The 123505-nt window shown below is 32.4% G+C and overlaps 12 protein-coding genes and 2 long non-coding RNA genes across 18 annotated transcripts; 7 read left to right on the top strand and 7 right to left on the bottom strand.

The window, feature by feature from the left end:
* Positions 1-9200: 9200 nt before the first annotated feature.
* On the top strand, positions 9201-10240 carry LOC114393053 (ethylene-responsive transcription factor ERF084-like). The gene has a single exon (XM_028354312.1). The coding sequence runs from the start codon at positions 9215-9217 to the stop codon at positions 9968-9970; it is 756 nt and encodes a 251-aa protein (XP_028210113.1). The 5' UTR covers positions 9201-9214; the 3' UTR covers positions 9971-10240.
* A 7741-nt stretch (positions 10241-17981) lies between these two features.
* On the bottom strand, positions 17982-20600 carry LOC114391825. Its single transcript, XR_003662183.1, has 2 exons — positions 20469-20600; positions 17982-18571 (listed from the first exon to the last, which is right to left on the bottom strand). It is a non-coding gene; the product is annotated as an uncharacterized LOC114391825 (long non-coding RNA).
* A 4122-nt stretch (positions 20601-24722) lies between these two features.
* LOC114393051 lies at positions 24723-25322 on the top strand. Its single transcript, XM_028354311.1, has one exon. It carries the CDS (start codon positions 24787-24789, stop codon positions 25171-25173), a length of 387 nt encoding a protein of 128 aa, XP_028210112.1. The 5' UTR covers positions 24723-24786; the 3' UTR covers positions 25174-25322.
* A 3749-nt stretch (positions 25323-29071) lies between these two features.
* LOC114393262 (putative phospholipid-transporting ATPase 9) lies at positions 29072-35584 on the bottom strand. Its single transcript, XM_028354537.1, has 11 exons — positions 34733-35584; positions 32913-34243; positions 32684-32794; positions 32299-32575; positions 31955-32043; positions 31759-31867; positions 31227-31436; positions 30809-30934; positions 30585-30683; positions 30233-30424; positions 29072-30106 (listed from the first exon to the last, which is right to left on the bottom strand). Exons 1-11 carry the CDS (start codon positions 35123-35125, stop codon positions 29390-29392), a joined length of 3654 nt encoding a protein of 1217 aa, XP_028210338.1. The 5' UTR covers positions 35126-35584; the 3' UTR covers positions 29072-29389.
* Positions 35585-47720: 12136 nt separating this feature from the next.
* Positions 47721-60162, bottom strand: LOC114392202 (G patch domain-containing protein TGH-like). The gene is made up of 16 exons (XM_028353254.1): positions 59817-60162; positions 59078-59168; positions 58895-58989; positions 57978-58081; positions 56321-56382; positions 56178-56252; positions 54498-54649; positions 53651-53726; positions 53474-53563; positions 53269-53346; positions 51184-51328; positions 50450-50930; positions 49791-50075; positions 49583-49711; positions 49222-49440; positions 47721-48929 (listed from the first exon to the last, which is right to left on the bottom strand). Exons 1-16 carry the CDS (start codon positions 59949-59951, stop codon positions 48132-48134), a joined length of 3015 nt encoding a protein of 1004 aa, XP_028209055.1. The 5' UTR covers positions 59952-60162; the 3' UTR covers positions 47721-48131.
* A 3471-nt stretch (positions 60163-63633) lies between these two features.
* On the top strand, positions 63634-68714 carry LOC114393633 (protein Dr1 homolog). Of its 2 annotated transcripts, none has more exons than XM_028354999.1 (6): positions 63634-63793; positions 63902-63964; positions 65275-65364; positions 66347-66441; positions 67353-67421; positions 68195-68714. In XM_028354999.1, exons 2-6 carry the CDS (start codon positions 63910-63912, stop codon positions 68363-68365), a joined length of 480 nt encoding a protein of 159 aa, XP_028210800.1. In that variant the 5' UTR covers positions 63634-63793; positions 63902-63909; the 3' UTR covers positions 68366-68714. The 2 variants fall into 2 exon arrangements, with proteins under 2 accessions (XP_028210800.1, XP_028210799.1); XM_028354998.1 differs by having other exon boundaries at positions 68192-68714.
* A 334-nt stretch (positions 68715-69048) lies between these two features.
* LOC114393632 (protein MIZU-KUSSEI 1-like) lies at positions 69049-70950 on the top strand. Its single transcript, XM_028354997.1, has one exon. The coding sequence runs from the start codon at positions 69700-69702 to the stop codon at positions 70534-70536; it is 837 nt and encodes a 278-aa protein (XP_028210798.1). The 5' UTR covers positions 69049-69699; the 3' UTR covers positions 70537-70950.
* A 4381-nt stretch (positions 70951-75331) lies between these two features.
* On the bottom strand, positions 75332-79917 carry LOC114392057 (kinesin-like protein KIN-8A). Its single transcript, XM_028353094.1, has 7 exons — positions 78939-79917; positions 78187-78460; positions 77918-77968; positions 77712-77804; positions 77064-77429; positions 76254-76940; positions 75332-75775 (listed from the first exon to the last, which is right to left on the bottom strand). Exons 1-7 carry the CDS (start codon positions 79655-79657, stop codon positions 75743-75745), a joined length of 2223 nt encoding a protein of 740 aa, XP_028208895.1. The 5' UTR covers positions 79658-79917; the 3' UTR covers positions 75332-75742.
* Positions 79918-86258: 6341 nt separating this feature from the next.
* On the top strand, positions 86259-92236 carry LOC114391435 (DEAD-box ATP-dependent RNA helicase 27-like). Its single transcript, XM_028352447.1, has 12 exons — positions 86259-86688; positions 86861-87046; positions 87175-87360; positions 87889-87972; positions 88488-88529; positions 88879-88950; positions 89031-89330; positions 89882-89920; positions 90017-90121; positions 90395-90463; positions 90557-90682; positions 91815-92236. The coding sequence occupies exons 1-12, from the start codon at positions 86344-86346 to the stop codon at positions 91986-91988; spliced, it is 1728 nt and encodes a 575-aa protein (XP_028208248.1). The 5' UTR covers positions 86259-86343; the 3' UTR covers positions 91989-92236.
* Positions 92237-95575: 3339 nt separating this feature from the next.
* Positions 95576-97736, bottom strand: LOC114393167 (piriformospora indica-insensitive protein 2-like). The gene is made up of 2 exons (XM_028354432.1): positions 97123-97736; positions 95576-96896 (listed from the first exon to the last, which is right to left on the bottom strand). The coding sequence occupies exons 1-2, from the start codon at positions 97333-97335 to the stop codon at positions 95685-95687; spliced, it is 1425 nt and encodes a 474-aa protein (XP_028210233.1). The 5' UTR covers positions 97336-97736; the 3' UTR covers positions 95576-95684.
* A 2990-nt stretch (positions 97737-100726) lies between these two features.
* On the bottom strand, positions 100727-103294 carry LOC114392519. The gene is made up of 2 exons (XR_003662329.1): positions 102984-103294; positions 100727-101158 (listed from the first exon to the last, which is right to left on the bottom strand). It is a non-coding gene; the product is annotated as an uncharacterized LOC114392519 (long non-coding RNA).
* A 2118-nt stretch (positions 103295-105412) lies between these two features.
* Positions 105413-110814, top strand: LOC114392485. Of its 2 annotated transcripts, XM_028353638.1 has the most exons (8): positions 105416-105749; positions 106079-106295; positions 107201-107324; positions 107407-107744; positions 108378-109151; positions 109329-109464; positions 109790-109989; positions 110489-110814. In XM_028353638.1, exons 1-8 carry the CDS (start codon positions 105670-105672, stop codon positions 110579-110581), a joined length of 1962 nt encoding a protein of 653 aa, XP_028209439.1. In that variant the 5' UTR covers positions 105416-105669; the 3' UTR covers positions 110582-110814. The 2 variants fall into 2 exon arrangements, with proteins under 2 accessions (XP_028209441.1, XP_028209439.1); XM_028353640.1 differs by lacking the exons at positions 109790-109989; positions 110489-110814 and adding an exon at positions 109553-109608 and having other exon boundaries at positions 105413-105749.
* A 20-nt stretch (positions 110815-110834) lies between these two features.
* Positions 110835-113470, bottom strand: LOC114392486 (peptidyl-prolyl cis-trans isomerase CYP26-2, chloroplastic). Of its 2 annotated transcripts, XM_028353642.1 has the most exons (3): positions 112714-113470; positions 111261-112269; positions 110835-111088 (listed from the first exon to the last, which is right to left on the bottom strand). In XM_028353642.1, exons 2-3 carry the CDS (start codon positions 112208-112210, stop codon positions 110986-110988), a joined length of 1053 nt encoding a protein of 350 aa, XP_028209443.1. In that variant the 5' UTR covers positions 112211-112269; positions 112714-113470; the 3' UTR covers positions 110835-110985. The 2 variants fall into 2 exon arrangements, with proteins under 2 accessions (XP_028209443.1, XP_028209442.1); XM_028353641.1 differs by lacking the exon at positions 112714-113470 and having other exon boundaries at positions 111261-112552.
* Positions 113471-118044: 4574 nt separating this feature from the next.
* On the top strand, positions 118045-121856 carry LOC114392804. 2 transcript variants are annotated; one of them, XM_028354031.1, is made up of 5 exons: positions 118045-118112; positions 118935-119181; positions 119321-119442; positions 120353-120505; positions 121466-121856. In XM_028354031.1, exons 1-5 carry the CDS (start codon positions 118063-118065, stop codon positions 121491-121493), a joined length of 600 nt encoding a protein of 199 aa, XP_028209832.1. In that variant the 5' UTR covers positions 118045-118062; the 3' UTR covers positions 121494-121856. The 2 variants fall into 2 exon arrangements, with proteins under 2 accessions (XP_028209832.1, XP_028209831.1); XM_028354030.1 differs by having other exon boundaries at positions 118048-118112; positions 121397-121831.
* Positions 121857-123505: the final 1649 nt, after the last annotated feature.

The raw sequence follows: 123505 nt of genomic DNA, 5'->3' as shown, positions 1-123505 counted from the left end.
AGTAAAGGTCATTCAAGGTGAGGTAATAGATTACTTTTACTACTATCAATCTGCTTAAACTAACTCATGTTTTAAATCTGTTAAGAAAATACCTTTTTCGAAAAAAATAATTTGTTATTGAAATACAACGTACTTTCTAATGATTCTAATGTATTTTTATTATTGAGTGAAATTAATGTGAAACTTATTCAATGATGAATGAATCGAAATCCACTTTTGAGAGCAAGATTTATCTCATTTAATAAGTTTTATATTTGTTTTTTTGTCAATAATTAAAATTATGTGCTTATAACATTAAAAAAAGATATTGAGGTAAGTGAAAAGATATTTTGAAAAAAAAATAATTCTAATTTTAGATAAGAATTCATGAATTTGTTATATGAAATATTAGTGACATTTTCTCTTACACTCTACACTCTTTTTTAAATATTTTTTATGTCTTTTAAATATTTTTTATGATTTATTAGGATTTATTGAAAATCATTATTTTAATGAGAAACAAAATTTACCAATGATAATTTTTAATAAACTTTAAATAATCATAGAGAACATCATTTTTTTATAAAGCATGTAAGAGAGAATGTCATTAAAATTTATCCCTATTAAACTTCAATTCTTCCTTAATTCATTTATAGATTGAATTTTGGAGGAAAAAGAAAAATAGAGATAACTAATATTTTTTAATTTAATCATTTTTAAAATAAATAAATAATAAGTTAGTATAAATTTAATGTTCTATTTATTTATATTTTAGAGCAAAATATACAAATATCCTTCCAAGTTTGAAGATATTACACGCGTATTTTCTTCATATTTGATCCCTACACAAACACCCATTATTTTGGAATTCCAGTTACACTAGTATTCCTTCTCCAATAACAGTGTTAATTTTGTTTACACATAATAGTCACGTGTTAGTCACATGGTCCTTTAAGAAAAATTTTATGACAAAAATACTCATGTCTTTTCCCTACTAACAATTTAAATAATATATTTTAAGGGTTCTTCATGCCTTTGTTGGTTTTTGTTTGATTCTTGTTGGTCAAATTGATTTCTTCATACCCTTGTTCGATTTCTTCATGCATTCATAAGTTATTGACGGTGGGTTATAGGTTTCATTTGTTTTTGTATTTAAGGTTTCATAGTTTGACGCAAATCACAGTTTGTCTCACAATTAGGTGCATTTTTTTGTTTCCTTTCTATACCTATTTGGTGTGTTTTTTGGGTTAAAGGTTTCTAGTGTGGGTTGTTGGCTGTTGTTGTTGTTGTTCATTGATTTCCAAATTCAGAATGTTATATCATTGTGTTTTTGTTTTAAGGTTTTTGTTTGTTGCTTGTAGGGTGTTTGAAAAAATATCCCATTCAAGGGTTGCATCTTTTGACAATGCTAATGGGGGCACGATATTTGTGAAACACTAAAAAAATGTACTATGTGTGTGGATCACTAATGGAAATAAAATGTAACAGAACCATAGCCAATTTGAATCACTTATTTTATATGTGTAAGGCCATAGGTTGTAATAGGTTTGATTGGCTTGAAAATTTTTTTTGAAGATTATTATGATAAGTTAAAGATGGAGATGGAATGCATGAAGATAGATATGGAAGAAGTAAAGATGAATATGGAATGCATGATATGAGAATTTGCATGAATGGAGACAAAGTTGTTACTTTTAGAAGGAAATTGTGAATGGTTGAAAGGAAATCTTGCAACATTCACTATGTTAATTGTAATTGTTATTGTTATTTTAGTTATAGTTAGTATCTTTAAGTAAGTATTTTTAGGTGATTGTTTAAAATGAATTGATGTTGTATTGTTTATTTTAGGTTGTTACTAAGTGAGTTTCTATTAATGATGTTAGTTAGTGTGACCTAGTAATGTTTAAAATGAATTATTTTCATGTGAATGCAGTTTTATATTTCCATTTCTCCCATTCTTCATTCTTCATCCTCACTCTCAAAATTAAGGATTCAATAGGTACACAAATCATTCTTCATTCTTATTCTTCATGTTATATTCAAAATACTAAGAATCAATTCATAACTAATCATAAAATTGGACTATTGGATAAAGATAGTCAATTCATAAGAAAGTATTCTATTTGTCTCAATTTCATTCATAACATAATAATATTCACACTCTCAATTTGCCTATTATTGTGTATCTTCAAAATAAAGTTGTCCCAAAAAATTAAAAACAAAGTCATGTTTAGTATCTAGTAACAATAAGCTTGTTTTTCATAAAACAACCCCTACACATGAAGTTGTTTGGCAAAAGACAAGCATATACTTAAAAAGAGTCTCCCCATAAACAAACATTACAATATATCAAATCATATTCTAATTACTATTAAGGCTTTTGACTCTTGGTTTTTGTCTTTTTCTCTTCTTTGAACCTTCAGTTGTGTTAGTATTGCCTTCTTGGTTGGAAGACTGAGCTACCCCCTGCATTTTTTTTTTTGTGATTCCTATTAGTGAAATTAAAAATTGGATTAATTTACAAATAATTTACAGCTTGGTTAGAGGAACACTAAAACTGGTTTAAGAATACTTGAAAGGTATCTCCAAATTGTTGTGTTAGAGGAGCATTAGAATTTGGAGGTTTAGTTCTAGTATTTGTTGTGGCTTTAGAATTTGTTGCCTTATAAAACAAATAAAAAAAAAGTTATTATTAGTAACACATAGGTCATATAAAGTTTTAATAAAAAGTGTAAATTTACAAAAAGCACAAAAACACACAAAATTTACAGGTTCAATAACAATAGGTGCAAGTTCAATAACAGGTGATGCATGTCAAAACTCATCTTTATTTCTAGTCGCATACAAATGAATATAACTACTATTTGGATTCTTGGCATACATTGACATAACATTAGAATCATTGGCCAGACGACAATAATTACCATTAGCACATCAATCGCATCATAAAAGCCTTACTTATCAGGATCCACATTTTTTATGAGAAATGTTTGCCTTCTCAATTCTACAAAATGGACCAAAAAAATCTATATTCCCTGGATCTAGACCTAAATATGGATTGTCTTCCATTCTATTTCTTGTATGCCGACAACCAAATAATAAAATAGTCAAACAATAAGTCCATAATAGACCACTATAGAGACAAGTAATCAAAACAAAGATAATAAACCCAACAATGTTCCCAACAACAAGTTTCACCTTGAACAATAGTAAATCCAAAAATAACAGTGGTCCCCGAACAACAATAACGGTAACATACAACAAGAGTTGTCTCAAACAAAAACAGTGGTCCCCAACAACAGTAAAACCCACTCAAATCGCATTAACCAAATTAGAAAACTAAACTCTAGGGTTTAAATACAAGCATGAAACACGCACATTAACAAATTCAAACTTTCAATTTTGCATAGTTCAGGTTAAACCACAACCAAACCAATACCGACCAACTCAAACCATCGGCCAAATACAATCATCAAAGCCAACATAGTCGAACACCACCAAGGAGAAATCAATGGAGAAATATACTTTTAATCCAATCAGACGCATAAGGTGGCCGTCGAAATCTTAGCAGACGAAGATGGTGACCATCGAACTTGAGAGAGAACTCAAACCCTAGAAAAACACATTTCGGGGGGTTTCAGAACATGTGAGGGAACAAAAAAATGAGGGGTTTCAGAACTATGAAGGATAATTTCGATCTTTCACAAATACACTAATAACGTTAATTAATGGATTCGGTCAGGGAGTACAAAAGAAATGCATTTTAAGAGAAGGAATGCATATGCAATATGTCCAAATTTGAGAAAATGTTTGTGTAATTTACTCTATATTTTATAAATAGTATCTCTCTCAGAGTCGGCCTAACACATTGGTATGTCTCTCTTAGGATCGCACGCATAACAGGACGGAGTGTTATACATATATTAATAGTAAACAAAATTATTTTTTGATGGATTTAAAGCAAGGACTTAAGTCGTCTTATCCTTGGGTCGGCCCTTAAGTTATGGTATTTCATGATGTCAGATATACTTTTGTTTCATCTATCTATAGACTTAATTACACTTTTCTTTTCTTTAGTTCATACTTCATATCACTCTAAAGCTAACAATGCCAGTTGAGAGCAAACAAATGGAGATATGATATATCCAATTCATGATGCAATCCGAAAACAACAATGTTCTCTTTGAGATGGATGTGGATAGGGTATGTAAACAATTGAGAAATGAGTCGGGAGTTTTTATATTGATGAGTGTAAACAACTTCTTCTTTCTAATGCAACCTTTAAAGTAGGTTTTATAATGAGACAAGCTAATGGTGCTGCTCATGCTTTTGCAAGAGTGACCCATCTTTGTATTTCCATTACTTTTGATCATATTCCTATTTGTATTGATGATTTGATTATGAATGAAATTTAGTTTCTTTCCGTAAAAGAAGTAACAATGAGATATAAAGTTGGTCTAGTCGTCAAAATTATATTGTCATGCATTTAGAAGAGAAAAAGAAATATTAAGGATAATGATATTTTTATAATATATATATATATATATATATATATATATATAAATTTAAGATATATTTATTGTTAATAACTAAATTAACCATTTTTTTAAATCACTGTCAATTAGGTAATTGTGTCTTTTAAATAGAAATGGAGGTAATAATTACTTTTTAAATCACTTGTTTCAAAATAAGTATCATCTTATATTATTTTACACGAATAATAAAAGCTGATAAATAGATACATAAAGGAGAATAGAATTTTACAATACTAACATATTAAATAGATGAAAGAGTGATATAAGGGTTTGTTAACCAGTATCCTTATGATATTGTCTACAACATAATTTTTCATATCTCACTAAAAAAAACTTTCTCTTTTTTAATTTCTTAACTAATATTTTAAGAACACTCATTAATATTTGCCAAAAATTAAAGTGAAACTTATTAAGAATATTATTACCGATGCTTTACATTTCATGTTACAAACAAATTAGGAAGAAATATAAAATAAAACAACAAACAATACTTTTTATTTTCAGGCAACGTCAGTTCACCAATTAGTTAATATTACATTGAAAAAATAATATAACATTTATCTTGGGACATTTTTTTTAAATGCTACAGTTATTTTAGATAGAAAGAAATAATATTTTTACAATTATTCTGTACTATAAATTAGAATACTTAATTTAAAAAGTGCAATTCCTTTTTTTTTAAGCATGAAAAGTGCAGTTCCTACTCTCTCATCGTCACTCTAATTTTCAACCTTCTCTCTCTTTAGAATATGCATTTTTTTCATATTATCTCGTAATTAGTAAAAAAAACTCTAGCTAACGACTAAAACTAATATATTTTCTTAATTAATTACCTATCTATTTCAACTTAAAAATAATCTTATTCCACATTATAAATTATTTATTATGAATTTCAATAATAATATAATTTATAAATTTAAAATGTTTGTTTATTATGCATTATATATAATTGCATACAAATAAGTATTTATCTTATACAATACATAAGTTAAAATACTAGTTATAATTTAATAGCGAAAGATTATATAATTAAAAATTATTAATTTATGCAATAATTATTATAAAATTTACATAAAAAAATATATCAGTAACATATTAAAACTAAAATCTAAATAATATACTTTTTTTCTTCTAAATATTAAAATATGAGAGTTAAAATGGATTTTAAGATAACTTAATTAGTATGATTTGAAAATTATAGATCACTTTTTTTTCTTTTAAAATTCCTAATATAGAAGGAAAAAAATAAATTATTTTCTCTTTTCTTCTCTTTCTTCTAAATTGCTTAATTTTTTTTTTCCAGTGCCTGACTTGGTTTTAAACCAAATAAAGTACTGTATTAATCTTGAATGGAAGAAGAACATGGCAATTAATGTAGAGTATAGTGGTCCACGACTACTCTTGTTGACAACTAGGAAAAGCTAGCCAGCTAGGAGATTAGAGTTATAGGTTAATTTATGGTCAATACTCAATTTCCTTAGTTCTATGCAACGTCGTTTTGTGCTGGTTGTTCTCTCACTCATGACGCATATATGGATATAGGGCATGAATCATGATGCATCTTCAACCTAATTATATAAATGTTGATAAGAGTTTAAAGATTTTTACACGACAACACATTGTTTAACGATGTTTTATCAAGGGTTTTCATCTCAGTGTACAGTCATAACACAAATTAATCATCTGAATCTAAGAATCTTGTAGCACAACAAGCTCTTGAGATTTGCTTTATTTCAGTTTCATTAAATTTCACATTGTTAAATAAAAGACTTCTAGAGGTATGTGGATTAATTAGAACTGAATTCATTATAAATGAATGGTTGCATAATTAAGAAGGTTAATCTTTCTAAGTTTGTAAATGTTGAGCGAGAAGAGAGATCTTTGTGACTTCTAATATAGGAATCATCACTCTTTGTTTATAAACCTAATTTATAAATTTATATTAAGCCCTTCGTTAAATTAAAAAAATACCAATTTAGTCTTTACACATTAATTTCCATAATAATTATACCCTTAAGCTTTAAAACTTTAATTCTAAAATAAATCACTTTATTCAAGCTTATACAAATAATGACTATACATTTTAATAATTGCAAAAGTGGCCACACATTGAATTTAATTCCAACATTCTAGGCTTCTTAAATGGATCCATGAGCTGGGACTCCAGTCACTAGTACACAGGTTTATGTACTTTTTATTTGAATTATTCTTCTTGTCGTAATAAGTAGCTTATTCAATACTGTACATATGAACAGAGTTTAGATGAAGGAAAATTGAGGTTTTGGTATTAACTTATGTGGATTGTGTAATATCATAGCCTTAAGGGAAGCAAAACAAAGTACCTTTGCTTACAACAGCAAGTATAATTGAAAGCTTGGCATCAACCCATATGATTTCTGTCACAATTGCATCCTTTCTCGTGTCTGTACTATCAGATTCGGTCATTAGCGTTGTTTTATGTAATATACTCGACAAGATATAGTGATATACCTCATACTATACAAGGAATGTGTCAGTAATTTCAATCGTTGGTCATTCAACAGAGTCTAAACAAAATTTTACTATTAACTTTTACCTATAAAACAGGATTGGCAATTGGCAAAGGGTTTTAAATGAATATAAACAGAACTTTAGATAATCCAACAAGAAAACTACCCACTGACTCATCTGATAATTTGCAGTGTGCACCAGAATTGAGAGGCTATTTTTATAATTGAGAATAAAAGCATACTTGGAGGAACTAACAAATGACAACAAAGACATCCATTATGTGACAAATGTTCCATACTAGTTTTTAATTTGAGTATGAAATTAAAAGAAACACGTGGGTTCTGTTTGTTTTCGGGCTTTTGAGGTGTGAAGTTTGTTTTTAGGCAGTTGGAGTTTTGCCTCGAGGGTACTTGTTAACCTAAGAGTTGGTTTTCAAATATATTAATCGGAACAAAAGTTGCTTATATCAGCTCATTACCTTGGATTTTTCTTCAGCAACTTGAACCATAAGAAATTGCTTTCTAGTAACAGGTGTCGAAGTACCATCATGCCCTGCTTTTAGTATGCATGTAAAATTGTTAACTACCCTCGTATTGAATTCCATAAAACAAAGAGCATTAACACACAAGAAAATATTAGGTTTTTTGAACCACCATCTATTTATGTCCTCGATCAATCTCTATGTAATATGAAAGGATTTTCAAGTTACAAGAAATAATTAATAGCATGTCATATAGAGATTAGTCTAGATCATAATGGTGTGAAATTAACTTACAGTTTCTCTAAATTCACAAATACATAAGTGTAATATGTCTTTCAATGAAAGTTTTTATGTCATTGGATTGAACTTAAAATATTGTTCAATAAAATTTTAAATCAACTCTAAAAAAACCTTGAGATTTTTCCTTAATTATGTGGTATTTGTGTTTAGTTGCCCGGAGTAGGTGGGAGGAGTACAAAGAAAAGACTGCTCTTCTTATTTTTTGGTTTTCCTTTGGGGACAAGAAAATAACGTTACTTTTATCAGGGGAGAGGCATGGATCGATGAAACGTTGTAGTTGGATTACAAAGCTATTAATGTAATCATGTAATGTAATAGTTTCTTTTATGACTTCTGTTTATTCTTGCTAAAGAAACTATTACATGATTACATCCGTATTCCTATAGCTTTGCAATTCAACTATAATGGAGAATTATTAAAATGGTCCAACTATTACGTAAAACAACTTGGGAATATATATGGAAGTACAATACGTCCGTAAGGGAAATTAATTTGTTGAGTTATCAAAATCATTCAACATGTTCTTGCTAAATTGGCATGTTAGTTGTTCTGAAGCCTCTTTTGGAGGACTCAGACTCATAGTTAAGAATAATTATAAAGTCAACTTGTTAACTCAACATTATTAATAAGAAATACAAGGTTGATTCAGTGATAAAAGAAAAAGAAAAGAAAAAGAAATCATGGATTCAAATCCTTCAGTTAACACAAACTAACACGACTGACCATTAACATTTGTCGGTTAAAAAATTAACATTATAAATAACTATAAGGTTTATCATTGAGAACCTTCTGGTGTACACCCACTTACAGTTGTGGTGCATTAGATTTGACGTCTAAGTATTTTTAAGCAAGCATGACAAATTTCACAAGATTGACTCTAGAGTCATTTCTCAGACCTCATCGCGTATTTCCTAACCCATAAAAGAATAAGATAAAATAGGTCATATAGGCTTTAGGTACATTTTTAAACTTTACAAAGTCATATTTTTCTCCCAAAAATATTGACTTAAATGTGTAAGTCTATAAAGATATACCACTGAAATTTAGCTTGTACCAGCCTAAAAAGATTTTATTAGGATATTCCTCCGTCCTGAACTGTGTTGAACATTAACAACTTTGTTTATTCTAATGTTCATCTTCATCAAAAGGCTTAAATAAGCCTAATTCCCCCTGATAAATTAATATACTATTCATTTATGCTTTATAAACCATGCCACATTTTAGATGTGTCCATTACAATTTAAAAGAGTAGTTATAGTAGTGTTTATCAACGTCTCTCACTATTTCATGTTTCCAATCTGAATCAGATGCCTTTTAAAAAAATATTTCTTTCTGATAAGATTCCACAATTCTTCTCTTTTATTTGCCCTTAATTATTTCTGTATAATAACCTTTGGAGAATGAAACAAACTCAAATCCGACAAATAGCATGCCATTACCTCATCATCGACCTCATTGTTACATCAAGGGCTTTATTACTCATCAGTGCTCACCCTCTTCTCATATCTATGCTAAAATTCAACCCAACCCTTTTTTTTTTCTTCCTACTCTCATGGAAAACATAGACACCTCAAAATTTTCGCACCAATCTCAAAACCAAAACAAGAATAATATTCCCTTGATGTCTATTGAAATATTAGACAAGTCCTATGAGAAGAGAGTCGTGAATAAGGTTCCAAAAGTAGCAAACAAGAGTGAGAAAAAGTTTCTTGGGGTGAGACAAAGACCTTCAGGAAGATGGATTGCTGAGATCAAGGACTCCTCTCAGAAACTAAGACTTTGGTTAGGAACTTTTGACAAAGCAGAAGAAGCTGCCTTGGCTTATGACTGTGCTGCAAGGCTTCTTAGAGGGAGAAATGCCAAAACAAACTTTCCAAACAACCCTGGAATCATGAACACTACTCATGAAGAAGATTGCAGCATTTTGGGTAAGAATCCAAGGGCTTATCAACTTCTTAAGCATGCAGTCATGAAGAATAACCATGCACTTTATTCCACAGTCATGCCTTGGAAAAACCAGATCATGGTGAGAGACGAATTTGACACCCTTGTTGAGGAAACTATAGTTTGTTCCATTCCTGAACAAGGTTCTGGTTGTTGTGGAATTTCATTTGGAAGTTCTAAGGTTTATTCTTCTGTTGTTGTAGCTCCTTCTTTCAGTGCTTCTCATGATGAAACCTCCTAAGCTAGTATGTCTTATTGCAATTATTGCTTGTTAATTATGTCTTCCGTCCAACCCTATTTTGCTTCACAAACAGATATCAAACTCTAAGTTATCTTCACTACATATAACATATATGATATCTGTTACATGCATGTTGTCACCTGATGATGATAATCTACTCCCATGTGATCTTTTTATTACTTATATGGGCGAGCTAAACATTTTTACTTTCATTTCTTGATGTAATATTGCCCTGTATCTATCATAAGATTTGTCATATTTCATATTTAATTTACATTTGGAATAGATGTAGTGTTGTTAATTATCTTTTCTTCCATTGCATATATATGGAACTCGTCTTTTAAATCTGAATTATAGCTAATACCGGCTAATGGGGATGATGGTTACATTGGGCCAAGTCAGTGTGCTCATTCCTAAAAGACAAAAATGAGGGAATGAGATACACAATATATTTATTAGAGTAATATATAAAAATTTTAAACCGGCTGTAAGACCAATAAATCAAAGGTTTCATGCATTCTAATTTTTAAATCAAGATTTTTAAATTGTCTGTGATCACAATAAAACCACAATTTTGGGACCATTGATTGTATTTGTCTGCGATCTATGGCCATATCAACAAACACAACAAAACTGCAATGCATCAGAGAGGGTGATATTTAAAATCTTGATTTCAGCTAATCATATCATGTTTTGAAACCTTTGTATCCCACCACATTCTTTCATCATAACTATATACGATTCTAATTACTACAAATAAGATTTACAATTGCATAAGTACAAGAACAAACTTTTAACTATCATATACAACATCCAATCATTACATAAGCAAAAGACTTTTGCCAATTACAATAGTTGTTTTCTTGCAAACCATGTGCCACTCTCCACCAGTCACATTAAACTCTAGACCCATGGACATATAGACCATAAAAGACACAAGCTAACCACCAAACCAGGGTATAAACGTGTGCAGTAAGTTTGCAGTTGATGGCATTCTTTTCTTATGGAAGACAATCCTATTCCATTCAATAATATTGTACACTATAATATGGTGAAACTAACTCTTTCAACGGAATTATTTTTTGTATATAAGGCGTGAACCCAAGAGCATTAAGGAGAATAAGACATATATAAACGACCTAAACTAACCACCCATTGATGGCAATCTAGTATAGATCATAGGGCTGGTTGTAAGATTTAACTATTAGGATTAGATGATTTCTCTATCATTTGTATTTCTTTTATTTTCTTTTTAGACTTTTAATTAATAACTAATTCTATTAGTTAGTTATTGGCTTACCTTCTTAGTTAGTTAGTTATCTTCCTAATCATAGTTTTGCTTGTATTTATAGCAACTCTTGTAATCTTTTTTGATTGATTAATGTATAAGGAGAATTTTTCAAAAACTATTTTTTCCTCCAAATTCAGTTCATGTTCTTTCATGGTATCATCCCTACACATGAGCCTTCTTCGTTCATCATCCTTCCACGTTTGTTCATCTGAAATTTGGTTTCGTTTTCGATTCTTCTTGTTTTTCTTGATTGATCATGGCTGTTAACAATTAGCATTCAACTTCTGATCACCTTGTCAATCCTGCCAATCCATATTTTCTTCATCCTGGAGAAAATCCTGTGGTTGTTCTTATTTCGCCACCACTAACAGAAAGCAATTTTCGTCAATGGGAATGTGATATGGTTGTGGTGCTTGAATACAAGAACAAAGAGCATTTTATTTTTGGCACACTTCCTTGTCCTTCACCGACAGATCCAATGCATAAAGCTTGGCGGCGTTGCAATCGCATGGTGATGTCATGGCTCACTCGTTCCATGAGTCCTGCTATCAAGCAATTGGTGATGTGGATGGATTCAGCTTTTGAAATCTGGAAAGATCTCAAAGATCAATCTTCGCATTCAGATAAGTTTCACATTGTTGATCTTCAAGATCAAATCCAAAATTGTAAGCAAGTTAACTCAAGCATTTCTGAGTAATATACTCGTCTAAAGATTTTGTGGAAAGAACTAGAATTGTATAGATGTTTTTTGTTGTGTACATGTTCTAGTCCTTGTTCTTGTGGGCTCATTTCTAAACTTAAGAAAGAATGTGAAGATGACTGTGTGATCCATTTTTGCGTGGCCTCAATGATGTGTATGCACCTGTCAGATCTCAAGTCATGCTTATGGAACCTATGCCTTCCTTGGTTAAAACTTTTTCTCTTGTGCTTCAGCATGAAAGAGAGTTTGTTGGTGATTTTACTTCACAATCACCTAAGAATATTGTTGCTTTTTCCTCAGTCAATGACAATACCAATGTCACCTCCTCCAATAAAAGTTTTTCCAATAATCACAAGGTTCCTAGTAATTCTGGTAAAGGACCTAAAGGCAATAAGCTTTGTACTCATTGTGGAAAAACTAACCATATTGTTGAAACATGTTTTTTCAATCATGGGTTTCCTGTTGGATATAGGAATCGTGGTAAAGGAGGCTCTTCGAACTTCAAGTCTTCTGCTAGCTTGGCTGAAGTAAATTCTGATATAACTTCACAAACTGTTGCTTTGGAGGATAATTCAACTCGAGATCAGTTTCATTTGTCCAAAGACCAATACAATGTCATCATAGCTCTTCTTCAACAGACCAAGGGTTCTTCTACTTCTATTAATCACATTCAGCATTTTGTGGTTAATCAATCAAGTATTGACCCTTCTCTTTGGATTCTTGATAGTGGTGTCATAGATCACATATGTCCTAATAAATTTTCCTTTTCTTTTCTTAAGAAAATCAAACCTATTCATGTTAGACTTCCTAACAATAGTTTTGTTACTGCTTTCTATGCTGGTGATATTCACTTAAGTGATTTGCTTTTGAAGAATGTTCTGTATATTTCCAATTTTTCTGTTCACTTAGTTTCCATTTCTAAACTTCTTCATACCATTGATTGCTTAGTTCTTTTTCGTAAATCCTTTTGTCTCATTGTGCATACCTCCAACTTCAAGATGATTGGAGTAGCTAAGCAACACCATGGTCTTTTTCATCTGCAGGATTCTAGTGATTTGAAGTCTTTTTTTTTTTTTACAGATTCTTGTATTGTTTTGGACAAAAATTCTACTACAAATTCTATTATAAATGCTACTGATAGTTCCATGTTATGGCATTCTAGGCTAGGCCATACCTCAAATAAAGTTTTGCAACAGCTATGTTCTCAATACAATGAAATTTCATTAGATTCTATTAAGCCTTGTGATACTTGCCATTATGCTAAACAAAAGAAGTTGCCCTTTTCACTTAGTACTACTGTTAGTTCAAAGTTTTTTGACTTAATTCATGTTGATATTTGGGGTCTCTATTCTATTCCTTTTTTTGAAGGTCAAATATTTTTTAACTGTTGTTGATGACTTCAGTAGATTCACTTGGATCTACTTATTAAAGACTAAAGCCGAGGTTAAAACTGTTCTTCCAAATTTTATACTTTTCATTTAAAATCAGTTTTCAGTTAAATTGAAGAAATTAAGATTAGATAATGGTAGGGAATTTTTTTAACAGATTTTCTCAACTCACATGACATCTTTCATGAGACCTCTTTCCCTAAGACTCCTCAGCATAATGGTATTGCTGAGAGAAAATACAACATCTTTTAAATGTTGGTCATGCTTTGTTATTTCAATCTAAACCCCCTATTCATTTTTGGTCTTATGCTATTAGACATGTTGTCTATATTATCAACCGGTTACCATCCTCTTTTTTACTTCATAATAAAACTCCTTTTGAATTTGTTTTTGGTTTTAAACCTGATTTCTCAAACCTCAGAACTTTTGGTTGCTTGGCTTTTGCTCACACTTTGGATTCAGGTAGAACTAAGTTTGATAAAAGGGCTTCCAAGTGCATTTTCATTGGTTACAAGGTTGGTACAAAAGGTTATCTTCTCTTTAATCTTCATTCTCATTCCTTTCTTGTTCCAAGAAATGTGATTTTCTATGAGAAAGTTTTTCCTTTTGCCGTTGACAACACTGATCATGGAACTTTCAATGGTGTTTCTACTGATTTGTCTAATTTTGATTCCCTTGTTGATGTTGATATTTCTACTCAAACTTAAGATTTTCATCAACATTTATCTTATCAAAATCATGTAATAAACCCTTTGTCCATTTCTTCTATTGAATCTGTTTCTCAGAATGATAGACTTCTAATCACTGTAGGTCTTGTAAGATTTTCTACTAGACTCAAGAAACCTCTTAGTTATTTGTCTGATTACCATTATGGCAATATTTCTTCTCATTCTGCTTCTACTCATTCTACAACTCCTTATCCTTTGCAATATGTTCTTTCTTATTCTAAATGTTCTACTAATCATACTTCTTTTTGCATGTCTATATCTGCTCATCCTGAGCCTCATTCCTTCAAAGAGGCCAACAAACTTGACTGCTGGAAAGAAGCTATGATGGCAGCAACACTTGATCTTTGGTTAAACTTCCTTCAGGCAAACCTATTATGGGTTATAGATGGGTTTACAAAGTTAAGTACAAAGCATATGGTACCTTGGAAAGATATAAAGCTAGGTTGGTAGCTCAGGGTTTCACTCAAACAGAAGGGGTTGATTTCTTTGAAACTTTTTCCCCAATTGCCAAATTGACCTCTGTACGATTTCTCTTATTTGTTGTTGTTGCAAATAATTGGTTTCTTCGGCAGCTTGATATGGATAATGCCTTTTTACATGGAGACCTTCATGAGGAGGTTTACATGAAGCCTCCCCCTAGTATGCTCATTTCTGATCCTAGTCTTGTATGGAAGTTGCAGAAATCATTGTATGGCCTCAAACAAGCTAGTAGGCTATGGAATCAAAAGTTGACTTCTGCCCTTCTTCAACTTGGCTATGTTCAAAGCACTTCAGATTATTCCTTGTTTGTCAAGCAAACTCCTTCTTCCTTTACAACATTATTAGTTTATGTTGATGATGTTGTCCTTACTGGAAATAGTCTAGTTGAAATAAATGCAGTCAAACAACAACTTCATGATCAGTTACACATCAAAGATTTGGGTAATTTAAAGTTTTTCTTGGGCTTTGAGGTTGCACGATCTAAAACTGGCTTGATTTTGAATCAGAGAAAGTATTGCTTAGAAATACTTTCTGAATTTGGTCTTACTGGTTGCAAACCAACTAATTCTCCTGCCAATGCTTCTATTAGATTGAACTCTGATGAGGGAGATCTTCTAGAGGATGTCACTTCTTTCAGGAGGCTTATTAGAAGACTTTACTTAACCAATACTCGACCAAACATTGCTTTTGCTGTGCAACAAGTTAGTTAGTTTGTTTCTAAGCCAAGAACTCCTCACTTACAGGCCGCCTTAAGAATTTTAAGATATTTGAAGGGTGCTCAAGGATTAGGTCTTTTCTATCCTGTTGATAATGACCTAAAGATCTAAGCTTTCTCTGATTCTGATTGGGCTACATGTCCAGTTAGTCGCAACTCAATCACTGCCTATTATGTTTTTCTTGGTAATTATTTGATCTCTTGGAAGGCTAAGAGGCAATCAAAAGTTTCCAGGAACTCTACTAAAGATAAGTATAGAGCTCTTGCTTCTCTTCCTATGAATTACAACGGATAAAGTATTTTTGTGATGATCTTCATCTCTTCATTCCTGTTCCTTTTTGCACTTTTTCTGATAATGAATTTACAATTCAGCTTGCAAAGAATCCCTCTTTTCATAAAAGAACAAAGCACATTGAAGTGGATTGTCATTTGATCCGAATCAAGATTCATAAAGGCCTCATTCTCTTGTCTCATGTTCTCTATCATTTGTATTTCTTTTATTTTCTTTTTAGTCTTTTAGTTAATAACTAATTCTATTAGCTAGTTATTAACTTACCTTCTTAGTTAATTAGTTATCTTCCTAATTATAACTTTGCTTGTATTTATAACAACTCTTGTAATCTTTTTTGATTGATTAATGTATAAGAAAAATTTTTCAAAAATTATTTTTTCCTCCAAATTCAATTCATGTTCTTTCATTAACTCTTTAAGATAAATTGTCTTCATATGATATCGTACTTCCTACAAAATACTATGAATTAGTGCCTGATTAATTTCAACTTTTTTGTGGATATTTATTGCTTCAGAGGTAGCTTAGCTCCAAATAACCTTGAATCTTTAATAGTATGCCTATTTATATTGAAAATAGGTAATGTAATAACAATATAAAGTATTCTTATTTACACTGTAATCATAAACTATTATAATATATATATATATATATATATATATATATATATATATATATATATATATATATGAATGATAAGTTTAGTCTATTAAATATGATTTTGGTTCCAACAAGGTTTTTTTTATTTAGTCTTTTAAAGTTTTTTTTAGTTCTTTAATTTTTTTATTTCCTATTGTCAAGTAAGAATATTAAAGCATATTTTTTTATAAATTATATTTTTAAATTTTTATCTGAAAATACAGTTCACACAAAAAAAACACATGATTCTCATGTCAAATTTCTTGATGACATTGACAAGTTAATAAATTAGTACTGTTACTTATATAATCATTTAATGTTATTATTTGACAACAAAGATTAAAATAAAAAATAATTAAAGAAATAAAATGAAAACCTTCTCTATACTATAGGGACATATAAATTGAAATGACAAAAAAATGTTAAATTATAAACAAGTTAGTTGTACAAAATCACACAAATAAAACAACTAAAATATGATTTGGTTGCTTATTTTTCATTCTAACCACCTATATATGATTATTGGTGTTCTAATTGGTCAAACCACTATTTTATTTTATCATTTTTTTCGTAACAAATAGCATCACTGTTGAAATTCTTGAGTTATGGCGGTTTATCTATGGAGAAAACACTCCAATTTGTTCCATCATAATTACAGATCCACTAGAATAACAAGGATAAAAATGGCATAATGCTGCATAAACTTATAAATCATAATCATCACTCTTCAATAAACACGTATTTGAACATTCTGATATTTGTTTTTTTCGGTTGGTGGACAAGATAGGCATAAATTAGCTGAACGCATTTCGGTCCAAATGGCATTCATTTTACCTTTTTGTGCATTATCTTGATTCCCACTAAACTTATTACAAAAGACATAAATAGAGTAAGTTGTTTATTAAACTTATTTACATAATGAATCTATTAAAAAAATTTATTTCGGTACCACTGCATATAAGTTGCAACTTTCGTCATTGTCACCATTTTATAAATGACAAAAGGCCGTTGTCATGGAATTTGGCATCTTGTAATGGCCATTTTCTTTGGTAGCAGCCACTGCAATCGCAAACCCTCTTCTTAAAAAATAAATCCTTGTTGTTTTCATCCTCATAATGATCACTAGCTTCGACTTATTGCCCCAACATAGCAGACACGATTAGCATGCGCCAAGTCATGGCCATCATTATATATATGTCAAGGCCTAAGCCACCACTGTCTCGTTAATAATCAATAAATTATACGTAAAACAAAAGCCTAGAAATCACTCGGCATACAGCCTGGCATGCATAATATGAAAATTTAAAATTTAAGTGTCGTTATTTTATAATATAAAAAATTAACAAAGGGCCTCAAAGAAATCTAACTTTTTTTATTTCGTCAACAGAAGTTGCAACCCGATTTTAACGATCTTTAAATCTCTCGTAATCTCTTGGAAGTGAGACTTCGTTAATCATGAATTGTTACAATCATCCCGTCACTTTAAAATTTGTTACACTATAACATTTATTTCTTACTTTTGGCTTAAATATAAATATAAAAGAAAACTTATATATTTTTAATTGGTGTTTGGAATTTAATTTTAATCCAGATCTAACAGAATTATATATTTTTTATCTGAACCTTGAGGTAATTGACTATTTTCTAGCTACAAGCAGGAGGATTAACAAGCACCTAGATATCTTCAATCTTCATAGAGAGCCTTTAATATTTGTGCAATGTTACCACTAGATATTTCCATAAATAATACATACCAATTCGAGTTACTGTTAGATGGCAAATATTAATAACCAACCCTTTTTATTTTTTGCCAAAGCAAAAGTTAACCGTTATTGTTGACAAACAATAGAGGTCACTCAGCAAAAACAAAAAAACAAAAAAAAAAAAAAACTAGAGGTCAATATTTTTTGTTACTTTGTAGCACTACTTTTACAGGATTGAAACGTAACACGATTCCACTATTAAGCGTCGGGGGAACAGAGTCGCTAGCGAGAAGTGAATATGAATATAGAATGCTAAATCGAGCATGAGAAAATTGTGAATCAGGGAATACGAACAAGGGATGAAATGTCAGAATATCCTTGGATTGATGACGCTTCCCTACATTATTACCCTACTTACTCAATATGTACATACCGTTCCTAGAATCAAACTTTGTGCTCCGAATAATACCCAAATTGCCTTATCCGATTCTGCTTTACTTCGATTTCATTCAACAAATACACAGGAAATTTTGATACCAGATTCCCCTTAAACATCAGCTAGATGATTCTCTTGCAAGTTGGACTCCCTTTTATTGACTTTCATGCAGCCAAGACCTACATACAGTACAACTAGGTGGAGTGCAGTGTGTTGCCTACCTCTTGGAAACCTACATTCCAAATATACCTTTTCAGGAAAGAAACAAGCAAAGACCTTTAGACCACATGGTGAAGAAAATGACATATTTAGAGTAAGGCACTCCCTTGAGCTTCTTCAAAAAGCTCCAAGTAATAAAGATTCTAACCAATTTCTAAAATGAATATAGACATTTCTTCGGTTTGGTTACATTGTAAACATGTGAAAGCAAAGGTTTGTCTCTTCTTATGTGTAGAGACATACTTTAGAAAATAAAGTACAATAATAGCCATTGATTTCAAAATCAACAGTGGTAATTGTGATCACATCAATTGATTTTCAAATTAACTGTTATTATTGCTATTTATTCTCTAAAATGCAGAGATGATGCATTTTAGAGAAGTCCATTCCATAAAACAACTAGTAACTGGAGCATTGGAATAAACCGGAAAGGAGAGTGCATATCCATTTTAAGTTTCTGATTCACAAACTCCAACCAACCAAAACAGAAGTTTTTTCAATTACTGACTGTGAAAACAAATGAGTCACAGTTTATCACCATAAATTATGCTATGCACACTAAGGACGGAAGTTTCATAAGTATAATTGAATCCACTCTTCAATTGTAATAATACCACTAAAAGGATGTATAATCACAAGGAAAAGTTATATCACTTCTTCACAAAGACAAAATGAAAAACATGCGATCAAACATATTAGCCCAATGACTTGTGAACAGGAAGACCTCACCGACAGGCAAGAATGTCATTACTTAACACAGCAGAAGTTTTAAGCCATGGGAAGCATTCATATAAGGGATAAATAGGTTGGTTTAGGGAGAAAAAAAGGAACATAAGAACATAACCATAAAAGAATAATCTGCAACTGCAAGGAAAGGACACTACAATCTCACTAAGACTAGTTTAGTTCTTGTTAGGAAATGGACTATTTTTAGAAAATACTTACTTTTTAAAAGCTTTCTAAAAAAGTTGAAAAAAAAGAGATTATTCATTCAAAATAAATTTAATCAAACAAGCAATTACTTCAGAGTTCAAACTAGTTAATCAACGCCCAAGGAAAGAATACTGAAATGGAAAAATTAACAGAGTATTCCTCAAAATTTAGCAGCAACAAACAACAATGCAAGCAGATATTAGATTTATTTTCTCCCTCCTTTCATAGCAAAATCAACACAAATCGGAACATTAGCAGCTGTAACACTATAGGCATTATCTCGGAAGAGCGCAAACGAAGTAATATAAAATTATTTCAAACCACACCAGAGGCATCTAGATTTAATAACTCGCTACCAAGAAGAAGAAGAAAAATACTTTTAAGAGAAATGCTGATACAGAGAATTCGTCAACGCTAACTAATTTTTCCATATGAAAGCAAGAGGAAGAATAAAAACAGTGTTATTATTTAGAAGAAAGAGAAAAAGAAATTGCTGGTAAAGAGAGGCAAAGTGAGCGCTGGATGCAGAGGTTTATCGACCGATTCTTGCTTTGTGTTCTTCCACAACCAAATTCAGGAAGAGATCGATGAACCGCTGCCTCCAGTGACTTCACCTCATCTCCATACACCTCCAAAAAAAAAACAATATCCGCAAAATAACAAAAATCAAAACAACGAACACCGCTCTGTAGTTTTTCTTTTTCATTTTTTTCTTCTTTTTTTGTGTTTTTGGATTAAAAAAAATTGACACGCAAAGACGGTAGCTAAAAACAGCAAATACAATCCGTGATGTGGAAAACATAGATCTGAACATAAAGAGAAAGGTAGAGGCAGTTTCTCTTCCATCACAATCCACGCACACACAAACGGGCGAAAAATATGAGTAATATGAAGCTAAACAATAAATAATATTAAAGAAAACAAAACAATATGATAGAGAGGGAAGAGAGAGACAAAGAGGAATATATGATATAAACCAGGAATCTGTGGAGTCACCATTGCACCATTGCGGCAAGTGTGTGAATCCCTTTCTCTCTCTCTGTTTTGAGTCACAGATCCACACTAACTTTTCTAAGGCCAATCATTCTGCATTTTTTGTTTGTTTTATCGTAGCATGAGAATTACTATTGCACCCCTGTTTTCCAAACTCAAATCTGGCCCTACTTTCGGTAATTAACGGTTTTTTTATCCGATTGAAAATATTTTTTAATTTAGTATTATTAAATTACATAAGCACCCCTAAGGTTTGTAAAATTTCTCTCAATGCTCCTAATTTTCTTTACTTGCTCTAGACTAACTCTTTTAGTGTTTTAAAAAAAATACGCTCTAACACTCTTTATACATTACATTAATGATTAACCCCATTAATTATTTTAAAATATTACACCATATATCTATAACTATTATAAAAGGAATAACTATTTGGTATCATCTTTTCTTCTAAACATTTTTATCTTTAATTATTATAAATTACTGTAACATTTTATTTTAATTCTCAACAACAATTATATCTTTTAAAATAAATTACACCGACTATATATATATATAACTTTCAAGTCCATGTACGAAGTACCTTTTTTGCACTATTCTCTATAAATAAAATCATTATAAACGTTAATAAAATAGGAGACTTATGTGCAAATAAAAAATAATAGAAATATATGTAATTATTAAATAAAATTAAACATTATTTCTTAAAATCAAGATGTGTATTTCCTTTAAAAAAAATCAAGATATGTATCTCAATTCTCAAAGTTGTATTTAACTGGAATTTTAACTCATACAAGAGTAACTTCCATGTTTTATTAATATTTGTAAGAAAACAAAAATATATATAAAAAATAATGTACTTAAATTTAGAATAGAAGTATTAAAAATGTAAAAATATTTTTTAATTATTAATTATTTAATTATTATAATTTAAAGTAAAATAAAAATTTCATATGAATATACGATAAGTATTATTATTTGAGTCGAGTTGTGTGAAATCATTCAAGAAAATAAACTTTTCTCAATATTTTTTTTTATTTCACTGAATCCAAAATTTAAATATAAATAAATGGAACTAATTGTAGTAATGTATAACTTTATTTGAAAAGTCTTAGCTTTTTTATGGAAGTTAATAAAAAGTTCACAATTCTAAAAAATAAATTCAAAATTATCAAATAAAGAGACTTATTAAATGAACATTAATTCTTGTTTTTATGAAAATAAAAATTAAAAAAATATATATTTGGAGGTCATGTTTAAATGATCAAGATTAAAAAATAAAGTAATATATATATATATATATATATATATATATATATATATATATATATATATATATATATATATATCCTGTCATGATTAACACAAGTTTAAAGGTTAGAGTTAGTACTTTTTAAATCAATTTCTCTATAAATACTTATATGGATTTTTAAAAAAATTGAAAAAATTCATAAGCCAAAAATAATTTGTGCATAAATTAATTTATAGAAATCCTCTTGAAACTAGATTATCCAAAAAAATCATTTTGATAATACTAAACATAGTTAGAGTTGGATTCAACATGTGGAAAAAAAACTCAAATTTGTATCCGACGGTTGTAACTCACTTCAAGTTTTCTTTTTCAATCCAACAAACTGTCCGTCTCATCCAATTTTCAACCCTAATTGTTGCTAACTTCCATCTAAACAATTTTGTAAAGCATGACAGTCTTGGCCTTTTATGGTTAAACCAAAAGATCCAAAGCAGCTTGATGGATAAAAAAAAATAAACAGGACACTTGTCAATTGTCACACTGTTGGAGGCTTGGAGCTTTAAAAAAATTTAATGGATCAAATGAGATGACCATATGGGTATCTCTTTCATTCATCAAATAATGGAGTATTTTATTTGAGGATTAAATTGTCTTCATTGATAAAGGCAAAGAACCCAAGCATTAATTATAAAAACTTCTTTTCATTTAAAACTCTTAGGCTAAATTCCATAAACTTACAAAACACGCATGCTAGTGTAAATGTAACCATTTCTACACGTAGAAAATTTCTTGCAGTTAGGCTGTGCTGGGTTGAAAAGACAGAAATAAGTTACCAAAAGATGGGAATGAATTGATTCTATTTGGCTCTTACGATTTTAGTGAGATTAAAGTTATAAAATTTTCCCTTTCTAATTACAGTAAAATTGATTTTTTCCCAATTTTTATTTTATTTTTTAGGCCAAAAAATTGATTTTCTTTGACCCAAAAAATACTATTAATTACTTATTTTTCTTAAACCAAATAACACAATATATTATTTTATTTTTTCCTTTTCAAATTATCTCTCGTTTATTTCTACCTATCATATTTCTTTCATTTAAATCAAACACACAACTACATGTAGCACATGTGACACAGCCCACACACGAGAATTACGTGGCATCTTGCTCCATCTTGACGTCTTGTTGGTCAAGGAATATGATAATGACATGAATGTTAAAAACCAATTTTGCCGTTTTAAATTATTAGATTAATTTGAAGAAAACCCAATCAAATAATTAAGTAATATATAATTGAAAAAAAACGTATTTTTGTTTCAATTTCTTTTTTACAATTCAACTGATCTAGCTAAATCGAATTGCATCTCCTTGTAATACTTACTATTCTCTTCCTATAATTTTATTTTTTTTACTTCTCTTATATATAATCATTATGGGAACAGAAAATAAAGTCTATTCAATTATCATATGCAAACTTTCCTAAATAAAATATAATGTATAAACATTAATTGTACAAACTTACATTTCCAAAAAAATAAAAATAAACATAATTTTTTAGCACATGCTATATTATTTGTAGAAATCAAATAATATATAATCGAATACGTAAATTAACTAATGCCAAATTATTTCAATTCTACTACTTCATAATAGTCAACCTGAGTTAAATACGACTATCTCCTGTAGAGACTTATTATTTGTATTAAAAGAGGAATAAAAGACATCAATTAAGTGTAAACATTAACCAGTACAAATAAGATTTACCTACACCAGAAAGCACAGAGCATAAAGCCCAGCCATCGGATTAACCTTTTTTTAGTATATTTCAAGATTTTTTTATTTTGACTAATATTATATGATTTAGATGTGATAATTGGTACTTTAAACTAATATTATATTATAATTATTATGTACTTTTGAATTTTGAATATTAATTATAGATTTTAAAAATAAAAATATAAAACCAAATTATACAATAATCTTATTCAAACCGTTGACCATTTGATTGTGTTGGATCAATCGTGCCATTTGCACTTGATTTAAACTTAATAAATTATTTTTAGGATTTGATTGCATTAATTTTTATCTTAAAATTTAGGTTTAAATATATTTTTTGTCTTTGTAATTTAGCATTTTTTATTTTTTAAAAAAATCATTTTAATCATTACAAAATATGTTTGTTTTATTTTTTACCTTTAAAGAGTTGTAGATAACATTTTAAAAAATAAAATAAAATATTGAAATATACAAAAATAAATTACAAAAATTAAAACAAAACAAACACATTTTATCAGAATTAAAATGATTTTTTTACAAAAATAAAAAATTAATAAATTACAAAAACGAAAAAAAATATTTAAACCTAAAATTTATTAAAATTAAACCACCTGCCGTCACCCCACACACACACATATATATATATATATATATATATATGAGGTTATATGTTAAGCTATGAGACTTTGTCACATAATGAATCAGTCTTTTAAGTTAAGTTTTTCCCTTTTATTAAGTCCTAACATCATCAACACGAGCAAAAAACAGGACAACTTCAAAGTACTCCATGCAGTCAACATCTATTTGGTGAATGAAATATTAAAAGCATAAAGAAAAAAAGATCACATCTTACATTCACATGCAGTGACGTGGGTATGGCTCACTTGGAAGTTTGAAGTCTTAACCGAGACGTATCGAGGCCCCTTTGTTTATGATAAAATGAAAAAGCCCTACTTTTCGCCTTTGGCCTAAGCCAGGGAACAATGCACAATGAAGGAAAGGAAGACATGCATGCATGTAAATCATCTGCAAAAGTGGAAAGTAAACCAGATAATAATAAAAAAATCAAAAGGAGTCTATGCTTCCTTTTTCCCTTTCCACGTTTGCTTTCCACTCATTTCAAGTTTTCTCACCCCGCTAAGGAAGCTAAACAACTTTCTTATATTTAACTAATCATCACTTCCCTTTATACACATATATATTTATACTCACCTCTTACATCGATATATACACTTAACAATTAGCATAGCTAGATTACTTCATTAATGCTAATTAACCATGGCAACACCAGCATTGTCTTCAATTGTAGAACCAGAGCAGCAACACGCAGAACCAGAAGCTGTTGCTGTTCCAAGCACTAGTGCATGGAAATCTTCAGGATCCGTGGGTCCATTCTTTGCCGTCATTACCGTGCTTATAATTCTGTCTGTTCTTTCGTGCTATTTGGGTCGCAAGTGGAACCGAAGGCCGAAAACCCCGTTGGAGAGTATCAGAGGAAGGGGCTTTTTTGGGTGGCTAAAGCGCGTGTTTAGAGAACGTATTGGCAAAGATATTGAAGTTGGAGGCGTTGGGGCGAAGGTGATGGTTTGTGATGACCATGAGGAAATTGATCATTGTAAGGTCAAAGATGGTGAGGTTGCTCAACAAAACACAACACAAGTTTGATTATATGTACGTGTTACTACTTGTGGGAATTGAACCTGTGTAATTCGTCCACGTTGCCGAAAATTTAATTAGATTTCACCATTTATCTATATAAATGCATGTGTGTTATATTCATCATATGATGTGCAGTTTTAAGATTTTAGTTTAAATTATTATTCTTTCTTTCCAAAATTCTTAAATTACACAGACAAAACAAATCAATAAATAACAATTAATCTTACAAATTTATTATAGGTACACCTTTAATATTATAAGAGGTATAATTTAAAAACTTAATTAATGTTATATTTAAAAAATTAAAACAACAATTATTTAGGACAATTTTTTTTATACAATAAGTATAATGAAATGGAGGGAATATTTCTAAGGAATATCATTAACACTTGGGAGTTTGGTTTGAAAAACGTTGTTGTATGTTAGGTGGAGGTATTTAATTTAGATGACTCATAACTCCAATTGCATCTGTCTGTTTCTTTTATTGAAGAAGGTCTATTTCATTTAATGCCTATAAATACTTCCAATAATTAATAATGTCTTCTCTGTCTCGTGAAGGTGATGGTATATGGCTTGAGAACAAGACATAATCATCGCTTTCTTGCAATAAATAAAAATAAAAAAGGAGATGAAACTAATTAAGAATGGCAACAATTTTCTGTACATGGACACGTTGGTGATTTGCAAAAGAGCATTAATGCTAATATGCTAGTATCATATAGATATCTGTCTTTGTACATGGTGTACCTTGCCTACAATAATGAGCGTATATATATATGGGTCGGAGACAAACCCAACTGCTTTTCTCTAATTTGAATGAATGATCCATTTTTCTAACAAAGAAAAACAGAGTATGAACCTCAACCTAGCTGTAGACATCAGCTGGTAGAGAGGGTTCATCACATTGAGGATGTGTCATGAGCCGTGTCACTTTCATTCAAATATGTAGTGAAACTGTATAAGTATTCAGTATTCATTATTAATTTGGTCAACCTTGAAACGAAACTTTAAGCCTAATTAAATTAACATTTTAACTGGGAGAACGTAACACAATTACGGATTTATAACAATTAATGTGTGGCGTAAAAATTACTTTCATTTTCCTATTAATTTATTAATCTGATTCAATTTTTTAGTGAGGTGTATTCGCTTCCTTTTTACTTATAATATCATTTTTTAAAATTTTATTTATCTTTTTGATAAGATCTTTCTTTAATTTGTATTAATTATTTTATAATGAATAGGAAGAAAATACAAGCGATAAAGAGAGCCCAATCAGAAAATTAATCTAAATGCTAGAATATTAAAATTCATATTCAAGCATATATTTTTTTTGTTTGAACAGTTATCTGTATCTAAATTTCATTTAAATTATAGGACAATCTGATATGAACTTTACTTAGCAAATTTTAATAATAAATTCATAATATACATTTACACACTTTTTCTATACCTCTCTGTTTCTGTCATATTATATTATCTATTACATATTTTACTTCGTTCTCTTATAATTCCTTTTTTACTCAACAAGTATATACACGCCTATATCATCATGATCATTTTTGTCAAGGTTGACCTTAGCACATTCATACATCCTCCAGTTTTACAACTCATTACTCATTTGAATTTTTTAATTATTCGATCCAGGGCGGTGGGAATCTCTTATATATACAAATTGTCAAAAACTACTATTTTATTTCCCTTTTTTTCTGTCTGTCCATCTTACATAAAATCATGCTTAAAAATTACTTCCCTATGTGATAAAAAAGCAAGGTTTATATTACCATGACTAACATTAATTATCACCCTTTTAAAATCGCAAAAGGATCCCAAAATGACGAGGTTACCAATTATCGTGATTAAATTATGGAGTCAAAAAAGAATGTAATACGACGACAGTGCCTATGAGTTTCCTAGAAGTCGAACATGAAAAGCTTTAATTTATAGCCTATCGTTATACATGAACCACCGACACGCTTTCCGTTCCCACACTATCCCATGATACTAATTAAAATAAGCCACATCTCCTCCTCTTCTCTTCTCACCATATTTGTCTTTCCCTTATTTGCATTGCTAATTCTCTTCTCACATGAAAAAAAGAATGTCTTCTCACCATATTTGTATTAGTTTTAATTTGCAGTTACACGTATCTATAGTAATTGTAGGGGGGCACATTAATTGTGCTTATACATTGAGGGTATTATTTTTGTAGTGATTATATATTAACATGTCATCAAAGCTTCAAGTTCACCAAGTTAATCAGTTAAGGGAGATTTTCGGTGGATTTGACAATGCTAGAGCTAGAAGCCCTCGGGTGACCAAGTCCTAGCCCTCTTATAGCCAACATGGACTCAAACGACAATGGCAAAGTGGAGTCTCACGGAGATGATCAAAGAGGCTGACACGGATGGGGATGGTGTAATTAGCTTCACTGAGTTTGCTACTATCATGCCTCGCTCTGATTCTGATTTCTTAGGCCTCTCGTTGTGCTTACCATATAACATATTCATTCATTTCATCCAAGTTGTACAATATTCTTGATTTTTTCTTTTGAATGAATCATATTAAATAAGGATATTTGGTTTGTACTGAGTATTACTAATACTAATTACCCATAATTTCTGCCAATTTCTAGCCTTATTTTTATTTTTTAAATTATAATTAAGCTAATTATGTCAAGGTATATGCTTTGTAAAGAAATTTCTACTAAACTTTTTCATACCATTTGGAGTGCATATCTTACCGTGTGTTTGGAATGGCTTACATATTTTCAAGTCAGTTCAGAGAAAGATGTGGAAGTGAAAGAGAATACCTTCTAAGTTTTTTTCCAACTACTAAACGTGTTAGCAGACACGCCGAGCTTAATTCCTAAAGTCGCGTTTCTCGAACAGTTTACTTTTAGGTCATTGGCTTCGGTATTTTTCTTTGAATAATGTTATTTTATATTTTACAATATTTTTTTATCACTCTTATTTATATATATTTTTCTTCTTTTTTGTTTTTCTTTTCTTCTCGTTGAAATTATTGTTAAAATATGAAATAGGAATAAAATAACTCATACTTATTATTAAGCACATGGCACAACCAATATTATTCATATCTAATTAACGGTCTGTAATTTGAATTTTAACTACAGCATAAAAGAGGATTTTATGACTTTATTATGCATAATAATCTTACTCAACTCAAATACAAATTGTCATTCAAAAAGATGTTTAGTTTTTTAAAAAAAAATACTCTTACCTTTCAATACAAAACTTGTGGCATATATGAATTCTATCGTACAGGATGATCCATTTTACCTCTTTCTGATTAGAAATTGAAAACTAATGGACCAACATAAGAAGTCAAACTCTTAAAGTATGAGTGCTTTATCAATTATTTACATACATATTCCAATAAAGCATTTAAAAAAAAAACGCATGACCTATTCAAGGATTAGCATCAGTGTCACAACTTCAACAACTTAAGTTAATCTTATAAATCTCAACTAAGATTTGTCCAATAAGTGTCGACATAATAAGAATTACCCCCTACTTATATACTATTATTTGATTTTATCTTTAATCGATGTGATACTTAGATTTTTTTCACTAATAAGTGTTCTTGTATTTACGTACGTGTCCACGATGGTAGGTGATTTTTTCATTTTTAACATTATTATTATTATAAGACCATCTTTAAAGAAAATTCGGTATAGAATTCGTAATACGATGAATTTGATACTACGACAGAATTATCGAGAGATTTATCATTTATGTAACTATGCAATTGCAATCCTATTCAGCCAATGATGCCAGGACAAAGATGCAGAATGTTAGGAAGTTGAGAACAACTTAGATGTGGAACCAATTAGGAACTATTGATGATTATTCACCAGCAAATTGCACCAAAAAACAAGCCGGGTTCAAATGCCACTAGATTTGTACGATGAAAGAATGAATCAATTCTTCTATCCTACGATAAACCACATACATTCATACATTATTGTTTACTACATCCTTCTTTCTAATCTTGAAGCAGCCAAATTTTAACATAATCTTCTGAACAAAAAAACCAACGAACAGATTGCTTTATTTTGCTTCCTTTAAGGATTCTTGTCACGCAGCGGAAGGAAATCGCTCCTTTACCTTAAATATGTACAAGCTTTGTAACCTTGAAAAAAATTTACACCTCGTTTTGACTAATGAATTTAACAACCAACAACAACAAAAAATTCTGGTTATCTATCCTCAAACTTCCCTTCAGAACGTTTGGATGCTTCAAGTCTTTTGGATGCATCAAAATGATTGGATGCTTCAAAAGGGTTGGATGCTTCAACTCTTCTGGATGCTTCAAAACGTTTGGATGCTTCCAAACGAGCAGTGAATCCAACTGTTGTGTGTCTTATCGATCGCTGCCTTACCACATTACAGTATTCTGGATCACTTGTTTGCCTGTCGTTTCTCATCCACTGAATCATTTGATGATACATAGGGAAGAAACGCAATTGGATGGAAGCATAGACGAAATATGGAAGGAGGGAAGCAATAAGAATGAGGAAAGTTACGATCCAGAAAGATGGGGCTGGTGCAAGAGCTTCAATGAAGACCTTATAGGCTGTGGTTGAGAAGGAAGGGTCTATTGCTCCATATGCCAGGAGGAATATATACCAGAATAGAATGCTTCCCCAGATGAATATATGTTGTATGTAAGTGAAGTAACTGATAGATAATGCCATTTGGCAATTCACCACCCACACAACACAGGTGTACATGGTGGCACCAAGAACTTCCAGCCCCATGACTTCACCGCCTTTACGGAATGCCTGGTATTCCATACTACGGATGCAAAAGAAGAATACAATGGCAGAAGTCACAACTCCATTCAATGCCCAACCGATGATTCGTTTCCAGCTAAATAGGATGTTTTGGGTGCCTTCTTGATATAATAATGGAAACTGAAAAATGAAATCAGAAGAAAGGATTCATGAGAAGAGAACAATCATGTGGCTTATACTTATATCACTGAGGAAACTGAATTTCAACTATTAGCCATCGTGAAGCATCTGAGATTGGAGACATACCTTGAGACATAATTTAGAAGATACGTCCTGATCAAAAACTCCTAATGCAATTACAGGAAGTGAAGTGAAGAATACATTGTATAGTGACATGAACCAATCATTGTATGCAGCTTGCCCTGAGAATGAGGCATACATCTCAAAGAAGAACAGAGTGAAGCCGAAGGCAATATTCTTGTAAAAGAAATAGCAGATCTGCCAAACAAAAAAATCAAGTTTGTCAGAAACCTAAATAATTTTATTGATCTTAGTTGAACTAAGACTTTGCAACAGGTCACAAATCAGTATATGTAAAATAAAGAACCTTATAGTATAATATTTTGTAACATAAGTGAAGACAAGACAAGATTGTTACCATTGACGAGATCCTTCTGTAACACCAATGTCCATGCACAAGAAGTAAGCGCTCTAGAAACCGAAATTGGGCTATTGCAATATCACTTGACATAACTGCCTGAAAGTTTTAATGAAGTAAAAATTTAAGAGACAAGAAAAGTATAAACAATACAAATTCAGGGTCGGGGTTATAGAAAGGTATGGGGGGAAAAGAAAATAATATGCAAGATATTGCAGATTTACCTGCATTCCTTCCACGCCACTGATACCAATTCCAATGTCTGCTTCTTGAAGCATTCCAACATCATTTGCCCCGTCTCCAATAGCTAGTGTTGTACTACCAGTTCTCATCTTCACCAGTCTTGTAACCTGCATTATTAGGTAGAAGATCTTTTAGAGACTGAGCATGAGAAAACCACCAAAGGATGACACTATGATTTGCCCTTTTTAATATATTGCTTTGCAGTAATAGTCTCTTTGCCTGTTGATCATAATAAACTTTAAGAGATTTCGGTCAAGTGAGACATCAAATCCAAGCCTAACTATAACACAATAATTAGAAGCTAAACTTGTGCAACCTGACCTTTTACACACAAAGAAAGAAAGGGCAAATACATAGCTAGATTTAAAAAAGGAAAAAAAAAAAAGAAGGAAAACTCACAAGTGCTTTCTGTTTGGGAGATGAACGACAGCAGATAACAGACGCACAGCCAATGGCAAGTTCAAGAAACAAGTCCTTTACATCATCTTCTAGTGCATAAGTAAGAGACTTCCCATCAATGATCAGGGCTAAGGCCTCATAGTTTTCATCTGCTGTAGAAAGCAATGCCTTTGACTCCCTTAGTTGACGAAGAACACTTGACTTAATTGCCTGAATAATCAGTAAGATTCCATCAAATTGGAAGCCATCAATATATATTGAACTATAAAAACAAGATAATCTCTACCCCGCCCCCCTCCCAATTCAACATGTCATGTAATCTAATTGATAAGTGTGGTGCATGTAGATACAAGTGCTATATATTCTGTTTTGCAAGTCCCTTTCTCATGCACTCTTATTCATATATGTTGTATACGGGATTTCCTTGCTGCAGTTGTGTAAAATAATAACCTAAAGAGCATACAATCATCCCATGACATGCTAAATGGCAACCAGTGCCTGTTGACAGAATTTAAGGATCAGAGTTGTTTACCGCTTCAGCAGCAGACTTGTCCTCCATTTTCTCCAATGATTTAGTTTCTGGAGTATCTGAGCTAATTATAATTTGTTTCATTCCTTGTCTGAGTAAACTACAAGAAAATCTGCAACCACATAGAAATTTGCAAATCAGTGACATCAAATCATTTGCACTTATAATTCCAAAATATATTGATAATCTTTTCACTTACCCAATATTAATTGCTGTCTCCATTTTATCACCAGTTAAAACCCATAGCTTAATCCCAGCCTGAGCTAGCTTGTCAATGCATTCAGGAACCTGAACAACATGAATTGATTCATAAGAACACAACATATAGAACTACAATAAACAAGTTATTATGATAGAATAGGACAAGGATAATTTCAAAAAATAATGACTTGAAGAAAAGGGAAAAGGTACTAGCTCTGCTGATTATTAAAGTAATTTCAATTATGTGTACACAATTGTATTAGGTCGAACACTTCAGCATAAAAAGAAAGCAAGCCTTGCTTCCCTCTACTTTCAGAAAATAAAACAGTATTTAGAGCATACCCCATCTTGTAGTTTGTCTTCAACTGCAGTAGCACCAAGAAGAATTAAATCCTTCTCAATATTTTGTATTATCCCCTCAACAATCTGCTCCTGGTCTTCACTTACTAAGTTCTTGGCCTCTGTAAACTCTTTATTAAATTTATTGTACTCTTCATCATTAAGTTCACGATATGCAAGTATCAAGGTCCTCAAACCAGAATCAGCATATTCAGCAATGTGCTGCTTTGTCTTCTCTTCAAAATCCCTTCCATTCTTTGCAATTTGTTCAAACATTACACTGTTTGTGAAAGCCAAAAAAGTAAAGCAATTTAATGTTATCAACTTTTAAAACAAATTGAATGATGCTCACAGTGTATTTAGGATAGCCAAGCATGAGATTACAAACCTGTCAGCCCCTTTGCTAAGTAGTAATAGTTTCCCCTCCTCATCTTTCACAATTACAGACATCCGCTTTCTCGCACTAGTAAACTCTAATATATTCAAAAGTTTGTAGGACCTGCAAAAGTGAAATTATACGCAGTTTTTAATACATAACTCAAGTTTCAATTGCATATGTATATGTATAAAAAGATATTAGATAATTAAGCCTTCACATAAAAGAACAATAACCTGACCTGTTGATTTTCTGGCCTGATATGGTGTCTAATTCACGCAGTGAAATAGTTGTATGTGTCCTTTCATAAAATTCAAATCCAAGTTCCCTGGCTGCAATCACAAAAGCTGCCTCATCTGGTGATTCAGCTTCATATGAAACCTTACCAGTTTCTTCATCAACTTCAGGTATTGCAGTATGGCATACAGCCAGCAACCGTAGGAAGTTCTGGATTACATTGGCATTGGGTTCTTTGATCCAATTTCCATTCATGACCCTTTCATCCATAAAGTTAAACCCTTTAATGGATGACTTTGATTCACTAATCTTTTTCAACTCTTGGCCTGGATGTGATTCATGTCTCCTAGATAGAGCTCTCTCAACTTCAGTAACTCCTCGTCCATAAGCAACCCCAGCTATAGAACACTTGATGAATTCCATAGAATTGCAAGTCAAAGTTCCTGTCTTATCTGAAAGTATAGTATCAACTTGACCAAGTTCTTCATTCAAATTTGATGTACGAGCATGTGCCGGCTTGTCAGTTTCCTCATAATACATGTGCACATCTTGGTTGATGAACACGCTTTGAAGAACCTTTACAATTTCAATGGATACATATAAGGAAATTGGAATCAAGTAACTATACAACATAAGTGCAGTGAAGAAATGCAGAATTGCTGCAGCTACTGGTTCATTTGGATCATAGTAAATTTCGGTATCATCTGGTCTAAGGTACCATCTCTTCATTCTTCCATTTTCAAGGTCATCATTTGTTGCAATCCCAAAGAATATGGACCCAATGAAAGAAATCAAAATGAGTACAAAGAAGAGGCAGTAGATAATCTTATCCATCCTTTTCTCAATTTTGCTTCTCTTGGATGGAGGATCTGTTGCATTCTGCATAACCTTTGTATCATGTCCAGTAAATATTACCACGCCATAAACAAAATCTGTGTTCCTCAGCTTAGAGTCCCTAAGCAGTAGCTGTTGAGGTGCAAGAGGGTACTGTTGATCCCCGAGCTCCATACTACCAACAAATGTGTACAAATTAGCATTTGGGTCTTCACATTTGATGACAGCCCTGAAATTTTGAACGTTCGAGTCTTCTTGCAACTTTGAAGTTGCTTCGGGTGCTTGTTTCAGCTTCAGATTTGTCTCTCCATCAAGATTCATGGTCTCAACATAGCAAATTGCATCATCATAGTTTGATGCAAGTAAGATGAGATCAGCAGGAAAAAATTCATCTTTTTCCACCCTCACTACATCTCCTACTTTCAAATCCCTCCATTTAGAATAGTCAAAAACACCACCTCCACGATGCAGTTTAACTTTTCTGTTATTCATCTCTATATCCTGATGAAATTACAAAACAATATTATCAACCTAGGATTAATCAAGAGTAGCAGAAAATGTTACCTTTTTGTGTTTTATGAAAGAAAAAAGTTTACTAACAATAATGCAACCCTATTAGGCTATTACCTATTTATCAAAGAAATTCTGCACATGTTAAGAAGAAAAAAGGTACTGACCCAATGTGCACATTAATCATAACACAATTCAAAGCATGGATTTAGCACATAAACCACTTTGCCTCTCACAATTTCCTTACCGCCACAACTCTCATCATAAATTTCCCAGCCAATTAATAAAGATTATATTCCACAAATCTGCAAAGCAATCGATAGCCACGTGTTCTGGTCTAGAGATAATGGAATGAACATTGCAAAATTTCTAGCAAAAAAAGCCTATATGACAGATATGCATTAAGATAAGAGAACAGCAAATCAAGCATAATTTGCAGCAGAATGAATCTGATGTAACAATAAGAGAACAGAACATTACCTGTTTTTTCCTCCTAAAATCCTCAATGAACTCTTTGACCATTGTGGCAGCAACCACAACCAGTAGAGGGACAACATTACTGATGCCTGAGTAAGGGGACACCGGAAAGAAAGACAAAACTGCACAAACGAGGAAGTAGAAATTGGCAACCCTCCTGAACTGCTCAAACAGGGACTTGGGGAGGAACGTGGCCAATGTATACTTAGTTGTTCTGACATAATTGTCACCATAGTTTAGAAGACTCGCTGTGGCACGTTCAGGGTCATTGCAATAGACTTTCCTTGAGAAGCCAGGGCCTCCTATTAGTGAATGCTCCTCTTTCATAGAAGCTCTACCACACGTGAATGCATGGATTCTGCCGAAGTGGTGCCTCCTCCTTCTCCCACCAGCCATTCCTCCAACTATGCCAAAACCTTACAAACTTGTGTGACTCACCCTTCAAGTTCCAAACCAAGCTCCAATGACTCAAATGATCCTCAAAAATCAAGTTTTGAAAACCCAAGGAAGAGATGTGATGTTGAACCAACAAACAAAAGAACAACCTTAACACAAATCAAAACAAACAAACAAAAGAACTGTTTTCTTTTATATGGTATCTGTACAAAAATGATAGACCCAGAAATGAAATAAACACAAGGTTCCCTTGTGAGAGCTGAAAGGTATAACTTTGGAATGAAACTGAAGAGAAACAAGGCAACCCATTATGGGTTTGATTGGGTTGGAAGCTGAAATCTGACTGCCATCCCAGTTTGACTCGCCGTGGCCAACAAGAATAGACTTTTCAACATGCACATGGGAATGGATCTCTCTCTCTCTTTCTCTTTCTCCTCCAAACTCGGTTTTAAGACTATAAACTACTAATAAACTAAATAACAAATAACTAACACAGTATAACAAAAACTAATACTAATATCTATCTAATGCTTTGTTTTTTTCTTCTGGAACCATAAGGGGTCGAACGAGGGAAATTGATAATAGACCATTTCGTGACAAATACGATTCATATGAGATGCCAAATCAACATTTTTTATTAATTAAAGTTGTGTGTGATAAATTAGCTAAAAAAAAGTATTTTTTGGCAGAAAAAAAAAAAACAAAGAATAATTATTTTCTTGACAAGAAATAGTAGTAGTTAGTTAATAGGGATGCGCTGAATCTGCTTTCGGGTCTAAAAATTTATGGAAGTGAAGCCAGATGCCAACTGTGAAATAAAATACTACGTGCCTCATTGGCTACAAACGGACGCTTCTAGAAAGTCTGTTTAGAAAATAAAACAAGGCATAGTTCTTAGATTTGGAATGATTTCAAGAAATAATTTACTTATTAACAGAATAAAATTAATTGTAACAGCTGGAACTTATTTGATACTCCCTATAAAGTTTGTTTTATTTTGGAAATGTATAATATAATTTACTTAAATACAATTAATCATTGTAATTATTTTAATTGATGTTTTTTCCTATTTTGTTAAGCCTTTTTACATTTTTTTATTCTTTGATAAGCCTTTTACATTTGTCATGTATGACGAAAAAAATTACAAATATATCATGAGGTGAATTCATCTTTCATGTGTTTCAATCGTGGAAATTATTTTATAAATCAATTCTAATATTATTTTTATGATAAATTCTAGGAAAGATAATTAATTTCTGATTAAAGTAATACACTTGTTTCAAATCAAATTAAATTAATTCCAAATAAAATATTTTAGAATAATCATTAAAAATTATATCAAAAGAATATTATTAGAAATAAAAAGAATATTTTTTTCCATTTTGATTTTTGTTTTCCATTCCATGGTTTCATTTGATTTTTCTTCCCTTTAAATCTTTCGAAGGAAGTAATATTATTTGAAGAAAAAAACTATGCAAAAATATGGAATTTGGTCATATATATATATATATATATATCGTCAATTCTACATATAATAAGGATTAAATTAATAACGTGTAACAAGATATGATCCTAGGGAGTAGGGACAAAATAAATAACTTTTGTGTTGGGTTGATAAAATGGATTAATCTTTTGAATCAACTCATTTTGCTTTGAATTTTTGTTAAATTGAGTTGGAGTTTTCAATCCGTCAATCCGTCTTATTTTAACTCACTTAAAAAATGAGTTGAGAAAAAAGCAGAATAAGTCAACTCATTTTTTATTAAAAAAATAATTTAGTATTTATTTTATTATTTTATACATATATTTATTATTTTTTAATTAGTTTATCTTTTATTTAAATAAATTATTATTCAAAATTTAAGGTCATACATTTAAATTTTTTTAGTAAATATTTATTATTCAATATTTATAAAAGATAGGACAAGCCAATCTATTTTGTCAATATGAAGAATTCTGTGCATACAAAAACATATTGTAATTAACAAGTTTTTATATATAAGACCAAATTGATTTTTTTTTCTTCTAAAAACCAGATTGAAAATATATAAATAACAGGATATAAAGAATAAATTATACTCTGTAATTATTTATAAAACTCAAGTTTGAATTAATGTTGGTTACTTTTTATAATTCTTAATTTATAATATTTTTTGTTTTAATTATTTTTAAATTAGAAGAGACATAATATATCGATAAATAATTAAAAAAAATATTAATGATAATGATTATTTAAAAAAATTATAAATTTAAGATAAATTTATTATTATTAACTAAATTAACTATTTTTTAATATTAAAAAATTAGATAATTGGGTCTTATATATAAAAACGGATGAGATATATTTAACGCAATAATTTTCTTAATAAGCATTTTTTATATGCAAAACCTATTTAAAGAAAATTAAGCATAATTGATGGTTTGTTGTGTGATACACAGGCGCACGAAGATTGGATTCAGAGTTGAAGAAACCCAAGTGGAAGAAGGGAGGGACTGCTAGAAGAATAAAGAAAATTTGTTGCAGTTCGTAAGATGCAAGAAGGGGTAATTCCGAAGCCAAGACAACAAAAAAGTCTAAGAGGTGACGCAGCCGAAGAAATATACTAGTTTAAGGATGCGTGGGAAAAGCTCAAAGAAGCCCTTCACATGTTCTCATTACTATTCTATTCAATGATGCTCATATTACTAATCAATGAATTTCTCTTTTAATTTCGTCAATTGGATCCTGCTAAGCTCAGCATCTTTCAAGTTTAAAGTAATCTCTATTAACTAATTATTACTAATTCACTGATTAAAGGCTTTACCCCCAAATTTCATTTTATATAGTATGCATAGATATTAGATAAAAGCACATCCTTCTTCAAAACTCAGTTTTTGGCTTTTATTGCAGTAGAAATAAAAGGTCTAGCTAATTACTAGATCAAATTTCAATACTTCAAAAAATTATTTTAATCTTCATATATGTACCATTTAAATCATTTTAGTCTTTATTATAGCTAGGGTCTAATTATATGATTGAAAATGATATGCGTAAAAATTACGAGATTAAAATGACATGTGTGAGAATTAAAATGAGATGTTTTAAGTATAGAAATTAAAAAGTCAGCCAAAAAAAATGAATTAAAAGATAAAATTTTTGTAACTAAATAGACTAAATGATTACTTAAATCTAAACGGAAAAATAAATAAATAGAGGTTCCAGTTGGTTATGGTAAAATCCATTACAAGTGAATATAGAATTGCATTCACTTTTCGTATTCTTAAAATCTAAAATTAAAAAATTAACAGGGTGTTGTTTGTCTTATATTTGATTTGATCTTTCTTCCATTTATAAAACTTGTTTTGAGGAGTCAAATTGAAATGTCTAAAAATCTTATACATATAAGTTATAAATAAACTGACTTTTTAAGCTTTTCCTAAGTAATTAAATTTAAAAAGAAGAGCAAAGAAACCCATCTCAATAATTCTCTAAAAAAACCTCTAAAAAAACTACAGAAATACGAAGTACAATTTTTTACAGTGTCTTTAGGTAAGGAGATCCAGAGAAGAAAAGGAGAAAAAGAAAGAGGTAATGATGTATTTTCTTTTATTCCATCAAAGAGAGAAAAATAAAAGTTGACATTGAAAAATAAAAGTTCAATTTTTTTTGTTTTATTTTTCTATTCATTTTAAATTTAAGTCCCTATTTTGCTGATGAATAAAAAGAATTCTGCAAACAACATTTTAGAAGATGTGCATATGGCAAGATGTGATTTTTTAGAATGTTATTTTGTTAATTAGCTTAATTATTTGAGATTTAAGCCTCCTTTTAGTTTTATTGTTTTCACCTTGTTCTTAGATTACGAAATTAATGGTTGTGGATTAATAATTAATAAAGATCTATCACATATTATTTAGCCAAATGTTTTAACAAAATATTGGGATGATATCATGAAGTGAGAACTCGTATTTCGAAGGTTATGCGTGCATTAAATATTTTTTTTATACAGTGCACTAAATATTTTGAAAGAATTGTATTATTGACAGAGATATGATGTTTGGATTAAAAAATAGTAAACTATCAGTTTCGAACATGTACCGATACTAATATTCGTTTTTCTTTTATGTATATCATTCGAATATTAGTATCCCTATAATCCAAAAATGAACCGCAGCTGGTGTAGTTTGGATCTAATGGTCTTTATTTTTATTTTTATATACAATGGCAGCTATAAGAATCCGAGGGTCTTTATTAACATGTACACAATTATTTATATTTTTTGGATCTGGCTGATTAGAAAATTAGTTAAAAAAAATTAAAATATATATATTGTAAAAATCACACGAAAATATAAGTTGTGAAAAACACAAAGTTATATATTCCAATAAAAAATTATATTTTTAGTTTCTTAAGAACATTAATTAACATTTTCATATTATTTTTTATAAAATAAACTTCCGATTTTAAAGGTCAAGATTCATGCCGTTTTGAAAGTAACTCTAAAGGATATAAATCACGCTTGAATATCTGTCTAAGTAACCACTTAATTATTTTTCCTCAAAACAACACGTTGGATATATTTTTTATTAATATATTATTGGTATTTGAAATGGAACGAAATACGGCGTCAAATATTAAGCTGATGTCAGCTGTGACTTCAATCTTCATTAATTGTTAGACAAAGTCAGTGTCAATTGAGTATGATTATTTAATATTTATTCTCATTCTTTAATCATATAGTAATATTTTATTATGTGATATAATATGAGGATCAGAAAATAAATCATATTTGTTGCTTTGTTTTTCATTGTATTGGATTGCATGCAAAAGAAAGTTGAAGGAGTCATTGGGCAGCCATTGATGAGTCTGACTCTGACCATGCCGTTTCAAAAAAAAAGATAATAGATAGATCCATTTTACGCGGAAGACGACATCTAATTACAGATTCACCACAACTAGTAATGCAATACAGATTAGTATTTAAGCCGGCCTCTGACTTAGGCTCTCTATTTTGTCTGCATCTTCTCTTCTTCTAAGTGTAAAATGTATATTATTTTTCTTAAATCAAATGAAAATAATGTCTGAAACTACGCATAGGACCTAGCCAAATGAAAGAGAACAGTAAACAGTCAAATAAATGGATCAATCAGACCAATAAGTTGTAGGCTTTTAATAAGTACTAAACTCGATTTTTTTTCTAAATTAATGTTTCAAGTTCAAGAGTTTGTGAGTAGAAAAATACAGTTAAAAAATGAGATCACATTCATTAAAAATAATTAGTCAAGTTTTCTGTTAAAAATTAATCATTATCAAAATTAATGATATTTTACATGATGGGAAAAAAAAATATCAACCAGCATGTATAGTACTAACAATGGACCAGTCTATTTATCTAGTTAAATTACTTATGTCTACAACTCAAATTAGACTAAAAATGAGAAGAAGAAAAGCTGTCCACTCATCATAATTTTCTTTAGAATTATTATGTGAGCAAATATCCTTAATATTAATCATATAACAATAGCAAAACAATCAAGAAAATCTAGTTGAATATAATATATAAGGATTATAAATCTTTTGACATCGTATTTGATTTCTACTATTAAAACAAATCACATAACAAAACATTATGTCGTTACAAATAATAATAAGTTTGATTATAAATTATAGGGAAAAAAACCTTATATATATATATATAGTTGATAATATTCTTTGACAAAATTAATATATTATCTCAATAACCGGTATCCTTGTCTTACATCTAATTGATAACTTAAATTAACTTAAATTGATAACTTAAAATAACATGAAATGCTATTTTATATTAATTACTAGTTAACAGTAACAACAGATAAAAATTATTAGGATGAAATGTCAATTTTTAATTGATTACATCGTTAGGCCTGCCTCTGGGACTTGGTCAATTAATACTGATACTGATTGAGAACTTCGGCCATTCTTATTAATTGATCAATAGAACAGCTCGGGATGTTGCTTAAATTTTAATTTGATCCTTTCAAGAGAGAGAGAGATTCTCGGATACATCATGCTTAAAATAATATCTTCACATAAAACTATCAAATGTGTATTGATCGAGGTTTTTTGTTAGTTGTTTCAGAAAAAAAAAAGTGTAAATTAAAACTGAAAAAATAAAAAATATGCTATGCATTTATAGTGTCGAACAATTAACCTTTATAATACACGGATTTAAACACTATTTTAAATTAAATTTATAAAAAAAAAAAAGCACCCTACTAATTAAGGAACGGTCAAAATTGAAATGCTGCATACTTGTATAGTTAGTTTGAAAAATTAGTAATGCTACTAGAACTACAAACCGGTACATAATCATGTTGTAAATCTGGCTAGGATGAGAAAATCTGGCTATCTGCCACCTCAAATTTTCAATGGCTGCTGCTGTGGAAATAGAAAGCCGTGCAATATATATATATATATATATATATATATATATATATATATATATATATATATGTTTAAATTTTTTAACTATGTACCAATTATAGTGAAGAACGTGACATGAGTTTGCGCAGTGCTCAGAGACACTTAAATGAGCGAATTGAATTGTGTCACGTTTGATGATATTGGTAGAGATGGAAGACTCACATGCATAGTAACGTCAAATACATGTCTTCTAATACTTTACGTGCTCCGTTATTAATTGAATTCCAAGGAATGAATATAGATTATAGACAGACGAGTTAGACATATAGGGATAACTGGATAACCCAACCCTCATTTTCATGTTAACAGTATGTATCACCACAAACTGCAATGGGTTCTAAGGATATTTCATACTAATGTGGACTTTAGTTTGGACTTTGTGAAACCTTCTAGATGACAAGAAATCATTAATTAGCTTGTCTGTAATTTTATAGTTTTCATTAAATTCTTTGTTTGACAGAAAGCTTTCATTAATTTTTATATATTGATGTAACTGATCGTATGAATTTTTTAAAATTATAAAATTTAAATGTAAGTTAAAACAAAAAACACGTGATTAGAATAGAAAAGAAGAGTGAAAATTTTACAAAATATAATCAGTCAAATTTTTTAACAAAAATAAATTATTAATAAAATCTATAAATATTTCATATAATTTTATAATAAAAAAATATTAAAACAGAGACCCTTAGTCACCTTAAACAACGTAATAATTTCTCATAAATGTCACTGTCTTCCCTCCCCAAACACATTCAATGTCCTGCAGTTTTTTTTTTTTTTTGCATTTAATACTCTTATATTTCGCAATGTGGTACTACTTTTTGACAAGGTATTAGATTAGATTGTTCATGTAATTAAAAGTAGAATATTGTCCTGTAAGGATTAAACGCAACTAAGCATCTTGTTAAATTGACACTGGTTGGACTAATTGAATAGATTGAAGGGATCGCCGAAGAAAAAAAAATTGGAAATACAGAAAATCAACAAACACGGAGATTTAACAAAGTTAACACAAATTCTATGTTATGTACAAAAGAAATTAAAGTGTATCAAAAATAAAGTTACACAAATTCTGAGTCGTTCTTCGTATCTAAGTAAGTCGTGGAAGAAACATTCAAATTCAATGGAGGCTCCAAAATCACCGGAAGGATATTAATCTAATTAAAGGAAGCAACGTCAATTTGACTTCTTAAATCAAATGAAAATGAATAACCAAATCGTGTAAATCAACTAATGTAACATTAATTTAACTTAATTAAAAAATTTAACATTAAATAAAAAAATGTATCATTTATAATAATTTTATTTGAGTCGAACAAGAAACAAAATATAGATATGGTTTATGTAAAAAAAATGAAAATGAGCTTAGAATTAAAAACCAATATCAAATTAATATAATTCAGAAGAAATTGTAATTGTATCCTAATAAAGAGTTCAGTTATAATTAATGCAGAGGGAAGATCTATCAAGCTTGATTGATGGAAAAAACACTATCAATTTTCGAGGAGAAGCCTCTTCCTCCATCAAGAAGACCGGGTGGTGTACTCTTCCTTGAGTGGGAAGAAGGACGCGTCACAAAATGCAAATTGAGAGACATTTTTTTTTTTTTGTTTATATTATTTGTCTCTTTAAGGTTTTGTAAGTATTTCAATGGACAAGATATGTTTTTGTTCTCTCAACTTTTGATGAATTTTGTTTTTAGTTTTTAAACAAAATTTTAATTGCTTTAGTTCTTATCTTTTTAGTCTTTGACATTAGGTATCATCGTTAAATAATAATGTGACAGTCATGCGTGATCTACCAATTTAATGTGACAATTACGTGTCAATTTTTTTGCATAAAGTATAATTTAGTCTCTCATCTTTTTATGAAATTCACTATTAGCCCATCAATAATTTTTTTTGACTTGTTTTAATCCCTTAACAATTTTTTGACTAATCTTGATCTTTCAACAATTTTTTTTTACCCATCTTAGTCTTCAACTTTTATCCAGCATTGTTTTTAATCATTCTCATCCAGTATCATCATTAAGTGATGACGTGTTAATCATGTGACTTATCATGTGGACTATTAATATGATGTAACAATAACATGTAAAATATTGTTGGTTAAAGATTTTTTTTTAGTTTTATGGTGCTACAATTTTTTTAACCGTGTCAAATTGCGATGAGGTCGCAGTCGCAAGAGTGAGATGAGGCAAAGGAAGAGAAAGATTTTTCTTGTTCACTAGAGATGGCAATGGCTTGACGACAATGATGGGTTCCTTAGAGAAGAAAGCAAACAACGGAGGAGGGAAGAAAATAGTTTTGCAAAAAAAGGGAAGAGAGATAGTAGAAAACAAGATGGTCCGGGATGCAAGGTAAACATGGTGGTGTATTGTTGCTTGGGTTTTGGTTGATGTGTTAATTGGTTTGTGATTTTGCTTATTCTTGTTGATTTTGTTTACCACAAGTTGTTGATTTTGTGTTTTGGATGATGATTTTGTGGGTTGATGATTTGTATATTTTCGGAGTTTATTGATTTTTTTATTTTTATCTCTTACACTTTTTTTTAAATTTCAAAGCTTTCTTTCTAGTAATTTTGCATTGTCAAAAAAGTTATAACGTCCTAGAACCATTAAGAAGTGTCTTAAACCAAAAATATTTTGTCACATAATTGTTATATTATATTAGTAATCCATATGTTAAGTAATGTAGTTTTTTATAAAAGCAAAAGTGATGTAGTTATTTATCAATAAAATTATTATTTACACAAATTACTGTGATAAATAACTTCTTTTATTCTTATTAAAAGAGTTAAAATATAGTTATGTACCATATAAATATTTGAGTGAGACATCAATAAATGAAAATATTATAAAAAAATCTATTTTATATTTATAAATTACAATAAATAATTTCGAAAATGAGATCCTTACTATTGTCACCCTATTATAAATTAGATTAAATGTGGATTTAGTTCAACGCTCAATGCCGCCAAACTCCAACACTTTAAGGCTGAATATTAGTAACTAACCCTCAAAATGGATCCGTGCACTGATCATGACCTAATGCCTATCATTTTATTCCCTTTTGAAGAGTAACCGAATGCGAATGCCTAACATTGAAGCTTTAAAAGGTTTAGGAAATTTTCCCTTCTTTATACCATTTCATTAACTTCCTTTCCATGTGACTTTCAAAAACATAAAAATACCCAAGTAGTTATTTATAACTTTATGTAAAAAAGATCACAAAAGAACCCAATAATAAGTAAAAATGATTAAGATGATTGATAACTAAGAGAGAAAAAAAAATTATGCACTATAAAATAATTTTATATTGTCATCAAATCATAAATCATCATATCTCATAAATTTGTTAACTTTTATAAAAAATTATATTAAATTATAATATAAAATTATTTTACATTACATCACCGTTATATTCAATAAGAAGTTCAAAAAATACTATAATCCTAAACATGCTTTGGATATATCACAATGCATGCATGGTTTACGATTTTTTTTTTAGGAGCATGGTTTACGATTAATGACTGAGTAATAAAATTATGTAACTCATGCAAAAAATTGCATTATGATAATTGAATATAACAACTTAATAATTATTTAAAATTAAATTTTTTACTATTCACAATTGAATATAATTTTTTAATTTTAAAATCAAATTTTTTTAATTATTTCTTCTTAGCAATAACTATCTTTAAAAAGAGTTTAATTCCTACAGTCAATCAATAAAAAATATTAATATTATATATATAAATTTTAAAATAATTATTATAAATATCAAGAAAATTTTCACATGCAATAATTTATGATTAAATAGCATTATAAGATTCCTTTATACTATTAGACTATATCCTCTCTTAAAGAAAAACTAGTTTGGACAGTTGAAATGAACAAAATCAATAACTTACATGATGGCAAGTTGGCAATCATGTTTGTAGGTGAGACTTTAGAGAATGCGTTAATAATTTCAATTGTTTTACTTTTACGTATTTTGAGATTCATTTAAAAAATCAAATCCAATCGATTAGATCTGTCCTTTTTTTTTTTTTTTATCTCTACCTTTAACGTCAACGCCGCAGTTATTGAACGATTTGCACATACTATATATGATTACGAAGATTAATCGTGTTATTTATAAAAATTCAAATTGAATTTCATATATGGTCAATGCAATGATTATTATTTGTCGATTAATTAAAAATTATTTTAAGTATAATTTTTAAGGTGATTATTATAAAAATTAATAAAATTGTGATAGGACATAATACTTGATTAAAAGATGTATATTAGCAATGCATTCTAACTAAAATTTAAAAATATTTTAAAAAGAAAAGTATAACAACTGAAGATTAACTGTGTTTTTTTATCAGTGATTAACCGTGTTTATTAATTAAAGTGCAAAGCACAAATATTCGTGAATTTCGAGACTTTAAACTCATAAACTGTGTTCCTAAAAAAACCAAAATTGTATTTCGCTCTACAGAAACAGATTAATTTTACCCACTATTGATTGCATGTCCTAAGAAACAGAGATGGTTTTTATACAATATTTTGCTATGATAGTTTTATAATATTATATATTATCTCTTTTCATTACTTTTCTTTTCTTTTTATCTCCCATATTTTTATTTAAAACACTGTACAAAAGTATTCTAGAACTAAGGTTTTTTTTTTAGGAGATCAACTAACGTTTCTTATGACAGTATATAAGAAGATATTTAGATGATATATTCCAATGTTTGTCGGCGGCGTCATTTCATGATATTCATGGAGCACGGAATTATACATAGTTTTGAAAATTACGTTATACTACTTGATAACAATATATGCCCAGTTTTCTTTTCACGCTCCCCACAAAGCTTTCAACATTTTCTAAAAGTTCAAGAACGTAATTTTCATAAATGAAATTTATGCATGGCTTCAAAAAAAAAAAAAGTGTCGGTGTCATAAGTGTATCTGCATCACCGAAGCTTAAACGGTTGCTTCCTATTAAGCACCTTATCCTCGTATGATCCAACTGTTGGAGCGAGACAAAGGGGGGTCTTATTAAGCACATGATACATATAGTTATATAAGTTACCTTGTGATCATTTGTGGGACCAAAAAGTACAAAAAAAAAGGCTTATATAATAAAAATATAGAAATGTGAGGTTAACTATGAGACCATTTAATTTTTGAAGTAGTTGAATCGGAGAAAGAGATACCTAAATTATAGATTATATAAATAAACTATGTATAACAATAAAACTCATTTAAAACGTGTAAAAAAAATTGATGACCTACTAAATTGGAGATGACAAACATGTAAAAAACATAGTTATGTCTGAGGTGAGTCAAAAAAAAAATCTTAGCCGACATCAGTTAAAAAATAGTTCTAGTCAATGTTAGTTAAAAAAACCTAATCAATATCACCATAAAAAACCTTAGTCAATGTTAGCAAAAAAAAAAAATCCTAGTTAACATTGGTCAACAAAATCCTAACCGACATCGACCAAAAAAACACTACATGATGTCGACGGAAAAATATATAAAAAATAACCTTAGTTAGCATCAATCAAAAATCCTAATTAATGTTGGCTAAAAATAACTCTAACCAATATTGACCAAAAAATCTTATCCAATGTCAACCGAAAAAATCATAATCGACATGAATAAAAAAAAAACTCTAATCAATGTTAACCAAAAATTCCCAATCATTGTTGACAAAAATATCTTAATCAAGGTGAGCCAAAATAAATTAGTCAATGTTAACCAAAAAATAACTCTAGTTGATGTTAGTTGAAAAATAACTCTAATTGATATAAGACTAAAAACATCACTGATTGTAATTGATTGAAAAAAAATCTTGTCAAACTTATCAATATTTATATTTTTGAATTATTAAATATTTTGAAAAAAAAATTATTAAATATTTCAAAATTAAATAGAATTTATTCACTATAAAGTTTAATATTGGAATTTCATCTATTTAAAATATAAAGCTGAAATTTTGCATATGAAAAAAAATTAAATTATCCTATCCAAATAAAAAAAATTGAAATTTAAGAAATTTGAATTGATTTATCTAAATAAAATATTTAAAAAATAAAAAAAATTAAAATCAAGGCACAATTCAAATTTCAGACATTTTAAATTCCTGCAACACAAAGTTAGACAAAAGAAAACATGTTTTTTTTTTTAACATTAAAAAGTTATAAAATGCATCACAGTAAACCTTGGGACTAAGCACTATACCTCAACTTCCTAATTAGTTTTTCTTTTCTTTTTTTCACAAAGGGCTCCCTAATGTTTAGTCTAGATAATCAGGTACCAATTCCATTTCTTTACAGCCAAGAAAGGATAAGCTGGGGGGATTGAATTAAGCAGCATTACTTCAAACCAGTGAAGAAAGCAACCTATGCAAGAGGCTTGAGTTTCAATCGGAGCAAATGAAATCCATAGGGTGCACCTCAGTATCACAAACCCAAAACTTAGTAACATCTTTTAATACAAGTATACAACAGCGATCCCCCAACATAATTCCAAAATGTTCTTGAAAACAAAGGAAACAAGTCTCTCGCTCATTCCCTCCGCCTTTTCTCTTTTCTGGAATGTGAACTGTCTTTCTCATTGCTATAACGAGAGGATCTATTTGGAGATTCATGCTTTCTGTGCTTGTGACGTTTTGAGTGTTTTTCGCTCCTGCTTTTTTCTCGGGAAGAACCTTTCCTTCTCCCTTTTGACCTTGAACTGTGTCTATCTCTTCTGTCATCATCACTGGATGAATGACTTCCTGCATCACGCCTCTTATGCCGTTGATGTCTGGAACGTTTTCGGCTCCTTTCCTCTTCTAATGAAGAACTGCTGCTATAATCCCGGCCCTGTGTTACAGGGGTTTTATCTTTCCTAGACTCATCATATTTTTCCCTATTAGATCGTTTTTGGCTCCTTTCTTCTTCTGAACTGCTGTCATTGTCTTGGCTGGTGGTTCCCTTGGTTTTGTTATTACCGCTCTCAAGCATATTTCCATCAATGGTGTCACCTTTTGATGGTTCACAATCATGAGCAATGTGCTGCTGATCATATGGCAAATCATGATTTAAGGACATCACACTGTTGTTTTCACTCTTTAGGATGTCGGTTCTTGCATCTTCATTAACAATGTCTTTCTGATGTGCAACATTCCTGGACTTTTGCGTAGGGTAAGGCATATCAGGAGGAACCTCAATTCCTAGTTCCTTGCCCAATGATTCAAGAAAATCACCAGCAATCAAACGGCTCAATGCTGTATTAGCTACTTCAGCTTTCTTTTCTTGATTCTCTACTCTCCTATTGCTAGGGTCTTCCCCTTCATCATCTGAATCATCGGAGAAAATAGCCTTGCAATACATGAATGTGGTATAAGTTGCCATGTGCAACATCATATAAAATATGCATGTAATCAATGAGCATAAGAATTCGTTAAATAGATTTCTATGCCTAGGATACATGCTTAGGACATGAGTCAAATTGTATTGTCATCAAAATCTACCCCCAAGATTTTATGGTCACAGACAAAATAGGCAATAAAAAACATGTATAAAATATGTTTTGTAAAGGACAAAATGGTTTTGCATGAAAGAATTAATCATAAGTAGAATGGTTCTGAAAGGGTTAGAAATTGGGTGTTACCTTGTATAGGTCAACTGGCCTTTCAATATTTTCGACTTCCACATCCTCTTCAGTTTCATTTTCAGTAATACTTTTGGTTATGTCTTTATTAGTAGGTTGTTGCAAAGATGAGATGTCTTTCTTTGAAGTAACAGGCCCGTCCACTTTGGTACCTTTGACTGAATCTGATGTAAAAATCAAGGTATCCATCTTACTCCTAATCCGTGGAGCAGGTGGCGGCTGCAAAAAGCAATGTCTAAGCTTGAAACATTCTTTGACAATTTGGAACATAATTTAAATACTGATAAAAAGTGAAAAATGTTTGGACTACAAAATCAATATAAGAATATAACTACAAAATGTAACGGACTACTTGAAGTACCTTCCCCATATATGGATCAATAAGATCAAAGCGTTTGCACAGAAGAGGAGAAGGGCGCCATTGAAACTCTTCCCTCTTAGGGTACATTTTCTTCTTCAAAATATCTTCAGCTAGCAGGTCTTTCTTTGGCTGTTAGCACAGGACACACCAAATAAAATTAGCCAAAGCTATTGGGAAAGAAACAAAAGGAACATTGCCTTAGCCATACCTTTACTTCACCAGAAGTAAACTGCATAACACCACCTGGGATAAAATCCATGGAAGATGGAATTAAAGGCTTGCTTCCCCTGCCTTGTCGTCCCTTTTCTATTGCCTCAGCTGCAGCCTCAAAACTTAGTCTCTCTTGAGCACGAGCAGCTTCTGACATATCACTAGCTAAACTAGAACTAGCAGAGCGTAATCCCCCTTTATATTTCTCCTTAAGAAACTGCTCAAATCTTTCTTGCTTTGTAGGATCATCTTTGAAAGGCTTTTCCACATTCACTAACTCACTCTGGCTCAAATATAAGGAAACAAAGATGAGTAAAGATCCAAATTTTTTTTGGGTATTTACAGTCTGGGCAGAGGTCTCTACAAAAGGGGGAGGATAAAACCACATTTTAAATTCTTTTAGGATTTGTACAGAAACCAGTATAACCCCAAGCCTAATGGTATGGGCAGTGACCATTGTGCCCAGAGTCTGGCAATCAAAGGTTCAGCTATACCCTTATCATTAAGATTCCACGGAACGGAATCTAAGAATCGTGTCAAGGGAATTATCTGAGTTGAAGGCACAATCTGGTTGGCCAACCAAACTACTAGAAGCAATACAGAAATATTTCTAATTATCTAATTAAGACTTTAATGCAGAAAGATTATGCTACTTACAAGTGATGCAGACTCAGTAAATGTATCAGTAAGATTAAATTGGAGATGAATATCTGTAGAAGAAACAGATGAGGATAGATCTTGGGAACTTTTTTCTAGAGGTTTTTCCCCTAGGATCTGGCCTCGACTCTCAGCTGTTAGCCTCTGCACACTGGGAGGCATTTTTCCATCCAATTGCCGACTAGTCTTGTGTTTCTGTTGTGCCTCCCACAATTTCCTTGCATAATATTCATGGCCAGTTCCTCCAGAAAGAAAATTAAACAATGGATTTGATTGATTCTTTTCTCTTGATAAATCCTCATATAATTTACCACATTTAGCTACCAGATTTGCAACCCCCTCAATTAATAGTTTTAAATTCCCATCCCCAGGAGGAGGAACATCTGGTGGAGTAACTTCACAGCTCTTGCGGTTAATGTTGAGAGGTCCAGAAAATTCATGGTGGGGCACAAAATCCTTGGGAATCAGAGGAGCCTCGAATCTGAAAATCAGTTTATACAATATGGTTTAATGTGCAATCATATAAATACAAAATAGGCAAAGGAATTAAAGAGATAAGCATATATAGAATTCAAAACCCAAAAACTGTTAAAATATTATTATGGTATTAGATCCCTAGGCCCTAGAATTACTATTAACACAAACCATGTGAAACAATAAAAGTTATAATATAGAATTTTAAAAATAAAAAACCATATCAGTTTAATAGTTTGACAATAAACTGCTTCTGTAACCTTTCCATTTTAAAGTCAGAATTGGATGCAACTCTAAAACCACGCAGATCACCCTGGTCCTTCTGCTCTTTCGTTCTCTGGTTTTCTAATCTCAACGTTGAAGGTTCTTCAACTTCTTGAACATAAGCATCTTCAAATTCATAACCTTAAAAAACAAAACAAAGAAAAAGCATTATGCCTATTTTTCTCATTTTTATAGGAGAACATTTACAGTCTCAAGCTTACTTCAAAGAAATTGTTCTCTTGTTAAAAAAAAATTAAAGCATATAAACATCTATATGAGAAAAACATGAAAACTGAAAGTGGGTCCTCAGAAGGAAGCACTAATTCTAGTATTCTACAGACAAAAGCATCACTAAGAGCCCAAACAAGCAAAGTCAGGTATGATAAGTTAATACAATATGACTTTATTAGTTGTTCGGTGCAAGTACTATATTGCATGAGCTTCTTATCCATTAAACCCCTCTTATAATACATTATACTAATGAATAACTTATTCAGGCCTTCAGATCGAGATTAGGCTTGAGTTTATTTTTGATGCATAGGCTCATGTAGAAGTTCTCCATTTCAACCCAAAAAACACCCGAATACCCCCTAGACATAGTTTTTTTAATCACACTATTTGTTATGATTTGGCAAGCCAACAATTTGAATGATGTGATGAATCGGAAATATCTTTGAAATCATGCAGCACATGCATGAATCGATGTGATTTAGTATCATCAATAAAAATCATGCAACTCAATGATTCAATTTTCCCCCCTTTATGCTTTCATTTCACTAATTATCAGCAAAGAAATTGAAAAGTCAAACAAGCTGTTAAATGAAAAAAAAAAAAAAAACTAAATGATCACTACTAAATGCATCCTATTTGATTATTTCATTACATTGTTTTCATTCTTCTAAGGGGATTCAACACTCACTCTTTGCACCCTATGTGGTTGTTCCATAACTCCATTTACATTCTTCTAAATTCTGATACAGAGGCTTCACATAGTCACTTGCTCACTCTATATGCATCTTATTTGGTTAACATTGCTCTGTTTTCATTCTTTTGAAACAAAGGCTTCATTTAACAACATCATGTGGCTTTACGTCAAAGAAAGGGAACAAACCTGTTACTTGACGAGAACATTGTATCATTCTTGACAATAGATTACACATCAAATGTAACTATCATTTAATGTTCACAAACAATGTGGTTTAGTGCACTTAAGATGAACTGCCATTTGGTAGGAACACAAAGAATTATGACTCATGAGTTCCCTTGGTTGTATGCCATGGGCATTTTATTTATTAGCTTCTATATAAATTGATAGCAGGATTCACTTACGACTTATGATTTTGTTTTATGGAACTTATGGTTAATGTTGTTTTAGGTAACTTTTGTGTCTCTGAATCTTGTGATTTGATAAATTTATGACTCATGATTCAATAATTAGCTTGGTGAATGATAAGCATGCTCCCAACACCTTTGTAACTTCCCCTTTCACCCCAATAAGCTTATCTTCAACAGATTTGCCACCATGCACAGCTTGACAGCTTACCCAAATTTTTCCCACAGTTCAAGCTTATCTTCTCATTCTCGTCCAACACTAGCTATCCTCAATACAATCAATTGTGTGAATCAAAAGTCACAGGAGGTTGTTCTGGGTTTCTTAGTTATCTCTATTGCTTTCATCACCATTGTAAGGAGCTCTGCTCTATTTCATCACTGTTTCCAGTCTTTGATTATCTCTGCTGTTTATACTAAAAGAGGAAATATGCTGTTATTACTGTTTCATCAAGGTATTTGACACTTCCTATCCTATCCTATTGTTTGTTCCTATCTTTTTAATATATTTATGTAAAAAGTAATAATTTTTATCCTACCTAGTGCTATACAGTGCTTCACCAAACATAGTAGTATCTTGTACAATATTGAATATTATACTTACTATAATGTCACGCAAAATACCTCTTAGTATTAGGGCCATAAAACAATTATTAGGTTTTAGCCTGTCAGGCCTCATCCAATCACACTTACCAAACAGGTCCCAAGTTAAACCTTATTCACTCCTAACATGAAAGAGTAGAACTACTAACCAGTGGCATAGACATCCTCATCCTCCACATCAAGCTCCTCAAGAGCTCCAATACCAAAACCAGGGGCAGCCTTTCCTGCTGATGAAAGGACGCTAAGAGTTAAATCAACTTGGAACAATATATTTTTGTGACCATGAATTACATAAACCAGAAAGTGGCAAATAAGATAATGGATTATCATATACTCATTTTTTAAGTATCTTACACTTCAAACCAAAAAGACTGTCTCTGGTGGAGAAGTTTTTGCTATAGCCAGGTCCTCCCCCCTTGCTGGCTAAGCGTGATCTTTTTTTCTCTGTAAAAACAGAGAAAATGGAATTAAATATGAATTTCTAGCACCCACATCAGCAGGTTCCACATATTGATCAAGAAAAAGGCATACCTCTAAACTCAGGAGCATGCTTATAAGGATCAAAACCTAATCCATGCAGATCTTGCTTTGGGTTGAGTACGTAAACCTGAAGAAAAGATGTATATAAGACATGCCTGTTATCAATACAAATGTACTTACAAGCAGCTAAAATAAGAGAAATGCTAAATTGAATCAAAATAATTAAAACATCTGTTTGTTGAGGAATGAGAGAGATATTCAGCACAAAATCCACCATTGGATTGGAAGTTTGTATAATGCATATCATGCTCATAACATTCACAGCAATTCAAGTTTGTTTTCTACTCCATTATCTTAAAATTAACACCAATTTAGTTTTCAAATATATTGAAATATCAACCATCTGATCACATATTTATTCTTGCTTGAGTTTTCCAAAATTTGGCAAGCAAAATCTACATGATAATTTCTTATCATTTAAAGGGAAGGCCTAATAGGCTAATAGAAGTCATTTTCTGTAGGCAATATTGAGTGGTCTAAATGTCAACTGACACCCCTCCCCCCTTTCTCTCGCAATTGGCACCAATTTAAAGCAAGGAAAAGCACTTTTACTAAAACACATGTTGAAACTCAAATATACAATTATTTATTATATGCAAAAATACCTCACCTTTCTCTAAGGAATCATTTTAATCATTTATCAGAATTTAGTCCGAGGACTAAACAACTAAACAAATGTTTGGGTGTGCTTCTTTCTGGATAGGTCAAAATCACATCACACATCATCACAAACCCGAAGAATCATATTGGAAAGGAAAGAAGCAATCAGCCAAACTCAGAAGATATTTATTATGAAATTTACTACATTTATATACGATTGGTAACAGAAACTTCTCACCGGTGTGCTCTTAGAAAACTGAGCATCGCCATTCACAGGCTCCTCAGGAAAAATTTCAACATCACCCTCAATGGGCTCAGACCCAGTAATCTTCAATTTTGGATCATCAGAAGAAAATGCTAAGAAAGCTCTACGGGCCTGTCTTCTAGCATCTACACAGACAGTACAATTACATGAATTGAAAAAGATTTTATATTAGATTAATATATTTTCTGGATGATGAAAAAATAATACAAAAAATTAAATAGCTAGGATAATCTTTACCAAAAAAAATGGGCAAAGCCTGACTGAGGATTACATGAGTAATTTAGGAGGAAAAAGATGAAAGACCAAGAAAAAGAACAATAAAAAACAAAAAGATGAATGTGGAACTCTTGAACATCATAATCCAGCTAGCAACTCTAAAAACTCAACCAAAAAGCCCATACCACAAAACAAGGTAATACCTGGTCTATTTCCCAACTATAAAAGGGAAATCACTACTACCAGGCAGAGAGGAAGGTTATAGTAAGAACAGTAAGATGTATAGTAAAAGAATAAAATATAAATTAAAAGAGCATCAATGCAAACTACATTCCCATCCTATAGAAATCAGTGCATGTAATTATTTGGATTAGATCAATTTGCCTTTAGAAAAGATTTCCGTAAAAAAAAGACAAACATCCAAATAGGAAAAGAAAGAAAAAGGACATAATTGCAATTTTGGTCCCCTTTAATTCCCGATCCGCGTCCCCCCATTTTTTTTCCACGATTTTAATCCCCAGATTTAGAACATTTGCAATTTTGGTTCAATCCTTAACTTTGCATTAGTTGACCGTCTAATTTAAGGGTTGATTAATGATGAGTCAGTCTAGTGATGTGGAAATTAAAATAACTAAAAAATGATTTACTTAATTAAAAGGTAAAAAATAAAAGAAATAAATGTATGCAAAATTAAGGAATGTTCAAAAATTGCAGATTTTCTAAAATATGGAGACTAAAATTGCAGAAAACAATAAGGGGACCAAAATCGAGAATTAGGAACTAAAGGGGGACCAAAATTGCAATTTAGAAAGGAGAAAAAAAAAGATGAAAACCATAAAACAATCATAAACTCATTATAATTTTCTCCTAAATTACTTTTTTTATAGTGCTGAAAGCAATTGTAGCATATACATAACAATCTAAATCACAAATACCTATTGAATCTCAAGAGAATCATAAATATATTAAAATCAATATCGAATGCAATTAATGAATGAGGGAGAGGAACAAAAAGGAATCTTGATCCAAGTCCAGCAACACATGGATCTGAAACTAATGTGATCATGTGATTATATCAAGAAAAAGGAAGAACAGCAACCTGATTTCTACAATCCAATTGATAATTAAAAAGGGGTAAAACTTAAGGGGTTGTTTGGTTTGAGAAAACATTTTGTTTTCAGTTTGTTTCCTGTTTTCTGAAGTTTATAAAGGGAAAAAAACAAAAAATAGAAAATTATTTTCACTGTTTCCTATACAAACTTCTAAAAAAAGAAAATAAAGTGAAAACAGAAAATAAAAACAAAGCGCTTTCTCAAACCAAACAGCCCCTAAGAACCTTTCCTTACAATCCAACTCATATTTGATGAATTTGTTTCAGAAAGTATAAAATGGAAAGCGAGGAAATAACTAAATACTAATGGTAAAAGAAAGCCATACCATACAGTGCCTCAGAATGTGAATCCTTGATTGAGCGACCACGACTCCATCCCATCTTCATGAGCAGTTTTACCCCTAAAAAACATTAAGGGGGTAAGAAATAAAGTATTTTTAAAGAAGATGCTAAGTTAAGTGGAACAGACCAACAGACTCAGTGGCTGGAACAACTATTTCATCAGGAGCAGGTCCAGGAATTATGGATGGCCTACAATGAAAAAGAAAAACACAAACAAGCACAGAAGTCCCCCATCAGAAAGATTACAAAAGTAAAAACAAAAATAAAAGGGGAAACTATGGAGAATAAAGAAAAAGTGGTTGCATTTTGCTTTCAGGACAAAATGCTACAATTCACGTGAATAAGAGTGATAATTAGTAATTACCCAAAAGATTAGAATGATAGCTTATTAAACATCCATGTTCTGTAACATATTCGGATATAAAAATGGAGAATAGCGACACACAGAGAGAGTATTTTCATTAAAGGAAAGAAAATCAGACTATTTCAAGGAATAAGGACAAATACATTGAAATTTCAAGCTTCTAAATTCTTTGAACTCAAAAGATAACAGTGCATCACATTTCAAGGGATCAGAAGTTCAAACAATATACTCTCACCATCACCATTCACCACCACAAAGGGAAAAGAATTTAAAAAGTGAAGCTTTTGTTTACTATTTCCGGAACCATGAAAAACTATAGGTAAACTTAACAACCATTTGGATTAAAAGTTAAAAAGCATATACACAGATAACTAGCATGCCTTATCCTCTATTTCTCCTTGTCACTGAAGACGAAAATGGGCAGCCCAGTGCATGAGACTCACTCCCACCTAGTGGGGTCTAAGGAGGATAAATGCACATAGCCTTAGCCCTGCAGGCAAGGAATTTGTTTCTAGGATTTAAATCAGTGACATCCAGGTCACAACCAAGGTTCACCCGCTCTTTGATTAAATGATATCGAAACTAAAATGTCAATAGTTTCTCTATAAACATGATTTACAAGAGAACTTTATGGTGTTATTTGATCAAGTAGCCGTCTCCACCTAGGGAGAAAGGGTTTGGTGATGGTCGTTGACTTGTTGCTATGGTTGTGTTGTTGACTAAAGATGGAATATGGGAATAAAAGGCCTCACCCTTTGCTCACTAACCAAGACTAAATAATGGTTAAAGCACTAGCTGAGGTGATGCCAGAGACTAAACATGTACATGGCACTTCATACAAAAACGAGATCAAACACGGTAACTTGATGAAAAGACAAAGCCATTTTTTTATTGACTTTACAATGAAATTATTCAATTTTTGTTAGATGAATCAGTCCATTTTAAAAATATATATATAATAAAAAGAGAGCATACCCATTAACAAAAGAGGGATTACACGCACACAGAGTGAAGAAATCAATACAGCAAAGCTCTCCAATCCCTTGAATATTTATAAAAGAAATTTCCCCAGAAAATTCACCATGGATCAACCATCAAGAGATACTGAAAAGTACTCCATTTTTCACACAATTTTTGTAATACAAGAGAATCAACTGGCACAAAAAAAAATAAAAAATAGAGTGCATAGTGATAGTTTGGCTGTAAAACCTCATATTATAATGTAAACACTAAAGCTCCAGAGAAGCAAAAGCGTTTTAAAATCCACTCTTGTTTTGTATGATATTACTATGGATAAAGAACTTTTTTTCTTTAAAAAGATTAAAAAAAAAAGCAGCACAAATAGTTTTCCCCCCTATAGAAGTTAATTGATATATGCACACCATAGGACCATAATAACAATTAGAGAAATAAAATGCACCTCTGTTTCTGTTCCTTCTCAGCTTGTTTGCGAGCAATTTCAGCAGCTGTGAAACCAAATGTGTCAAACTGTGAAGTTGTCCCCAAAAAACAACCTTCCAATTCCTATGATACATGTAAAGGGTGTGTTAGAACTTAGAACACAAAAAAACTTAATCTACTAACAAAAACTGAACCCCCAGTCACCAATTGAGTAAGTAACCTACCTATTTGACTTCATCCACATCATTGAAATGTCGTAGTTGGGTTAATGGTTTAACCATTTTTTACAGCATAGTTTTAGTTGAGATTCCTTCAGACAAGCAAAGAAGAGTATATCCCTATCCTAGAAGCATCATAATGTTTAATGATAAATACATAGTCCTCTCATAAGATTTTTAAATATTACAAAGGTCACCCACTCTGCCCCCATTGCAACTAAAATTACAAGAGCTTCCTTGCTTAAATTCTAAAAGAACACACTTCCCTTTATTATGAAAAATTAAAAAAATTTATGTATTCTTCAAAGGATATGTTTCTAAGTTTTTCCATTTTAAGTGGGTACTTGTAATATTTCAAAATCTCAAGGTGATATATGGATGTATGTATGCAGCTCTAATATTAATAAAGTTTCACACCAAAAGATATTGAAAACAGCATACAATGTAGAAGCATGTAAAAAGGTACCAATAAAATTGATCATAAATGAATAAAAAAATATATTATGTTTAATAAAGGACAACTAATCAATATTTACAGAAACATCCAGCAATAAATTATTCTAGTGTAAAAAGCTGGATCTGCCGGGTATCACACCTCTAATATCTACATCTATACTGCCTTAGAAGTGAACTTATAATCAGAGGACTTTGAAACATATACATATAAATATGTTGAAAATCATTATAACACAAACTTGTACTGTATTATTCAACATACAGTTTTCTCATCTTCATCAAGAAAATTCAGTATGTTCTGCTCTTTAAATTCAGCCCTGCTCTTCCTTGATGATTTAAATGACTGAGGTGCCCACCCTGCTCAATATTCATAAAGTTAACATCAGTACCCTTAAAAAATTCAAACTTATAACAGGATTGTTATGATTTCCTCATGAACTTATACCTTCCTTTGAGCCCACTGTATCATAGTAACCCGCAGAATAACCTCCTGTAAATGCTCCATGGAATCTTCTCCGCCCTTCCTCATCTCTAACCTGGAGATGATGAAATGAAAATCATAATGAAGCTAGGCTAGGATCCGGCAGCATTAGTTAAGTCATTCCAAAATATTCTCTTTTTTTAAACGGTCCTCGAGAATGAATTTAAACATTAAGACCGATAACCAACTTTTATTACAAACCTCAAATACCACATCACTTCACAACTACTGAAGCAATCAACTACATTTCCTTGAATAGGGTTCAAACACAACAGAAGTTGAAATGTTAGTTCAGAATATAAATGCACCATACAACCAAAACAGCCTCACAAAATAACTACTACAGTGTACAAAAAGAAGGCAATAACAACTAACAGGGATCACTTCAACGTTCAAACTAATATTCCAATAGCTTCTAGTCAATAAGTTTTTCAACCGAGTAAATATTTTTTGGTCTTCAACCGAATATCTCTAGGAACATAGCTGTTAGCAACAAAATTGAACTCCTCAACGAACCTAGCGCCAGAATTCAGAAACTCAACCCGATCCTTGATACAAACACAACCAGCTTCAAATTTTCAATTTCACAGTGAGAAACAAAACCAAAACCCTCAGTATTTTGCAGTGTGCACTCACAACCAATCCCAATCAATTAACGCTGGCATAACATAACAGAATTTCTGTGGAAAGAGTAAATGCTTACCTCTTGCTTCCAAGCAGGGAGAGCTCGGAGCTGACCTGAGGACTCAGCAATGGCCTTCTTCTTGCGACTGATTGAATCGTCCTCACGCTCTATCGGCGTTCCGTAGAAAACAAAATCGTCTTCATCTGACTCCATTTATCTCAGTGATTCATGAAATCGTAAGATTGTTATTGCCCAATCCAATTCCAAACGTATTTATTTGATATTAAATAGCAAAAAAAAAAATAGGGTTTTTCAGAAGCTTGGCTTGGGTGTGCGAAATCCATTGAAATGCATAGCGAGAATAAGCATGGTACGCAAGGGTCTTCACGGGTCGGGTTGGAACGGTTTTGGTTAAATCCGTTATCTTGTCTGAATAAACTTTTGCAGGTTATATTGTATCGGATTTGTATAATTTTATTGAAAAATATAAACAAAATTAAGAGAGATAAAATAAAGAGTAAGAAGGTTATTTACTCATTAAACTCTAAAATAAAATAAAAACAACTTAAAAAATAAAAAAATCATGAATAATTTAATTTAATAAATTAAAGACTATGTTAGCTAAAAATAAATGTGTTTTTAATTAACAATTAACTTTTATATAATAATAAATTTAATTATGTTATGGGTTTGGTTGGATTCAAAAATAAAAAATAAAAAAAAATAGAATTCGCTATCTAACTCGTAGAGTGAACAGATTGAGTCGGGTTTGATGAAGACCTCAAAGTTACCAATTTCAAATTGGACTTTCTTTTCTCTCTTTATGTATTCAAAATCCTCTTAAGTTGTAAGGTTCTTATAATACCTTGTAAATGCTAAAAGCTTCAAACCTTGGGTTGTACAAGCTTGGGAATAAGTTTTTCGGTACAAGCCAAATCTAACAGATAATTGTAACTTTGTTGAAATTTAGTGAAAACTTAATGAGTTGTAAATATGTGAACATAGTTTAAATGGTAGAGATAAAATAACATAAAATCTTTGTGTTTATATCATTTTTTCTTCATCTACTTAACTGACGTTTGATTTGTGATTTTCTTTTTATACATCAAAGCCTTGTTTTTGTTGAAAAAAAAACTTTTTGTTTGATCATGTTTGTGTAGAGTCTATTTTCTAAAAACATATCATTAAACGCAAACTCATTGGAAAAATCTTGCAAAAAAATTATAAATCATAATTTAGTTTCTTTCTTTTTATTTTTTTCCTTTACAACTTTAGCCGCTTTGCTAAATTTATAATCTAAAATACACTTGCAATTGAACTTGAGGCTTCCTTTTGGCCACTGTATGTTGTAAACGCTTCCTATATGTTATAGACATACTCCAATGAAGTGAATTTACTCCAGTTACAAACACTAGTCTTGCAATTATAAACATTACAATTTTTACTCTCATTTATTGTGAATTTGAACATTTTCTATAGAATTGGGTTTGATGGATTGCGAATTTGTGATTGTAAAAACAAAAAAGCAAGGCATTCATATTGTTGAGTTAAAAGGGGATGGTTTTCCAGACACATGCTAAATCTAAAGCTGGTCACAATAATTAAAATGTGGCATATTCAAAGTTGCATAGAAACTAAATCAAATATTGAGATTCATAGAGTTGGGAGAAAATGGTTTTCCAAACTCATGTTAAATTTAGGGTTGTCCAAGAGAATCAAACTAAATTGAACCATGGCATATCCAAAGGTATATGGAAACAAGATAACCAATGGGAAATAGAAACTAAACTAGATATTAAGAGTTTCCCTCAACAAATAGACACCATTATCAGACAACATATTTATTATTTAGGTCCATGTGAAGAAGAATGGCACATGTGATATATTTCTCCATAGAGATCAAAACAAATATATGAATTTAAGTTAATAAGAGAATATCTTACAACCAAAGTCAATTGGGAATGTTTTGCTAAAATTTGTAACTATACAAGATACCGACACACAACTAGTCACCCAAGGTAACTACAACAAACACCCATAAACAAGCAACTATGTTATGCAAATAAACAAGATATCCAGAGGTGCATAGAAACTAAATCAAGTATTGAGTGTCTGATTCAATGGTCTTAATATGGAAACATATTCACATCAATTTTACAAACGGAATCGCTACATGGAACTAGCTATAAAAGAGAACAACTACTAACCACATGTTAACACAAAGGATAAAGAATTGTGTCCCTTAACCAAGTGATTTAGGTTCAAATTTTGACATTGAGTATGGAATAAACCATGTTGGGTGGGGAATACACCTTGTATGCACTCACAATCCTAACAGAGATTGGACATTGCTTCTGATGGTAAATACTTTGTACCAATATCATTGTCAGAGAAAAAAAAAGAATAAATACTATCAATATTGTATTGGACTTTTAATTAAAAAACAACAACACATGATCTATCATAAAAGCATATTAGAATAACAAATATAATATTAGTGCAATCCAATTAAAATATGTTAAAAATATATGAATGTCAAATTTTATATTTATTGGTTATGATTCATACTCATTCATGTGAAAACTATCAATCAAGTTCTCAATTCTTTTCTAGGAGATATAAATACCAATGCAATCCAATTAAATATGCTACAAAAAAAGGAATAAATCTATTGAGCGTGACAGAGAAAGGATCGGGAGTCTGAGTGTGCATTATGTCACAAATTTATTGAAATTAACATATATTTAGGTTAGAGCCATAAACAATCATAAATTTACACAAATTAATATTGAAAAAACATAAACCTAAGGAAATGAAGTACAAGAGGAGAAAAAAGGAGATAAATCCTAACTACAATGACGAGGTGGAGGACAAGAGTGAAGACATGATTTTGGTGACAAAGAATGTGACTATTGAGGGTTTCTATCATGTTTTTTTTAGAAGTAATGATATTCATATTTGTAAAATTCCTAATTGTGGACAACTTACACATTACGACACTTTACACAAAGACACTACACTCAACATTATTGTATGTTAATACCCTTTATTAGTCATAACTCTATGTAAGTAGTTATTTCCTACATCTCGAAAATCAGCTCTGATAATTTTTAGGATCAATGACTGTCCCACAGACCAACATGAAACTTTTTAGTGTGTTTTGTCTGCACTCGCATATTTTTTGAGAAACTTTTGAGAAGGTCACCTATTTCATCATAATTGCCACAAGTCAAACACACTTAAATATAAAGTTCTTAAGTGATGAATTATAAAAATGTAGGTGCATATTGTCTTTACAAGTAATATCAATTAATTCATTTAAATCATCGTTGACTATAAAATCTTGTGCTTGCACAAACTACGAATCCCGCTCATCTTGGTGTAATTCGCTTGAAATGTTATAATATTTTTTGTCATTTGAAGAAATGATGCAAAAGGTTATTATTTCCATATTATTTGTTTATATTAGTCATTTTATTCTCTATAAGTAAAACATTTTAAAAAGTAATGATTCTAAAATATAGTATATTTTTTATTATTAACAATTTTAAAATTATATATATATATACATCTAAATCTAATCTAAATTATATATAAATGCAAATATATTTACAATAATAATATTTTTGAAAACAAAGTATAAACAAAATATATATGAAGCCAAATGTTTGTACAAATCAAAATAGTATAATATATATATATAATAGAAATATATATACATATATACTAATATATAGAATTCTCTTTCTCTCTCAAAAAAATACTAATATATAAAAAATTGACTGATAGCCTACTAATAAAATTTCGTAAACCAAGGAAATATCAGCCCGACGCGCAGGAGGAGAGCGCGTGGGAGAAGGTAACTGGTAAACGCGCTTTGGGCAGTGTGGGTTGCCCTAATCGGATGCGAACGAGAACTGGTTCTCTTATCCTGTGAAACCGTCATCATAAATTCATATATCATCAGCCTCAGCCATGTCTTATTCGCTCTTGCACCTCCTCTTCCTTCAGCAACTACGATCTTCGATAGTGATTTATCAGATTCTTCCTTTGCGGTAACCGATCAGTTCGCTTTTCCCTCTCCCTTTCAGATCTGCATTTTTTTTCTTCTCCCGATTCATCTATGTATTTGTGCCCTAATTCTTTGCTTCGTTCGATTTCAGGTCGAATCATGGAGCCCATGGACATCGTTGGTAAATCAAAGGAAGACGCTTCGCTTCCTAAAGGTTTTCCCCTCCGCTCTCCTCTATGCGTGAATTTGATTGAAAAGTTAGTGTGTAGTTATTATATTCATATCGAGGTTCTCTGGAATCAGTTTGTTATTTGCACAGGTGAATTTTGTTTTTCTGGAGATTGCTGAAAAAAATAACATAAATTGTCTGAAATACGTCTAGGTTTTTGTGACATCGTAGGGCTAATTTCTCGTAATGCATTTTTTTTCTTTGGAAATGCTGAATACGAGTTTTTAGCAAGCTAAGTGACTTGATATAACCGTTTTTAAACTGCATTCCGAGTGAGATCATAATCAATTTCAGAAACTATGTTTCTGATTGATATACATTGGCAATTCAGCATTGCATATCATATATAGCAAAACATAGACGTGTTGAGTAGCTTAGGCGCTTTCCCTTCCATGTGGTTTTCCAATGGTAATTAGTTATTCATGAACTTCATTTATATGGAATGTGAAAAGTTTATTGTGCTGTAAAAAAGAAGAATTGCCCTTCAGTAAGAAGGATTTCTGAGCATGTCGAATTAGGTATTTTATTATTTAGATTTTGCATGACGAAGATACATGGATGGATTGGAAGAAAAGTTAACTTCCAATGAAATCTGAGCATGTTGAATTGACTCAATCTGTTTAGATATTTTGTGCTGTTTATCATTTCTGATTAAAAAAGGCCTTGCCCTTTTTTGTAAGTCCTGATTTGATAGCCAGCAACTGTACTGTAGTTTCATGAAGTTTGTACTATTTGCTGATGAAGTTTGGTTTTGCAATTATAATTAGTTAATATTTCTTGCATGCGCTTTTCTTGTTATCAAATTTTAAAGCTTTTAAGTGAATTGTGGTCTTATCAAAACGATCTCTTTTTAACATTAAGAGGAGTGCTAGCGGCATTCTCTCTGACACTCTCTTTATGATACTCTTTCTATGATTGGTTAGAATTTATTGAAAATCACCAATTTGGGTAGGTTTTACTTCTCATTTAATATAAATCAGGAGAGAGAAACATTAATTGAGAAACAAAACCTACCAAAATTAATGATTTTCAATAAATTCTAACCAGTCACAGAGAAAATATCCAAAAGAGAGTGTTAGAGAAAGTGTCGCTAGCACTCTTCCAATGTTAATCATCAGAAGACCAGTTACTTTTTTTTGAATAGGTTTAATTGACAAAATGCTCCTAATTAATAATCAATAGTGATGTTTGGTTACTTTAATTTTTATTATACTTGATAGTCAATTTCAATGTTTTCTCTTTCTTGGCAATGCATTGCTGTTCTATTGCTTACTGAGTCTCTGATTTTTTGGCAGCAACAATGACAAAAATTATTAAAGAGATGTTACCCCCAGATGTACGTGTTGCAAGAGATGCCCAAGATCTATTGATTGAGTGTTGTGTAGGTCAGAATTTTGTTTCCATTATATTGTATTTGATTTGTTGACTTGATTCTTTTAGTTCAAGCTATATTTAGGGTCTAAATTCAAGTGTGCATCTTAGTTGCACAAAATTGATGATTTTGCTATTGCTATTTTTCTGATGTCTGTTAAGTTTAACTGCCAAGCTTTTGGCATGGATTATAAGCAGAACTGTCAATTACACACTATAGTGGCACTATACCGCTGTGCTGCGGCTATGTCCCCCCACCCCAATTGAAGCCCATCCGATGAAGCTTTTGCCCTTGGGATGGTGTGAATTGAAGTCCATTCACGGCTATTTGCGGCATCAGCGGGCACAACTTTGATTAATGATTGAAAACGCCTGTGTACCCCCACAATACTGCATTGTATAAGGTTTATTTTGGGGGCTATTTTGGTTATTTTGCTTCCCTTAATTTTAGGTTTGAAATCGAACTCTATTTTAAAATAATCTCACTTGATTAATGGCTCATGGTTCTATGTAATTTGTAGGATCGAGTTTCTACTCCAATCTAAGGTTTGTGTCCTTGTGTCTTTGAAACATGACCATTATTCTTTGACACCATATCTGGCCGTTTCTGATGTTTTCCGGCACCTTCCTGGTGTTTCTGGCCTTTCTCTGGCACTATCTCCGATGTTCTGCCCATTCATTTTGTTGCAGTAAAAGTCTCACACACAGTTCTTTCTTGATTTGATCTATGTTTGGTGTTACCTAACCCTAACATATTGTATGAGCTGTGAATTACTAGAATCTATATTCTAATAATATCATTAGTAATAAGCACTTTTGAACTTGCTGTCTAATTGTTTGCTTGTGTATCTATGTTATAGATTAGACATGCAAAACATGTATTTCATTTCTTATATTGTCTGAAAATTTGGGCTTAGATCCCAATTAGTGTTTCCTGCTTCATATTCTTGACTTTTCTTAATGATTAAGATGTTGATGGTTGATTTGTCATTGTAGAGTTTATAAACCTTGTCTCGTCAGAATCCAATGAAGTCTGTAATAGAGAGGATAAACGGACAATTGCACCTGAGCATGTATTGAAGGCTCTACAGGTATTTGTCCATCCTTTGTATCTCTAAAGCTCTGCATGTGGATATTGCCCACTTTGTATCTGAGTGTTCATAGAAACTAATGACACCATGCATTATTTTTGGTGGTGTTATGTTTGGTTGTGAAATATTTCATCTGGCAAAGGTTTCTTAATGATGCTGTTTAAGGAAGTTGAGTTGAAAGGATTCAAGATTAATTATTAATATTAACAATTTTTTATTTTATCTCTTTACGGAAATTTCTGTGCAAGCATTTATGTCTTCATGGTCAAAATTGCCATAATAATACAAATCATTGCACTCTTATCTATAATGAAACCGAGCACGTGTTGCTAACACCTGAAATTGAAATACTTAGTGCCTGATTAGGCTGTCCTTTGTTGATTACAGATTTATTAATTGATCTCACTAAATGTTGTTTCCGCTTACCAGACAATAAAAATTTGATGCTCAATACTCATAAGATATTACCTTATGAATAATTTTATATCCTGCTAATACTTCGCAATAAAAAGAGTTAAATGAAAAAGTAAATGCATTTACTATCTTAGAAACATAAAGAAACATGCTTTCTTCATCTAGTAAGTTGGAGGATGTTGTAATTATTTCTAGCTTACCCTGAAGCCAAAGTAGTTGTTGGACTTTCCCTTAGAAAAAAGTCTATTATGGTTTTCTGCAGAATTTTGATAATAGATCATAGCAATATGCATGCTTTCTACTATATATTCTACATTTATATTTTAGCCATTAGGAGTGCCTTAATTAAAAAGAAAAATATCATTTCTATTAGAATGAATTATTTCAATTCTATTGTTAGAAGTGTTCCAAACTCTGCATAGGTTCATTGGATGTTTTTAAACATACCACATACCTGTTTTTGATTTTGTTTATTGATTTGCACCTTTCATCCCCAGGTTCTAGGATTTGGTGAGTACATTGAAGAAGTTTATGCAGCATATGAACAGCACAAACTGGAGACCATGGTAATTGTTAATATTAATGACTCATATGCATGTTGAATACTTGAGTTGTACAATACAACTTTACATATTCGCTCTCTTCTATCCCTTGGCCCACCATCTTAATTTCATTATTGGGGGTGAACACTTGAAAAGTAATAGTGTGAAAGTGGAGTGCTCCCTCAGATGAATCATGTTTGGTTGTTTATCTGACCATCTTGAACAATATTTGGGAAGCTGAATTTCTGGTTTTCAAACTGGGGTCAGATGAAAGATTGACTGTCTTGGGGGAGCACCTGCAGGACTCGTTGATGACTTGATGGTCCTCTAAAGAAGTCCCCAAACTAATCATGGGCTGGAAAGATCTTAATGGGCTGGTAATCTGACTTACCTTTCCACTTCTTTCCTCTCCATTGGGTGTTTCCAACATCCTGTTGAGAGCATAGCCTGTGTTGCGGTTGGCTGTTAAAATTGAAATTATCTATGAATCATTAGTAGTTTTTATTGTCCTATGCCTGTAGATATTTTAGGTATTCCATCAAACTCAAAAGTAAATAATTGGGTGTTCTAAGGTTGTGGCATAAGAATGTTGATCCTTCCAGGTTCAATTGAGTTCATGAATGATCTGGATTTCACTACATCAATACCCTCAGGCTATTAAGAGTCTGGAGGGACTGTATCGCTGATCAGTTAATTTGGAAAGTGAAATTTGAGCAAGTTAATTACTTTTGTATATGGATTTACTTTGGAAAAGAGAAAAACTATTTTCTGATTATTTTTTTTTTGTCTTCCAGCAGGACTCTTTAAGAGGGGGTGGTGGTGGTGGTAAATGGAACAATGGAGCTGAGATGACTGAGGAAGAAGCATTAGCAGAGCAGCAAAGGATGTTTGCTGAGGCACGTGCTAGGATGAATGGTGGAGCCATTGCTTCTAAGCAGCCAGATGCTGACCAAAGTTTAGATAGCTAACTTTAGGATCTTTATTGAAGCATAGGCAAGCACCACCCTGACTCCTCCTGTCTGTGCTTTCAATTAGCTCGATTGTGTACAAAAACCGTTCACTAGTTTGCCGGCCTATGTGGATGTGCTCATTTGTATTCTATCGATGAATCCATATTTGTAAGTCAATGTAATTAGTGAGAGATCATGAAAACCCTTTCGTTTAGCATTTACTTGTAATTATTTAATTTACTTTTTGTATCTTCTACATACTAACAACTCCTAGCTTGATTCTGACAGTAGCTATATGTTAGATTGTAACAAATTATTAAATATGTAGAAGCAATGGTGTTCTGTTTATTTGTTTACCTTTGATGAATACCGGGAATCTTGAAACTGAGGCATATCAGTTCAACCTTGCTCAGTTGTTTGTATACACGTAAATGTGATTATGTAAACTATAACCTGAGCTTGATAATCGCTGTCTCCCTGTCTTTTGAGGAAATCATTTCCTCAGATAAATATATTTACGGATATCCATATCAAGTTCTCGAGTAGTTCCCCACCCTCATCTTCAATTCCGCATGAGCTCTAGCTCTAGCAAACCTAAATCTAATTAAAGTTTGAAAGATTATGTAGAGCCAAACTTTAAGTGTCAATTTTCATAATGAGTTAAACCTTAAATGTCAATTTTCATCACAGGGTAATAGGATTGAGTGCTTAGGGGACTAACTTACAATGAGGTGTCAGTTCGTAAATACGTGTAATGTAGTCTCTGTCGCCAACATGTGCCACGAGAAATCAGTAATGGTTAACCTGATGTCACCATGGTGCTCCTTTGCACTAGAAGACATGGATGCAGCAGAAGAGTGTGATAAGGGCATGTCGAATTTCAACAGTGATGGCTTTGTGTTTTGTTTGTTCTTACTTTAGTTTATTTTAATCTTTTTTTACCGTTCTGGGGCACCAAGTCAAAAGAGTTTAGTCAAGCACAATCGCACAAGGCTCTCCCTCTCTCTCCCCCTGTCCCACAAGAAAGTGAAATAACAAACACATTGTCTCCTTAGATTCCTTTCTTTTCTATTTGAAGCGCACTCTATCCCAGTCTCTCTCTGATTTCCTATATCAGCTGGTGGGACACTGGTTATGTTTCTTTTGTCAGGATTCTCTTGCTCTCACTATATCAAGGAGGAGAGGGGAGATGGCTACTAGAATAACAAAGAAAACAATTAAATAAACCTAAAAGCCCAACATATCTATCCATCCCCAACAGTAAAAGAAGAAACCGGATTCATACTCTCTCCCTCCCCTCTGTCTCTCTTTACCACCGGACCTGCTTTTAAAGCTTGTTCTTCCTCTTTCACATGAAGACACTAGTCATGGACTCATCAACCCCTCGACCTCAACCTCAACCTCAACCTCAAGACTCATCCTCCTCCAAGAGGCACTTCCACTGGACCAACAAGGTTGGAAATGAAGACCCCCAACTCCTCCCCACTTCAGAAACAATGTCCAAAATCATAGAAGAAGACACAAACACAAAGGAAGAAGAAGAACAAGAAGATGACAAGGCTGTTCCACTTCCTGGCCCTGCAGCCACTTCTCAAGCAGCAGCAACAAAGAGAAAGCTTCAAGCAGTGGCAATCTCAAGGCTCCGCTCTGTTCTCACTGTATTCAGCAAGAACCGTTCCAACCTCCCCTTCGGCCTCGGCTCCAGAGTTGTTGGCACCCTCTTCGGCTACCGCCGTGGCCACGTGCACTTCGCCTTCCAGAAGGACCCCACCTCCCAGCCCGCCTTCCTTATTGAGCTCGCGACGCCAATCAGCGGACTAGTCCGTGAAATGGCGTCGGGGCTGGTGCGAATTGCTTTGGAGTGTGACAAAGACAAAGACTCAGAGAAGAAGAAGACCCTGAGGCTGCTTCAGGAGTCCGTCTGGAGGACTTACTGCAACGGTAAAAAATGCGGCTTTGCCACCAGGAGAGAATGCGGTGCCAAAGACTGGGACATACTTAAGGCAGTGGAGCCAATTTCAATGGGTGCAGGTGTTTTGCCTAACAGTGATGGAGCCGATGGTGAAGTCATGTACATGAGGGCAAGGTTTGAGAGAATTGTTGGGTCCAGAGACTCTGAAGCTTTCTACATGATGAATCCTGACAGCAATGGAGCACCTGAACTCAGTATTTATTTGCTTAGAGTCTAGTACTATGATCTGTTTAGTTATTTATACTTTTAACTTTCTTTCTTTCTTTCTTTCCCTTTTTTTAGTTTGTTCTTTGTGGATGTTAAGCACTAGGCTATTCCTATACTACCTGTTTAGCTCCTTAATCATGAACAATGGTGACCTAGTTTTCTTCAGCTTATTTTTCTTTTTTTCCCCCTCTTCTTTCAGGAAGAAGTAGGGTTTCTGTTTTTTTTTTTTTGGAGGGGGGGGGGGGGGGGTAGGATAGGTGGGTAGGGTAAAGGCAGAGGGGGAATTTAATTGTGGGTAACCAATAGTTACTTTACAGGGTGATGGTGGTGTGGGTGGGTCATGAAAGGTGTATGTATATGTATGTATGTATAGTTTCCTTTTCCAAATCCTTTTATCAGTGGATGAGACGGAGGTTAATGCAGACTCATCATTGTCTTCTCCATTTTTTTAATTTGGTTTTATTAGTTTTTGCTGCAACTTCCTTGCGCCGTGTTGTTTTATTTGATTCCACTTGATGACTTAGTTGCCTTTTTTGTACTGTTCTTCCTCACGCTCTCTTTTTTCTCATTTATTTTTTCTTTTTTGCTTGATGATTATTAATTCAGTCCCCCATATTTAAGTGCTGCTTGGACTTGTAAAATTTAAGAGTTCACGCCTATTATTGGAGTTTATATTAATATTGGTCGTTCTATCTCTTTCACAGACCATTGTTACTCTAAATGGTTAAACATTTTTACTGGAGACTATTATGTCAGTTCTATGCTATTGATATGTAAATTATGATACTTGCCTACTTGGTTTGCTTTGGTGTAGAGGCAGATTGTCATACGAGAATCTCACTTCCTCACCCCTCTCTCCCTTTGTGCGCATTTTTGGATGATAACTTTATCATTATTTGATTTGAGTGCCGTTTCATTTGTTTTCTTATGCTCTTCTTTCCCTGTTTAGTTAGGATTCTTTTATCAGCTCGTTCTTTTAATCCAACACAATTTCAGTATTTTGGTCTAAAAGTTAAGATAGTTCCAATGATTGCTTTTTATGCATATTTTTGTTTGTGAAGTGATCCCAAGAATTTTTGTTAATGCCTAATCATAGAAGTCATCAAAAGCAAAAAAATAAGAAAAGAGAAAAAGAAAATTCATATTCGGATACTAACAATCTGACAACAGACCCCATCTTTTCCTCATTTTTCCTTTGTTTATACACTCGATCACTTGCTTTTCCTCTTGTTGACTGCTTTTCTTTTGTTTGCCTAATTCAAATCGGAAACATACTCACCAGGTTGTGATTCTTAGTAATTTGTGCAAGCTAACTGTAGACTATATAGCCCACTACCCTTTTGTGGTTTTTTTTTCTCTCACCTATATTTTCTTTCAAAGGCAATCATATTCAAGTTACATTTGAACACTAAGTATGTACTTGAAAATCAGTTGAATCTAACTCAATAGACTTTGAGATGAAAGTTATAACATAGTTATTTCGAAATTTTTGCATTGAAACATGTAATTTTTCCGTTCAACATGTTTTAACGCTAATTCAAATACATCCTTGTGTTTGGAAACCTATTTGCATATGCAAATGTAAGTTTCCACATTCTAAAGCACAAAAATAGGAAACAATAATTTGTTATTTTTATGTTGAACGGAAGTTTGAAGGTTTGCAACTTCAAACCAAACACACTAAGCATAAGCATGTGTTTGGATTGTGGTTATAGCAACCCAACTTATGTTTCAAAGAAGCAACAAAGGACACGTTTGTGCGGTGAAGTCCCATTGGATTTGTGCTGCCGTAAATCTACCATTAAAACAAACAAAAGGTAAATACTTCTAATACGAGTTCAAGTCTTCATTTCATTACATTGCAAGAGATCAGTTCCTTTTGCTAGAACTATCTCCATAAGTACTGCCCTTTTTATTAAATCCAAAAAAGAAAATCCTTTACCTGGATAATTTGATCATAATAGTAATCATTCGTTTTACCTTTCCCCTCCTAGTTTTCAGGCTTTAGAAAATTCCTACTATTTCCCTGCAACTTACGAGAGAAAAGATTGAAGATGAAGAACAAACATATGTGGCTTACAGCTAGGACAAAATAAAATTCTCAAGATATCTTTCACCGAAACCAAAGTCCTTTTGGTTTTTTTAATCATCCAGTCATCATTCTTCCAAAGATATAAAAGCTAGTGGCTTCACATAAAGTTGAACCACTGATTTACACATCATTATTGCTCAAATTAGTGCACCAAAACCTTCTCTCAACCCAACAACTGAGAAAAGAAAAATAGTACTAGAAATTGGAATAATGCCTTAAGGTTGTCTGTGGTACATGACCATAGGTCATTACAAAATCCAACTTGTTTGGTCTTTTACATTTGTAATTGTATATATATATATATATATATATATATATATATAGTCCGTACTTGTGAACCAATTATGAGCTTAATGGCTAACTAATTTATTTCAATAAAACCAGACGAATGAATGAAAGTATGTGTGATCCACCGTGGGTACGAAAGTGGGGGCTACGTGTCAAATAGACTAATTATAATTGAGGAATCACTTCAGAGTTCAGATTGATATGATGTGTATGTTTTCTTTTGATCAGGCAGGAGAGACTTTTCTCCTACCAGGTTTGAATTTGAGTAACAAACTAAGCATTCATAGGTACCACTTGATGTAAATCAAGTGAGCAAAAGGCTCACACGTACACTTACATGGTACGTTGGAAATTAAAACAACCACCCCAAATAATGGCTCCATGGCAGGATCACGTATTTTCCTACAGGTTATATATATCATATGCTGTTTTGGGGGTCTACTTGAATAGTACCAGATTTCATAACACGGTTCCAACTGTGGATGAAATTTAGCCTTGGAAAATTTCATTAGATGACCAAGGATAATTTCGTTTGCGTGGATAGATAAGTTTGTCTAGCAGAAATCGACGAGTGAATGTTTGTGTTCCATTCCTTTTTTCTTTTCTTTTTTTTTCCTTCTTTCTTACAAAGACATATTTAGCAATAATTAGTTGAGTTTAGCAATAAGCCACTTTAGGAATTGCTTATTGCTCCCTGACTTAGCCATATCCACATTACAAGAGTGGTTACACAGGTTACGCAAACAACATGCTAATTACGGGGGAATTAATCCAATAATGTGAGTGGAATTAGTTCCCTTTAGCTACTATCAACTTTCAACACCTATAAATAATAGAAACCAACCCCATGTAGATATGCTATCTTTCCACTCTATTGTTAGATTCCTTGAATCGTTACTAACTTGGGTGTTGAAACTTAGAATCTCTCCTTGTAGGAACTTCCCTTTCAACCACTAGAGAGTAGAGAACTCAACACCAAAGAGCAGAACCCCTAGCTATGACCTAGGACCGAGGAACAATTTGAGGTACTCTAGAGTTGCTCAACATATCAATTACTTGTTGAGAACTATGCTATTTTTCTAAGAAAATTATATTTAAGTTACTAAGGAATGGAATCATGGAAATTGTTATTGAAGAGTTTACCGTTTGCCTCTCTCCATTCTATAATTAAACTCCCTATACAATGTGAATTGACCTTGAGGCCACGTACACTCTAAATGTAGTGGTTCGAATCCTCTGCATTCTAATTAGCAATTTCATTTGGTGAGATATCTATTGATATCTAGAAGTTATAACTAGTACATTTGCAAATTGCAGCACATTACGCGGGTATTTTTTAATATAAATTAAATTTATGGATAAAAATTAAATAGAATAGTATATGTTTTCATTATTAATAATACAATGTTCTATCCTATTAAATATAACTAAATTAAAGATTAAATTTTCAAAATTGGGGGGAAACTTTATAAATAAATTATTAAATCCAAGTTACCTTTTTTATTGATATGACATATCAAAATTCAAAATCTATTACATATCAAGTTCAAATTTTAAATCAAATTAAAATTAAGAAATAATGTTTAAAAAATAACATTTTTTATTACAATCATAGTAACATGTCATTTCTTTTTACAAAATTTGTAAATCCTTGTATAGCTTTAGTAAGTTTACCATTTGATAGATGAATTTGACCCCACGCCCTCCTTTTTTGGATTATGGATGTTAAGCTAACTTATCTAATATCTATTATATTGTCTTTTCCTAATTGCCTTTAACAATCACCAACCTAATCGCTATTGAATTTGTAGGATGTATCCGCCATAAATGCACGTTGGTTTTATCTAACTTCCGTTTTTTGATCATACGTTATTCCGAAAGATGATTAGATTTTTAAGTCTTCGTCATGTATCCAAATAATGTTAATGTTGGTTAATTAGAGGAGCCCAAAATATCCGACACTAGAATCATAATCATTTTATAAAATTATTGCTGTGTATGAGTGTAATACAAAACGTCCACATTACTTGGTTTTGTATACTTTCAAGTTGGTCATTCTTTAAATTTTTAAACAAGTTAGTAGAAATATAAATTTGCATGCATGAGATTATCCATGTGAACACTTTTAAACCCTTCAATTTGTCCTATCATTTACTTTAGGCTTAATTATATTTTTTATTTTTAATTTTTTAAATTTTGGTGAATTTTATTCTTAATTTTTTAATGTGACGCATTTTACCTCTAACATGTTCTTAGGAGAGCTATCCCATCATATGGTGGATAAGTTCACAAGGAGAATGTGACAGCATTGCACACCTCAAGTTTGGAATCGTCATACAAATTCCTGTCTATTAACTATAACTATTTGTTTTTTTTTCAATATAATGATTTTTCTTATTTCAAATAGTACAATTGAGAACAAACATTCAACATAAAAAAACTAGTTGAAGAGGATATGATTGCCCAAATCATTACAAGGAGACTTTTAAACATAAACCCTACCGATGTGAGATGTCAACACGCCTTCACAAGACAGAAGAACTTAGAAACATCAAAGCCTAACAGGAAATTAATTTAAGGAGCATCACCAGCCCATAGACAAATTCTTACAAGAATATAGGTGTATCTAGATTGAAAAAACAAAGAATGTACATATATGATAAATATGGTGTGGGGGTAGGAAGGTAGTGAATGAAAAAGCAGGAGAGCATAAATAAAAAGATGGCCACAAAGGAGGAGAGCATATAAAGCGTGCAATGATCTTTCTCTATATAAATACTGTACTTCACTGTGCTCTGGCAACTTCCTTTCCACTGCCTCATAAAAATCACTTAACTTAAATATTGGGTTTTTGACGAGCAAAACCAGGCTGAAACAAACAAGAAACATGGATAAGTTTGTCAGAATTTTCTGGGATAATTTGGACTAATATATTGATTAGTGTCTAGTGAATTTGTTGTGTAAAAATGAGTTGATTATGTTCGAAACCAATTGGTAAGTGTACAAGAACCAAGTAACCTAGCATCCATGCTGGGTAGAAACTAGGATTACTATTCATAACACTCTGATTACGTACTTCTACCATCAAGTGTGTATAGGAGTAAAGAGTAGAAAATCTTATTCTTGACACAGAAACGTCTAACACTTGTGTAATCAATTAAATCACATTCTTGGAAAGATGTCTTTGAGAGGTACGAGGTTTATTGTAATTTTCATGGTGTCCTAAATCCTAGTATTAATCCAATTAATTCTAACAAAGTCATCTGCATCAGTTACAGAAGAGGAGAGTGCACACATATGCAGGTGAAAAAAAATAATGGAGGATTAGGAGGGAAGGATCACTGTACCTGAAGAAGCATGGATGGAGGAGGTGCAGCAGGTTCAGCAAGGACATGACTTCTAGTTTTTCTACCATTTACTGTAGTAACTGATGGACTATTAGTTGTGGTTATGTCCCAAAAGCTTCGTTTCTTGGCAGTTGGGGCTGGTGATCTAAAACGTTGACTTGGACTCTTCATCTCACTATTGTTTGGTTCCTTTGGCCGTATGCTAGACCTGGTCACCACTCCCTTCCCCAGTTCTCCAGTTGCTAATGCCTGTTTTCCACCCTTTTGCGAAAGCTCGCGAATAAGATCATCTTTTTGCTTTAGCTGCAAGCTATGATCCTTCCTCATTTTCTCTATCTCTGCCTCTAGTGTTTTCACCGTCCGTTGAAGTGTCTTGATGGTTAGTTCAGCTCCCTTCTGCTTGGTTTCTGGAGTGAAACAAGTTCCAGCCAAGAAAGAGGATCTAGTCCTTCGTTTTTCGATTGGTTGAGCAGAAGTTAGAGGAGTGGAAAGAGGTCCAGCTGAAGGTGGTGGTGTTGGGGAGGAATGGGAAGCTAAGGATTGTGCTTGGAGGGTCAACAATTTCTGTTGATGTTGTGCTAGTTGTATTCTTAATTCACGATTCTCCTTTTGCAGCTCAAGTACCAGCTTGGCCTGGTCAGTTTCTATCTCGGGCACCGGCAATTGATCCTCATTTGCATCACTTACCTGTGTCCACATATATAACATATAACATTATTCAACTTCATCACAAAAAAGTCAGTTTTTAAGGTTTATGTCTCAACATAACATTTGGAGAATCACTAGCTTGAAATGGTGTGAGGATTCAACCTTTGCCCGAATCTCCTTGGCTCTATCAGCCCAATGAACTGTGTTCTGAGTTTCACCAAATGAGAGGTTACTTGGGCTTATGTTTGCAATCATGACAGTGTTACAAGTTCCTCCTAGTGAATCCTTGAGAAGTTGAGTGAGTTTTGAGTTTCGGTATGGAATGTGTTTCTTGCCTTCTACCAGAGAATTAATACAGCTGCTTAGTGCAAGAAGAGACCGGTTTATATTGGCACCCTCAAGAGATCTAAGTGTTCTTTGATCCGTAGCGAGAGCTCTCTCTGACCCTGCAAGATCAATTAATGAGAGCTTACCCACTCGGTTAATAATATTCATTGCAGCATCTCTAACTCGGTATTCTACCACAACCTAGATATAACAAAATATGGTGAACTGGGTTAGTAAGAATAACAAGTCACAGTCACAACATAAAAGATAAAACTTAGAGCAATACCATATGCTATTAGTATCATTCTCTAATCAAAATTAGAGTTTCACATAAGTAGCTCACAAACCTCAATTGCAAATATCATCCAGTTAAAACTCTAATTTTAATTGGAAAGAGTATCAAAGGTACATAAGTAGTGCACCTAAGTTTTATCCAAACATTAAATGGATCATTCACTTTTCCTCAAAACCCTTGACGGTTACCTGCAAAATTGCATGGGAACGGGAAGATGTTTCATTTGCACGAGTTGGTTCTGTGGTTCGGTTCTGATTTCCTTGTTGAAGCAATGCCATCACCTGAAGCAGCAAAGAAAAAAGAAAAGTTAAAAATCCTAAACAAAGGTTCAATTCAAACTTGAAACGGCTGTCTAAAGTTATATTCTTCTAAAAAGGATAGATAAGAACATTACTTCATCCGTTGAATAAGCTCTGTATTGTGTTAGACCGGCCGCCACAATCCCCTACAACACAATTGAGCAAAGTATCATCAGATATCTTTGCACTAGAAATTCGAATCCAAGGCAAACATGACCATTCAATGCTATTCCCTATCAAAAGTTGATCACACATTAGTAGACCAAACTGTAAACAGATTTATACAGCATGAACCATCTACATTCTTTCAAAACTCTTGAATTAAACACATCAACAACCCAACTTGGAGAAGTTAAAAGGGCACCTGTTTATCCTCTCTAAGAACGAGAGGCCTTCCTGGCGAAAGCAAATCCCTAACAGTTTCATTATAAACCTCAAGATAGGACAAATGAACCACATGGTTTCCATCACAACTCCTCTGCCTGATTTTACTGAAAAGATCCTTAATCGCCAAAACCATAACCCCAGGATTCTCCATCGTCCCAAGCATTGTGTAAGTCTTCCCAGCTCCCGTCGCCCCGTAACAGAAAACCGACCCATTCCTCCCTTGCAAAACCGCTTCCACAAGCTCTGAAGTCCTGAAAAATCAAACTCAATGATGAATATTATTATTAAGCATGAAATTGCATAAACACCCTTGTCAACTTGTTAGATAAACTTCTCCCTAAACACTTATTGGATAAGAAATTAAGGTTCTGTTATAGGAAAAGAAAATGAAATAAATTTCTCTAAAAGCTAAAATTAGCTTATTTATAAGCTAATTTGTGGAAGCTTCTTGTATTAGTATCTTCAAAAACTGATTTCAAACTAGCTAAATTTAGTTTGTGAAGAAGTTTATTTAATTTTTTGGTTTATATTTTATTTTCTTAGAAGTGTTGACGGAGAAGTTTATTCAATAAGACCTATATGAAAGTGAGATGAACCCAACATTTTCAATAGGTGAAAATGAACTTATGCAATTCAGGTTCTATATTACGCTGCAAAAGAAGTTCTAACAACAAAACAATGACCATGAACAATTCAAAAATCAAGATTTGTGACTTGTGAGGAACTCACGAGGTGGAATAAACTTCTTGCTGAGTAGCAGAATCTGGAAACGCTGCGTCGAAGGTAAAGTGGCGTCCGCGAAGCCTATTGAGTCTAAGGTAATCGTTTTCATTAGCAAACTCCGTGAGATAAACGTCACGGCGATTAACGACGCTGATGCAGCACCGTGAACCGGCTTCCTTTTCCTTCTTATTCATAGGCCTCACCCTCACAAAAACCATAATCCTGCTGCTCCCAACTTTCCCTCCCTTCTCCGCTTCCACTCTCACCGGCCCCATCGAGAGCTTCCTTGCCACGGTGGCAGACTGAGAAACCGAAACATTATTATTATTTGCTTTCATTGTCTTTCTAGGACACGAGAACGCCACAATTCGATCTGCTCCCACGATTACGTTTTCCTTTGCGTCTTCATCGTTGTTGTTGTCGTTTGATGAGGGAGGTTGGGGTAGGACAAAGGTTCTTGTGATTGTGCTGTTTGGCATTGTGTTCTCTCGCATCACGGCTTTCTCTGAAGGAGGAGGAGGTTTGAAAGTGAAAGACGCGTTTTTGAGAGATGCAGAGGCTTGCTTCTGCTGCTCGTATAAGAGAGTGAGCGTTTTCAGCTTCTCCTTCAGGCCATGGTGCGGGTTTCTCATCCTCGTCGCTGTTGTTGACGATGGATTCACTTCGTTTTCGTTTTCGCCATTGTTGTTGCTGACGCTGATCTGAGACCGCGTTGAAACCGGCATTCTCGGATTTTTGTTGCTACCAAAACATACGTGCTCAGAATGTTTCAGATTCACGAAGTGTACAAAAAAACAAACTTTACGAAGCTGAAAGAAGAAGGAACAGTGATGTTTTGTGTGAGATTTAGAATTTGATTTTGGGTGAATCTGAGGCGTTGATTTGGGAGGGAAATGGACGACTACGGAGTGATATTGGGAATGGGAACTCCGATTTCTGCTAATTGAACTCCTTAAGTTGGTTGACTTTTTCGAATGTTGGGAGTGGAAATAGTAAAAAGGGATGGGTGGTTAGAAGTATGGGATTTGAATCATGCTACGAATGTATCTACGTAACGGTCAAGTGTCAGCGCTCAAACGGTTACATTTGAGTTGGGTGTGGTCCCTGTTTCGAATTTTCCTCAGGCACGAGAATCCTGCCTTAGTCATAAATGACTAATTTAATACCCAAAGCCATAATAATAAATGATAGAATTAGAAATGATACTAGTAATGTATTTTTTACGTTATGGGCTTTATAGTTTTATATTTTTTTAGGTTTAATTGTAATTCTAAGTCTTATGATTTTAAATTTATGATTTTGTTTTTTTATATTTTTAAATTAAGATATTTAATTTTTCTATTTTTCAGAATAAGTAATTTGATAAAAAAAAAGTATATTAAATATTTTTTAATTTATAAATTTTGATAATTTAAAAAAATTAATAAATTTTGAGTAATGATAAATATAAAATAATGTTAATATACTTCACTAAAGTATTTTATTTTATTGTCTTGTCTGTAAATAATTTTAATATATAAATTTAAAAATATTTAATATATAATTTTTTTAATCTTATGTAAACAATTAGAATAAAAATAATTTATATATTAAAGTCAATTTAAAAAAATATTATGTAAATAATTTACATATTAATTTATAAAATTTAATTATAAATTGGTAAAAAATGTATACTGTTTAAAATAGAAACATATAAAATGATATAAAATAAAATAAAAAAACTATATAATAAATATTTATTAATTTATAAATTTCAATAATTTAGAAAAATAATATTAATAATTTTTTAGTAATGATATATAAAAAATAAGATTAACAATTGACTAAATAAAGTAAGTATATATGTCTTATGAACAAAGAATGAGTTTAATTCTTATTAATATATTATTTATTTTTTATTTAATTTAATTTTTTTCACATAAGTGTCATGAAAGATTAAAATTATTTATTTTAAATAATATGAAGATTAAATATCTTAATTTAGAAATAAGAGATCAAAATCATGGATTTGAAATTATAGGGAGACACAAATTATAACTTTTCTATTTTTTTATTATGTTAAATTAATGATGATATTAATTTTAGATTTATTATTATTTTTACGTAAAATAAATTAGGGTATTAATTATTTTGTGACGGTAACAACTCTATATATACATGCTACTAAGATAGGTTTGTTTTCATTTGTTTTGGTAGGAAAATAAAATAAATAACAGAGGACTTGTGATTGTGAAGTATACTGTGTAACTAAGGCGAGTTACAAGAGGAATAATGAATCACGCAAACAATACAGAAAATAGATTAAGACTTGGAGTATAGAACACTTAAAACTTGGTCTGCTAGTTTATGTTTGGGTTAAAAATTATAAACAGGTTTAAATATTTTATTTTTGGAATCTTAAGTTTTAAAAGCAAATCTAATAATTTTGTGAAAATAAAAGAAAATCTAATATTGCTTAAGTTTGCATTTAACTTATGTTATTGATCTAGAAATTTTTCTTAATGGGACTAAGAAATAATTTATATTATTACACAAAAAAAATATGATCAACTATCACAAAATTATGACAAAAAAATCCTATACTTTTACAATTTACAATACGCATTTTCATACTTTTGAAAATGTTCTATAATTTCTTTATTATCAATACTATAAAAAATTAAAAAAATTAAAAAGTAAGATTAAAATTAATTTATTCTCTTTTTTTATTTATTTTTTATTTTCTTACATTTATTTCAAAACAATTCATCTTACGAAGATAATATCTATTTTTCTATGGGAATAACTTTTTTTTATTACACGTATACAAATAAAAATAAAAGAATTTTATGGGGGCAATTACCCCCTTTTAACTTGATCCTCTAGTGTCCATTGGACGAGTAGACTATGTTGATAGTAAGAATGAAGTTTTTGTATACTAATATTATAGATAAATGCTAAGAATGACACCTATCATTTTTCTATAATATCAACATATAATTTTTTTGTGAATTTCATGTTACATTTAAATTTTTTTTAACAAATTTTAGTCAATTAAAGAAAACATATTTAAAAGAGTGCTTAAAAAACATATTCTTAACCTTCCTCAGTATTATATTAGTCACTGCTAACATGTGGTCCCTAATTTTTGCCACACTCTCACGTAATAATTCCGATGAGAGGCCTTTATTTGTATTACCCTCTTCACACAAGATAATGAATCAATACATAAATCTTATTAGTAACTATAGTCAGTCCTTTCTTTTGCACCAGCTGTCCCCTCTGTGGATAAATTATAACAAAAACCATAGTCGTTTCAAATTTGTTCTTTCAAAAAGCCAAAAAGACTAAAGAAGGAAAGTCATTAAACTAGTATTCTTTTCTCACTTCCAACCCCCCTTGCCCTCTCTCACACACAATCATAAACTTATAACAATATTTCACCTAACCTGATTTGAAGGTGTCATTGAACTTCAAAGCCAAGCAATTAATACATATAATTAATTGCTTTAAAAAGTCATATTTTAAGTTGATTTTAATCATTTAAAAATATTTTTTGTTGAGAAAAAAACTTACTAATAACAACTTACTAATATTTTAATCATATAATACATAATAATAAATAATCATGTCCCCCACAAAATTATATTGCAGACGATACAATTATAAGTCTCACAATATGACCTTTTTTTTTATCAAACAACCTAATTCTTCAGTGGGATATTTTGATCCATTGAACAATGATGAATTACATGAAATATTTTTGTTGGTCAGGAATTATTTGAACATCCATCAAACAGTATTTCCGGTGGGGCTTCATTGCCTAACACTGTTTTGCAGCTGTTACCCTTTTTTTTTCCTTTCGGCTTCTAAGAAATAAGAGCAATGAAATGAAATGGGCTAAGCCGACAATGTTCTTGACCACTCTATATATTTGTAAAATCGACTAGTTTTCTGTTTTCCTTTCTTTTTTTCTTTTTCATATTTTATTGCATTTTGGCTCCTATAGCAATGGTGATGATGATGAAAGTTGTGACCAAATTCAGCTTATTGCCTTTCAAGTAATGACATGAACCCGGGCAATCCGATTATGATAGTTTGGGTGTGCTTCTATTAATTAGAGTATTAAGTATCTCTTCATCATTTTGTTTCCCTTTTATTGTTTTCTTCCCCACGTTGCTCTAGTGTTCTCCTGAATGATGTCCCCTTCCTGTCATGAGTGTCAATGATTAGAGAACTACAAAATGTGTAAATACTGCTATCCATTTCTGACATGTTTATTTATTTATTTATAAGTTGCACCTATCCTTTTAAGTTTCATTGTGAAGCAAAAGAGTTCTGAAAATGGAATGTACTAAAAAGAGAGAGATCTTAAATAGAAAACAATCATGCATCAATAATATTTTAATTTCCAAGAGTTTAATAAAATTTCACAAGATTTTACCAATTATTATTTCTCATTCTAAAACAATTATAAAATACACCATATATATATATATATATATATATATATATATATATATATATATATATATATATAATTGAGTCAAAGTTATCAAAATCGAGAATTTGCGTAAACTCATGAGAGTTTTGTAGACTTGACTCGTAAAATCATAAGAGTCTATTTCATAATAAAAATACCTATGAATAATAATTAAATATATTCAAAATACACCATTTTACAAACAAAATAAGTTCATAATTCATGCTATTAGTCTATTACAAAACATAAGTTCTCAAAATTAAAACATTTAAATAACTAAAAAAACCATAAATGTCTTCAAAAAATCATGTTCAATCCTCTAATAGGATCATCTCCATGAATATCATAACTTTCATCACCATTTCCATCATCAAGGTCTTTCTCAGATTGTGCATCATCATTAGGTTCCATAAAAATTAAATTATCTCGATCAAAAGCGTTTACAACTAGATCATTTGAACTTCCTCCAACATCTCCTACTAATTCAACATTGTCACCATCACCTTCACCTTGAGGTTGTTCATCCTCATCATTATATCCCTCTTCAGTTATCCATTCATCGTTAGACTCAATCTCATCGAATAGAAGATCAATACTTTTTCTATTTTATTTACTTTTCAACGTCAAGTTATACATCACATAAACCAAGTCATTTGAGTTTTGAGTTCTAAATTAAGTAATTTGTGCCCTTTTGACATTGCCTTTTATTTTAAATAAATCAATCTTTGTAGTGTTTTTTCCCTTCAAATTGATGGCGGTGTTCTATTAGGTATTATTGATATGTTGCATGTTCATTACATGCAATCATGATTGTCAAACTCTGGAGTGAACTCGCAAACTCTTACAAGTTTACACGAGCCCGAATCTACTAAAAAATGAATTTGTTTTCGTTTTAACTCGCATGAACTAAGTAGACTCTTGAACTCACATAAATTAAGTAGACTCATATATGTATATATATATGTGTGTGTGAAATATTTTTATTTTTTAAGTTAAATGATAAGTATGATATTAAAAAACAAATGATTCAATGATTTTTAGTCTAAAATTGTTGGTGTTAGATGCTAATGAAAACTGATTAGAGTGAATTTTAGCATTCTCCATATATTCTTTCGTAAAAATTAAAAATCCGCATGTGATATGATCTATTTGCACCACATGTAAAATTAAGGGAATGTTTGATTTGATTGTTTTTTGTTTTCATTTTCATTAGGAATAGAAAATGGTGATGAAAATGTGTTTGGTTGGATTTCTATTTTCATTTTCAGTGAAAATATTTTCCCAAACGAATCAAAACTGAAAACAATAAAATCTCGTTTTCAGTTGAAATCAAGAATCTCATTCTGGGTAAAATAAAAACGCAGTAATAAAGAATGTAATTTTAAACAAATCTAAAAATACATTTTCTTTTGAAAACACATTTTCAATATTTTTATTTCTTAAAAGTAAAACATAAGAAGTCAAACCAAACATGTTTTCAGAATTCTAATCTTTTGAAAATGAAAACAGTTTTTAGAAAATGAAAATAGAAAATGAAAACAGAAAATGAAATTGCAAACCAAACACACCCTAATATTTTAGACCAGATCCAAACCACTCAATTTAAATAATTCGAAGCTTTCCCATAGAAATGATGTAGACCTATTTTCCATTTGCCAACAAATTACAATAATTGGTCTTTTATGCATGTCTATTAGGTTATCAATTCTTGATTGTGTATATGAAAGACTTTCTTAATTTTTACTTTAGTAATTTCTATTGGTAAAAAAAATAATTTTTAACTATGAGTTTAATTTTTGTATTAATGTAAAAAGATTTATGCTATTAATTGATTAAAAATTATAATAAATATAACTTCTAAACTGTTTAGTGTAATAGTTTTCAAATTTTTAATACATGATAATTTGTGATTTTACAACAATGTAAAAATTTCTTAAATAAGAGGTAGAAGAGTCCTTTTAATGTACTTTTTTTTATTGATATTGGCTCATTTACATTTTTTTTTTGTGTATTTCTCTTTTCTATTTTTTTAAGAATTGTTTATTTGTCTGCAAATTCCCATTTTCCTTTAATAAGAGCGTTTCCAAAAATGAATTTAAGTTATTAATTAACTCTCTTTTAGTGGGTCTATTCTTGTCACAGAATTTAAAAACAGTAATTAATTTTCCCTCTAATGGTATAACTCAACTTGAATTTTTAATTTATTTTTATTGAATCACGTTTAATCTTTCTACTCACACAAAAATCCTCATTTTAACTCAAAAAAATATTTTTAAAAATTTTTAAGCAACTTTGGTAGTAGTTGCTTGTATAACCAACTTTCATAAAATAAAAGTAATAAGAACTCATTTTCTCCAAATGATATTTACCAGTTGCATAATTTTTAAGAACCAAAATAAATAATCCCATTACAGATACTCTAAGGTCTTAAATTTAAATTTTGTGTATAATATTTTTATTTTTTTAGTTTTTAGAAAGTGTTTATTTTATTGCTGAGTAAAGTTTTGAGAAAGTTAGCTCTATCATATCAAGAATATTCCTTATCCAGTAGATTTTTCTTATAGGAAGGATATAAAAATATATATTTAATTATTTATTATTAGATATATAATATTATATTACAAAGAATAAGAATGAAGCAAAAACATTACCAAAAACAATATGAAGAAAAAAAAATCACTGTTGTCTTAATATTAACAACCTGAGCCCGATAGACTAGTTTAGATTAAATCCACAATATTGGGCTCTCCAAGGCTTGGCCTACTTCATTGGGCCTAATTAAAGCTCCATTGACCCAATCCATTCTGCTATTGACCCTGGCCAGTTCTATTTGAACGCCCACCACCGCGCACGTGCACACTAAGCGTGCTAAACTAGGGTTTAACGAGGGGGAGAAGGAAACAAAACAACGAATTAACGATTGAGGTTGAGTTGGTGCAAAATCTGATAATGGCAGAAACAGAAGACAAAACCCTTCAAGCCTCGCCCATGAACGAAACCAAGAAGATGAAGAAGAATAAGAATAAGAAGAAGAGCGACAAAAAAAGACCTCGGGAGATTGCTACCGAGGAGCGTCCAGAGGAAGAGGAGAATGAGAATAATACAGATAGCGATGGAGAATCCTCGAAGAAGAAGAAGAAGAAGAAGGTGGAAGGAGAAAGTGAAGTGAAAGAGAAAAAGGTGAAGAACAATGGTGGCTCTGGAATTATGAGCACTGAGTCATTTGAATCTCTCGGATTGTCTGAACCTACTTATAAAGCCATTATGGATATGGGATTCCACCACATGACTCAGGTAATGCTACCCTTTGTGTTGAAATTTGAGTGCTACTTAATTGTTTTATGTTTCACAATTTTAGAAGTTATTGAGCAAACAGTTTTTTTTGGTGACATTTTGTACATAACTTTTTGAGGATAGTGTTTATTGCACGTAACGCATTAGACTTGATGCTAAATCACAAATGCAGATTCAAGCGAGGGCAATTCCACCGCTTTTGATTGGAAAAGATGTTCTTGGTGCTGCAAGGACTGGTTCTGGAAAAACTCTTGCCTTCTTAATTCCTGCTGTGGAGCTGTTGTACAATGTTAAATTTACGCCTCGTAATGGAGCTGGTGTTATTGTTATATGCCCTACTAGAGAGCTTGCAATACAGGTATTAAATTCCTTCTCATTTTCTCCTAAAATGTGATGTTGATATTGTGTTTTCTTTGCTTCACTGTTGATTTTGTTTGCGGGTATTGAATGAATATTTCTTATTTGTTCATTCACCATCTCTTTTAGACACATGCTGTGGCCAAGGAGCTGCTCAAGTATCATTCACAAACTCTTGGATTGGTTATTGGAGGTTCAGCTAGAAAAATTGAAGCTGAACGCATTGCTAAAGGGATAAATTTATTGGTAGGAACTCCTGGTCGTCTTCTAGATCATCTTCAAAACACAAAAGGATTCATATATAAAAACTTGAAGGTAAGTTATGGATTTTCATACAATTGTTTCTGACAAGTTGACAACAAGCAATGATAGTATTGATTAATTACATTTTTGGTGATCGTAATGGTTTTTCAGTCTTAGGTGCTCATCAGTCATCAGCTACCTTATAATTTCTTGTATAATATCCATTTTAATGCTTAATGAATGCTCATTAGGGCCTTCTCTCATAGTCAGCATGCATTTTAGATGATATTTTATGTTCACTTTACCTTCTAATGTCTTTACTTTTCCTGTTTGCTCTTGTCACCTGCTCAGTTCGGTGTTGTTTTGGGGGGAACCAGAAAATGAGAAGAAAGCCTGCTTATTTTTGGTTCATGAATCCCTATTTAGTGCTGAAATATTATAAATAAATTTTGGTGTTAGAGGTTTTTCTGTTTTACATTTTGGACTTTCAACTTTGGGTTTTTCATTCAAATTTCTGGAATTCTAGTAGATGCTTACATACTTGTGAAGTCTAGATTCAGGCTATATTTTCTTACTCTGAATTCCTGCATGACTTGGCAGTGCCTCATGATTGATGAAGCTGACAGGATTTTGGAAGCAAACTTTGAGGAGGAAATGAAGCAGATTATCAAGATCCTTCCAAAGGTATATATAATTTGTTTGTCTTTCTCCTCTCCCTTCCAGTGATCCAGGAGCCCATGAAATCATAATGGTGCCCTGAAACTGCTTTGCATCCTCCCCATTTGCCCCATGTGTATTGGATTGTTTTGCTGGAAAGCTCCTAACTAAATGGACTTCAACAATTATAAATTTACTAGTATCACCTTTTTCTTATCTTAAGAGGAAAACTAAAGCTATGAATTCTGCGTAAGAGTCTATTTAATTTGAATGTCGGTTGCTGGTTGAAGTTAGCTCATATTATTTTGTTTGCCTCAACATATAAACTGTATTGTTCATTCTGCGTAAGAGTCTATTTAATACTACAAAATACTGTTTTGTTTGCCTCAACATATAAACTGTATTGTTCCCCCCGATAGTTTTAAGTATGCTGACTCATATCGCTCATATTTTTGTGTAGGGGTATCAATAAGTTTATATCCAGTATGTATTTTAAATAATGTATGAGGGGTTGACTAATTGGTCCTTTTCTCCTTCAACAGAATAGGCAAACAGCTTTATTTTCGGCTACACAAACAAAGAAGGTCTGCTCTTCATTTTCCATCCTTCATAAAGTTCTTTCTCTGAGATAAATTCCTAATTCCATAGTTGATTAGTTTTCAATTATTAATGATTTTTGCACATGCACAAATATACACACATATTTGGATACACTAGAGGTTGATATTTGAAAATACATTACTTGATAATGGGTATGTAGTTCTACATACAAATTTTAATTTTCTTTCTTATGTATGTAATTTTTTTCTCGGCATACTAGAATTTGATTGCTTGATAATGTGTGTTTTACTTGAAAGTAAGAATAAGGAAATATAAGTGTATTGCTTGCTTATTGTTTTTGGTTCCAAATAATATTTCTCTCTTAAAATACAGGTTGAGGATCTTGCCCGTCTGTCATTTCAGACGACTCCTATCTATATTGATGTAGATGATGGGAGAACCAAGGTGATGTCTCCCCACTTTATCATAATATCTGAATTTTTTCCATCATAGTTATCGTTATCATTACCCCTTCATGAATGCAGGTCACAAATGAGGGATTGCTTCAGGGTTATGTTGTGGTTCCCTGTGCCAAGCGATTTATTGTTCTCTATTCCTTTTTGAAGAGACACCAGTCAAAAAAAGTGATGGTTTTTTTCTCTTCATGCAACTCTGTCAAATTCCACGCAGACATTCTTAATCTTATTCAATTGAATTGCTCGAGTATTCATGGAAAACAAAAGCAGCAGTCCCGAACAACTACCTTCTTTGACTTCTGCAAAGCAGAAAAGGGGATCTTGCTCTGTACTGATGTTGCTGCTCGTGGACTTGACATACCTGCTGTGGTATATATTCATTTTCCTTATCAACTTACATGTATATTTCTCGATGGGAAAATATGACTCATTTGTATTAGACTTTTAAGGGTTTTCCCCCAACTACATGCAATCAGTCAATTTAATAACTGGCTAAAGATGAAAAAATTTATGGCAACATAAGACACCTTCAGGAAAGAAATAGAAGAGCACAAAGATGGAAAACCTTCCTACATAAGATAAAGATCAGAAAAAACATGAAAATCATATCAACTCAGCAGTGCTCGTCATATTACCTGTATGTGCAATGGCACAACCCCTTTAACGATTAACTGAGCAGTAAATCTAGGTTGAAAGAAACACTTTATCCCCCAAATAGATACAATGACAGTATTATCCTTGAAAATTCTGTCCTGTTTTGATTCTTGAAAATTTAATTTGGTTTTCTATACTAATACTAATGGTAAAACATTTAACAACACTTGAATGAACTATGTGCTTATGCAGCATTCTGTTCTGTTAATTGAAAATCATTAAACATATAAGATTTATGTTTATTTTTCTCCTTATTTGTGCTGTAGGACTGGATTGTGCAGTATGATCCACCTGATGAACCAAAGGTACTTTTCATTCTTCTATTTATCAATCAACATCCCTTTTCAATTGCTCCTTATACGTTGATGTACTTTGTCACATTTATTTTATACTGCTACCAGGAATATATTCACAGGGTTGGTAGAACAGCTCGTGGTGAAGGTGGGAAAGGAAATGCTTTGCTTTTCCTGATTCCTGAAGAATTGCAATTTCTTCGCTATCTGAAGGTCAGTTTTTCTCATTTAACTATGGATTAGTAAGCTGGGCTGATGCTGAATTAGAATTTATTAGAAGCTTCTAGCATATGCATGTACTTATTTGAGAAAGTAGGATTACTTCAGGAAGCCCTGTGATTATCATGCCTAGAATATAATGCAACTGGGAAGCAATGGTTGGCTGATTACTACTTTCCCTATTCCCCAGGACTTGAACCCCATTTTTCTGAAAAACTATTCTCAGCTTATCCCTAATCATAATTTTATATTTATGCTTAATTTCAGGCAGCTAAGGTCCCTGTTAAAGAGTATGCATATGATGAAAAGAAGGTGGCAAACGTACAATCTCACCTGGTACATGCCCTTTTCCCCATGCTTAATTAAACTTTTGTTTAATATAGTAACCAACTGCAAATTATCTTACGAAGGATTATCTGGATAATTCAGGAGAATTTGGTGGTCAACAATTTCTATTTGAACAAGATGGCAAAAGAAGCTTATAGATCATACATATTAGCATACAATTCTCATTCTATGAAGGATATATTCAACATTCACCATCTTGATTTGCAGGTACAACTCTCTCATTATGTTACTTTTTGTGTCATCTTTCATGATTTTTTAGTAATACATGAATATCTAAAAGTTGATCTAGGTAACTTTGTGTTTTCATTTGCAATTGTGCACGAATACTGCAGCTGACATTTTAAATCATGTTTTGTGAAATTGTGAATATTTATCTTTTCCTTTCATTTTGAGCAAAAAATTCAGGATAGGGGGGCATATCATGTTAAAGGCAGCATATAGCTTAAAGAAAGTTTGAATTTGTAGTTAAAGGGTACTATATCATTTCATGTTAGACATTTGCCGATAAGTCCATCAATTGGTACTTGGTAGATAGTAGAGGCTGGAAAAGGGTTTCAGATCCCAAAAATAATAATGTAATTGATTGATCCTCTAAATTTTGAAAGAGAAAATTTAATGTTATTGATAGCCTTTTTCTTCTCTTGATTATGAATTATGAAAGACAGATACTAGAGGAAAAGATAGTTATTGCCTCACCTAAATTCCTATAATTTGAAAAGTTTAATAGTTATGCAATGACGGTGTAAAGTAGTTTTACATTGGCATTTAATCACATACCACCCATCGTTGATGTGATTTTTAAAGTAATGATCATAAAAGTTAACAAACTTAGAGTATCTTTAGTGGAAGGATCCATTTTGGGGTCTTGGAACACTATTTGTGAGTCCCATGATACCACATAGGATGCAAGAACTTTGTTATTTTTTGTTCTAGTGGCAAAACCCAATTTGGGTTCTTGGGTTTTACTTGCTTAGAAAAAAAATAGAATCTCTCTTTTCCTTCAAATGTCATTAAAAATAATATTTTTTGAAAAAAGTAGAAATCTTGAGAGTTCTTCTCCTATTAAAGATGCTCTTATCAAGAACTCAACCTCCAGCATGAAGAATTTTTGAACAAGAATAATAGTAGATCTAGTGGATAGGGGTTCCTGAGTTCAAGAACCCCTATTAAAGATGCTCTTATCATACATGGTGGGTTGTGATTAGATAATAATGTAAAATAGTTTTAAAGCGGTGCACAACTTATTTTCTCTTATTTGAATTGTAAGCTAGTAAAGTGTGTTGATACAATGTGAGTATGAACATATTGATTGATAATGCTGGTTTCGGTACTTGAGCAGGCTGTTGCTTCTTCGTTCTGTTTTTCAAACCCACCAAATGTGAGTCTAAACATAAACAGCAGTAAGCAAAGGAATAAAATGCGTAAAGTTGATGGAAGTAGACATGGATTCAGTGGCGACAATCCTTATGGAAAGAGAAATGCTGATGATAAGCGGCAGTTTGTGAGGTACTAGCAACATGCCCTTTTATAGAGTGGGTTTCTTTGCATCTGCTACAGTACACCCACAAAAAGTTTTGCCCCAATATCCCTAATTTTATAGTCACAGATGTATTGTAAATTAGTCAAACATTAGATTATTCGAGCAATTAGTTCTAAAACTGAAAATTTGTCTGCGCATTCTTGAACTGTAATATTCTTCTTTGATGTGATTTCTATTTTTAAGTTTCATAATAAGTAGATTTTGAAGAATGATGCTTAAAACTGAGTCCAATCGATCTTTTTTAGTTATTGTAACGTGTTCGTCTAACGATCTGAATCAGTTCATTCGTGCATTTTACTCACCATGGTGTTCAGGAGGGTAATTTTGGAAAGATAATTTGAAGTACTATTCACCAAACTTGCAGAGGCGTGATAAAAGTTACTTTTGAAAATTTTGTAATATGCGAGGATTAAAATTAGTAAGAAAATTAAACAATTAAAATCAAACTTATTTATTTTTAAAAAATAATTGTATATTATACTTTTTAAAATAAAAAATCACAAATTAATCGCATCTCGTCGCCTTTTTCATTTTGTTTTCAGAGAATGTCTAAACTTTTTTAAGAAATCACCAATCCGGTAAGTCGGGGAATTAGTTCATAAATTTTAACAGTTAAAACTTTGTTTACTTATCCTGTCAATCATATTATATTTAGCTACAATACCACTTTTTTGCACTAGAATTTGCCTTTTTATAATGATTTTTAGATGGAAGAAAATTCACTGAACCTATATAGCCGGGTTATTGAACCAGCATTTTTTAGTAGATGGAGGAAAATTCGAACCTATAGCTAGGTTATTGAACCAGCATGGTACTAAAGGACTCATACATGTAATCCAAATCAAACGATGTAGCCATTGATGCCATTAACCATGAATAACAAAGCTTGACAACGGAAACAGCACAAACGGAACACCCATGAAGGAAGGAGCGCTTTGAGGAAGGAAGAAGAAAAACAATAGCGGCAGACTATGCAGAGGAAGGAGGGTTTTTTAAATTTTAAGTGAAAAACATTTTTACCATTCCACTTAAATTACTGGATGTACTAGCAATAATAGTGGGTGCACATTCCACTTAAATTACTGGATGTACTAGCAATAATAGTGGGTGCACCTAGAGCACCCGAATAACTTATATTTTTCGCATCCTTTGGATCAAGTTTTGAAAGTGAAATATGGAGGGATGCAGAGATGTGTCTATTGTGATAATATCAATTCATTTGAAAAATATACACGTGTATGGTGTGTTTCTAGAATTTCATTACCCAAAACTCATTATGTATTGATGAAATGGTAATTTAATTTTAGTTTATTGGCCATAACATTAAAAATATTTTAGGCGTTCAAAGGGCGGGTTTTATTCACGTTTCGGGTCACAAAATGGCCTCATGATCATGATTTCTTTTTATTGAAACCAAGCTCAATATTTATATAATAGTATCATGTATTCATTATGAGAAAGAAACATGATTTTCAATAAAAAAAAAGTCACTTTGACCGATAGGAAAAATCAATAGTTCAATATAAACCCCATAATAACATTACCTAATAATGAGGTCGATCCAACCCTTCCAACCTTGATACATGACCAAAACAACAACAACAAAACACCTACGATACTCATAAACTTAAGACTCTAATCACACACAAGAATCAAGCATAAAGCCGCTGGACCAAGATTAACATAACACAAAGTGTGGATGTTGTTATTATACTCATAAGAGTCATTTCAGGAACTCCATTTTTTTTATGTGGTGGATTTTATGCATTCTCATTTGCAGATTGAGGTGGGGGTGCTGCTGCTGGCTTCACATCCAAAACCTTGATGATTAACCTCTGCCCTCTGTCACAGTGACCACTCACCCCACTAATGAAGTATAGCATTTCTCATACTCTTCTTCAGTTACCACCATAACCGAGTCTTTCTCGTACTTGAACACTATAACAATCCCAAAAGTTATGAAAAAAGGTTTCATGTTATTATGTTCTTGCTTCAATGGAAAACAATGCAACTAAACACTCAGAAAAATATAAAAATATGGATATAAGAGTTTAATGTCTTTGCACTCACATTGTAACAGCATAACCCTTTTTCTCTAGATATAATAGGTGATATGACCTAACAAACAAAGATAAAGGGAAATAAAGAGTATTAGTTAGGTGTATACACTTTACCAATGTCATGCATCATTACTATATATATTTGAATGCATAGAAAATGATATAAATGTTTAGGTGTAATGTAAGGGTAGTTGTTAAGAAGTGGTACTTACGAAGAGTGTCATTAACTTTGAATCTGTTTTGGGATGCCCATTGATTGTACATTAGATCATCGTCCTTTGACTTTGGGACAACCCAACTATCGTGACTTCCAACTTCAAACTCGGTACAATTGACAAGGGAATCACCACAGAAAAGAATCAAGCAAAAGAAAAATGGGTATGAGGCTCTGAAGGGAAAAGCCATATTTGGATTTTCCAGATACTATAGTGTATGTAGTGTGTGTGGTTTCTTGGTGCCAAAGAGTGGAAGTGTGCTTTGGGAGATGATGGGGTTGGCCACGTTGGACTTAAAAAGAGACCTGAAGTTGAAAATGAAGTTTGTTAACGAGGAAGAGGGAGAGGATTGTGGAGCACGTTTTGGGCGTCGTGGGTGGGGTTTGATACCTGAGGATAATAGTGGTCTTTGACTTGGTCTTAACTGTTTTCTAGAGCTCAGGTTGTTGAGTGAAATTAACTGATTGAGTAGTGAGATTTAAGATTTTTTTTTCTGTTTCCTCTAAATGTCACTTAAAAGTTGTGGTTGTGGTTCACGTTAATTTGACTACATCCATTAATTATGCTATTCAATTTTGAAAAAAATGGTAAACAAAAAAGGGTCGGCAAAAATGAAAATAGCTACTTTCATATAGGAAAGAAAAAAGTTTGGAGAATACACATTCAATGTTAAATCAAAATATATACGCAAGAGACTTAGGAGTAGGAGTACTATTAGTATTAGGCATATTCCAGCTGTATACTGTTGTGTGAATACTCAATAATCAATATCGCTCGTTTGGGACTGTAGAAGCCAGATTTCAGAATTAGTAATTTGCATTGCATGAAAGGATGTTACAATATTGAATGTTTAGTCGTGTTCTTATCTAACATCTATTTGCAACATGCATATTTGCTTCTCATTTCTGCAAGTGTGTCTTCTAAGTTTCAATAACAACAAATAATTATTTTTTTCCTAACAATAGTATTAGTACAAGTTGATCCCCTAAAAATAATAACAAATTTTTATCAAAAATCATAAAGACACATAACACAAAATATGTATTATTCTCGATTTGTTTCATACCCAAAGACCTATAAGAAATGGAACTTGAACATGTTGATTAAAGAAATCCAAATCACTGCCATTTGTTTCTTTTGATAAATATAGTATGCTTTGCCAAAAAGATAAAAAAATAATAATAATATGGTGATCAAGGAAAATCCTCTGTTGATTTGAGGGGGGATGGGGGACAAGCACGGAAATGCATGTACATTTTTTTCGGTCATCATGATGCATTTAATAGAATTTAGAAGTCATAAATTAGTTTATCAATAGATGACAAAAGTGTTAATTGTGGCTACTTCTCTCTAGGGTAAATACATGTGGTGCTTTCAGATTTCTCTGAGATGAACTAAAATAACATATTCCACAGGAGAACATTGAGAACCCCATTTACAGTGAAAACCCACCAAAGTCCATAATAAAAGCCTGAACCTCCCAAAGAGGCAAAGGAATCCTCGTAATTCCCCTCACTCATCTTAACATTTGAAACCCCTTCAGATATAGTAATGTTCTGCGCACAAGGTTTTACTCCATAAGGCATTTCGTTCTGGGGTTTGGCAATATTGCAACAGAGATTTGCATTATTCCAAGCTGCAAAACGCATTCCCAATTTCATGTAAAACCTGTCTGAGAACTCAAGTCTCCCTGTCAAGTTGTTTCCATTTACATGAAGAGCTGTAAGACATGGCAGTTTTTCCAAACTTCTAGAGAGAGTTCCACAAAGGTTGTTGTTGCTGAGGTCCAGAAACCTAAGCCTTTTCATTTTTGCCATGGATTCTGGGACACTCCCTTCTAAACCTATGTTGGAAAGGTCCAATGCTTCTATGTTTTGGAAATTTTCCCACTTAACCCCCAAGAGATCACCCCCTATAGGGTTGTTGGACAAAACCAAATGCTTTAAGGAAACAAGCTCTTTGATTGTCCTAACCAACCCACCTCTAAGTTTGCTATGACTTATATCAAGTAAAGTAAGATTCTTTAGCCTTCCTAGCTCCCTTGGCAACTCTCCCTCAAGCATGTTGTTACTCAAATCAAGCTTTAGAAGTGAATCCAAGAGTCCAAGTGTTGATGGCAAAACCCCTGATAGATTGTTCCTGCTTGCATCAAATATTAAAAGCTCAGAAAGCCATCCATAGTTGGCTGGAACCTGACCTTCCAAATTGTTTCCTTGAAGGACTAGTTGCCTCAACTTGACCAAATTTCCAATACTTAGTGGTAGTTCACCTGTTAGTCCATTTTCTAGAAGTACAAGAGATTGAAGCTTCTTGAGGCTGCCAATTGCTGATGGAATGGTGCCAACAAGACCAGGGTTTGATCTAAGTGTTAAAGATTCCAAACTGTGTGAGAACTTTTCCCAGTTTGAAAGAGGGAGTTTAACAGGATTTTTGGTAGGAGAAAGGAAGCAAGTGGACAGTGAGAGGACTTTTAGGTGCTTGAGGTTGAATAGTTGTTGAGGGAATTGAGCTTCATGGTTGCAATTGAGAGAGTTGTCAAAAACTGGTCCAAAGTTTACAGTTGTCACATACCAGAAGCCATCATCATATTGCTCACAGGAAACTCCCTGCACATAATCCACAATAAAAGGTTTGAAGTTGTCAGAGACTTTGAATAGAAACTATAAGAAATATGCAAGAATTGCAGTGAAGAAACACAACCTTGTTGTCCTTTGTAACATTTTAGTATCAAGATAGTACTGTTCCATTAATGTTGGTAGTTTTCAGACCAAAAAGGGAAGCAAAAATATTATCAGATAGATCTTTTTGCTTTGAAAGTTCAGGATTTCAAACCTGTATAGGAGTCCGTCCACAAGGATCTGGATAAAGATATGAACCGTTCCACCACTTTCCAACTAACCCTTGAATAACGGAGTAGATAACTTCCTTCTCTTTGTTCTTCATTGATGAAAATGAAGAGTCTTGGCCCTTACAAAGAAAAGACAAAACGAGGAACACAAAACATAGAACATAGGGGCACTTGCATGATAAAAACCTTATAGCCATTCTAAGTATCAAAGGCAGGAAATTTTACTCAGGAAAATATGTAGTTTCAAGGAGCAGAATAGGCAAAACTCATCGTAGTAACTAAATAACTATGACATGCAAGAAAAAAAGATCATTAATAGAGTGCTAACTAAAACGTTCAATGCCAAGAGCAATAATAGAGGATGAAGGGTCTAAAACGAAGCCTGCACATTTCTGTTTCACGTGAAAGCAAAGGAAATAAAAGTAATAACAATAATGGATTCAAAATGAGACTATAAAATGGAAAGAGAAGCATGAGTGGGGGATGCAATTAAGAGGTTTCTAGCTTACAAGTTCAGCTGTTCAGCCTATATAGTGCATATGCATGTGCTTTTCTGTTATGAAAGGCCAACTAATCATAGATTTATAATAATTTCCTTCTGCTATCTTGTTACGGAACTGAGTTCATTATAAATATCAGATTTTCAACTCTTTATTTTACTAAATGTAACCAGACTGAAGAATAGTACCTTCACATTCATAGCCTAAGTGACTCACTAAATGTGAGAGATGCTACGTGGTGGATGATTGTATTAGTAGATTTTACATTGCATGACTCGGAAAAGAAATCAAATATTGTGTGATTACTAATTAGGGAATCATATTGCAGGTAAAATCTATAAGCATTTTGCATGAGATGTGTACATATAGAAAGGAAAAGGAAAATGGAATCAACGGAAATAAGGACCAGTCTGGTTGAGAAGTGATTATGCAATTATTTATAAGGTACAATAGAGACTGAAAACAGAATATTAGTGTGGGGTAAGGTTTGACTGTTTGAGGTTGGGGACCCTGTATATAACTTCTTCTGAAACACTCACATCAGTCACATGCACACATGCAATACATGCACATTATTTATACCAAAGCCAAACTACAGCAATCTTCTATTATTAAGTGCTAATTTATGAAGTATTATGATAAGTGGTGAACCATTTTATTAGCAGCGAAAAACATTTTTAATGGTGCAATTCACTAGAGTTGCTTATGCTTATTTTGTCATGATTTTTATGTCTTGCAACATTATATATGTATTTTTACTTTTTGCAACTTAAGCAACTCTTTATTCTAATGTGTAATTCTAAAAGGTTCATCAAATAACTATTGCAATTTACAAATCACCCCACATTTGACTTTTCGTTATCGTGTGGTTTTTTTCTTCTTTTTCTTGAGCAACTAAAAATTTATTTCAAAATTACCTATCAATGAATACTTATGTACCTCACTCATCTGACTGAAGTATTAAACTTATGAGAATATAACAGATATTATATAAAAAAAGAAGTAATAATGAATACTTGGTGAGCTCATTCCTAAAATAAATAGTAAAGTTATAGTTATTTAAGTTATAATAAATTAAAATCATAAGATATTTTGAATTAAATTAAAAGTGAATACATGTTTGTTTTTTTCATTTAGAAAATTACATGCTTAGAAGCACAATTTCGTAAATTAATGGGGTCACGGACCTTACTGAGTACCGAGAGCTATAAAATGGAAATGGTTATGCAAGTGATGTTGCAATTCGCAAATACAAGTTTGGACCACCCTATGGCAGAAATTGGGTGCACCTCACTGACTACTGCATCAGCCACAGTCACCGTCCAAAGTCCTTTTCAATCTCCCTTCATCCAAGACTAAGAATATGGCCTCTCCCCCGCCATCAATTTTCATATCAAAATATCGGTTTCAAAGGTACTTGTAAAAGGGTATGACCTTGTTTAATGAAAAAAGATCTTGATGAATAATAACTAGTGTAGAGTCTTTGTGAGGGAAGAACAAAAAAAAATGCTAAATGTGATTAATAATATGTTGTTAAGAGAATAGAGAAATCGAGAAAAGTGTGGAACAAAATGTAAAAAAGAGTCTCAAGTTGACATTTATTTAAATTTAATCTTTTTCTTTTCTTTTCCTCCCATCACACAATTCTGACAATATTATTTATTTCAGAGTAAAAAAGAGAAAATAATTGGCAAATGTAGTTTACTCTTTGTTTAGATACTTCAGTGTTATGATACCAAGAAGAAGAAATAATATAATTAACAGTATGTAACAAATAGAGAGATAGAGAAGATTGCACAATAAATGTTAAAAACTGAGTGTTTTCTCATAATTTACAACTCCGAAATTGTAATGTTTTTTATCAGCAAAAATGAAAGGAAATAATTGAGAAACGTAATTTATTCTTTATTTAGATACTTCAATATGAGACCTGGAAGCAGCAGCTAGTGAAACTTAAAGAAGACGAGACACTTTAGAAAACAGTTATTGCTTGAATATTGCCAAACATTTTCCAATGTAATTTATACATAATCTTTTTTGAACACTCGCATGGAACTTCATTGATGCTGGCAAATGACGACCATACTTAATTGTCTAGCAAGTGATTGTTCAAAAGGTGCAAAAACAGTAAGACTATGTTCACTTGCCAGCATTGCCCTCATTATCATTTATCACAAAACCACCATTATCTACTTAAAAAAACTAGCAATTATCTTCTTTTTTTATAATAAAGAAAATTACACTAATACTTCCTGAAATCACACTAATACTGCATATGATTCCTTGTTTCTTTTTAATATTTACAGCAATTCTCCTCATGTTGACTGATATATTTCATGTCAAGTGTAGAACATAGAAGTTACAAAACAGAAATTGATAAATTCCAGATGTGTGGAGTGTGCTTGCATAAAGATCTCGTTTTAATAGTGGATAAATTCACTAGTACCTGCCATTCAAATCGAATTCACTAGTCACCTTACATATCAGCAGCACTTCATAGCTTCTACAGATCCCAAGTACAGTACAAATCAAAGTGAGCTAGTGCTCTTCCAAGATACACATTGTCCTCCATGGATCCAGATGTATTTTACATTCTATTTGTGCTAAAAATGATTTGTAATTGCTAATTATCCTACTTTCTCAAAAATAAAATTTGTTAATTAATTAGTGAAGAACAAGTTATAGGATTAATGTTATTTGATTTTGCAAAATCAAATACTCCCTCTAACTCCTTTTACATTGAATTCGAGAGCATTTACATAAGAAAGTCAGATATTGCAAGAGCCCAACAATAACTAAAACTCAGTGTAGGATTGTAGCTGAAAATCAAGTTGGTGAATTTTGATGTACCAGTGAGAGTCCACACATGTCATGCAAGGAAGAAATTCAGGACAAGTAACAGGATAGAGTAAGACACCTAAATAGCACATACTGATTTGTGAATTCAACCCATTCATCTTTTTGCAGGAGATTTTAATGGGTTATACGTGCTTTAAGATGTTCCAGTTAATTTCATTCTAAATAGGTTCTCATTTCGTGTAATCAACTGACAATAATAAATAAGCCATGGCAAAATTTTAGCAGTATATTTGAGGGAATATCAACATTACATTCCTATGCACTCATCCAGTTCTTTTCAAAACAAAATGAACTTGGTTTTATTTAGGACATCAAGGTCATCTGCCAGTAGCAATAAGCAATTCATTAACAGGGGAATGATATTACAATGGAATTGAAAAATGAATAATGAATCTTCAATAATTCATTTCCAGATACTTGAACTCCTTTCAGCAACACCATAAAGACTGACAAAATACTACTTTGTCATAATTTAATTAACAATAAAACACCATAAAGACAACAACAACTCTTAAAATTAGAATCACAATCTTTTAATGTTTAACTGTTTATGATGATCTGCACATGACTTCACACAACCTTCTGCAACCAAGTCATCATCACTGGGAGGATCAGGATGGCTCCGGCCCTTGTCAGAATCAATGGTATGTGAAATAGCAGTCTACGCAGTAATAAGAGGATAACAAAACTTCAGGAACAGATTCAAGTAAATTAGAATTTAGAACTAATGTTTTTCACGATCTGATTTTACCAGTCCTGAGTTCCTGCTTCAATAGTCAAATTGTACCAAATGGTTTGAAATAGCTAACAAATCAGATACACATCCTTCATTTTGAAAAGCAAACAAAATTTGGAATAAAAAACAACTGTTTTTCGTAATGCTTAACTAAGGATCATTTCGCTGGCCAAAAAAACACTAACCATCATATTATCTTTCATAAAAAAGAAATTTCTTTAGCTCATTATTCTTCAAATACTTTTTTCTAATAAATAAAAAAGATACAAAATCAGGAAATTCTATTCGTAGGCGAGTTTCAGATTCAAAAAAACTATCCGAATCAAAACACGTAAACAGAACGACAAGGTGTCAGATTAAAACCTACGCGAGTTTCAGATTTCAAAGAATTACCCTAATCGAATCTGTGTAAACACGAAATATATTTCTAATAAACATATAAAAAAAGAAAAATAAGAAATTGGAGATTAAATCTTAGGCTAGATTCAGATTAAAAAAATTCCCCGAATCGAATACAGTAAAGCCTAAACAGAACAACAATGTGTCTTTAGTTACCAATAACCGAAATAAAACGAAAAGCGAAAAGTAACTGAAGTGAAACCTAGATCAAGGACCTTCAGCGAGTTTCAAACACAACACAAGGGAAAGAGGTAAAAGGATTAGATCGCAACCGAGTGGATCACTAAGAAAAACATGATTTATAGTTTATGCATAAAAAAATAAAATCAAATGGATCATTACATCAGAAAGAGAGAAAGAGAATCGATTATTGTTCAGCGAACGTATAACCTATGATCCAGCACATATCGTTAACCAAGGAAACACGGTCGAGAAAGAGAAACCGGAGATCACAGGCCACTTTCTTTCCGGCACACACGCGACCGTGATTTCCTTGATTAAGAAGATGCAGTGAATCAAAAACAGCTACTTGTTTGCAACTACAGGGGGTCAACATGTATTTATATAGTGAAAAAAATTAGGGTTAAGGTTCATCCTCTTTTGCGTTGTTATTCTATCCCTCACAATTATTATTTTCACTAGGCCTGAGCACGGGTCGGTTTCGGTCGAATTCGGACCCGTGAAGCCCAATCTGCCGAAAACCGAAGGCCGATATACGTGGACCGAATCGTCCAAAACAAACATGGAGTTTGTCGGATTGCGGTTTGGTGGATTGACAGTTTTAGTTGGTCCTATCATGGATTTGGGCAACATCAAATCTTTTTGGGCGGATTATCAAATATTCCACAAAATAAGAATAGATCTGAAATGTCAATGTTGATGACTCAATCAAGAAGGGTAAAGGCAAAAATAAACTGAATATTTGAGTGAGAAAGAAGAAATAGGTTGTGAGAATACAAAATACAATTGTTGATTAACTTATGGTTTCAGATCTACAAAGCTGGTTATATTATTGTTATGTTCCTTTTTCAGGAAGTATGGTTGTCAAAGGCGATGCGGGAAGCTAGTTGTATAGAAGTGGGTGTGGAAAGTAGAAGCATCGAAAGGTGGAAGGTAGATGTGTATAGAAAAGCATAAGCAGGAAGTGGAGGGAGAAAGATAAGGATGCGATGCCGCTTAGGGATTTTTTCTTTAGAAAACTTGTCTATCAGTCGGGTGCGGGTATGTTGGGTGGGAAAGCCTCATTGATTATAGAGTAAAGCCTTATAACATGTTTTCTCAACTATTCCAAAAAATAATCTTGTAATATGTAGAACACTCCTTGAAACAAATTGAAAACGCATTTTTGTACCTGGGCCATAATCCCAGTTATCCTTGGAGAAGTCTATTGTTGATGCTATCTTTAATGAGGAGCTTGCAGCTCTTGCGTTGGCGGAGAGCCCTATTGTTGATGTTGAGCAGAATGATATAAGTTAATATGGAACCCCAATAAAGATGGGTTTTACTTTCTGCGTTCGGCATATCAACAATATATAAATATGGTGAAGGATCATGACAGACTTGCTGTTCAACGAGAGTGGAATGAACAGTGTGTGGAAGCTAAAGGTTCCACCAAAGGTAAAGTCGTTTGTAGCTGGGATGGACCAAAACGGGACGGGGACATATATGGGACGGACGGGAAACCACAAATCTAAAAATTCGAAGATACGGGAAAACATAATTTTTTTAAATATTTTTTATTATTTAAAAAAAAAAACTAAAAAATTTAAAAAGTATGAGAAATAAATAAGTAACAATATTAACATATTATAAACTTAAAATAATCCAATTGTCCACCAAAATAAAACATTAAGGTACAAAGTCAAAATTAACATTAAAATATACTACAAACAATTTAGTTCAATGTCTAAAACAACCACCCAGCACCACAACCCCATTGACAGTCAAAACATCCAACAACACTAGTTCAAAACACATCATCCCTAAATCCAAAAAACCCTTAACAAGACCTCAACAAAATCCAGCGAAAAACATGAATAAAGGGAGGGAGGAGCAAAGGGAACTTCGGGCCCTGCATCGCAATCGACGCGACCATCACTGCCGATGAGGGATAGAGGAGCTGAAAGGTCGAGGAGGAGAGAGGGTTACGCTCACAGAGCCTCAGAGATTGAGGTTGCATGGATTGTAGTAGGTAACGACATGACTTTGGACTGTGGTAGTGGTGTGTACGACCGACATTGGGTTCATATCCGATGGGTGGTAGCATAGTGAGGGGTCGGGTGCCAATGTTGCTTGGTAGTGCTGGATTTGGATGGAGGTGGAGGTGTGCGGCGGTGCTGCAGGATAGGGGTGGGGACGCGCGTGTAGGCCACCGTCGTCCCCAATACGTCCTCACAAAAGACGACTGCCGTCCCCGTCTTGGCCAGCCGTACCTAAGAAATTAACGTCGTCCCGTTCCATCCCCGTCCCTGTGCAGTACCGGAAACGGGGGATGCCATCTAGCAAGTGTCCCCGTGCTTCATAGGTTTGTAGGAGTTGAGCTTTGCAATAGGGGTATCAACTGCCCTATTACATGCCAATTCTGCAGCAATAATGTAGAGAATGCATGGAATGTTTTGGTTGGAAGCTGGGATATGTGAGGCTTTAGCATCTATGAAGGGATCACACATCTGTGTTTCCTGATTTGCAATACTTTCCAGAGAATACGTTGGTGTTGGAGGAGAAGCTGGAGCCTGGAGCGTTGCACTCAAGTGGTCCACAGTGCTCGAAAGTTTCTTGCAGAGTGGAGGATGGCAAGGTCTGGCTTAACAAGCGAAATCTACTTCCAGATGAAAATTATATATTTAGTAAGAAAATTCATGTTCAATTCTAAACGTATATGAAATTCTCAAGTCAGTGATAGTCACGAATCGCGAACAGATTAATTTCTGATCCAGTAGATTAAAGAATATTTGTAATCTCTAACTCAAGATATAAAAAAAAAATATTAATCTCCTATAAACATTCTTTATTTTGAAAAGGAATATCTTTTTTGCTTTCAAAATTTCTAGGAACAATAATCTTATTGTCTCATTAATATTCTTCATCACGTATTTTATTTCCTTCATGATATCATATATAGTTTTTATTATCCCTTTTGTTTCATTATTCACATTTAAGCATGACAATAAGTGCTACCTATGTTTTTTTTTTTTTTTTTTTACTTTTGAGATATTTGCACAAACTAAATGCCGAAAGGTGTTTAAAACATTCTAAAAACTAAACATTGATGTTGTACTTAATATGAATTTTTATTATTTTGTAAAAAAAGTTTAAGAATATTATGGAGATCATGTCAAAAAGAATATTATGGAGATAATATGATCAATCTTTGACAGGTGAATGATCATTGACATTTAACATTTGACACAAAAGACATTGATAGTGGGGAAGGTCTTAGATATACGTGGAGAAAGATGACTCCTTCTTGCACTTCCTTAGTTATTCTTTTAGTATTAATTGTTCTAATCATACACAATATTTGTATTGACTTTCTCCCCATTATTGAACCATTTGTGTTGACTCAATATTTATATTGATTTTCTAATATTTTTTGAATGATAACAAACGTAAATTCACTCCTTAAAAATATATTTTATTTAAAAAATTACAAAAAAAAGCAGAAAAAAGTATAAATAGTTTGGGCCCATGATGAAAGGAGCGGAGCCCAGCCCAACCCAATTTAATATGCCTAGTAGTCTAGCTCTATTCGTCTGACGCGAATCCAACGTTTCTAATTCATACAACAGTTCTTGCTAAATGCTACTAATTACTAAAGGCTTAAGCAGAGGCACACTCCAAACAGGGCCTTAAATTTGACGCAGGTGAAGGTGAGTCCGGAAATCACCGTACATAGCCGCTACTTTAGGCAAACGCAAGTGAAACAGACGGAACGCATTCGATGTGAAACTGAAACCGAAAGAGGCGTTTGCGTTGTTGTTGTTGCTGTTCCTCTCGTTTGCTCTGAAATCTGAATTCAATAAATAATAATAAAAAAAATGGCCCAAGATTCTGAGAAGAGATTCCATTCCATCATGGACAAGCTCTACCATCCTCCCAAACCCCCTTCCGCCTCCAGGTTCTCTCTTCGGTCTTGTTCTCCCTTGGCAATTCGTGAAATTTAATATTAACACGAAAGGAATCACGTTAAGCGCATCTATCTATCTATCTTCATTACATTAACATTTCGTAACAGTAGTTTGCTAAATTGTAGTTGCTGCTTATTAGTGTTACATCTTGCTAGTTTTGTTAATTTGTTTGATGTGTAGTTCGATTTAAAGTGTTTGGCGTGTGTGCTTGTTTGTCATGCACTCACAATTGGCTTTATTCTTGGTTTTTGTAACTTTTTAATTTTGTTGGAAATAGGGATTGGAAATTAACTAATAACTTGTGTATTTGGGCTTGCAGTTCATCTGGAGTGCAGTTACCAGGGAATAGCAAGAAACGTCCTTATCAGTCGGGGGTAATGGAGTTGAATCGGAGAGGTGATGTTGCTGAGGGACAGCAGTCCTCCTCAGCCTCGGCCACGGCACTGCAGGGATCGCTCTGCCGACCATGGGATCGTGGTGATTTTACGAGGAGATTAGCCACATTCAAATCTATGTCATGGTTTGCTAAACCAAAGGTTGTTTTCTTTCTGTCCCGCTAGTATATTGTATCATTTTCCTTACTGATTAGGGTATGTTTGGGTGTGGGGTTTTGTGGTGAAGTACAAGGTTATGAAAATAAATATAAAAGATCATCACATTAACTTTATGTTAATCTATCATTTTGCTTCTTTCATTTTAAAATATTATCGAATTTGATAGTATATATTGAAAATGAAAAATTTGCCCTCCCTTCCCTGTCAAAATCTGGCTCCTAAACACACCCTTAGTGAATCCATTCTTGTGCTTTTATTACTTTATACCAACATTTTAGGGTTATGGTTATAATTCAATGCTTTTAGTACATGTGTGTGTGGGCACGCATGCGTTGCTAAAAACATAAGAGACAGATACAGAATAATAAACTGGAAACAATGCTTGAGGAAGATAAAGGGTAGAGTGAAACTTTTATTGATTAATAACAATACCCAGCATTTGGCTAATGGAGTGTTTTGCTCCATTAACAGATTATGCAGGGATTTTTGAAAAGGAACACTTTGTCGTAATGAAGCAAGAGCATGTGATGCCTTATATGATTTGTTAATCCCTTATTTATGCGTAAGCTGTTGCTGGAGGGTGAAAAACTAAATTCTATTTTGCTTTTTGCTATTTTATTTTATTTTATTTAAGAATGACACAAGTTTTGTTGAAGTATAAAAGCTTATCCTTCGTTGACAATATCTGGCAAGGAACATGCCATCTCCTTTGGCGAAAACTTTTTGCCTCATGGTTCATGACTTCCCTTTGTCAATAATGATTCAGCTGTCTAATTAATAAACTTTTGTCTACTGCCAAGTGCCAACCTCCTTTTGCCACCTTTCCCCACCCTGTTTCCCTCAAATTTCACGGCATATCATTTGATTTCTGATATTTACATTTACAGGTAGTTGGTGCTGTAAATTGTGCTAGTAGAGGTTGGATCAATGTGGATATTGACACCATAGCTTGTGAAGCATGTGGGGTGCGTCTTCTTTTCTCTACTCCAGCATCTTGGAATCAGCAACAGGGTATGTCGTTGTTCTCAGTGATTATACTATTCACAGCAACATTCAATTATATGAATTTTCTAACTGGATGTCTTCTATTCAGTGGAGAAGGCAGCATTGGTCTTTAGCTTAAAGTTGGATAATGGACATAAATTACTTTGCCCATGGATTGATAATGCCTGCAATGAAACACTAGCACGATTTCCTCCTGCAACTCCTCCGGTATTAGTTGACAATTTCAGAGAACGCTGTTTTGCTCTCTTGCAACTATCAGCTCTTCCCCGTATTTCATCTTCAGCAATAGACTACATGCAAAGCCAAAGCCCACTTCTGGAAGACTTTCTTGGACAATCTTTGATGCTGGAATATGGAAATGGATCTGCTGAAAATTCTGGGATTGGGGATGTTAGTAGTCAGGAGGAACTGAAATTGTATTATCAGGTAATAACTGGTTTTCTAGTAAGTTTAAAATTCTTATTTTCTGTATCAGTATGGCAACATTTTCTTCAATTACTGATATGCGATCTGGTATCTCTATGTTGGTCTTGTTTTACGATCATTATTTTTACCACTGAATGAGCATGACTCTTTTTTGGAGGCTTAGATGCAGAAGAATGAAAAAATGGAGATGGAGTGCTGTCATTTTGGCTTTGTGTGCAGTTGGGCTCAAATTCACAATTTTGACTGAGTCTGACTGAGTTTGCTCAAATTCACCAAGTCTAAACAAAAATGACTGTGTGTGAGTTAACACATTTTTTCACTCCTAGAACTATTAAACTCGTGCAAGTTTAAAAGTCAATTCATGAGTTTGATAACTATGATTAAGGTGGAAACTTGGCTGATGTTTGTATGTGTCTTCTCCAAATATTTGTTCTTCACTTTTCAGCACAAATAACGGTTTATTTTCATTCTTTTTCTTCACTAAATGGCTAAATGCATTTGATGAATGTACTTGTATCAATAGATTTCCATTATCTCTCCCTTTTTACCCCTCAAGACATAATGGTGTATATATTAGCATTTCTTTGTTCTCCACTTTTAAATAATGATTAAGGGTGTTTTTAATTTTTGCAGGCTCAAAAGCTTATAAGTTTATGCGGTTGGAAACTTCATCCTCTTCCTTATGTAGTTGATTGGAAGGATATGTCAGATCTGTCTCTTAATAATTCAACTAATCTAGTTGTCCATTCTGCTGGAACCAATGAAAATTCGAAAACAGATGAAAATTCCAAGGATTCTATCGGGGAACAAATGGATCCATATTCTGCAGTATTAGATTGCACCCTATGTGGAGCCACTACTGGACTGTGGGCATTCTGTACAGCACCACGACCCGTGGAATCAATCAGATTAGTTGGATATGCTGAAGTGAATGGTGGAAATGCTAATCTTGAAAATAGGAAAGGTGTAAATAATACCATGCCTGATGTTGCAAATTCATCAAAGGATACTTCTTCAAGTCTAAATATGACAATTGCAGGGGGTCCTCCCCCAACAAGGCAAAACTTTAAAGCAATAATATCTCTGCCTATTATTGGTCAGAATTTAAGAGCTCGCCTTTCTTATGATTCTGATTTTAGGGATCATGTTTTCGTTGACAGAGGTGGTATTCAATCAGATTTACAGAAGGAGAAAACTGATAATACTGTTAATGCTTCTATTGGACAACTTGTTCCTGTGTCATCTGAAATCAGGGAGATATCGAATTTTGAAACTGGTTCTCAAGCTAGTCTTCATGATTCAGATGTTATAGCGGGACAATCATCTGGCCTTAAGGATAAGATGCATGTACACACAGATGCTGATAAATTGAATAGTTCAACAGCAGGATATCCTAGTACCTCTCAGGTTAGAGATTTTGTATTTGTCAAATGGACAGACATAAATTAAATAATCGTAGAAAAAATTACTGCCTAATTATTGTTTGGTTATCAAAATTAGTAACACTAACAAAATGCTTGATTATAAGTAGTCTTGCTATGACTTGTTTGGAAGTCCACATTATCTAAAAATATTGATGTACAGAAAGACTCTACAGAAGGTGAAGCACCTTTGGTTTCGCACAAGACTTTGGATGGCGAAGTTGGTAGTCTTGAAAATTATGGGGTCAAAGACAGAGAAGAGAATCCTATTAACAGGGACAATGTACATTCTAGTTTAGGTAAGCACTATGTTATGGTTCATTGATAAATCATTAACATTGAATGTATGAATTTGAATTAGAGTGTGACATACATTCTGATTGGCAGTTGTATCATTATCTGCTTTGGCATGGCAATGTGTAGTTTAGGTAAGCACTATGTTATGGTTCATTGATAAATCATTAACATTGAATGTATGAATTTGAATTAGAGTGTGACATACATTCTGATTGGCAGTTGTATCATTATCTGCTTTGGCATGGCAATGTGTAGTTCACTTCTCATTATGACTTAACTTTTAAGAGAAATGGTAAGTTTTTTAATCTTCTTCGCTTTGCTTTCCAGGGAAGTTGAAGAACCCCACGGTGTCCAATAAATTAATGGAATTTGATCCAATCAGGCAGCATAGACATTTCTGCTCCTGGATTGCATCCATACATGATGGGGAACCTGGGTGGAAACAAACATTATCTGCTCTGTATCATCAGAAAAATCATTTGCCGCATTCGCCAAATAGATTTCCATCATCTATGCCCATTGTTAAGGTATTTCTTGCAGATATTATTACTCTTATTTAATTATTGGGTGGTTATCATATAGCACAGAAAATGGGTGGATACTGGATAACACCATGGGCAAGAGTGCTTGGAGTGCCCCTACCTTATTTTTATAACATGCAATCTGTTCATTGACAAAACAATGATTGGTACTTGAACAAAAACCAAAACCCTAAATATATGGGTTTAAATTATTCAACAAGACTCCAAGGTTAACATGTCACTCAAATTAGTCTTTTCTATAATCATGCAGAGGTGAGAATAAATGATTATACTGTTGATAGAAAAGACAGAAAGCCTGATATTCTGAAATTGGTCTTTCATATTGTCTCAATTTTATCGTGACATGTTTGCCAACACTGTTAGACGGTAGTTGCATCAAACCGTGCCTTTCATGGTCTGTGAACATCTGCATATGCCTACTTGATTGTGGAATAGTTACAAAGGGAGAGGTTCAGTGTCTTACATATAGCGTGTTTATGTGCAGGTGGATGATCCTGTAGGTTCAATTAGAAAGCTTTTCATGTCTCCACCATCAAAAAGAACAGAGTCCACTCATATTACAGGCCATAATTCATAACCACTTGGACCCAGGGGATATGAGGGGTCCTAATTCAAAAACAATTCCCCCCTCCTCCAGCTAGATGTTGTGTATACTGTCTTTGTTCACGGCATGTTATTCAATTTAAAAGCCTTGTAATTGTTGTATCAAAGTTTTAATTGTTTTTTTTACTGAAGATATATTGGGTTCAATCCTGCTCCTAACAAAAGCAAGTAATTTGTTGCACCTTGATACCTGTGATTGACTGACGATTACTTTGCCATTTGGAACCGAGCTGTAATATTTTTTTTTCCTCATTTGAAATACAAATGGCAGACGTTACATAGGGTTGAATGACAATGGAGATTGTTATGAGTGTGATATATGTTCTCTAACACATACACTGGAAATCAACTAGAGAAGGGAGTGAATACAATTTTGTGTTACTCCATTAAACCACAATTTGTAACAATGACCTTTGAATAAGGGCGGTTGAATCCTCTTTCTGCTACAACAGCTCTCTTGTCTCCTATTAGCTTTGCCACCCTGTAATTTCAGTATAATTAACAATATATCATAGGTACAAGTTCAACTGTAAATAGCAGCAGACATATAGAGTAGAAAACAATGATGACTGCCTCAAGATCTAAGTTTTTCAAATAAGTCATACACGACTTTTATAAATAAAATGACATAAAATATTGTCTGTTCTACTCACCTAAAATATGGAGATCCTGTATTCTCTTGTACGGTTTTAACTAGACCGATCCTCTGCACAACCTCCATCCCTCCTATTACTCTTCCAATTACCAGAGTCGATGCATCCAATTCTGGCGAATCCTTCGTAGCTATGACAAATTCTGTCCCATTGGGATCATTTCCTACTTCTTCTTCATCAATCTCCAGCTTCCCTTGTTTTGCAATAAGCTTCAACTTTGGAGGCGGTTTTGATGGGTTTCTCACAATAATGCCTACACTTCCGGCCACATTTTTAGTCCCAGGACATCTCTCATACTCCCTTTCCCATTCCTCACCAAGTCTACTAGTTCCCAAGTTGCTACCTGTCTTCGAAGCAAGTTCAGCATCCACCCCATACGATCTCAGGCCACCATGTTGAACGTAATTGGGCATTATTTTGACAAACTCCTTTCTTCTGTAGCTAATACCAGCAGCTCCACTTGCAATCTTACTAAACCTATCAACTCCTGCAGGGACATCATCTCCATAGAGCCCTATAGTAACGCGACCAACAGGTTCGCCATCAATAGATATGTCTAAGAATACTTGTTTTGTAGGTTTTCTTTCAGTGCAGCTGGGAGTGACAGCCACATTCTCTTCTGGCTTATCACTGTTACTTGTGTTAGCAACATCTTCTTCTGCTAAAGTCAGATTCTCTTCTGGTTGATCGCTGTTACTTGTGTTACCAACATCTTCTTCTGCCAAAGTCAAATTCTCTTCTGCTCTTGCCTGAGCACCCAAGAGTAGTAGCAAGCAAGAGTTGCTGAAGATGGTGAGCTCTCTACGTGAGAATCTGCATTGTTGTTTGAGGATTGGAAAAGATGGAGAAGTGGGTATTAATTGGAATGGAGAAAGTGATGGTGTTGCCATGCGAGTTGGAGGATTGAATGGCTGAGCGGAATATCGCACTACTCTTGGGTTTTGTAGCATTTCTACGTTGTTGAACTAAACTTGGCAATAGGTTTATGTTAGTGTCTGTATCGGCTGTTCTGTTTCATATATAGCGAGATCATGGGATTTAGAAAAGAAAACGAAATAAGGAAGAACAATAGATAGATAGAGTAACGGATACTGAGGAGATTTCATGGATAAGAAAGATGGAAATAGGCTATGTGTGTGTGGCAGCCATTTATTTGTTTCATGTCATAATTTTAGGTACACTAACTTACGTGGGCCCCTTCAGATATTGAGAAAGAAATATGCCAAAAAGGTACTCAAAATTCAGCTTTTCGCTTGACAGACGTGCGTGTGTATATATATATAGACTAAAATATATTTTTTATCTTTACATAATTATCAAATTTGAATTTACTTTCTGCAAAAAAAATTATTTACTTCTTCTCTTCCTAAAATTAAAATATGCCAAATATTGGTGTTTGGATATGCCCAAGCCAATGTGTCTGATTAATGTGAACAAGAGCTGATCTACTAACCAATTGAATGCTGACACGTGTCCCTAACCCTATCTCTCTCCAATCTCTGGATGTGCTAGTTGTGCTCACATTGAAGATTGAGCGGAGTCCGCGACGCTCCTCTCTGCCTCCATGCCGTCAGTGCCACCAACACCGCTGCCATCCACCGGGATCCAGTGAACTCCCAAATCTCAACCACAATACCACAACTGCAGACCGGCGCGCTCGACCCAGATCCAGATCTACCGCTGTGGGGACACTGATTTAGAAAGCTTCGCTGCATCTTCCGCATCACAACCCACCGATTGGGTTCCTGATTCATTGTCGCCGCCCGCCTTCGTGAATACGATTTCCGACCTTCGTGATTGATCAGGCATTGGAGTTTGGATTTTAAAAACGTGCTATCTTTCTACTTCTTTGGCATTGGTTCTGTTTCTGGATGTTGCGACTCTAGTTCTGGTTCAAGCGTTCTGTTTCTGCTTTTGATGACAATTCTTGATTGCAATCTGTGTGGTTCTCCTAGTTGGTTTGGGATTGGCGATTATTGATTTCAAGAGATTTTGCTATAGTTCTTCTGTTCAGGATGTGTTGGTATCCCTTGCAGGTGTTTGAAAAAATGTGCACTAGAGCTTTTTCATAAATTGTATCTATTTTCTATCATGCTAAACATGTTTTATGTTTAGTTTGATTTTTAATGAATTTCAGTTTAGCTTTTTCAAAAAAATAAAAAACATTGATCTGCAACATTGAACTTGTTGAGACAAAGCTGGTTTTGGATTCTAACATTTTCTTTTTATTTGTAATTTGTGGGGGGTTTGAACCTCTAAAAAATCATGAACAAATTCTTACATTTTTTTTAAAAGAACTTATGTAATTTGTGACGATTTTTATCAATTAAAAATTATATTTTAAAATTTAAATTAAAAAGTTTGACAGATAGGTTTGGAGTCACTCAATTCATGTTCCAAATAAAAAAGTAACACTTTATAATTTTATGTGGACGAAAAATCAAAATTTTACATAAATAAATTTTAAATAAAAAATATATTTTAATCATATATATATATATATATATATATATATATATATATATATATATATATATATATGACATATTATATAAGAAGAAAATATGTTATACCAGAGTCACAGTATTAAATCTGATTTTTATAATTACTTTCCACACCATTTATTTTTACTTCTTTTACATGCCATTTTCATGTGCACAAAATAATGTATAAAGATTTTATTGGAAATATCCGGAAACCTCCTCACATGGAAATATTTTATTGGAAAACTAGCATTTTAAAACACTTCATTATATTTTTCTAATGAATCAAATTAATATAAATATAAAATTTAATTTATTTAAATATGAAGACAATAGTATAATTATAATTATTATAATAAGATTTGTTACAACTTGAAATAAAATGGATTTAATTTAAATTTAAAATTGATAATACACTAGTAACAACAATAGTTGATATTAGTGGAAGAAAGACACCTTGCACATTACAATTTTTTTATAATATTTGAGATTTTTATTTGATCGACTCACTAGGTTATTTCATTTTAAAGGTAAAGTAATATTTTTTTTTGTCGCAATTTCATTTCCTAAGTTGAAATTGAAGCTCTATCTTTAGATAAGAGATATACATTTTTTTTATTGAAAGATGAGTTAAAATTGAATAGAATATTAAGAGATGTAAAATAAATTGTGAGAAAGTAGCATATTTTATTGAGAAGAATTGAAATTACCTAGTTGAAACTAAGTAACTAAAGTGTTTTTTTTTTTGGATATATATATTAATGAGGTTTTTAAGAGGGATTACAAAAGCTCCTGTACAAGCTGTACACAGAGAACAAAAAGAGCGGAATAATAGTCCGCTAATACCCAAGCCCTGTCCAAAAGATTTCCTGTCACAAAAAAATGTTCACCTCACTAGAACAAGATAAAAGCTGTAAGGATATATATTCGCTACTAAAGAGACTAGCACCCCAATGGGTTGCTGTGCCAAAAAGTGAAAAAAAATACCCCCTTTGACCCCTCTCCTATACAAAAGCCACTGCCACGATGTTGCTTTGATATTAGCTATGATGCCCATAAAATCAAATTTTGCTTCTCTAAAAATGATACTGTTCCTTAAATTTCATATGCACCAGCATGTGGCAAGCCAAAAAATATGTTTGATAACTGTACCCTTGTTCCCTTTAATAATGCATTCACCCAGCAGTAAGTATAGTTGAATAATGTGTTGTGGAAGAGTGAAATTCAGTCCCAACCAAATGCTTGAGGAAACCGAGTAAGTGAGGAAGAGGTGGTTGCAATCTTCAACTGTACTGTTACAGAACACACAAGATTGATTAAGAGCATATGTGTACATCCCTTTTGCTTAGTTCTATACATGTTGGCAATCGATCTTGTAGTAACCTTAGAGGGGACATTTGACTTCCAAAACTGATGCACCCAGGTTGGGATTGTTGCTGCTGAATCCAGCCTTTGTTGTTGATTTATATGCTGATGCAACCGTAAAAATAGCTGGTCCAACAAATTCAGAAGGTCTGCAAGTAATTCCTCTTCCCATACAATAGTGGCCTCCTCCAATTCCATGACCACGAAATACCATCCGCAGAGTATAAGATCATCTTTGCAATAACAGAAAATTTACAGGCGAGGCAAATATGGAGAACAAATCAGATTATTAGCTTTATTTATTGTTATAGATAATTTAGTACTTAGTACTTATTTACTTAAAAAAGATTGTTAGGTTCACAACTAAAATAAACAATACTTAAATTTATCATATAGAAGTAAATATAGTTTAAAAAAAATCAACAAATTTCTTTTATTAAAAATGATTTTTACAAGTTCCACATATAACAATTTAACGTTCCTGAAGTGAGATTATTTAGAAAAATAAAAGATTTTTTTCTTATAATTTTTTTTAGTTTCGTTAATGCAAGTTACAAGGATTTCTACATTATCAATAATAAATTGGAGGAATGATTCCTTTATGCTCTTTAAATCGAGTGGCAATTGAATGCTTAATTCTGGGATCAGACTCTCATTTTGTTGTGGGCTACGGCAACTACATTCTGAAGCTTTTTTTGCAATTAATTTCTAATTAAGTCCAATTCTCATAAGTAAAAAATTGGTACACCCAAAAATACAGATAATTGGCCAGCTTTACATAATTATTCCAAGGGTCTTGCTTAACTTTTCTGAACAAATCATTGCTGCTTATATGTAATGAAATGAAACTGAGTAGGATTTTGGCAATTTTTCTGATGCTGCCATATCTTGAAATGGTATTTATACCATTCTGGGAGATCACAAGTTGGTTCCAGTCTAGCTCTTGCTTCCCAAAACATGGTTGCGATTTACAGAAGCTTCTCTTTGATGTTTACGCATTTGAAGTCTAAATGTTAAAATTCCCCTTCATATTTGTGATAATGGAATGGAGTTTGTGTTGTGTCTGAAATTAGGTGAACTTGTCCCGTATCAGGGTTCTCTTAACATGGCATTTGGTAGGAGAGGAGTGGAGAGATTTTTCTTAACTTTTCATATTTGGTTCAAAATATTCGAGGGAAGAGAAGGGATTTTGGACTAGGGGTGTGATAATATAGAATCAAATTGAACCAATCCAAAACGAGCAGAACCATTTAAAAAAACACAAACCGTTTTAGAGAAAATAACTAAAGTGAAAAATGGTTCGATTAGTTTGGTTAACCAAGTTGCCTTTACAAAGTGGTTCGAAAATGGATTGACTCGATTTTTAAAAAGTTCAAGGGGGGGTTAAATCTCTTTTGGAGGGATTTGGAAGGGAGAAAATAAAGTTTTATATTAATTTGGACTATTTTTTTAGTTGTATTTGATCATCCTAAGCCTATAATAATGAACTTGATTTTTTATTCCATTAAAATGTCTGCCTTCCATTGTACTAAACAATATTTTAGACTAAGAAATATAACTTCATTATCAGGTTGTATCAAGTATCAGCAGATACTTTTTGATAATGTCATAATGGGACATAATTGGTCAAGAGACTGTATTAACTTTTTGTTTACGTACTATATTATTGGTTATTATTTATTATATAACTTTGGATTTTGGACCAATGTGTCGTTTCAGATTTTGGAGATTGTTTCTAGTTCCCTTTCTTGGCTGCAGGATGTGGATGCTAGGGGTGTGATTGTGAGTTTCCAAGTGGTGTAGTTTGTCTTTTGTTTTGTTGTTTCTTTGTTTTCCTACCCAAACCAAAAAAGAATATAACTGAATTTTTTTTCTCCGTTTTTATACAACGTGGTATGGATTAGTATCAAACTCAACAAAGGGCCCAATTCATAAGGAGTATCTCACACACCCCAAATATAATGACATTGGCACTCTAATCACCCATGTTTCTTATAACAAGTTGTTGACCAACTCTCACTTAACGACACCTTCTTTACTCTCAGGCCACTATATAACACTAGAGGTATTCTCCTTTAAGGTAAGTCTTCTTCTCTGAGCCTCTACACATTCTCATTGAGTTTAAAACTTATTTAAGCACTGGAGTGCTTGCAAATGACTATCCTACTTCCTACCATTCGCTAAACAACCACAAAACTCCTTCATTACCTAATAAACTGAAACAAGCATCCAATCAAAGCCTGCAAGCTTCTCTAACCTCCCTGTTTTCTTCTAAACAATAGGAATTATAATTATTTTCATAGAGATTATTGATTTTTTTTTATTTTTTTCTTTTAACATAATATTGTTACATTAAAAATGAAAATATTCAAATTTATTTTAAACTGCTATAATAGTCAAGGGTATATAGTGTTCATATAATAATTTTTCCATACATTGAAAAAATTGCATACTTTTTTTCTGTATCTCTTTTTACCATATTATTTATCTTATCTCACATCTTTTTTATTTCTCTTTCTTATGTAGAATTCGCAAATTTTTGTAGTTTGAAGAATACCCAAATTTTAAAAAAGGAAATAGAAAAATGTTACTCTACAAAATATAAGAAAATGACAAGTGAGTGATGTTTTGGTTGATAAAGGACAAGTGATTTAATTCCAACCACAAGCAATTTACGTTCACATAAATTAGCATTCTCGTTGACATCACCTATATTAATTGTTAATAATCGTGACTTCATGGAAGATGAATACTTATACGACCACGACAAACTAGGACAGAAGCATTCTCAATGCCATATGCCAAGCAACTATATATTTCCCATACATCATCCTTTGTTTATATTTCCGTGATGAGCACATACTTGATATCACATACTAATTAAGAGAATTATTCATTTATTTACCATTCAAATCTAACTAATACCACTTCCAACTATATATTATTATATCACAATGGAATATTTTTCTATGCTGAAGCTGAAAATAGAAAAGTTGTTTCTTTGGTAAGTCGAAAAATTCTTTCAATTGCGATGAACGTGGATTTTAATTTGCGTGGGTGAACGTGGTCCATATTTTCATGTGTTAGTTTTGAGTCTGTATTGCTTCAATTGATAATCGTAATTTGTGTAAAAATTTAATATCTCTTAGTCCTACTTTTTTTAATCACCAGTAATTAGGACATTTGGTTTCAATCCTTAGATATTCTACAGACAGATTTTCATTTTTTTGGGTCGGTTATGATATCAACTAATCTTGATTCCAAAATTTAGTCCCACAAAATTCTTCTCTTCTCTCCAAAAATATATTATAACCCAAATTCTTGCCAACAAACTCGACGCTTTGACAAATATCAAAACCATAATTTAGAGTGTCAAATCCAAACCAAAAACCAAAAACACAGAAACATCAAGCAAGTTCTTTCCGTCTGGGTGTCTGTCTGTCTCTATGGACATAAATCTTCAACTTGTGAAATTCACTGTACACTGATTAATATGGCAACCACTTTTTTCCTATTTTCCTTTTTCCTATTTATTATGGTAGAAGCTTAAGGTAGCACAGACAAACCAACGTGTGCTTTTGCCTTGTGGAGTTGTGGGCTAATAAATTTCAAGTCAATCAACATCGTTGGCTACAACTGTACTCAGAACAGAACAGAAACCATCTCTTATCCCAGAGTTGTTGTCTTAATTTTTTTTATTACTTGTTATTTTTTGTTAGCAGGAAGATTCAATCGGAGACTTTTTCCTTCTTTTTTTTTTCTTTCTTAACTAGCTAAATAACCTTATATATCAGAGTTGATGTCTTGATTATGATATAAATAAAAGGCAGAGAAGAGAGAAAAGAGAAAGAATGGATGTGAGGAACATTGCTGTGGTGGTGGAAGACGTGGATGCTGCTAGAACTGCACTACAATGGGCACTTGACAACATCATTCGCTATGGTGACATAATCACACTGCTCCATGTCTACCCTTTATCAAGATCCAAAAGCAAAAGCAAAGCTCGTCTTCTTCGACTCAGAGGCTTCCAGTTAGCACTTTCCTTCCAAGACATTTGCAACAACTTCTCCAATGTAAGCTTTTCTCTTAATTGAATTCTTATTTCTTGTTATTACTACTATTATCTTTTATTTATTTTGATATATATATTTTTGCTTGTTCGAATTAATGGGTACTATGTGCTATAATCTTAGGATTGTGTTAGTGTTACAGACAAAGGTTGAGATTGTTGTCACGGAAGAGAACAAAGAAGGAATGAAAATTGTGGCTGCGGTGCGAGAGATTGGAGCTTCAATGCTAGTGGTTGGACTTCATGATCAAAGTTTTCTTTACAGGTAAAGTCTTATGCCAAATGTTTCAGTTTCAACGCAATTTCATGAGGTATATTAATTGGAAGGAATTGTTATTAGTACCGCATTCAATAGCTAGGGTGAATGATAGTATTGATAATTATGACCCTATCTAATTAAAAGGGTAAGTACTTCTCATTCATGTGTGTTTGAATGTTGATCAAATTCAAGGTTCACTTAATTTGGTTTGGGGCTAAGAGAAAAAGTGGTGATCAAAGGTATTGGGGATTTCACTCTTCAATTTTTTGGTTAGTTATCACACGGAAAAGGGTTCTGGTTCTGGAAATTACTACTACTTTTTATATTCTTCCTGGAATCACTCTACAACATGGGATTTGTGGGACCTTGGTTGATTTTTATCTAATCTTGATTCTGCTCAACATGAAAATGAGAGCTGTTGCCAGTGAGCTTCAGAAATTGGTCACTGAAAACCTTGGCACTTGCACGTGCCTTCTTAATGGTGATCATAAAATGCCAAAGGCTTTTGGGCTCCACTTTTGAATCGGCCTTGCCCATAATAGCAGCACCCTAGTTCAACTAGTGTTCAGAAATTATTTGTTGTCTAACCTATAGTAGCCAGTATCCTCTTAAACATATTATTAGTTAATTTAATATTTTGAAAACACAAAAAATACTATTTTTCAGTAAGTCCAACTGAAACAGGAATAATGCTATCCGAATAGGGCAAAGATAGATACATTTGGGGTAAGATAATTAACCATTCAACGATGTTTGAAACATCCATTCATTCTTACTAGTTTGTGTCAAAATCAAACCAATGCATTCAATTTTATTTGCTTTGAATTTTACTTGTTTTCTGTCTAACTTTGTACAGTGCATTGATTGCTAAATCTCACAACTCAAATTAATCACTGTTTTTGTTCATATTTCACAGCTTGGCAATGGTCCATAGCAACATAGCTAACTACTTTAACTGTAGAATCCTTGCCATTAATCAGCCTCCTGAGTCCCCACTGAGTCCAATGGTAGGAGTCCAAGGCAGTTCAACCAACATGGACTTTTCACAGATCGACATATCTGGATTACAGTAAGTTTCCTAAAAATCTATCTCACTATTACTATTTGTCAACATGTTAGATAAATTATGTGTCAACCACCAAAAACGGGGGATTTATTTTACTTAGAATTCACCTGCTCACTATCGCTTCCTTGTGCTATTTAAGTATAAATATACATGTGAGAAATGTTAGGGTTTTATACAATATTGAGGTTTGGGACTGGCCTAGTGTCCAAATGTCTCATTTGAATTAATGATATTGTCAATTAACCATCAATAAATTTTACCGAATTAATGCCGTCTTCTTAAATATAAATTCATTAACACGAGAAAAGTGAAAACACAATTATGAACTAATCAGTATCGAGTTTTGAAATCGACCTATAGTCTAGAGCTTGACATTAACTGAAATAGTTAGCAGTATGTTTTCTAATTCTTTTGGACCAAACTTAGATGTTGTGTTTGTTGTTATCCAATTAGAATTTAAGTTTTATTTTGATAATTTGTATAATTTTTTAATGTAAACTTTTATTATACGGACTATTGAGATAGAACTCAAATTTTGATGAGAGAACAACACACAATACATAGTATTGCATCTAAGTTTTTCCTATTCTTTTTTCTAATATACTTTTTTCTTATTGATTGAAACTTATGTAGCTTCATTAGTTTGTGAATGGGACTTACTAGTATTAATTTTACCTAATATAGGAAAAAGTGTGCTGAAAAGGGAATATGAGATAATGTGTTTTGAATTTATCAATGTGCATTTAGTATTTTTTGGTTATATGAAAAAATAGTGCTTTTTTTATCTAATGGGCTTTCTATACAAATTTTATTGGGCTTTAAAAAATGAAGCAATTGATAATTGGACTTAGAAGCACAATGACCCGATTAAAAGTGTCATACGTTGCATTGCAGAGTTCCTGAACCTCCTCCACCAAAGGTAAAATATCGGATTTGTCCTGATCCAACTGCAATTATTTGTAGATTAAGAAGGTCAAGGAGAAGAAGATGAAAGAAAAGTCAACACCTCTAGCATCTCTCGAAGCTGACTGAGTTGATTTGGTTAAGAAATTTTTCTTTTAATTAAAATGGTCCATGAAGAATTCGGACCATGATCTTTTTATTTTATTTTTAAATTTCTTATATATTCGCCAGTCATAAATACATAAAAAAAATAGTGCAATTAGCTTCTCTTTTTTATTTTTTATTTTTCGGGACATAAAGAGTGCAATTAGCTTTGTATACTTTGGTTGTTTGTACCTACATTTATTTTGATTGTATAAAGTATCTTGTGACTTGTGGTAACATTGCTTCGGTACATATTTGAAGATTGGTGACGTTCTTCTGCCATCTTTAACTGGCGCTACTTTCCTTAGATTGCTCATATTATGGTACTGCTCTTCCTCCTTTTATATTTGTATTTTTTTTTTTTTATAGATAAAACATACTTATTTCATTTTATTCATAACAAGTGCATAGATACAAAATGATATGCATTCAAACAACTCACTGCTAGCATGAAACCTATATGTTCTAATTAAGGAATGAATAAGTAGGTTGGCTTGCCTCCTTACAAATCTTACCATAAAATTTTGAAAATTGCCCATGACAATTTTACATTTAAATGAAATAGAATGAAACTTTGAGTTGCCTTTAGAATTTGCAGATATAGCTTCTACTACTACTTTCAGTCTAGCTAGAAGATGGTCTTGTTTACAAGCAGATTCAGGATTTAATGAAAAATACAATAAATATATAAACATTAAAATTCATATAAAATAACTGTTTTTTTAAATGATCTAAGAACATGTAATAGAGAATCCATACACATAGAAAATATTAAATATTTTTTAAAAAACCAAAAACTATAAATGACAATCCTCAATTTCTTGTTACCAAGAATGTTCGTGAATTTGTAATAAAAATGGGCATATATGTTAATCATATGCTTCTCTTTTTTTAAGAAAAATCCTATTAGTTACATTCCAAAAATCTACTTTGAATAAATTATGTAGGATAATAGTAGCCAACAACCATTAAAATAATAATTTGCTTAGAAGAAAAAAAATGTTATGTTGTGCCAAAATTTATGACAAACATTTAATGCAATTCAATATCTAATCTATTTTCTTAAAGTTTATATAGCACACTAGACTTGAGCATTTGAGATGGAAAGTAAAATGAAACCTCACAGTGATAAAAAAGACAAAGACAAAACGAGCAAAAATAAAGCGAAAAAATAATTAAAAATGAGGATAAAAAGATAAATTATTTATTGATTTGTTTCAAAATTTAAATTGTCATGTAATGCTTGTAAGTTTGACCTATTGATAAGGGTTTTATTTTTTGTGTTACAAGGGGCTAAAAATTCAAATTAGAAACCAAGAAATAAAGGTACAAATTATAATTATTTATAACTTTTCAAAGACAATGTAGCATAATCAGGAACTCATACTACATCGATCTGCGCACACAAGCTTTGAAGCTTTTGAAGGTAGAAAAAGCTTCTGATGATTTGTTCTGCATGAAATAAACCTAAGTTTTCCTAGAAAAATCAATAGACTTTGAATCTTGAATTTTGCGTGCTCCATCTTTGAAGGACAATTCGTATCCATTATTTTCCAGTATCTGCCAACACTTACAAGATTTATTTTCAAATATGGGACAAAGAGAACATTGAAGATAGTCTATTAGTGTTATCTTTGTTTAGGATTCTTACCTCTCCTTTTCCCATAATTGAATTTCTAGATTCACCAAGTTTTATTTTATGACGATACGTCACATCCAAGTTTAGTGAATCTTGACTTCCACTCATATGATTGTTGCAAGCTGTGTCTAAGTACCACAAACTTTTACTTGATTCCTTTTCTTCTTGACAAGAGGTTAGGAGGCACACTTCTTCCTCTTCTTCTTCTTGGTCTTGCACTCTGATTTGTGATGGCCCAACCGGTGACATCTAGAACATTCAATGTTAGACTTTCAGTTGACTTGTAGTTAGTTGTCTAATGGCTCCATCTTCCTCTT

Source organism: Glycine soja, chromosome 17 (assembly GCF_004193775.1).
Source record: "Glycine soja cultivar W05 chromosome 17, ASM419377v2, whole genome shotgun sequence".
NCBI classification, from domain to species: Eukaryota; Viridiplantae; Streptophyta; class Magnoliopsida; order Fabales; family Fabaceae; genus Glycine; species Glycine soja.
This window is presented reverse-complemented; position numbering and strand designations above follow the sequence as displayed.

Coding starts and splice junctions, on each gene's coding strand:
- LOC114393053 (XM_028354312.1), top strand. CDS start 9,215: ATGCCATTACCTCATCATCGACCTCATTGTTACATCAAGGGCTTTATT.
- LOC114393051 (XM_028354311.1), top strand. CDS start 24,787: ATGGCAACACCAGCATTGTCTTCAATTGTAGAACCAGAGCAGCAACAC.
- LOC114393262 (XM_028354537.1), bottom strand. CDS start 35,125: ATGGCTGGTGGGAGAAGGAGGAGGCACCACTTCGGCAGAATCCATGCA. Junction 32,044..32,298: donor AAGACAAACTACAAGATGGG/GTATGCTCTAAA, acceptor CATGTTGTTCAG/GTTCCTGAATGCATTGACAA. Junction 31,437..31,758: donor ACAAGTCTGCTGCTGAAGCG/GTAAACAACTCT, acceptor CTGATTATTCAG/GCAATTAAGTCAAGTGTTCT.
- LOC114392202 (XM_028353254.1), bottom strand. CDS start 59,951: ATGGAGTCAGATGAAGACGATTTTGTTTTCTACGGAACGCCGATAGAG. Junction 51,329..53,268: donor TGAGGATGTCTATGCCACTG/GTTAGTAGTTCT, acceptor TTGTTTTTTAAG/GTTATGAATTTGAAGATGCT. Junction 49,441..49,582: donor TTGATCCATATATGGGGAAG/GTACTTCAAGTA, acceptor TGCTTTTTGCAG/CCGCCACCTGCTCCACGGAT.
- LOC114393633 (XM_028354998.1), top strand. CDS start 63,910: ATGGAGCCCATGGACATCGTTGGTAAATCAAAGGAAGACGCTTCGCTT. Junction 63,965..65,274: donor AGACGCTTCGCTTCCTAAAG/GTTTTCCCCTCC, acceptor ATTTTTTGGCAG/CAACAATGACAAAAATTATT. Junction 66,442..67,352: donor ATGTATTGAAGGCTCTACAG/GTATTTGTCCAT, acceptor TTTCATCCCCAG/GTTCTAGGATTTGGTGAGTA.
- LOC114393632 (XM_028354997.1), top strand. CDS start 69,700: ATGAAGACACTAGTCATGGACTCATCAACCCCTCGACCTCAACCTCAA.
- LOC114392057 (XM_028353094.1), bottom strand. CDS start 79,657: ATGCCGGTTTCAACGCGGTCTCAGATCAGCGTCAGCAACAACAATGGC. Junction 78,461..78,938: donor CAAGAAGTTTATTCCACCTC/GTGAGTTCCTCA, acceptor TTGATTTTTCAG/GACTTCAGAGCTTGTGGAAG. Junction 77,805..77,917: donor GAGCTTATTCAACGGATGAA/GTAATGTTCTTA, acceptor TTGCTGCTTCAG/GTGATGGCATTGCTTCAACA.
- LOC114391435 (XM_028352447.1), top strand. CDS start 86,344: ATGGCAGAAACAGAAGACAAAACCCTTCAAGCCTCGCCCATGAACGAA. Junction 87,361..87,888: donor TCATATATAAAAACTTGAAG/GTAAGTTATGGA, acceptor ATGACTTGGCAG/TGCCTCATGATTGATGAAGC. Junction 88,951..89,030: donor TAGATGATGGGAGAACCAAG/GTGATGTCTCCC, acceptor TCATGAATGCAG/GTCACAAATGAGGGATTGCT.
- LOC114393167 (XM_028354432.1), bottom strand. CDS start 97,335: ATGGCTATAAGGTTTTTATCATGCAAGTGCCCCTATGTTCTATGTTTT. Junction 96,897..97,122: donor GTGGACGGACTCCTATACAG/GTTTGAAATCCT, acceptor GATTATGTGCAG/GGAGTTTCCTGTGAGCAATA.
- LOC114392485 (XM_028353638.1), top strand. CDS start 105,670: ATGGCCCAAGATTCTGAGAAGAGATTCCATTCCATCATGGACAAGCTC. Junction 109,465..109,789: donor CAATGTACATTCTAGTTTAG/GTAAGCACTATG, acceptor TTTGCTTTCCAG/GGAAGTTGAAGAACCCCACG. Junction 109,990..110,488: donor CATCTATGCCCATTGTTAAG/GTATTTCTTGCA, acceptor GTTTATGTGCAG/GTGGATGATCCTGTAGGTTC.
- LOC114392486 (XM_028353642.1), bottom strand. CDS start 112,210: ATGCTACAAAACCCAAGAGTAGTGCGATATTCCGCTCAGCCATTCAAT. Junction 111,089..111,260: donor ACAGGATCTCCATATTTTAG/GTGAGTAGAACA, acceptor CTGAAATTACAG/GGTGGCAAAGCTAATAGGAG.
- LOC114392804 (XM_028354030.1), top strand. CDS start 118,063: ATGGAATATTTTTCTATGCTGAAGCTGAAAATAGAAAAGTTGTTTCTT. Junction 119,182..119,320: donor TTTGCAACAACTTCTCCAAT/GTAAGCTTTTCT, acceptor TTAGTGTTACAG/ACAAAGGTTGAGATTGTTGT. Junction 119,443..120,352: donor GATCAAAGTTTTCTTTACAG/GTAAAGTCTTAT, acceptor CATATTTCACAG/CTTGGCAATGGTCCATAGCA.